This window comes from Mytilus galloprovincialis, chromosome 4 (genome assembly GCF_965363235.1).
Source record: "Mytilus galloprovincialis chromosome 4, xbMytGall1.hap1.1, whole genome shotgun sequence".
NCBI classification, from domain to species: domain Eukaryota; kingdom Metazoa; phylum Mollusca; class Bivalvia; order Mytilida; family Mytilidae; genus Mytilus; species Mytilus galloprovincialis.
The window spans coordinates 88,839,262-88,944,881 of NC_134841.1; the positions used below are offsets into that span (position 1 = coordinate 88,839,262).

At 31.2% G+C, this 105,620-nt stretch overlaps 3 protein-coding genes across 4 annotated transcripts; 2 read left to right on the top strand and 1 right to left on the bottom strand.

The window, feature by feature from the left end:
• Nucleotides 1–18,204: 18,204 nt before the first annotated feature.
• On the bottom strand, nt 18,205–49,727 carry LOC143073318 (uncharacterized). Its single transcript, XM_076248753.1, has 6 exons — nt 49,573–49,727; nt 43,364–43,406; nt 40,468–40,587; nt 37,725–37,922; nt 25,791–25,923; nt 18,205–23,422 (listed from the first exon to the last, which is right to left on the bottom strand). Exons 1-6 carry the CDS (start codon nt 49,644–49,646, stop codon nt 22,566–22,568), a joined length of 1,425 nt encoding a protein of 474 aa, XP_076104868.1. The 5' UTR covers nt 49,647–49,727; the 3' UTR covers nt 18,205–22,565.
• Nucleotides 49,728–49,749: 22 nt separating this feature from the next.
• LOC143073319 (F-box only protein 22-like) lies at nt 49,750–56,477 on the top strand. The gene is made up of 5 exons (XM_076248754.1): nt 49,750–49,921; nt 51,053–51,185; nt 52,615–52,813; nt 53,325–53,646; nt 54,895–56,477. Exons 1-5 carry the CDS (start codon nt 49,824–49,826, stop codon nt 55,307–55,309), a joined length of 1,167 nt encoding a protein of 388 aa, XP_076104869.1. The 5' UTR covers nt 49,750–49,823; the 3' UTR covers nt 55,310–56,477.
• A 4,003-nt stretch (nt 56,478–60,480) lies between these two features.
• Nucleotides 60,481–95,742, top strand: LOC143073320 (uncharacterized). 2 transcript variants are annotated; one of them, XM_076248755.1, is made up of 14 exons: nt 60,481–60,609; nt 64,041–64,192; nt 64,819–64,868; nt 66,396–66,495; nt 67,097–67,185; nt 67,705–67,819; nt 68,319–68,450; nt 73,771–73,992; nt 75,528–75,683; nt 76,291–76,379; nt 89,325–89,383; nt 90,819–90,910; nt 94,068–94,107; nt 94,670–95,742. In XM_076248755.1, the coding sequence occupies exons 2-14, from the start codon at nt 64,067–64,069 to the stop codon at nt 95,566–95,568; spliced, it is 2,169 nt and encodes a 722-aa protein (XP_076104870.1). In that variant the 5' UTR covers nt 60,481–60,609; nt 64,041–64,066; the 3' UTR covers nt 95,569–95,742. The 2 variants fall into 2 exon arrangements, with proteins under 2 accessions (XP_076104870.1, XP_076104871.1); XM_076248756.1 differs by having other exon boundaries at nt 60,488–60,609; nt 64,046–64,192.
• The last annotated feature ends 9,878 nt before the right edge of the window (nt 95,743–105,620 follow it).

The following is a 105,620-nucleotide window of genomic DNA, read 5'->3' on the forward strand; positions in this document are numbered from 1 at the left end:
GACAACATTAAAAATAAGAATATTACTTATATAAATGAGACAGCCGTAGATCATTCATTTTTTGAAAATTGTTTTAATTGTTTCATAAATAAAAGGAATATGCAGTTGTATAAATGGTTTTTTTGAGAAATCAAATTTATTAAAAAAATGTCATTATTTGATATTAGATATGGTTTTGACTAAAAAGTGAAAAAATATTTAAGTGATATATAGCATATTGACTACAACTTTGTCATACATTTCTAAAATTATTAAATTTCGTTGAATTTTAAGTCAAGAAGTATAAATGAATTATTATACACTTTATAAAAGAGGAACGAAAGATACCAGAGGGACACTCAGACTCATAAATCGAAAATAAACTGAAAACGCCTGGCTAAAAATGAAAGAAGACAAACAGACTAACAATAGAACACATGACAAAACATAGAAACCTAAAGAATAAATTTCGTGCGTTTGAGTCGATTTTTGAATTCACCTTCTTCAAGAACTCCTAAACCTGATCATTTGCTAGCCAGGGATGGAAACATAGTCGTAGTCAACTATGCCGGAGTTTCTTTAAAAATGTTATCAGTATATCAACGGGGAATTTTTCTCCAATTAAAAAAAAAAATTCTATCAGTACTGAAACACTGATTAATACTGAACTCATAATACTTCAAGGGACTAATAGACAACCAAATATTGTATCGACTAAGTGCTTATAAATGAAGCTATTTTGAATGACTTTAACAATTTGTGATACATTAATGAACAGCAAAACATTGAAGGTCCATTATTCATTAGCGATTACTCAGGAGAAAAAATTGCAAGTGGACATGGTTAACTCTTATATAAGAGAAACGGACATGGCATTGATACATACCATAGACAACGGAAAGACAAACAAGTTCACAAAGTCAAGGATTGTGTAAATAAAGGCAACAATAGTATACCGTTGTTCAAAAGTCATAAACCAATTGAGAGGAAACAAATCCGGGTCAAAAACTAAAACACAGGGAATCACATCAACTGTAAAGGAAAACAACGAAACAACAAAAACACTGAAGTGTAATAAAAGACAAACGACATTGCAACACGCACAGAAAGTCAAACGAACTATATGATAAACTGTGAATTCCTATCAAGTCAATGTACTGAAGTCATTGCCTGCTGTCTTTTGTTTAAAATAATCTTTTTTGTATAGTAATTTGTTATGTATGCAAATTTTAATTGGAATGAACTTATTTCTAATAAATTCGACATACATCTAATGACAATGAGAATAGCTACACATAAAAGTCAGTGCAATGTGTTGCAATCTTAATTCTGACTCATTGCACATTTCAGTTGAATAATTTCAAAAACAAATCGTGTAACCTTTCTCGGGAAAACTTTTTACAATAAAAGGACATTAGAAAAAAACAAATCACTTTTATTTAGATTTCATACGATAATGCTCAAATTGTTGCAAGTGCACACTTGTAAAGTGCAAGCCAATCTATAAATTGAAACAAACATAATAACTTATGAGATAATTCAAGTTTCGTATAACAGTAATCAAATTGTAAAAAGTAAAATCACAAAAAATACTGAACTTTGAGGAAAACAATTCGGAAAGTCCATAATCACATGGCAAAATCAAATAACAAAACACATCAAAAACGAATGGACAAGAATGTAAATGTAATTTAAACTATGTCTTTTGTAAATAAACTCATCAAAAATATAACTTGCTTGATTTCAACGTCGCATGACAACAAGAGGCTCTCAAGAGCCTGAATCGCTCACCTGGTAAACAATGCCTTATTGAACATATTGAACCATGCCAGGCAAACATGTACAGCTAACAATTCTTCAATATTACAAATATATACGACTTACTGTTTTTAAATAAAGAAAATGAGACCAAAACACAAACACTTAAAACTTAGCAATGGACTGTGAAAATGAGGTCAAGTTCAAATAAAACCTGCGTAACCGACATATAGATCATAAAATATTTTCATACACCAAATATAGTTGACCTAATGCATAAAGTATTAAAAAAATAGACCAAAACTAAAAAAGTTAACTTTGACCACTGAATTATGAAAATGAGGTCAAGGTTAGATGACACCTGTCAGCTAGACATGTACACCTTACAATCATTCTATACACCAATTTTAGTAGACCTATTGCATATAGTATAAGAAAAACAGACCAAAACACAAAAACTTACCTCTATGTTCTATTTAAAGTAAGGGCGGCCATGTTTTTTGACGGATCAAAAATCGAAGCACACACTTTGTGCAGGATAATCTAAGGAACTATCATGCTAAGTTTCATCCAAATCCATTCAGTAGTTTCAGAGGAGAAGATTTTTTAAAGTTAGCAAATATGATGAACAAATTGTGAAAAATTGTCATTAAAGGACATTTACCCCTTAAGGGGTCAATTGACAATTTTGGTCATATTAACCTATTTGTAGATCTTACTTTGCTGATCATTTTTGCTGTTTACAGTTTATCTTTATCTATAATGATATTCAAGATAATGACCAAAAACTGCAAAATTTCCTTAAATTTACCAATTAAGTGGCAGCAACCCAACAATGGTTTGTTTGATTCGTCTGAAAATTTCAGGGCTGATAGATCTTGACCTAATGAACATTTTTACCCCATGTCAGATTTGCTCTAAATGCTTCCGTTTTTGAGATATAAGCCAAAAACTGCATTTTACCCCTATGTTCTATTTTAAGTAACGGCGGCCATGTTTTTTGACGGATCAAAAATCGAAGCACACACTTTGTGCAGGATAATCTAAGGAACAATCATTTTAAGTTTCATTCAAATCCATTCAGTAGTTTCAGAGGAGAAGATGTTTGAAAAATTGTTAACGACGACAGACGACGACGACGACGGACGCCAAGTGATGAGAAAAGCTCACATGGCCTTTTAGGCCAGGTGAGCTAAAAAGTAAGAATCAAAAGAGGCAACAGAAATTTTTGATATTGTAGTCTGCTTCAGTATATTCATAAAATGAAAAACATACAAAAAGAGTGTCACTTTTCAGGAATTGCATAATTTAGAGGTTGAAGACAATTAAAATCCGAAATTTAAAGGCAATCTATTGATGTGGGTAGAACAATCATTTTGTGTTTCGAGTTATTAAACATCTTATTAACAAGTTAATTCAAGTGATTATCACACAAAAGCAGGTTGGAAACTTAACCTCAGATATCAACAACGAGAATTTAATCGGTAGAAACAACAAAACATTGAAACCTAAAAAGTTCAAAATACAACATTAAAACTTAGACAAGGAGCAACACTATCCATTTCAAACAAAGTTTGGGTGTAAAATTTTGAAGAATGATAAGCAGATCCAATTCAACATATGGCACCCGTCTTGTAACCAATGGTGAGTTCAAATTATGAATTTAGACTCACTCAATTTAATCATAATTTTAGAAAATAGGACGGGAGTTTGGATATGACAATTGGAGCATATAGGTGGTCATCTGTCTCACAGATACTCCATAAGTCTCATGATGCAATTCATTTAACATTCAAATGTGCGACTTCAACTTTACCACTTTAAACCCTTGTTTCAATGGCTTACTCGTTAACATCAACCTTATGTCAAGGCAATCTTAAAAGGTAACGCAAGCTCTAGCGATATTGTAATAACGGAGAGACATAAGCTCCACATGCATAATTCCTGGAAAATGGTTACATTGTTAAATATTGCATTACTTCTACATGCTTTATAAACCCTTTTGAATATTTATAACGTAGTCTCACCTTATCTTGTATATAATGTCATTCCAATGAATAAATTCAAACTCCGGCGACTCTTACATACCGTGAAAGTCCTCACAGTGATTGAATATTCAATGTTGTGTGTTTCCTATCTAAGATTTGTTTAAATAGAGGATGAATTAAAATGATAAAATACAAAATTAAAACGGGAATGATGTGAAAGAGACAACAACTCGACCTTACAGCAGAAAACAGTCCAAGGCCACCAATGTGCCTTATTGCAACCTGAGATTCGCTTAACCAGAGGCGGGCTTTAGCTTTCCCTTAAACAAAAGTATAAACTATACTTCAGCGAAATGGAAACCACACTAAATTCTGAAACAAACGCATGATAAAACATTTTAAAAGACATCACACCTGACCAACTAATGGTATATATCATTATTACGACTAACAAGGATATGTTTCATTTGTCGTAGTTACAATTTCGAACTTGATTTTGTTTTTATTTTCATGACTTATCGTTGCATAATTAAGTCATGGGCATCAAGTCGTGTGTTTCTTCAGTAGAGCTGGAAATGCTAGTCCTTTCCTGGTGACTGAATTCATTCTTAGTATTTAGTCCGGTTCCTATAGAATTATGTGATCAATTGTACTGAGTAGATTATAGTTCTTTCTTTTTTTTAAAGCCGGTGAATTTGTGTGTGCTTCACTTAGGAATGAAGCAGTTAACACTAGTAAAAAACAAATGTATGGAGAACAAAGTTGAAGCTAAATTAAGCCAGCAGTTAAACTAAATTGTGATGAGTAGGTTTATCCCTTTTTTATTAAGGAATTGTAATTGGACATTGATATGTTTTTTGTAATATCCAAAGAAGGGTGAGGGTCCATGTTTCATTTCTTTATAATCCGAATTCTTCTCCTGTTTTAGCAGAAGGCTACTAGATTCCTTTTGCATCTACGCCTTTACTAATCAATCATAACAAATGACTTCACAACGACATTAAAAATAATGCATGCATAATATTGCATGCTAGCTCTTTCAAGGTCTACAATGAAGTGTTTCTCCTGACCCGGAACAAAACTATATTACAGGACTGACCAATACTAAAACGTGTACATCAAACATCGATTCAACTCTACAATATATATGAAGCTTAACAGTTACATTGTTCATCCCTGATGTTTTATGATTCAGCATTCTTCAATACTCGGATAAAAATGTATTGGTTTTACGACAGTTCTTGAATCATGGTTTCAAAATTTTAAATATAAGAAAACAGTGACCTACCGGGATTGTAATGCCCTCCCTCAAGTGTTCATTCAAATTTAGATGGTCATACTACCTCAGAAATAGATAACCTGAGCTGTATTTGGCAAAACCTTTAGGAATTTTGGTTCTCAATTCTCTTCAACTTCGTACTTTATTTGACCTTTTTAACCTGTTTGGATTCGAGCGTCACTGACGAGTCTTTTGTAGAAGAAACGCACGTCTGACGTTAATACAAAATTTAATCCTGGTATCTATGATGAGTTTAATGTTTACGATAGTGGTCATCATTTCTCAATATATTTGGCTCATTATTGGTTTCTTAGAAAGGAAAACTTTGTATGTCTATGTCTACACTATGTTCTAACTTTGTATGTCTATGTCTACACTATGTTCTAACTTTGTATGTCTATGTCTACACTATGTTCTAACTTTGTATGTCTATGTCAACATTATGTTCTAACTTTGTATCTCTATGTCTACATTATGTTCTAACTTTGTATGTCTATGTCTATACTATGTTCTAACTTTGTATGTCTATGTCTACATTATGTTCTAACTTTGTATGTCTATGTCTACATTATGTTCTAACTTTGTATGTCTATGTCTACACTATGTTCTAACTTTGTATGTCTATGTCTACACTATGGTCTAACTTTGTATGTCTATGTCTACACTATGTTCTAACTTTGTATGTCTATGTCTACACTATTGTCGAACTTTGTATGTCTATGTCTACACTATGTTCTAACTGTGTATGTCTATGTCTACACTATGTTCTAACTTTGTATGTCTATGTCTACACTATGGTCTAACTGTGTATGTCTATGTCTACACTATGGTTTAACTTTGTATGTCTATGTCTATACTATGGTCTAACTTTGTATGTCTATGTCTACACTATGTTCTAACTTTGTATGTCTAGGTCTACATTATGTTCTAACTTTGTATGTCTATGTCTACACTATGTTCTAACTTTGTATGTCTATGTCTACATTATGTTCTAACTTTGTATCTCTATGTCTACATTATGTTCTAACTTTGTATGTCTATGTCTATACTATGTTCTAACTTTGTATGTCTATGTCTACATTATGTTCTAACTTTGTATGTCTATGTCTACATTATGTTCTAACTTTGTATGTCTATGTCTACACTATGTTCTAACTTTGTATGTCTATGTCTACACTATGGTCTAACTTTGTATGTCTATGTCTACACTATGTTCTAACTTTGTATGTCTATGTCTACACTATGGTCTAACTGTGTATGTCTATGTCTACACTATGGTTTAACTTTGTATGTCTATGTCTATACTATGGTCTAACTTTGTATGTCTATGTCTACACTATGTTCTAACTTTGTATGTCTAGGTCTACATTATGTTCTAACTTTGTATGTCTATGTCTACACTATGTTCTAACTTTGTATATCTATGTCTACATTATGTTCTAACTTTGTATGTCTATGTCTACACTATGTTCTAACTGTGTATGTCTATGTCTACACTATGTTCTGACTTTGTATGTCTATGTCTACACTATGTTCTAACTTTGTATGTCTATGTCTACACTATGGTCTAACTTTGTATGTCTATGTCTACACTATGTTCTAACTTTGAATGTCTATGTCTACACTATGTTCTAACTTTGTATGTCTATGTCTACACTATGGTCTAACTTTGTATGTCTATGTCTACACTATGTTCTAACTTTGTATGTCTATGTCTACACTATGTTCTAACTTTGTATGTCTATGTCTACACTATGTTCTAACTTTGTATGTCTATGTCTACACTATGTTCTAACTTTGTATGTCTATGTCTACACTATGTTCTAACTTTGTATGTCTATGACTACATTATGTTCTAACTGTGTATGTCTATGACTACATTATGGTCTAACTTTGTATGTAACACAAAAACTTACCTCTATGTTCTATTTAAAGTAAGGGCGGCCTTATTGCAACCTGAGATTCGCTTAACCAGAGGCGGGCTTTAGCTTTCCCTTAAACAAAAGTATAAACTATACTTCAGCGAAATGGAAACCACACTAAATTCTGAAACAAACGCATGATAAAACATTTTAAAAGACATCACACCTGACCAACTAATGGTATATATCATTATTACGACTAACAAGGATATGTTTCATTTGTCGTAGTTACAATTTCGAACTTGATTTTGTTTTTATTTTCATGACTTATCGTTGCATAATTAAGTCATGGGCATCAAGTCGTGTGTTTCTTCAGTAGAGCTGGAAATGCTAGTCCTTTCCTGGTGACTGAATTCATTCTTAGTATTTAGTCCGGTTCCTATAGAATTATGTGATCAATTGTACTGAGTAGATTATAGTTCTTTCTTTTTTTTAAAGCCGGTGAATTTGTGTGTGCTTCACTTAGGAATGAAGCAGTTAACACTAGTAAAAAACAAATGTATGGAGAACAAAGTTGAAGCTAAATTAAGCCAGCAGTTAAACTAAATTGTGATGAGTAGGTTTATCCCTTTTTTATTAAGGAATTGTAATTGGACATTGATATGTTTTTTGTAATATCCAAAGAAGGGTGAGGGTCCATGTTTCATTTCTTTATAATCCGAATTCTTCTCCTGTTTTAGCAGAAGGCTACTAGATTCCTTTTGCATCTACGCCTTTACTAATCAATCATAACAAATGACTTCACAACGACATTAAAAATAATGCATGCATAATATTGCATGCTAGCTCTTTCAAGGTCTACAATGAAGTGTTTCTCCTGACCCGGAACAAAACTATATTACAGGACTGACCAATACTAAAACGTGTACATCAAACATCGATTCAACTCTACAATATATATGAAGCTTAACAGTTACATTGTTCATCCCTGATGTTTTATGATTCAGCATTCTTCAATACTCGGATAAAAATGTATTGGTTTTACGACAGTTCTTGAATCATGGTTTCAAAATTTTAAATATAAGAAAACAGTGACCTACCGGGATTGTAATGCCCTCCCTCAAGTGTTCATTCAAATTTAGATGGTCATACTACCTCAGAAATAGATAACCTGAGCTGTATTTGGCAAAACCTTTAGGAATTTTGGTTCTCAATTCTCTTCAACTTCGTACTTTATTTGACCTTTTTAACCTGTTTGGATTCGAGCGTCACTGACGAGTCTTTTGTAGAAGAAACGCACGTCTGACGTTAATACAAAATTTAATCCTGGTATCTATGATGAGTTTAATGTTTACGATAGTGGTCATCATTTCTCAATATATTTGGCTCATTATTGGTTTCTTAGAAAGGAAAACTTTGTATGTCTATGTCTACACTATGTTCTAACTTTGTATGTCTATGTCTACACTATGTTCTAACTTTGTATGTCTATGTCTACACTATGTTCTAACTTTGTATGTCTATGTCAACATTATGTTCTAACTTTGTATCTCTATGTCTACATTATGTTCTAACTTTGTATGTCTATGTCTATACTATGTTCTAACTTTGTATGTCTATGTCTACATTATGTTCTAACTTTGTATGTCTATGTCTACATTATGTTCTAACTTTGTATGTCTATGTCTACACTATGTTCTAACTTTGTATGTCTATGTCTACACTATGGTCTAACTTTGTATGTCTATGTCTACACTATGTTCTAACTTTGTATGTCTATGTCTACACTATTGTCGAACTTTGTATGTCTATGTCTACACTATGTTCTAACTGTGTATGTCTATGTCTACACTATGTTCTAACTTTGTATGTCTATGTCTACACTATGGTCTAACTGTGTATGTCTATGTCTACACTATGGTTTAACTTTGTATGTCTATGTCTATACTATGGTCTAACTTTGTATGTCTATGTCTACACTATGTTCTAACTTTGTATGTCTAGGTCTACATTATGTTCTAACTTTGTATGTCTATGTCTACACTATGTTCTAACTTTGTATGTCTATGTCTACATTATGTTCTAACTTTGTATCTCTATGTCTACATTATGTTCTAACTTTGTATGTCTATGTCTATACTATGTTCTAACTTTGTATGTCTATGTCTACATTATGTTCTAACTTTGTATGTCTATGTCTACATTATGTTCTAACTTTGTATGTCTATGTCTACACTATGTTCTAACTTTGTATGTCTATGTCTACACTATGGTCTAACTTTGTATGTCTATGTCTACACTATGTTCTAACTTTGTATGTCTATGTCTACACTATGGTCTAACTGTGTATGTCTATGTCTACACTATGGTTTAACTTTGTATGTCTATGTCTATACTATGGTCTAACTTTGTATGTCTATGTCTACACTATGTTCTAACTTTGTATGTCTAGGTCTACATTATGTTCTAACTTTGTATGTCTATGTCTACACTATGTTCTAACTTTGTATATCTATGTCTACATTATGTTCTAACTTTGTATGTCTATGTCTACACTATGTTCTAACTGTGTATGTCTATGTCTACACTATGTTCTGACTTTGTATGTCTATGTCTACACTATGTTCTAACTTTGTATGTCTATGTCTACACTATGGTCTAACTTTGTATGTCTATGTCTACACTATGTTCTAACTTTGAATGTCTATGTCTACACTATGTTCTAACTTTGTATGTCTATGTCTACACTATGGTCTAACTTTGTATGTCTATGTCTACACTATGTTCTAACTTTGTATGTCTATGTCTACACTATGTTCTAACTTTGTATGTCTATGTCTACACTATGTTCTAACTTTGTATGTCTATGTCTACACTATGTTCTAACTTTGTATGTCTATGTCTACACTATGTTCTAACTTTGAATGTCTATGTCTACACTATGTTCTAACTTTGTATGTCTATGTCTACACTATGTTCTAACTTTGTATGTCTATGTCTACATTATGTTCTAACTTTGTATGTCTAGGTCTACACTATGTTCTAACTTTGTATGTCTAGGTCTACATTACGTTCTAACTTTGTATGTCTATGACTACATTATGTTCTAACTTTGTATGTCTATGTCTACATTATGTTCTAACTTTGTATGTCTATGTCTACACTATGTTCTAACTTTGTATGTCTATGACTACATTATGTTCTAACTTTGTATGTCTATGACTACATTATGTTCTAACTTTGTATGTCTATGACTACATTATTGTCGAACTTTGTATGTCTATGTCTACACTATGTTCTAACTTTGTATGTCTATGTCTACACTATGTTCTAACTTTGTATGTCTATGTCTACACTATGTTCGAACTTTGTATGTCTATGTCATGTTCTAACTTTGTATGTCTATGACTACACTATGGTCTAACTTTGTATGTCTATGTCTACACTATGTTCTAACTTTGTATGTCTATGTCTACACTATGTTCTAACTTTGTATGTCTATGTCTACACTATGGTCTAACTTTGTATGTCTATGTCTACACTATGTTCTAACTTTGTATGTCTATGACTTCACTATGTTCTAACTTTGTATGTCTATGTCTACACTATGTTCTAACTTTGTATGTCTATGTCTATACTATGTTCTAACTTTGTATGTCTATGTCTACATTATGTTCTAACTTTGTATGTCTATGTCTACATTATGTTCTAACTTTGTATGTCTATGTCTACACTATGTTCTAACTTTGTATGTCTATGTCTACACTATGGTCTAACTTTGTATGTCTATGTCTACACTATGTTCTAACTTTGTATGTCTATGTCTACACTATTGTCGAACTTTGTATGTCTATGTCTACACTATGTTCTAACTGTGTATGTCTATGTCTACACTATGTTCTAACTTTGTATGTCTATGTCTACACTATGGTCTAAATGTGTATGTCTATGTCTACACTATGGTCTAACTTTGTATGTCTATGTCTATACTATGGTCTAACTTTGTATGTCTATGTCTACACTATGTTCTAACTTTGTATGTCTAGGTCTACATTATGTTCTAACTTTGTATGTCTATGTCTACACTATGTTCTAACTTTGTATATCTATGTCTACATTATGTTCTAACTTTGTATGTCTATGTCTACACTATGTTCTAACTGTGTATGTCTATGTCTACACTATGTTCTGACTTTGTATGTCTATGTCTACACTATGTTCTAACTTTGTATGTCTATGTCTACACTATGGTCTAACTTTGTATGTCTATGTCTACACTATGGTCTAACTTTGAATGTCTATGTCTACACTATGGTCTAACTTTGTATGTCTATGTCTATACTATGGTCTAACTTTGTATGTCTATGTCTACACTATGTTCTAACTTTGTATGTCTAGGTCTACATTATGTTCTAACTTTGTATGTCTATGTCTACACTATGTTCTAACTTTGTATATCTATGTCTACATTATGTTCTAACTTTGTATGTCTATGTCTACACTATGTTCTAACTGTGTATGTCTATGTCTACACTATGTTCTGACTTTGTATGTCTATGTCTACACTATGTTCTAACTTTGTATGTCTATGTCTACACTATGGTCTAACGTTGTATGTCTATGTCTACACTATGTTCTAACTTTGAATGACTATGTCTACACTATGGTCTAACTTTGTATGTCTATGTCTACACTATGGTCTAACTTTGTATGTCTATGTCTACACTATGTTCTAACTTTGTATGTCTATGTCTACACTATGTTCTAACTTTGTATGTCTATGTCTACACTATGTTCTAACTTTGTATGTCTATGTATACACTATGTTCTAACTTTGAATGTCTATGTCTACACTATGTTCTAACTTTGTATGTCTATGTCTACACTATGTTCTAACTTTGTATGTCTATGTCTACATTATGTTCTAACTTTGTATGTCTATGTATACACTATGTTCTAACTTTGTATGTCTATGTCATGTTCTAACTTTGTATGTCTATGTCTACACTATGTTCTAACTTTGTATGTCTATGTCTACACTATGTTCTAACTTTGTATGTCTATGACTACATTATGTTCTAACTGTGTATGTCTATGACTACATTATGGTCTAACTTTGTATGTCTATGTCTACACTATGGTCTAACTTTGTATGTCTATGTCTACACTATGTTCTAACTTTGTATGTCTATGTCTACACTATGTTCTAACTTTGTATGTCTATGACTACACTATGTTCTAACTTTGTATGTCTATGTCTACACTATGTTCTAACTTTGTATGTCTATGACTACACTATGTTCTAACTTTGTATGTCTATGTCTACACTATGTTCTAACTTTGTATGTCTATGTCTACATTATGTTCTAACTTTGTATGTCTATGTCTACACTATGTTCTAACTTTGTATGTCTATGTCTACACTATGTTCTAACTTTGTATGTCTATGACTACACTATGTTCTAACTTTGTATGTCTATGTCTACACTATGTTCTAACTTTGTATGTCTATGACTACATTATGTTCTAACTTTGTATGTCTATGTCTACACTATGTTCTAACTTTGTATGTCTATGTCTACACTATGTTCTAACTTTGAATGTCTATGTCTACACTATGTTCTAACTTTGTATGTCTATGTCTACACTATGTTCTAACTTTGTATGTCTATGTCTACATTATGTTCTAACTTTGTATGTCTAGGTCTACACTATGTTCTAACTTTGTATGTCTAGGTCTACATTACGTTCTAACTTTGTATGTCTATGACTACATTATGTTCTAACTTTGTATGTCTATGTCTACACTATGTTCTAACTTTGTATGTCTATGACTACATTATGTTCTAACTTTGTATGTCTATGACTACATTATTGTCGAACTTTGTATGTCTATGTCTACACTATGTTCTAACTTTGTATGTCTATGTCTACACTATGTTCTAACTTTGTATGTCTATGTCTACACTATGTTCGAACTTTGTATGTCTATGTCATGTTCTAACTTTGTATGTCTATGACTACACTATGGTCTAACTTTGTATGTCTATGTCTACACTATGTTCTAACTTTGTATGTCTATGTCATGTTCTAACTTTGTATGTCTATGACTACACTATGGTCTAACTTTGTATGTCTATGTCTACACTATGTTCTAACTTTGTATGTCTATGTCTACACTATGTTCTAACTTTGTATGTCTATGTCTACACTATGGTCTAACTTTGTATGTCTATGTCTACACTATGTTCTAACTTTGTATGTCTATGACTTCACTATGTTCTAACTTTGTATGTCTATGTCTACACTATGTTCTAACTTTGTATGTCTATGTCTATACTATGTTCTAACTTTGTATGTCTATGTCTACATTATGTTCTAACTTTGTATGTCTATGTCTACATTATGTTCTAACTTTGTATGTCTATGTCTACACTATGTTCTAACTTTGTATGTCTATGTCTACACTATGTTCTAACTTTGTATGTCTATGTCTACACTATGTTCTAACTTTGTATGTCTATGTCTACACTATTGTCGAACTTTGTATGTCTATGTCTACACTATGTTCTAACTGTGTATGTCTATGTCTACACTATGTTCTAACTTTGTATGTCTATGTCTACACTATGGTCTAAATGTGTATGTCTATGTCTACACTATGGTCTAACTTTGTATGTCTATGTCTATACTATGGTCTAACTTTGTATGTCTATGTCTACACTATGTTCTAACTTTGTATGTCTAGGTCTACATTATGTTCTAACTTTGTATGTCTATGTCTACACTATGTTCTAACTTTGTATATCTATGTCTACATTATGTTCTAACTTTGTATGTCTATGTCTACACTATGTTCTAACTGTGTATGTCTATGTCTACACTATGTTCTGACTTTGTATGTCTATGTCTACACTATGTTCTAACTTTGTATGTCTATGTCTACACTATGGTCTAACTTTGTATGTCTATGTCTACACTATGGTCTAACTTTGAATGTCTATGTCTACACTATGGTCTAACTTTGTATGTCTATGTCTATACTATGGTCTAACTTTGTATGTCTATGTCTACACTATGTTCTAACTTTGTATGTCTAGGTCTACATTATGTTCTAACTTTGTATGTCTATGTCTACACTATGTTCTAACTTTGTATATCTATGTCTACATTATGTTCTAACTTTGTATGTCTATGTCTACACTATGTTCTAACTGTGTATGTCTATGTCTACACTATGTTCTGACTTTGTATGTCTATGTCTACACTGTTCTAACTTTGTATGTCTATGTCTACACTATGGTCTAACTTTGTATGTCTATGTCTACACTATGTTCTAACTTTGAATGACTATGTCTACACTATGTTCTAACTTTGTATGTCTATGTCTACACTATGGTCTAACTTTGTATGTCTATGTCTACACTATGTTCTAACTTTGTATGTCTATGTCTACACTATGTTCTAACTTTGTATGTCTATGTCTACACTATGTTCTAACTTTGTATGTCTATGTATACACTATGTTCTAACTTTGAATGTCTATGTCTACACTATGTTCTAACTTTGTATGTCTATGTCTACACTATGTTCTAACTTTGTATGTCTATGTCTACATTATGTTCTAACTTTGTATGTCTATGTATACACTATGTTCTAACTTTGTATGTCTATGTCATGTTCTAACTTTGTATGTCTATGTCTACACTATGTTCTAACTTTGTATGTCTATGTCTACACTATGTTCTAACTTTGTATGTCTATGACTACATTATGTTCTAACTGTGTATGTCTATGACTACATTATGGTCTAACTTTGTATGTCTATGTCTACACTATGGTCTAACTTTGTATGTCTATGTCTACACTATGTTCTAACTTTGTATGTCTATGTCTACACTATGTTCTAACTTTGTATGTCTATGACTACACTATGTTCTAACTTTGTATGTCTATGTCTACACTATGTTCTAACTTTGTATGTCTATGACTACATTATGTTCTAACTTTGTATGTCTATGTCTACACTATGTTCTAACTTTGTATGTCTATGTCTACATTATGTTCTAACTTTGTATGTCTATGTCTACACTATGTTCTAACTTTGTATGTCTATGACTACACTATGTTCTAACTTTGTATGTCTATGTCTACACTATGTTCTAACTTTGTATGTCTATGACTACATTATGTTCTAACTTTGTATGTCTATGTCTACACTATGTTCTAACTTTGTATGTCTATGTCTACATTATGTTCTAACTTTGTATGTCTATGACTACATTATGTTCTAACTTTGTATGTCTATGACTACATTATGTTCTAACTTTGTATGTCTATGACTACATTATGTTCTAACTTTGTATGTCTATGTCTACACTATGTTCTAACTTTGTATGTCTATGACTACATTATGTTCTAACTTTGTATGTCTATGTCTACACTATGTTCTAACTTTGTATGTCTATGACTACATTATGTTCTAACTTTGTATGTCTATGTCTACACTATGTTCTAACTTTGTATGTCTATGACTACATTATGTTCTAACTTTGTATGTCTATGTCTACACTATGTTCTAACTTTGTATGTCTATGTCTACACTATGTTCTAACTTTGTATGTCTATGTCTACACTATTGTCGAACTTTGTATGTCTATGTCTACACTATGTTCTAACTTTGTATGTCTATGTCTACACTATGTTCTAACTTTGTATGTCTATGACTACACTATGTTCTAACTTTGTATGTCTATGTCTACACTATGTTCTAACTTTGTATGTCTATGACTACATTATGTTCTAACTTTGTATGTCTATGTCTACACTATGTTCTAACTTTGTATGTCTATGTCTACATTATGTTCTAACTTTGTATGTCTATGACTACATTATGTTCTAACTTTGTATGTCTATGTCTACACTATTGTCGAACTTTGTATATCTATGTCTACACTATGGTCTAACTTTGTATGTCTATGTCTACATTACGTTCTAACTTTGTATGTCTATGTCTACACTATGTTCTAACTTTGTATGTCTATGACTACATTATGTTCTAACTTTGTATGTCTATGTCTACACTATGTTCTAACTGTGTATGTCTATGTCTACACTATGTTCTGACTTTGTATGTCTATGTCTACACTATGGTCTAACTTTGTATGTCTATGTCTACTATATGTTCTAACTTTGTATGTCTATGACTACATTATGTTCTAACTTTGTATGTCTATGTCTACACTATGTTCTAACTTTGTATGTCTATGTCTACACTATGTTCTAACTTTGTATGTCTATGTCTACACTATTGTCGAACTTTGTATGTCTATGTCTACACTATGTTCTAACTTTGTATGTCTATGTCTACACTATGTTCTAACTTTGTATGTCTATGACTACACTATGTTCTAACTTTGTATGTCTATGTCTACACTATGTTCTAACTTTGTATGTCTATGACTACATTATGTTCTAACTTTGTATGTCTATGTCTACACTATGTTCTAACTTTGTATGTCTATGTCTACATTATGTTCTTACTTTGTATGTCTATGACTACATTATGTTCTAACTTTGTATGTCTATGTCTACACTATGTTCTAACTTTGTATGTCTATGACTACACTATGTTCTAACTTTGTATGTCTATGTCTACACTATGGTCTGACTTTGTATGTCTATGTCTACACTATGGTCTAACTTTGTATGTCTATGTCTACACTATGTTCTAACTTTGTATGTCTATGACTACATTATGTTCTAACTTTGTATGTCTATGTCTACACTATGTTCTAACTTTGTATGTCTATGTCTACACTATGTTCTAACTTTGTATGTCTATGTCTACACTATTGTCGAACTTTGTATGTCTATGTCTACACTATGTTCTAACTTTGTATGTCTATGTCTACACTATGTTCTAACTTTGTATGTCTATGACTACACTATGTTCTAACTTTGTATGTCTACTTTGTATGTCTATGTCTACACTATTGTCGAACTTTGTATGTCTATGTCTACACTATGTTCTAACTTTGTATGTCTATGTCTACACTATGTTCTAACTTTGTATGTCTATGTCTACACTATGTTCTAACTTTGTATGTCTATGACTACACTATGTTCTAACTTTGTATGTCTATGTCTACACTATGTTCTAACTTTGTATGTCTATGACTACATTATGTTCTAACTTTGTATGTCTATGTCTACACTATGTTCTAACTTTGTATGTCTATGTCTACATTATGTTCTAACTTTGTATGTCTATGACTACATTATGTTCTAACTTTGTATGTCTATGTCTACACTATGTTCTAACTTTGTATGTCTATGACTACATTATGTTCTAACTTTGTATGTCTATGTCTACACTATGTTCTAACTTTGTATGTCTATGACTACATTATGTTCTAACTTTGTATGTCTATGACTACATTATGTTCTAACTTTGTATGTCTATGACTACATTATGTTCTAACTTTGTATGTCTATGTCTACACTATGTTCTAACTTTGTATGTCTATGTCTACATTATGTTCTAACTTTGTATGTCTATGACTACACTATGTTCTAACTTTGTATGTCTATGACTACATTATGTTCTAACTTTGTATGTCTATGTCTACACTATGTTCTAACTTTGTATGTCTATGTCTACATTATGTTCTAACTTTGTATGTCTATGACTACACCATGTTCTAACTTTGTATGTCTATGACTACATTATGTTCTAACGTTGTATGTCTATGTCTACACTATGTTCTAACTTTGTATGTCTATGTCTACACTATGTTCTAACTTTGTATGTCTATGTCTACACTATTGTCGAACTTTGTATGTCTATGTCTACACTATGTTCTAACTTTGTATGTCTATGTCTACACTATGTTCTAACTTTGTATGTCTATGACTACACTATGTTCTAACTTTGTATGTCTATGTCTACACTATGTTCTAACTTTGTATGTCTATGACTACATTATGTTCTAACTTTGTATGTCTATGTCTACACTATGTTCTAACTTTGTATGTCTATGTCTACATTATGTTCTAACTTTGTATGTCTATGACTACATTATGTTCTAACTTTGTATGTCTATGTCTACACTATGTTCTAACTTTGTATGTCTATGTCTACACTATGTTCTAACTTTGTATGTCTATGTCATGTTCTAACTTTGAATGTCTATGTCTACACTATGTTCTAACTTTGTATGTCTATGACTACATTATGTTCTAACTTTGTATGTCTATGTCTACACTATGTTCTAACTTCTGGTATTAGTGCAGAGTAATAGAACAAAATAGAATAGAGCAAATGACAAAACCGGCATAACAGGTTGATAACAAAATAATTTATTTGGAAAATCAACAAATGATATATAACAGTTGACCAACACTGCATATAATACTGTATTAAAGTTTTAATTGCAACAAGTGCTTCTTCCTTCTTTAATTCATGTTTTGTAAAAACTAGTATTTGACTCAGATTTAGTATAAACTAGTAATCAGCTCTGGTTTTGTATATTCTAAGACCATTGATCCAAAATTACTATGTAAGATGATTCTTACTTAAATATAATGAAATTTAACCAATATGTAACATAATAAAAAACTTTTAATTAAACTGGCACTCACGGGTAAAATAAAACAGAATGAATTGGTTAGATATATTACAAAAACATGCAACGAGTATCAAAATACTTATTAATTTTCTATGACCTGATGGCCCATTTTCTTTACATTTGTGGTTTAATGATTTTTTTTAAAGTTTTTAAAAGTAATTACATAGTCACCAAAGACATATATGTCTCTGGATTCATTCATCAAGCAAGAATTATACTTTATTCTTCCTAAATGGTACATGTAATTGTGTACCAACTGGTTGTTATTTACAGATATAGTAAGTATTTTACCCAATAGTCATACATTTCTTTTTAACAAAACAAATATCTTTAAAAGAAAAAATGTGAAAACAAATATTTTATTGTAATTAGCCATACAAAAAATAATTTCATTGAATATTTTAAAAATGTTTTTTTCTTGGTTTGGTCTTGAATGCTTTCCAGACTACAAATAAACAATAGCTATATATGTTTTCATCATCAATTAAAATAGTTATAGGATGGGGTACCGGTAATGCAGGACTGGCCAGTGACGATCATTATGGAATTATTCTAATTAGGCATAGGGTTCTTACCTTTTCTAATTCATATGGGCAATATGAATCATACATATCCATTTAAAAATGCAGATTGTGTAAGTCTTAATCAGTGTTACACAATTTTTGCTAAAACTAACAACCACTACTCAAATACCCTTTTAAAATTTCATCTTTAAATTTTGTATAGATGATGATGTATGGAAAGCCTGCTTATTATCATCATGATATTTTGTTCAGAATGCAAAGTTGTATTTAAAGCTTATCTTATTTTTTTCTTAAATGAATTCTAGTGAAATATATATATCATGTAGATGTTGTATGAAAAATCTGTGAAGGGAGATTACTCCATAATCTGCAATACGTTTGTTCAAGTTAATCTTCCCCATTTATAGACATTGTTTCTGAGGGTTTATTCCAGCATAACCTTTCAAAATGCAAATTAGTTAAGCAAACACAAAAAAATCTGTATAATGAATGGTAATGTATGATATGCTGTATTTTGTAAACTGATGTTTGTGAAAAAGAACAAACATACCACAGTGAAATCAAATAGCAGCGTTACTGGTAAATGTTGTAAATTAACAACTTGTGTAAGCATACAATGATTGTCACAAAAAATTTGTTTAATAACTAAATACGAATTATGTGAACATAAAATATTAAAGAATACAGTAAAATAAATTTGTTTGATATGCTTCTGATAATATTCAGATCACTTACGATAATAAGGAAATTGTATTTTGATATATTTAGAAATTGTTATACTTTAGTCAATATGGCTTCAATTGATTAAAAAGAAACTCAATTGTCAAACAAACTGTTTAAATCTCTGCCTTATTATATCATTAAAGTAAAAATAAAGTAGAATTGAATGAAATTGAGGTCAGATACAACCCTTAGTATTCCTATTCATATTATTCCAAGGTCTTTATAAGGTAGCACATGTTTGAACAGAATTGATTGCTAGACATCAATGATACTATATCTGTCCATTGACGAACACAGCTGCAGAGTTATATAAACAACTTAATTATATATTATATCTGGCAAAGAAATATAACAAATCAGCTTATATTTCAAATCATAGTTTTTTCAGATATAATTGGTGTACTAATAACACTGCAAAGCTATATAGATGAAGCAATCGAAAATCTAGAGTTCATAATTATTAGTACAAACATTCTAACTAGAAACGTAGGAAGAATTCTACATTTCAAATTATCATTAAGAACATTGATCTATAGTTAAAGGCTCTAATTCATCTGTACGTCAATACAACTATTTGGATAAAGTAAATATAATTTTTAATCCCATGTAAAAAAACAGAACTGTAGAACATAAATAACCAAAAAAAATGAGATAACCTAGAAATCGTCCCATTGCTGATAATATTTGTATTAATCCTCACACAGTCATCATATTTCTGTGGATCTGTGGATTCATCAATATTCTTTAGAGTCATTATTTCATGGTTTTCCTGGGTACAGGTGAACCAAAAATTTAAATATTTAAGAAATTACAAATTGCCTGAATAATCATAGACTTATGTTATTAACTTCGTACTTTATTTGGCCTTTTTAACATTTTTTTATTCCAGCGTCACTGATGAGTCTTTTGTAAACGAAAAACGCTTATCTGGCATAAATATAAAATTGCAATCCTGATATCCATGATGAGTTTAATTATGCATACTTTTGAAAAATCATGATTTCAAATATCCAGGAAAATGTAGTTTTCCTAAATTTCAATAAAAATTGGTACTCATGAGGATGAATGAATCCACAGGAAATGTTAAATGCAACACAAGAACACAAGTTTGTACTTGATTCTAAGTGTTAACTTAGTTTAATTATTTGTATTTTTTTGGGGGTTTCTGATTTTTTTTAGTCGGGCGGGCTAAAAAAAGAATTTTTTAGTTATCATTTTTTTAGGTAAACAAATAAACTGCTAATAAATAAGTAAAAGAGTATCAAATTATTTTTATTTCGGCAATTGAAAAATGTCTTTTATTTTTGTGGTAGATCACAATAGATTTTGAAACTTCACATTTTTTAAACTTCAAAATGTATTTTCTAGTGGAAAAGGACATGTAATCCTTTACAATTTTTCTTTTGAGACAATTATTTAAACAATGCATCTTTAAGTGAAAAAAGAGTGTCATTGTAGTGACTTTTTTTACATCTATTTATATGCTTTATTGGAACTTTGTGTCTCCTTCCATACTGACTGTTGTCATTGACAGACTCAAACATATAGGCTCTTCAAAATTAACATGTAGAAGTGTCTATTGAAGCAATAACCTGTTTCTTTTTTAGAAACTCATGAGCCTTAAAGCCTTGTTCAGGTAATTGATTTTTACTATGGTTCTGTATTTCTAAATGTAATTTATAAAAAAAAAGACAATTCTACAACTTCATTACATGATATATAGCAGGTTAAATTTATGTAAGCATCTGAGAGTTAAATATGACATTGAAAAGTTTCTGAGAAATTAATGATAAGATGAAGGAACTTTATTTTCAGCAATGATAGCATTTATTTATTGTAAGCATCTGAGAATGAACCTACTATTGTTAAATATGACATTGAAAATGTTCTGGGGAATTGATTATAAAATGAAGGAACTTTATTTTCAGCAATGATTACATTGAAGAATAGTTGTCAATTAATTTCAAGGCTATAACTGGAGACACATTAAGAGGGTTTAATTCCAAATAATTTGAATAAATCATAAATCTTCTTGTTAAATATAATTTGAAGAAAGTCTAAAATGACTTTTAAATTGATTTAAGACTTAAAACCAGAAAATAAGTGCTTTAAAAGCATAATGTTCATCAGAGAATTCCAATTACAGCTTCTTCTGTGACAATCAATTAATTTTGGAGATAAAATTAAAACATAAGCTTTAGAGTGAAGGCCTACAATTGTTTATTCCATTGAACGTTATGACTCATCATTTATAGGGAAACAAACAAAACTGAGAAATGTTTGCATGCATTATAAAATTATATGATTTAAGAAACAATCAATGAAAATGAAAAAATAATTTTCGCAACCTTAGGCAATGCTGCATTCAATGGTTTCAAAATTTATATTGTGAGTTTTTATTTGGTATAACCAGTCATGTTGTTATACTATAATAAAATTAAAGCTTCTAAATTTACAATTTACACCCAACATATTATTCCTGTCACTTTTGTAGACAAGTATAGAAAAACAGGAAATGATTTTTCTAGCTTGAACCTTGGTTTCTAAATTCTTTTTTTAACAATAAATGATAATTTACTAATGGCATGTTTTAATATTATATGAACATTGTGGTTTGGGACTTTGTGTATATGTTCATATAAAATAAATCAGCATGAATTCACAGTAACACAGCAACCAAAACATCACAAACAGAAGAACCCCAATTCTGAGATGATATGCTGTCACTTAGACAGAGGAACTGGCAACCATATTCCTAATGACTTGTTTTACAGCTACACTGTAGCAACCATGTAACAGATTGACATTGTAACAAACATGACTCAAAACATTAACAAAGTATCGATGTCATTTGTAGGTGTAGAACCCTGTGAAGATCCCTGAGTTAGGAAAAAGTGGTTTTTAGTTTTCATGTAACCCTTTTTGGACTTTTTTTCCTCATCCCCACCAAACGCTTCATAAGGAATAGGAGTTCTAATTGAAGAGTCATTTTCTCTTCTAAGTCGCTGTGTGAATGATGTCTTTTTCTTTATTTTCGATGATTTGACCACTGTGGGCATATCATAATCTATCGATAAACTGTCTTCTTCAGACTCATGTGTCTTACCACTACTTCTTGACGCTGCTCGTTTATGCTGAGTCTCTAATGGAGCACTTCTAATTTTATTTTGATCACGACTAGACAGAGGCGTGTCAGATGCCCATGAATCATCTGAGTCATCTAGGGGAGATAACTGCGGTTTCTTTTTATTTGACTTTACTTGGGATCTTCCTCCCTTTCCTGCTGATCCTATCCCAGAATCTCGACTAGCACCAGAAACTCCACGATTGTCATCTCCAGAAAATATATTATTTTCATCATCAGAAACATTGTCATTCCCTGGAAACATGCTTTCTGATAATTTTCTCATTGCACCTTTCTCTTGCTTGACATGTTCATTTTCAGAAAATTTGCTCTTACTTTTTGAAATCTGTTCAGTTGATATTCCGTTTAATTTTAACAATTCTTCTCTGTCTAATAATTGTGATTCTAGTTCCTGAATTTTATTCTGCTGATCTGAAATCTGATTTGATAATTCTAGCACAACTTTCATCTGGCTACTATTACCATGGATACTAGTACTAAGGTAGTCTGTCTCTATGAAAACTTGTCTTCTTCCCTCTTTGTTGTCAACTTTCTCTGTAAAAAAAAAACAGAGATAAAATAGAAGAAATTATATACCATATTTGATGACTTCAAACAAGTTATCTACCCTTATTTGGCAGTTACATTTTAAACCATTGATATTACCAGTATTCAAATGAAAATTAAAAAAACAAATCAATCTTGTTAGAAACCTATAGTCTGATATGTTTGATTATTATAATCATTATTTTTTTTAATATTGGTAGTAGTAATATCATTATTCTTTTTAATTCTTCATTCTTTTATTTTAAGATCAGGAAACAGATAATGGCATTGTAACTTTAATTTCTATGGCAATAAAGTTAAATGGTTGCTATCTCAACATAGATAATTTCATTTTTACCATCTTCTATAGAGTCCTTCTCCCAAAGCACAACATTTTTCTTTTATTTCCCAACCATTTCTATGAGAATAATTTAATTTTACATGATAAAAATTTCCCATTTCATATTCATTACCTCGATGTTAAATATAATCTATAATTAATTTTAAAAATCAGTAGTGAAAATTCTTGAAAAATGAACATTAAACTATAAAGCATCTTATAAATAACATAACCTAGCTATAGATAGAATTCATGTATATATGAAACAAATAAATTTCTTTCACTTATTCTTAGCTCATTTATCCTTTTCCTGACCTATTGATTACATATAGATTATTACATTGATACAAGTGGATTATCATATTTATCCAATCGAGATAGTTAAATTATCAATTTTAAAGTCCGAGCCTTGGCGAGGACTTTAAAATTTATACTTTAACTATCGAGATTGGATAAATCCAATAATCCACACGTTACTATGTAATAATCTGTTTCTCTAATGATTAAAAGATAAATTTCCTTCTTTTCCAAACAAAAATCCCCATCGAGTGCCTTCCACTTTCCTCGAAGTTGTCAATTTCATTAACACCTGATAGAACATTTTGATCATTTCAGGGAGCTGAGAAAGGTTATGACCCTTTGACTCAGCCAATCATCTTCTGAGATCACCGACAACCACACATTGATTAAACTTTTTTATACAATGGGTCCAGAAAGGGATATATTTCCATAGAATTAGAGAACCTTATTTAATCAACATGTGGTTCATTTGACCATAGCTGTTGAACTTGTTTTTTAGTCAAAAGTCAGTAATGATGTCAAATTGTCTAGCTTTCCTCTGAATTTCATATTGATGTGATGTCATTGTGAAAAAGGCAACCATATCTAATGACAAAGAATACTTCTTTTTGCAGATCATTGGAAAAGTATGATTCACTTTAACTGAATATTGTTTAAAAATCATTGGAGAAACAGCTTCTACCACCAAATCTTGAGTAATAAGATATTTCTCCACTCTCGACAGTCCAATATTAAATATTTGAAACCTCAGCAAGCCTTGCGCTTTAAATTAGAAACTTGACTATCTCAAGTGGAGAAATATTGTATCACACGCGATGCAGTGGTAGAATCTATTATAACACATTTTCATTGTATCACACGCGATGCAGTGGTAGAATCTATTATAACACATTTTCATTGTATCACACGCGATGCAGTGGTAGAATCTATTATAACACATTTTCATTGACATTTTTTCCATAGATAACTGCTGGCTCATTCTTTTGTTATTTTATGAAGATTTTATATCTAACAAATGGTGCATGAAAAGGTTCTCCAAAAAATCATATTCAACTAAACTGTGTTACAATCATGTTAGGCAGCAACCATTTGATTTTCTGGGAGGGGGCTATGGTTTTTTTTGGAAAAAAAAGTTTGTTTCCAGTTTTTGGAGAAAAAAATAATTTGTTTTGAATTCTGAAAAAAAAAAATTGTTTGTTACCCCCTCAGCTGCCACTATATGTAATGCTAAAATTGAAAGAAAAAAATTGTTTTCGACTTGTCGCGAAAAAAATAGATTGTTTTTCGCCGCAGGCGAAAAAAAAAGTTTGTACAGAAAAAAAAACCATAGCCCCCCCCCAGAAAATCAAATGGTTGCTGCCTTAGTTTACAACTATGATAGTTTCTAATGTCTCGAAATTTTAAACTACGTAAAAGTCATTCACTTTTATTCCGTGCGCAAGTTAATCACCAGGGTTTGTTTACACATCAATTACCTCTCCAAGAAATGATTTAATCCTATATAAATCAAGATATATTTTTCAAATTTGAATACTCCATTCCTTAAAATCTTTGTCATTGTATTTTATAATTTTAATTAAGGATTGAATCAAATTAAAATAAAATACAATTTACTGACATAAAAATTAGCCATTATATCTAAAAATAACCAGGGTGTAGCCTCTAATTAAAATACATTCCACCTGATTTCCTCCTTCATATATTAATTTACAATTGTAGTTAGAAATTTCCAATTACCATTTAAATTACGATTTTCCTCTGTTAGTCGATTTATTTCATCTCTTAATTCAAACAACTGTATAGATGTCTCCTGTCTGGCCTCGTTAACTTGGGATGTTAACACTTTTATTCTTTTCTTCAATCGCATTTTCTGTAATAAAAAAGGCAAAATTTATAAGCCTATATTTCAAATGCTCAGTAAGTATTTATATGCAATACAGTAAAAATGTTAAGAAATAAAAATCCAGAAAGAATATCCAATTAAAAAAGAAGATGTGGTATGATTGCCAATGAGACAACTTTCCACAAGAGACCAAAAAGCACAAAATTTAACAACTATAGGTCACCATATGGCCTTCAACAATGAGAAAAGCCCATACCGCATAGTCAGCTATAAAAGGCCCCAAAATGACAATGTAAAACAATTCAAACAAGACAAATAACGGCCTAATTTATGTACAGAAATTAAATGAAAAACAAATATGTAGCACATAAACAGAGGCCTAGGACAGCACTGAATTACAGGCTCCTGTCTTGGAATAGTAGTTTTAGTATTTAGTTTGATGGAAATACAAACAATTGTAGGAATACTCTTTTTCAATTTAATACAATGTATAGGAATGAATCAGATGGTCTCAAGACAAACTATTTATTTTATGACAATAGGAGTAAAATTACAATGTATCAAAATAGTTTGACTTGCAATTAAAGGAACACGTTAAAACCTGGCCTATTTTACGAAACTATAAAACAAAACCAGGAAATATAACACTGACATTTACTCCCATACTTTATTTTTTAAATGTGTTATTTTCTTGTTCAAAAGAAAATTTATTCCATTTTAATGTGCGTTAGCATTACACTTTATTGACAATGTGAAAGACAAAAGCAGCCATAAAAATTAAAGATATGCCTTCAAATTTTAACATTTGTAATAATGTACTTTTATCTCATTTCAAATCTCAACAAAGACTGCATAAAAGTCCATTACATATCTACAAGAATCATTGACACAATATATGGTACATTGCATGGAAATGAACCATGATCATGATTGACACCTTGAAAAGTGCAGTTTAAATCAATTCCCTTGCAACTTGCATGTACATAAGAGTTCTTCAAACATCTCTTAGATAATCAAAATAACACTTTTGTGCTTCTGAACTTAGAATTCCAGAGTGCCTTTCAGGATTGCCATTCATCAGGAACTCTCAAGATCTCTCAAACTTAATAATCATCTAAAAGCTAGACATGTATAAATATGTAAAAATATTATGTGCTAAACAAACAAAATTAAAGGAACTAAAAGAATATCCAAATTCACCAAACATTGCCTGGAGGTGTTTTAGTTAAATACCTGAAGTTTCTAACTGTAATATTACTTTGTTAGGAATTGAACTTACTTTAGCATTGTTTTGGTGATGCAACACCCTTCAGTACATTTTAGGTTGGAAATTTAAAAAAAACTATTATTGACACATTTTGTATTAGTTGCTGACTCAGCCTATATTAATGTGTGTATATGTAGCATTAAAAGGGGTGGGTGGAGTTTCACATTAAAAATAAGTTTCAAAATAAATTTTTGACGTATACATTGTACATTACGTAAACTTGCAAATCCTTTGGTCAGTAATTACTCAGAAAATAGTGAAATCTCCTTCAAAATCTGACCATTATAGTTTCATGAGAATTTGTCATTTAAAACTTGAGTAAATGTGAATAAAACTGCCTACTAACTATAAACATACTACAACCTCAATAAACAGGGATCATACAGTAACTTTCTAATTTGGACATAAAAGGTCCCTATTTCTAGCTTAAATATTATGAGCAATTGACAAAAATAACAATGACTAGATAGGAAATTTGTCGTTTAGTTGAAAATTTGTGTGTAATTAAACATCCTTTTCATGATGTCATGAAAAGCACAAATTTAAAATTTTAACAAAAATTCAATAAATTAACACCTAAGTTTCTATTGATTTTTGGGAAGTGAAACATAGACCCATGTGTTGACAATAAGGAAAAGTCCTTTCCTATTTTAACCTTTTTCAACATCTAACACAGAAAGCATGACAAAATATGAAGGAAAACACTATTACATAAATGCATAGGTAATTCGAATCTAGAACTTTAAAAAAAAAAACTGTTCTATTTCTCAAATCATTAAAATCTAGAGAAAAGACTACATCAATGGTAAAAAATTAAACAGATGATGAAATTCAATAAAATTACTAATAAAAAGGAATTACAGATGTGTTTTGAGAAAAGTATTAATGTTTTAACTGAATGTCAACATACATCCTTTATTGGCTTCTAAATGTCAAGGAAATTACCAGATTTATCTATTCACAATGTCAATAGTGTCAATCACGTCAATATTAGCATGTTATATATGCATTTAGTCTGTGAGGTATAGATCTAATGTTCAAGCTCTGACTTTGTTTAATTACACTTTAGAATGGACGTGAAATTTATAAGTAAACATTCTTGATTTATATATGTTTTCTCATTCAGTCTGTTTGGAATGTCTTATGTTTCAGCTTTGATTACATTTAATGACATTTAAGAGTGGGCATGAAATTTATAAGTAAACACATCCTGATTTATATAAGTTAAAATAAAGAATTGAAAGAAAATTCTTGCAAATTTTGTTTTAGAAGACTTGTATAGAACTTTGAAAGGAAAAAAAAGGAATAAAAGTAACCTGGACAGCAGAAGCAAACACAAATCACTCACAACCCACCAACAACCCTATTCCTCCAAAAATACAATGATGGACAACATTAAAGTCTTAGACTCCTAGGCAAGAACCATTTAAATCACTTTTTCCTTTTTCTCTCTTTCTTTCTTTTTTCCCTCTTTTTTTGGTGGGGAGGGGATTGATAGTTTCTCAAGAAATGTTTGATTTTAAATTTCTATGAAAAACAATTAACCGAGGGAAAAAGAAAAAAACTAGTAACAAAATAAAAACAGCATTGCTTTTAATGAAAGTAAATCTTGTTCCTGTATGTAATCAAATAAACAAGATAAAGCTGGAAAAAAATGAGAGACACAGGTTCACTAAAAAAATAATCTTTGAAAAGGCACTTATTTTCAATGCATTGGGTAACAATAAAATAGAAATCTCAGAAAAGCCATTTATCTTTATTCGGGTAACAACAAAACAGATGTAAAAATGAGAAAAACTAAATTATTGCATATCAAAGAATGATCATGATATCTGAATGCAAGCAAAATGTGTTTTTCCTTCTGATATAGAAAATCTGCTGTTCAATAAAGAAACAGGTATGTTAAAGGCCCTCCTCATCTCTTATTCATCATAAAACAAAAATATTAAGCAAATTAAAATGAGCCTGATACTGATGCCAAATAATGTTCTAATAAGGAAAAACACTTCCGGATCATTGACCGATGACAAATTATAATGTACTGATAAGGAAAAACACTTCCGGATCACTGACTGATGACGAATTAAAACACTTCCGGATCATTGACCGATGACGAATTATAATGTTCTAATAAGGAAAAACACTTCCGGATCATTGACTGATGACGAATTAAAACACTTCCGGATCATTGACCGATGACGAATTATAATGTTCTAATAAGGAAAAACACTTCCGGATCATTGACTGATGACGAATTAAAACACTTCCGGATCATTGACTGATGACGAATTATAATGTTCTAATAAGGAAAAACACTTCCGGATCATTGACTGATGATGAATTGAAACACTTCCAGATCATTGACCGATGACGAATTATAATGTTCTAATAAGGAAAAACACTTCCGGATCATTGACTGATGACGAATTAAAACACTTCCGAATCATTGACCGATGACGATTTATAATGTTCTAATAAGGAAAAACACTTCCGGATCATTGACCGATGAAGAATTATAATGTTCTAATAAGGAAAAACACTTCCGGATCATTGACCGATGACGAATTATAATGTTCTAATAAGGAAAAACACTTCTTGATCATTGACTGATGACGAATTAAAACACTTCCGGATCATTGACCGATGACGAATTATAATGTTCTAATAAGGAAAAACACTTCCGTATCATTGACCGATGAAGAATTATAATGTTCTAATAAGGAAAAACACTTCCGGATCATTGACTGATGAAGAATTATAATGTTCTAATAAGGAAAAACACTTCCGGATCATTGACTGATGACGAATTAGACAGCGTTTTTTTATAACATAGTAAAAATTTAATTCAATTTATCAAAAACTGACAAAAATGATGTAATGGATATTTCTTCCTTTTAAAATAATGAATATTTAACTGAATGGAGTTCCTTATTCTGTAACTAATGGAAATGTGTCAGATCTCTCATCAAAATCACAAAGTAAAAGATGAAACATCATTTAAATTTGATAGCCCATTACAAGTTTTGACAATCAGATATTAGAATCATCAACAAATCTCCATGCTATTAGCTAATTGTGATATCCTTTATAAATATAAGTTATATAGTTCACATCTAGTCTAATTTAACCATAGAATACTTCATCTTACAAAATAAGTTATATAGTTCACATCTAGTCTAATTTAACCATTGAATGCTTCATCTTACAATATAAGTTATATAGTTCACTTCTAGTCTAATTTAACCATTGAATGCTTCATCATACAAAATAAGTTATATAGGTCATATGTAGTCTAATTTAACCATAGAATGCTTCATCTTACAAAATAAGTTATATAGTTCACATCTAGTCTAATTTAACTATTGAATGCTTCATCTCACAAAATAAGTTATATAGTTCATATGAAGTCTATTTTAACAATAGAATACTTCATCTCACAAATAAGTTATATACTTCACATCTAGTCTAATTTAACCATTGAATGCTTCATCTTACAAAATAAGTTATATAGTTCATATGTAGTCTAATTTAACCACAGAATGCTTCATCTCACAAAATAAGTTTAATTGTTCATATGTAGTTTAATTTAACCATTGAATACTTCATCTCACAAAATAAGTTTAATTGTTCATATGTAGTTTAATTTAACCATTGAATACTTCATCTCACAAAATAAGTTTAATTGTTCATATGTAGTTTAATTTAACCATTGAATGCTTCATCTCACAAAATAAGTTATATAGTTCACATCTAGTCTAATTTAACCATTGAATGCTTCATCTCACAAAATAAGTTTAATTGGTCATATGTAGTTTAATTTAACCATTGAATGCTTCATCTTTCAAAATAAGTTATATAGTTCATATGTAGTCTAATTTAACAATAGAATACTTCATCATACAAAATAAGTTTAATTGGTCATATGTAGTTTAATTTAATCATTGAATGCTTCATCTCACAAAATAAGTTATATAGTTCACATCTAGTCTAATTTAACCATTGAATGCTTCATCTCACAAAATAAGTTTAATTGTTCATAAGTAGTTTAATTTAACCATTAAATGCTTCATCTCACAAAATAAGTTATATAGTTCACATCTAGTCTAATTTAACCATTGAATGCTTCATCTCACAAAATAAGTTTAATTGGTCATATGTAGTTTAATTTAACCATTGAATGCTTCATCTCACAAAATAAGTTTAATTGGTCATATGTAGTTTAATTTAACCATTGAATGCATCATCTCACAAAGCAAGTTATATAGTTCACATCTAGTCTTATTTAACCATTGAATGCTTCATCTTACAAAATAAGTTTAATTGTTCATATGTAGTTTAATTTAACCATTGAATGCTTCATCTCACAAAATAAGTTTAATTGGTCATATGTAGTTTAATTTAACCATTGAATTCTTCATCTCACAAAATAAGTTTAATTGGTCATATGTAGTTTAATTTAACCATTGAATGCTTCATCTCACAAAATAAATTTAATTGGTCATATGTAGTTTAATTTAACTATTGAATGCTTCATCTCACAAAATAAGTTATATAGTTCACATCTAGTCTAATTTAACCATTGAATGTTTCATCTTACAAAATAAGTTTAATTGTTCATATGTAGTTTAATTTAACCATGGAATACTGTAAACCAACCTATTGCAGCGAGCAATTAATATTTGTGACTTTCTTGAGTAGAAATTAAATAGCCGCAAAGTAAACAAGAAAGGGGTAAACTCGAAATAAAAGTATCAAAACATTGGGTTACAGTACACATCATTTCTAAAAATAATACTTGTAAATATCATTATTTCTGGTTATTGCTATGCTACACATTGAGGAGCTAGTGAGAAGAGTAAAGAGTGTATTTAAAACTACAAATAAATGTTTAAAAACCATTTGCATTTGTTCAGTTACTAAATAAAAAAATTAATGAGAACTTTTAAATCTATTTTGTATAAAAACTAAGGAAATAAACTCCATATTCATAATGAACCAATTTAAATTTGAGTTCAAACTAACATAAATAATGCTTTGTGTAACGAATCACATCAATCAGGCAATAAATCAAGTATGCAGGTTAATCTACATAAGTATCTTTATTCATCAAAACATATAAGTTTGGCTTCATATACTGTTAGTATCGTAACAATCGATTCTCTACAATAAAATACAAATACACATAAACATACATCCTAAGTAAAAATATAACTTAAAAAACTTAAAAGGCATAATAATAATCAAACAATATGATTCACTTTCTTTCACGCTTCATAAGTAACTTGTTAAATTAAAAAGTTAATTAGAATAAATATTAATTTATAAATACTTTTACAATTCTTAATATTTCTTCTTTAAATAAATATTGTTCTTAAAAATGTACATAAATTATCTCTTACCGATTATGATCTCTCTATAAAATAATGATGTGTCTTTGAATATCAAATAACTTGCAATGAATAAAAAACTAGACAACGTAACGTACGTCAAAAGCGAAACGTCATAAAACTTAAAAACAGAAAATATTATAATGTTCATGAACGCACCATTACATATGCGCAAATACCCAAAAATAGTATCTACAAGTATTATAAATAAAATAAATAAATGAAGTAATAATAAATGAAGTAACCCAACAATTTGGAATTACATTTCAAATCTAACAATTTGTGTTAAATCTGTTTAAGTTATATGTTCCCTTAAAAAATCGGGAAAAACGAAGCATGAGAAAAAATGTTTATGAAAATGTACTAGGAGTTATTACTCAGCCATTCTGGGAAATCATGTAGACACTACTAGTAGAAATGAAGAACCTGCGCATAAAGAGTACCGACACAAAACATAGAAAAGAAATAAGGGGAACAACCAAGCATACACAAGAAAACCAGGAAATAAAATGTCAAAACACCAAAAAAAACACATGAAATAAAAATGCAGAAAATTTTGCTTGAAAATAACCCTTTACCACCCTCTTAAGGTATAGAACCACTAATTCATGCCCGGTCGGAAAGAACATACAAGAAAGTAGTGCATATTTTAAACAAAATAATTCCTATGCATAGCTGCATCTTTGTCAATAGTGGGAATATTTTGGTAGTTTTTGTATCAAATGAAAGCTTGGGCACTTGGGATCACTGCAGAATCCTTGTTAAACGTTTTACCTGAATAATAAAGAAGTATATGAAATTTTAATAGGAGGGCACATTTGGCCTGTTGTTCAGATCAGAAGTTCCTGTTTTTGTACTATTAAACTTCGGGGAACCAGTACGCTCTAATATGCAATCAAAGGTATGCTGATTCTTTCAGCACAAGTCAGGATAAGGTACAGTTTTGACATGAAATAAGTGCCACTTTATTTGAACTTAAGACAAAGTAGCCATCAATGCTTGAAATTGCAGAATTTAACATAGAAAGCAATGGGGCTCTGAATTAGTGGTTTTATACCTTTAGTCTTATAAGATGTTGGCCATATTGACACATATTTAAATAAAATAAGAATATGTGAGCTGAAGACAAATGCCTCCCAATTCCCAATTCATTATTTAGTGAACCTAAAAAATGAAGATTAAAACCCAAATATGGCAATTTTTTTTTAAAACTTTACATCATAATGACCACATTGTTGACATTTATGTCATTTGGTCTCTGGTGGTTAGTTGTCTCTTCAGAAATCATATCCCATCTCATTACTTAATTTATATGTGTACAAAGTTTCAAACTTGTATAACCACAATCTCATTGTTTACTTCCTTACCCGTTATATCATTTATAAACTCAGCCTCAACCAATCTTAATGCATGTATTTAGGACAGAATAGAAGAAATTATGCTTAATAATAGCTGCAATCTAAAACAGACATCTAAATTCCGAGAAAAAAATAGATTTAAAAACAGAAAATAGATTTTTTACCAAGTCAGAAACTTTCAGCTCCCATTATTAAAATTGTGAAATGCAATAAAAGAACAAAATGTCCAACCATTATAGAACATTAAATTGGTTACTTAACATTTATAGGTTGTTTGAGTTTTTGTCAAACATGGTAGATAAGTATTCCATTGAGAATTCAAAAATGGAATTTCAGACACTTAATTTAGTATACAGGCTGTGAAATCAGGAGATTTCTAATGACTGTGTTACAGTAACATATATTTTTAAAATTGCATTAGATGTTAAAAAAAACTTCTTGCCAGAAAGTAATGTTATACTTCAATTGATACAAATTAAATATCATTAACAAAACTAAAATAAATGGAGAACATGTGCATTATAGGACACAGATGATGTCCTCCACCCCTTGAATATAACCATACAAAGGGACTCAAGAACAGTAAAAGTGACCCCACCCTTATTGAAACTGAAAAAAACAAATTTAATCTGTGTTTTGTGGTAGTAGCAATTGTGTATACGTTTCATTACATTTGATTTAGACAAAAGTAAAAGGATGGAAGCTAATTTTGAGACGTCACATATGTACAGATGGACAAGGGTATCACTTCCAACTGTGGTAGGCGCATAAAAAATACTTGTGTTTAAGTTACTGTTATTCCTGTTTTTATGCTTCAAAGTGCTCACCCTTAAGTTTTTCTAAACACTTTTGGTAATGGGTGGAGACAAAATAGTAGGTCACCCTATAGAAGCAAAGGAATTACATTTTAAGAGTAAAATTTAAAAAAAATTCTTCATAACTACCTTAACCGTAATTTCCTGCTGAAGAAAACCAAAGCACATATTTGTGTGCGCTTGTCTTCACAACATAGTTTACATTAATCTTTTTAAAGTGCAATTTATACTAACATTACATGCATGTTATTTCTGTAAAATTATTTATATGATATTGCAATCTTAAATAACATCACAAATATGTCCTAAATCAAATAACTATAGTTTTGACTTGAAATTTATTAATTTGTTAAATTTGAAGAAAAATAATTTAAGGTGGATCGGGACTATCCAACTGCACATAATTTCATGCATGAATTACAATGCACACGAAAAGTATTTGTCGTAAATTGATATTTATTTTTTTAATATTTTGATTGATTAGAAATGTTAAATCATTGTAGTTACGTCACTTAAAGAATATTTTCGTTATTATTTGTATCTGTTAAAGGCTCAAAATGACATTCAATTTTTAACCCATTTTCACCATTTTCCTGCAAAAATTTAGGTTTTAAGGCAAAATATTTTTTTCCTTATCGGTGACCTATGTTTTTTATTTGCTCATTCTTTGGACCAAGTGTCATAGAAGGTTTTTTTTATATTCCAATCAAAATATGTCAACACCTCTATTTTCTCTATCATTTCATTGAAAAATTGTCCCTTTTACATACCTGTTTAAAAGTAAAATTTTGAGCTTAAATGGTCAGTGACCTCCTATTTTTTTTCGACCAATATGATTCACTTTATGTAAAGAATAAAATAACAAAAAATACGGCACTTCTGAAAGAATAAAAAATATACCTTCATGTGCTATTTTTATAGTAAAATGAGGTCGAAATTTTGTATATTTGCTCACTTCGGATTTGTGGCCGTATTTTCCTTTTCGAAAGAAAGACATAACTTTTTTGTTTTAAAAGATAAACACAAATTGTTTTTAGTTAAATAATTTGTTATTTCTGTTTTATATAAGTATCCTAAAAATTTATACATTTTTTATTCAGAAAAAACTCATATTTATCAAATATTCATGAATGCAGAAAAAAAACATCATTTTTTGCTGTATATTTATCAAATTTTAAAAAATTGCACTCTTTATGTGTTCTTGCATAATCAAACCAAATGTCATTCTAAAAAAGAGGGGTCCATGAACTCGTTTTCAAGTTAGATAAGTTTGAATGATAACAAGAATGTGTCCATAGTACACGGATGCCCCACTCGCACTATCATTTTACATGTTCACTGGACCGTGAAATTGGGGTCAATACTTTAATTTGGCATTAAAATTAGAAAGATCATATCATAGTTAACATGTGTACTAAGTTTCAAGTTGATTGGACTTCAACTTCATCAAAAACTACCTTGACCAAAAACTTTAACCTGAGCTTCACACTATCTTCTTCTTTGTTCAGTGGACCATGAAATTGGGGACAATACTTTAATTTGACATTAAAATTAGAAAGATCATATCATAGGGAACATGTGTACTAAGTTTCAAATTGATTGGACTTCAATTTCATCAAAAACTACCTCGACCAAAAACTTTAACCTGAAGCGGGACGAACGAACGGACGAACGGACGAACGGAGGCACAGACCAGAAAACATAATGCCCCTCTACTATCGTAGGTGGGGCATAAAAATCAGTCCAAAACTGAATCTTTTCCCGATAAGTCATAGTTTGACGTCGCGAAAATAACAATTTACGTTAGCAACGTTATTACCTCCCCTGTAACTGTACCGTATGCCCTTAAGTATCAGCTATTTCACTAATCTAATTACCTAGTAATAAATTCTGTATGATAAAATTTAATATGTTTCTATCTGTTAATTCTGGGATCTAAGTCATTAATTAATTCAATAAATCATCCACATATTTTGATAACTTGACCATCATCTTTTTATTAAATATTCTCCAAGTGGATCTGCTCAAAACTATTTAGTGCTTGAAAGACAAGTTCTACTGTGGCCAATGATTTTAATGTTGGACATATTGCCAGGTAAGCATCTCAGGTTCCTGAGAGTCTCTAGTTTAAGCTTTAATTGCTCTTAAATAAATGTTATCTAGAAATTTACTTTTTCTAACCTAATTGTAGTAAAAGCAGCAAATGTTTCTAAGATATAAAATGCTTTAATTACAAAATAATGTAAGATTTAAACTGAAACTTGATTCATTGTGGCAGCATTCTTTAATGTTTTTGTCAGTTTGTTATGTAACATAGCAATTATTTGGATAATGGCACTTAGCATGCTTAGTGTAATTTTGTTTGATTAAAGCTTCAGATTAAAAAAAATCAGCCAAGACAAAACTAAGTCAATGATTACAGTAAAATTAGGTTACATACAAATGTGTGTTCAGTTTGATAGTAAAGCTTGAATGAGTCCGGTATTTTCCCTAGCTATTACAGTATCAAATCACATTAAGGGCCAAGGAAATTCAATTTTGTGGTTTTGCATATATTCCTGTAAAACATCAGTAATTAATTGGTTTGACAATTCTAAAAAATTGTGGTATTCCGGTATCAACAAAATCCATAAAAATTGGTATCCAACGTATAAATAATGAATCCACAGTAGTTAAGATCAACAATTAATAGAAAAATCATTTATTTACCATTGAAACACTTGTTCATTTTTTTAATATCCACATTAACTCTGTGAACACACAAACCAAAATGTGTGCTCAAATATTTTGAAAATATCTAACCTTTCCTTTGTTTATCTGATTGATGAGAGAAAATAAGATTGCAACAGGTATGGCAGACTAATTCTTGGTGTCTATTTCATATGGGGAACACACCTCATCTAGACCATGATTTATTAATTAGATCAAAACATATTTATCATACTACTGGAAAACTTTGGACAATCTCTTGCTAAAAAAGACTGAATCTATTGAATCTCACCTGCTTGTTAAAGTCCTTCTGTTGTTGTTCTTTTTCCTGGTTAATTTTGTCAATAATCTGATCCTTTGCCTTTAATGTATCCTCTACAATGTCATTATGTTCTGTTATTTCATTCTGTGATTGTATATTAACTATTTGTTCTTCTAACATCTGAATTCTATCTTGAAGGTCAAGGTTGTTGCTTTCACTTTCACCCACCTGAAATTTAATCATTCATTTTATTTTCTGTTTTAAAATATGCTGAAAAAACTGCAATTTAACCAACTTAATTGGGAATATTAAGCCTACCTATGTCCTGACATTATATTTTTGTGAAATCGTTTATGGTACCTATATACAATGTATAATTGCCTCCATCATTTACAGTGAAATATAATAATTTAATCTTCTTTCACTCACAGTAAATATAAAGGATATCTTACATAAGAAAATCTGTCATTTCTGTTGTAACAATATCATTAGGTAATGTAAAATCAGAAAATCTGTCATTTCTGTGGTAACAATGTCACTAGGCAATGTAAAATCAGAAAATCTGTCATTTCTGTTGTAACAATGTCACTAGGCAATGTAAAATTAGAAAATCTGTCATTTCTGTTGTAACAATATCATTAGGCAATGTAAAATTAGAAAATTTGCATGCATTTATTATTGTGAATGTTGAACAATGACTGAATGGACAGAAATTGTGAGATTTTTTATTGCCCTTCCAGGCAATGCTGTATACAAAAGAATGATGCCAAAATATAAAATGGATTTTTTCATGTTTGCAATACCTACCACAATAATCAATTGCAATTTTCCTAATAATTTAATCGATTCGCAAAAATTTCTATAGTTGTGTGTCATGTGGTTTTTTTTTAAACAGAGATAGCTTGCTGTTCAATCTGAGCTGAGGCTCTGTGTTGAAGACCGAACTTTGACCTAGTATAATGGTTCACTTTTAAAATTGTGACTTGGATGGACAGTTGTCTCATTGGCACTCATACAACATCTTCTAATATCTATCTATACCTTACTTTGAAGGAGAAAAAAACAAATCTGCTTGAGTCTATTTGTGTCAGAAAAGATGTTTTCACAAAGTGTCAAATGGTACAGATTTAACTAGAGGCTCTTAAGAGCCTGTGTTGCTCACCTTGGTCTATGTGCATATTAAACAAAGGACACAAAGGATAGATTCATGACAAAATTGTGTTTCCGTGATGGTGATGTGTTCATAGACCTTACTTTACTGAATATTCTTGCTACTTACAATTTTCTCTATCTATAATAAACTTGACCCTTTAGAGACGACATCAAAAGTTCAATGTAGGATAAAAAACTTAATTCACATAGTTTTTTCTCTGAAGTCGTCCCTTAGTTACAGAGGAAAATATTTTGTATGAATATTGTTAAAAATTGACTATAAAGGGTAATAACTCCTTAGGTCCATTTTGGTCATGTTGACTTATATGTAGATCTTACTTTGCTGAACATAATTGCTGTTTATAGTTTATCTCTATCTATAATAGTATTCAAGATAATAACCAAAACCCTGTGCAAGGCAAAAATACTTTAAAAATTACCAATTGGGGGCAGCAACCCAACACCCAGTTGTCCAATTCATCTGAAAATTTCACAGCAGATAGATATTGACTTGATTAACAATTTAACCCCGAACAGATTTGCTCTAAATGCTTTGGTTTCAGAGTTATAAGCTAAAATCTACATTTTACCCCTATTTTCTATTTTTAGCCATGGCGGCCATCTTGGATGGTTGGCTGAGTCACCGCACACATTTTTTAAACTAGATACTCTAATAAAGATTGTGGCTATGTCTGGTTAAATTTGGCCCAGTAATTTCAGGAGAAGATTTTTGTAAAAGATTACAAAAATTTACGAAAAATTAGTAAAAAATGACTATAAAGGGCAATTACTCGTTAAGTGGGTCAACTGACCATTTTGGTCATGTTTGACACATTTGTAGATCTTACTTTGCTGAATATTATTGCTGCTTACAGTTTATCTCTATCTATAATAATATTCAAGATAATAACCAAAAGCGGCAAAATTTCCTTTGAATAACCAATTCAGGGGCAGCAACCCAACAATGGGTTGCCCAATTCATCTGAAATTTTCAGGACAGATAGATCTTGACCTGATAAACAATTTTACCCTAACGTCAGATTTGCTCTAAATGCTTTGGTTTTTGAGTTATAAGCCAAAAACTGCATTTTACCCCTATGTTCTATTTTTAGCCATGGTGGCCATCTTGGTTCGTTGGCCGGGTCACCGGACACATTTTTTAAACAAGATACCCCATGGTGATTGTGGTTTGTTGGGTAAAATTTGGCCCTGTAGTTTCAGAGAAGAAGATTTTTGTAAAAGTTAATGACGACGACGAACGCCAAGTGATGAGAAAAGCTCACTTGGCCCTTTGGGCCAGGTGAGCTAATAAAATGGGTTTTACGTTAATTAGAGAATTGAGCTTTGACAACAGATCTTAGATATTGACTGTGTGTGTGTGTGTGTTAAGTAATTCACAACATTTGTTAGAATTAGGGAGATTTATTTAAGAGCTTCCGATACCTTGTATGGTCACTTGACTAGACTCAATTGAAGACCCCTTATTTTGTGTTCTTATTTAGTTTGATGCATACCTAACCTTTCCTTTTATTCATATGCTTGAAAAGTAAAATGTATACGACCTGCTCCTGGCCAGACAAATTAATGTCAATTGTTAAACCACTGTTATTCATTTAAATACCTGTTTCTTTAATTGACTTATTAAAGCGTCTCTTTCTGCAGGACTGGTAAAATTTGAAACTGGTGAAGTATTTTCTTTTTCTTCTTCATTTTCATCAGTACTCTGTACAGATTGTCTGACCTGTTTAATGAGGAAACATAAACTTTATGCATTATCTTAACAATTAACATGTATATATATATGAATTAGCTACATAAATTTCTAAGTTCACACAACCAGATACAAAATAACAGTGATAATAATTTGTCTTTCATTGAATAATAAAATATGTAGTATTCAATTTATTTTGTAAAATGTTTCAAATAGAATAAAACTTTTAGTTCTTTAATTGACAAATAATTCATGATCCTATTTAACTAAAAAAACCTGGTACTACCAGGTTTTTCTAGCAAGCTATGATTTTTAAGTATTTCTGCCAATTCTCTTATTCCATGTTGAGTTAATAAACTTCTCAATTGAGTTAAAACAGGCTTTTTATGGACAATCTCATCTCATCATAATTCACACCAACAATTCTTTCATGCAGTACATCATTCAAGGTAGAAAATTACAGCTTGACTTTTTTCTCCAAAATTTGTGTTCATCTTGTGGAAAAAATCTCAAAAGGCTAATTTGACAATTGATGATATATGTATATGTATATATAAACGTATGTGTCTATAAACACTTGAAACAGAGCTATTTTGTGTTGCAGTGTTTCTTTGTTTTGTATATTTTATGTTCAAATTTACACCAAATGTCTATCATAGACATGATTAAGAAAAATGAAGTGACATGTATATTATATATGTCGTGTACAAGTTGCGATTTTGTACAGGTTATAACATGTACAAAAGTACCTCATACATATAATAACATGTACAAAAGTACCTCATACATGTTATAACATGTACAAAATATTGCTTAAAAATGGTTTTAACTTGTACAAAATTTAAAATAAAGTAAAATATACATTTAAATTCACCAATGCATAAAGAACAACAATAAATAGGCCAGAACGTGTCTTTTTCTGTAGAGGACAATGATCACAAAGTTTCAGAAATATATGTTTCATGACTTATGTTGGCAAAATGTGTTTTCATGTAATTGTATGTTTTATGCAGTCCATCATGGCTTAAATAAGTGTGAAACTATTTACTAAAAGCTTGCATTCCTCAATGACAATTACATTAGATACTAGTAACTAAATTCTTCCAAAAAATTTAAGAACAATTCCTAATAATTTTGGGAAATACTCCTCCCTCTCGATTTTATAGCATGCAAAGACTAAAACAATGTCTTATATGCTTACTCTGTAAAAGTAAGAGAGAGCTGAAATAGTTTTCATTGGACCACGCTTCATTATCAATATCTTTGGATCTACTCTTCAACATTTTTGGCCTACAACATGACTTATGTAAATTTATAATTCAAACTATAAGATCATTGCATGAGGCGAATGTCATTTTGATGTTTTAAATATATATCCTCTACTTTGAAAGCATGTATTTGTGGCCTTTGGATGTTGTCTGCTCCATGGGCAGGTTGGTTTTTTTAGACACATACCCCATTTCAATTCCCAATTTTATTTGTAAACACATCTATCCTGGCTATCCTCTTATGTCTTTTAGTGTCAACTAGAATGAAAGTATTTTACTATTGCCTTCAAAGTGGACACTCACAATTATAATTCATCAAATAAAGATATGTCCATAGATAGTCATAAGAGGATCATAAGACATGTCCTAAGATATATCTTTGGACAGGTCTTAGGAATGCTTCGTAATACCAACCCCTGGACATTAACTGGGACAACATCCCTAATGCGCCTCGAAATGAGGAACTCAAAAGTCATGTGTAAAGAAAAAATCTCTGTGTAGTGATATTGGATATGTTTCTATTTTTTACAAATGACTGAACTTAACCATTTGTGGTGATTAGGAAAGTAGAGGAACATAGAATAAATGTGTAAAAACTATAATGGAGCTATTAAATGTGTTCAAAGTATTAAATTTTCAAAGAACTTATAGTGTTAAAAAGTGGATATTTTACCACAAGGAGCCGCATCACAAAAAATGTTCGGGGTATGCTAATTTACGGAAAAAGTAATCTCACTTTGTACCCCGAAAATTTAACCACATTTGTGAAAATGTCACAGCTTACTAACGAGCTATCCAAGTTTACGACATGGACTGAGCTACAGGAAAAAACGTTACCATTACCGCCTATGTAAAAACAATTAAAGATATTGACTCAACTGTAGCAAAAAGGGACAAACACACTAACATGAAGGAATAATAAAAAAGTTATGAAAATGTTATTGAGGTCAATATCATCTGTTGCGATAATAGAAAAATATCCTTATTTTTCTATTTTGTACAAGTTAAAACCATTTTTAAGCAATATTTTGTACAGGTTATAACATGTATGGGGTACTTTTGTACATGTTATAACTTGTATTTTTGCATTATACAAGTTATAACATGTACAATATTTTTGTACATGTTATAACCTGTACAAAATCGCAACTTGTACACGACATATATATATTGAGAGAAACCCCAAGTTAAGTATGATCAATACAAATAAAAATTCAAATACAAAATGAACAATCATTTATATGAATAGCAAACACCTTAGGTAAGATGACATGATGTTTCACTGCATCAACATGAAATGAAAAGGAAGATCCTGTCTTATATAGGAAAATAATGGAATATGTCAGGTAAAAGTAATAAATCATTCTCTTTGAACTAGACACATGTATATAATTGATTGATTGTTGGTTGCTTAACATCCAGTGGCAAATATTTCATGCATATTCAGGACGATGTATATAAGTATACAGTTTAAATAGACATTTAAAGAACACAATGTAGTACTTGTATATAGCACAGTTACACTAACAACAAAATACCTGTAAACTCTTTGAGTCATGTGATAGGGATCTGTTCAGCGGTCTGAAATGAAAGAAAAAATATTTCACTGGTTCATTTTTAAAAACATATGTAGCACTTTATTTGTAGCACTATCTCTGGAGAAAAAAATAGTTCATTAGTATCTTTGGAGCATTACTGAATACCGTTTTTTTGGGAGGCAATCTCAAATATCACTCTATATATCTGTGTATAGGACCTTATAACATAATTTTAATGCATGTAAGATGTAAAATTAAATAATTTGTTAACAAATATCTGTGCATTCAGATCGATGAGCGCATATATAGAATTTTAAAATAAACTATGAATGGTTTATCATATTTTTTATTGCACACAGCTAAAGCCAGGCATTTCTAAAAGTAGAGTACTGTCTTTAGGTGTGTATGTAGTACAACTTTTTTTTTACCTCGAAAATGTATTTGGTAGAGGGGGTCCCTATAAAGGAATATAATAGAAACTATATATATACATCATTATCATGATTATTGTATATGTTCAATACATAAATTAAACTTTAATTATCCAGGGCTCACACTACTTCAGAATTATAGGGAGAAGTGACTTCTCTTTTTGAAACTGATAGGGAGAAGTGGTGAGATTTGAAATGGAAGTGCTCATTAGTGCGGTGCACTACAATGTTTGGATTTTACTATAATACATGTTGTATAAAGGGTCATATGTAAATAATGTTCTTTTTATATTGTTCAATTCATATCTGAGTTTATACTGCACTCTTTCTATTTGAGCAGTCAAAATGCGTTGACTGTATATTTCTATGCCATATACAGTCACTGACCTGATATCACTTTTCCTCAAGAATATTTAAATAGAAATTGTCGAAATTATATTTAATTATTCATACGACCTCTTCAACCTGTTCTTGTTTCCAATGTAAACAACGATGCGTTTAACGACTCAAACTTGTTTCTTTTGCAATTTTTGGGAAAACATATTTCACTTATTAATATTTTTTTGTTTGCAACCTATATATCATTATGTTTTATGTTTATTGTTGATATTTTAGTCTGCAACGAATTCGTTCATCATTGATTGCGGTAATGATGTACATTTCATCGTGTTTTATATTTCTCTGTCTGTGTGATATGAGGCCTTTTTAAAGGGGGATTTTTCCCAATATTTAAATCAAATAAATAACATTCACACAGTAAACAACAATTGAAAATGTTTTTTTAGATTGCAGTATAAAGACAATAATAGTGCATTGACTTGACATATCAACGATATAAGGATTCGGCCCGAAACGGGGAAAATGCTCGGCACAGCCTCGCATTTTCCCGTTTCTAAGCCTCATCCTTATATCGTTGATATGTCAAGTCAATGCACTATTATTGTCTATATACAATTAAAGTAACATTTCAAATTAAAACTTGTTTAAGTTTTACTAAGGTTCTTGTGAGAAACAACATTTACCAACTAAATATCTAGCACTAAAAAAAAATTTTTTTTATTTTAGAAAAAGTTAAAAAGAAATTATAATAGATCAATAACAATTTAATTAAAAAATATCTTGTGTATGAAATTCAGTGTTTCTCATCAAAAGATATACAAAGTTAAGCTGGGCCATAATATACTGATATTAGTATAATAGTCTCAGAGTTAAGCAACTTTAATCAATATTTTGAAACAATCCATATACATATGTATATATAAATTATATGGAATTATATATGTCGTGTACATTTTATTATTTTGTACAGGTTATTACTTGTACAAACATTTTATACAAGTAATTACTTGTATGAAGCCATCATACAGGTTATTACTTGTACAAATATAATTGTACAGGTAATTACCTGTACAATTTTTGTGGAGAAAAAGATAATTACTTGTACAACTCACTATTTTTCAGTGATATTTGTTTCTTCTTATTTAAAACTCTTATCTTTGAGTTTGTTAGTCTGGATTTTTTTTCAATTGTTTATTAGTATTGATTTTGAAGTTTACTGACGAACGACCGACGCAAAGAAATAACATAAGCTGACATGACACCTTGAGCAAATTTAGCTAAACAGCTTGATGCCACTTACGGACTTCTGGGGAAAGTGACAACACCGTTCAAAAATAAATTGTAACCCTTCTACCATTTATTTTCAAATATAAATCATTACAAAAAGAAGCACAAATAAATTGTAACCCTTCTACCATTTATTTTCAAACATAAACCATTACAAAAAGTTGCATACATGATATCATATATTGGAAACAAAAGTCAAGCCTAGTAGATTAAATATCTTATTTGTTTGCACACGACAAGGAAGCATGACATCTGGAGTTACACAACAAGTTCAATCTTTTGTCTTTACATTTGCCTGTCTTACAGCCACCACGACAGCTGCAGGGAACATAGCCTTGGCCACAACTTAAAGAACGCAATTGTACATCTTTCCTGACGTTAACCTCAGCGTTTGCTCTTTCGACGGATCCCTGAATTTGAGGGTAACGTGCTCTACCATGCACCAATTTTAGCTCTGGCCAAAGAAGTTTAAGTTCTGTAACTACATAAGACGTACATTCACTTCAATTATCATTTTGCAGAATATGTGGAGCTCCCAAAGGTAAAAAAAAAACGTCAGTGAGTTTGTAAGCCACTCCAGCTGCTCTTTTGTGTCTTTTAATTGTGCAGTACACTATATTTGGTGATCCTGGTAGTGCATGATCCACTTTTTTTTTCAAAACACACTGTTCACACATCTGAATGAAAAGTCTGATAATTTCTCTGCTGATATTGGAATTTTTTTTTTAACTCCTTATATAGCCTCGCTCCATGCTCAACTCCAGAATGTGCAGGTCTAATCAAAGGGTAAAGTTTATCTACTGTACAATAATAAATTATTTCGTCTCCTTTGCGAATAACTTTTTCAAGTTACACTTAAAGCATCATACTGCCTTTAGAAATATCTTTGAATTCAGTCTTTTTGAAACTCAATTTTGCTTCTTTTACATAACTAAAAGTCTCTCTGTATCTTTCTCATGTAAAAATTGAATTATTAGAAGATTTATTATCATCACACAATTAAGTTATTTCATCATGAAATTTCTTTGCTATACTGTTTTCCAATTACACTTTAGTTTTGACTACTAAACTGAACAGTTTTTCTCATATATTTATTATATAAAATGTACTCACACATTGAAAGTTTGTACCTTTTTGCTAATTTATAAATTATTTGTTAATAGAGAAACGATTTGTTGTGAATTTCAATTAGACCAAGGTAAAATAACGATTTGTACAAGTTATCATCTTTTTCTCAGTAAAAATTGTACTAGTAATTACTTGTACAATTTTATTTGTACAAGTAATAACCTGTTTGATGGGTCCATACAAGTAATTACTTGTATAAAATGTTTGTACAGGTAATAACCTGTACAAAATAATAACATGTACACGACATATACACCAATCAATTACATGTAGATGTAACCAAAAGTGTGTTAATGTGAATATAATAGAACTATATACATGATAATAAGAGACAATATCTGAAAAAGTAGACAACTATATACATGATATATAAGAGACAATATCTGGCAATAAGAAAAAAAGAAAAAAAAAAATCTTTAGATCCTGTATTTTAATAACACAAATCGAAGAACACACATTGAGGATCTAGGAACTGTTGTCTGTAATTCAAACAATTGTTAAATGTGGTAACAATGGCAATTTTAAAAATGGTATAAAAAAAAATCCCGTTCTTTCCTGTTACCAAACTGAATCGATTTTAAAAAGTTTCTAATGGGAATAAGGAATAAGTTTAAGACACTAAAAGTCACACTATTTGTGGTTTACTAGTATATCCTGCAATAGTTTATCCAATGCCAATTATTGATTTTAGCATTTGCAATACAAAAGGGTTAGAAATATCCTAAAATATAGTCAGATATGGCAGTATCATGAAAGTATCTTGAGTAACAGGACAACGGTAACAGGACAGAGTTGGTAACAGAAAGGATTTTTTTCTCAAAAAAATGCTTTATTTTATAGTTTAAGAAAAATACATCATTTCAGATTGGTCACAATTGGAAGATAACAGCAAACAATGTCATTTATCCTTTGAAACTGTGTTTGCAAGATGAAAAATCTGCCTAGGTAATGAAAAATTCTAAAATAAATTCCTTTCTGTTACTATCTACTATACTTAAATTGCACAATGTTCTCTGCTGTTATCAAAAGCAAAATACGTATTTTTTCATTCAATATACTGTATATTATTTTGAAATTTATTTAATATGGTGATGATAACTTATATTAAATGAAATAGTTGGCATATAGTAGATTAACTTTTTGATTCATCAGTGAAATTGTCTTGAACATCCTTCCTGTTACTGATTATGGTTATGCTGTTACTTTCAATCAGGTAACATGACAGAACGTAACAGAAAGGAATTACGCAGTACTTTTTGTTCATTTACTCGAATTGTGTATAAGTTTACTTCCATCTACATGTCAATTTGATAAGATACTATAAAAACACATGTACTGGTATAGTGCTGACAATGAAATATTCTCAGAAGGTACACAAAAAGGCTGTAACAGGAGAGAACATCAAAATTATTTTTCTCCAAATTCTAATTTTTGAGGAGTTCAGATTTTTTAAACTGGTTGCTATTCACCTAAACATATGGAGTCATACATTCAGGAAATGATGCTCTTCACATTGCATTACAAGAAATAAATTTTTGGTCTTTCAAACATGTCCACAGGTTGAAAAAACCAAGCGGTAACAGGAGGGAAATTACCCCTGGGGACAACATTTAAAACACCCTTAAATTTGCAAAATTTTCTGACATGCTTTAGTTATAACAAAACCCGACCAGTAATCGAGAAGTTTTTTTATATAGTCTATCAGATTTGTGAAAATCAGAAGGCTGTTTACTTAATTTAGATATTCTTTAAATGATTTTAATTTTCAGAAAATAACAGGGGACAACATGATTTTTTGGGGGGTTGACCATTTAAATTATAATATTTTATTAGAAGAAATATTAAAAAGAATGTTTAATTGGTTGCAGTTGGTGCATTATATACTCTAGTTAATACTGCACAACTTAAAATTTTCCAAAAAGATGCCTGAATAAAAAAATAATTGCTGGTAAAGTGTGGGACATTGAAATTAGAACATGTTTTTTATTAAATAGCGTTATTTCTTCATTATCATGATTATTGTATATGTTCAATACATAAATTAAACTTTAATTATGATGAAATTTATCCTTTATATATAAAAACAATAAGTCTTATAATGATTGATTGTATGATTTATAAGACATTATACATCACAAACAAATTAGAGAAAAGTGTTAACTAGTTGTATGAAGGGAAACAACTCTAATTAATTTTTAATGATTAAATAAATCTATTTTCTAGGTCTACAGAGTACTTGTACTGGTTAAGTTTTTAATATTCTAAAGCTTAAAATGCATTTAAAATTTATCAATCTAGGTCCAGCCATGTTCTAATGTAAAGTAGTATCAAACTACAATTGTACTTTAATAAATGCCACTGTGGACCATTAAGTTAGACTTGCCTTAATTCAGCATAAATAACTCCATTTTAATAGTGGGGTTAGTTCTAGTTTGAGTCATATTGTTTGACACAGGGACAGAGAACACAATAAGTACTTGGACAGGCTATAAAGTGTGAAGCATTCGGATGTCTAAAATTAGTTGGTAAAAAATAGGTCGAATTGGTGGAATGTGGGGTCTGTTTGTATGGAACTATTTAGCTGTTGGGGAATTTTCTATTTTCCTGCTTGGAATCCTGATTCAAAAAGTTTGTGATTGACTGTTAACAAAACACCTTATCACTATTTGGAAGTCCGTGACTTTTGACAAAAGAATCTGTGCCATACAACAATCTCTTTTCCATTGTGGCGTCAGGTATTTTCAAATGACATAAAATTCACAGGAACCTTTATGTTCATCATTTCCAGTAATGACTGACAAATAGCGATAAGGTATATAAACAACCTCCTGTATATCCTCCTCTCATGGGTTTTCTGTGATAATGCATGACGTCACACTTACAACTGGAAATAGGAATTCATATGACATAGGAAAACATTTGATCTGACCATACATTTGTTAGACATTTGTACAGTACATATAAAATCAAAGATTTTTATTTAGTGTGAAAATTCGATCTATCAATTCCAGAATCTATATCTACCTGGCATCCTTTGAAGTTGTGTGGTCCACCTGAAATGAGTGTACTTGGCTGGATCGACTTGAAGCTGACCCCATTCTAAACTGTCGAAACTGCTACATGGACGCCGCCATTTGTAAACAACGTCTTGGTTACTTCGGCGTCTCGAAAGCGCTTCATTCCAAATCAGTAACTCTTTCTTCTGAAGGTTCAAAAGTTACTCAAAATGAAAACAAAGCTGAACGAACTAATTTAAACGTGTTTCTTTTTAAGATATGGAAGAGTGTCATGCCTCAGAAGTGCTACGTCTCCCAGTAATTCTTTATAAGATTTTAAGTTTTCTTCCTTGCAAAGCTTTAAACTCGTGTTCAAGGTAAATTAAATGCAATACACCAGTATATATTTTTTTATTTATAGTACAAGATAAGAATCATTTCACATTTGACATCTTACTGATGGTGGGTATTAGTTATCCGAAATATTTAACATTGTTCATGAGTATATTTGTTATAGTGATGTTGTACCCTTTTATTTATCTTGTTATATGTTTTTGTCTTAGACTCAGATCAACCTTCGATCTATTCTTACATAAGTCCAAAATTTATTATTATATTTATGACTTTTGATAGGCTAATATGAGGCAGGCATTACCTGTAAATGGAGACGAAGTCTGTGTGAATTATTTTTTTGTAACTTAAATATTTGTTTAAAAAAAAAGAAACGGAAATACCGTAACGTTTCCGATTTTGGTTCTGTTGTTAGGGATTTAGTTGTGACGTTATTTAAATTATGACGTCATATGCAATGTAAACAAAGAAACGCTATCATCAGGTAACGTTTTTTCATATCAAGGAATTATTAAAAATGAAATTGGTATTGCGCGTTCCTTCCTATTTTATACTAGACTGATAAATATATATTTTACTCAAAGTTTCATACAAACGAGACTGGAAAAAGGAAGTACATTGTACATTTCTGCGCAGGTTCAGGATTTCAAAACACGACAAAAAAAATTTGAACGATTTTGAGTTCATTAGTACAATGAAAAATTCGGGAAATTTTCCCATATTTTTTTTTTATTGAATTTTCTACTGTTATTGGGGACTCTGTCCCCATATTATAATTTTTTTCTTTGACGCCTTACTTCGACTGAAAGGCTATTATAATTTTTTTCTTTTTCAAAGAAAAAAATTATAATAGCCTTTCAAGACGTCATAATTATTTGGACTTTTCTTACATCTGTTCTTATAATCCATATCCAAGTCTGACATTACTTTCTCAAATCAGTATCTGATATTTTAGGATAGGAATGCCCTTTACCATCAGGTGTCAATCGATCATTTTCTGCAAACATTAGCGTAAAATTTGTTAAAATTCTACCATGATTTCCAAATTTGCAAACGAATTTAAAATAAGATGTTGTATGATTGCCAATGAAACTCACCACAAGAGACCAAATAACATTCAAGCTTACAGTAATATTTAAAAAAATTATTGATTTCAGAGTATGTAAAGTCTGGAGTGAGTATGCAGCAACTATAAAGAAAAAAAGAAAGAAAATAGAGTGGATGTCATTAGAATGTGATGAAGAAGAGGGTCTGAACAGTAAAGCAGAGAACTTGTCTGCCTTCATTGAGGTACAAAAAAATGTATTATTGTAAAAAGTGATAGATTTTATTAGAGGTTTTATGTTATGGCAGTGTTTATGTTTTTTTTTTTTTTGTCAAACAGCGAACATTGTATAGATTTATTTTATGCTTTCATTTATAGCAGATATTGTGTTAATTATTGATATCTAAGTGTATAATGACCTTATATAATGAGTAGTTGACCACTAGTTTTCTATGGAGTATGCAGCGGTTGGAAATATAAAATAACACTATGTTTTGTTTTAGTTGTTGTTCAAAACATTGATATTCACACTTGTCTGCTGAGCTAATTTTATATCAATTTTTCCAGTCAATCAGATATCACACAATTATTGCGAACCCTATCATAGTTTTCCACAGATTCACTTGCAAGTTACCTGTCGATTTAAACTTTTGTAAGTTCTATTGTCCCATCTAAGAAATACAATAGCTATTGTTCTCTGTTTAGTTTATGCAATGGGACCTTTAAATTTCTTGCAAGAGAAATCTATCACTCACTGATTAATTTACCTGAACAAAAAATTGAACTGTCAATGATGGAAATACATGTACAAATAACTAATTATAAAACTGCATGTGATGTTGTACTTATTCAATCAAAAACACATTTTCAATTTTTTTTTTTATATTAATACTGATTTAAAAATTAAAAGTTGATTTCTGATCAAATTTCAACATTTTACCTATTAAAATTTGCTCTTTTTTAGTCTGTTCACATATAATAACTTGAAATGATAATGTTTAGATAAAGGTCTTCATGAATGTATTCTTTATAACTGAACAAGCACAAAAAACATGCAAATTATTTGAAACATAAATGCATGCAGTAGTTAAAAAAAATCGAAATAAACTTTTTATAATTAAATCAGTGCTTATATTGAACGGATTGAAAATATATTATTGATATTGAATAAATACTGTATCACATGCAGTTTATGTGAGTTTATACATGTATTTCAATCAACAAAGAAGATATTTTTTTGGTCAGGCAAATTAATCAATGAGCGATAGATTTCTCCTAGAAGAAATTTAAATGTCCAAGTGAATAAACTACACAGAGAACAATAGCTATTGTATTGATTCAATGAGACAAGTAAACTTGCAAAAGTTTAAATACCTTGGTCAAGAGCAGACGACTCTGTGGTAAACTTTCATTTGGTTCGCAATAAAAGGATGCAGTTTAACTATATATATATCTATAGATAATATTTAAAAAATATATATATAATTGCAGTTTTTTGTTGGAACCTAAAACATTTTGAAAAAAAGACTTTAATACTTTGTAAATTCCCATTGCAATATGCTGTAATAGATCTAATGACTTGGAGAGGGTTCATTTTAAGTTTGTTAATGATTTTATTTAGATTGATAAATTTAACTTGGATTGATTGCATGTTTTGTGCATTTGTCATTTCAGCAACTATCTAGTGAACCAGATCATGTTTTAATGTTTTGTACATCCAGACTCTATGAAACTCCAGTCAGTTTACCATCATCTCATCCGACACGGTTTCCACGCAATGCAAAGTGTGAAGCTGTCGAAGTTACCTCCTTCGTTGAAAAACTTTTACCAAAAATATGCCCAATGTTTGCATTAGTTGCAGATGGGGTTGTAGGTTTGTATATATTTGAATTGTTAGGTGCTCTAATTTAAAACACAATAGTAAATGTTCAAATTATTAAACATTTAAGAATGTTAAATACTGAATTTTTAAATTTACTAAACACATTTAATTGGATCTTAAAGCAGATTTCTTCAGATTATTTGTAACGCATAAGTTTATGGAATATTATTGAAAGTTTTAACATAAACATGTAAACATAGAAAATATCAAATATGTATTGGATGAAATGAATTTGCAACTGTATAAAAAAAATATGAAGATAGAATAAACCTGACTGAAAATTCTTTTTTTCTTTTGTGTATTTTTAAGTTGAATGTTTTGCCAAGAGTGAAGTCACATCTGGAGATTAGAAAATTTTCAGCTGGAGGTTTGGCCTCATTATCATATCATTTTAAGTCGATGTTTTCAGTGTTCATTTTGATAATAAAACTACAAATAACATCCATTTTATAAAAATGTCCATATTGACATGTTTGAAATAAAGCTGTCTTTATTTTTGTAGTAACAGACCAAAAGACAAACAAGACATTTGAAATGGAAGACAGAGATGCTCTGACCCTTCTGTCAATACCAAAAATAGATGGTTTTGATATTTATACCTTTTATGTAGATATCTATACGTATGCCAACAGAATGGATGAAAGTGGCAGTGCAATATTCGAGGTTGACCAAGTCAGTACTGTGCCAGCTGACAAAGAGGTCAAGGCCATTCTTTTTTTCTGTGACGAGCCATTCTGTCCCCCTGAGATTGGCTATACCTTGTTACAGCACTATAAAAGTTGTGTGATTGCAGGAGGATATGTAGACAATTTCAATAGTAATAGGTAATTAATGATATCAGTTTTGATTAAAAGGATGATTTATGAATATATACAGGAAAAAGATGGGGGTCTTTAAAAAGATTTTGCATTCAATTTAGTCAAGAAACAAAAATATGATTGATGTTGATACAAACATTGGATTATCATTCCATGTAAAATCAGTGTCTGTAAAATTCAACATAAACATTTAAGAGTTCTTGTATATATTTGGGGTTCATGAATATTTTTTTTACAAAGGAGTAGGTCCGGTAAGGGCCGATATTGGCCTCAAATTTCAAGGTCATCTAACGAAAGATTTTGGACACTTTTTAAACACTTAAGTGTCTATTTTAATTGATTTAATTAATTTATATAAAAGATTTTAACTGATCTAGTCATTAAAAACGCTCCAATTCAAGCTTAAATATGAAAAATCTATCAAATATATGCAAAAAAACATTACTTTTTTCAGATGGTTTTTGTCAAAAATGAAAGTGGCTGCATCCTATTCATCCTCAACCTTTATATATGTTATGTATTTTCATCAAATACAACGTACATTTCAATATCATGAATGAATGAACACAAATGCGGCCACTTTCATTTAAGATGGAAACCGTCTAAAAATTTAACTAAAATGCTAAAATTGTAAAGATTTCAGTCATTTAGCATGACTTAATGATGCTAGTACCCGAGATATGTGCATTGTAGTGTCAAAAACAGCCCATATTTATGTTGCAGAAGCATTCTGCTTTAAAATAGACAGATAAAAGATTACATTTTCACAATTTTGTAAAACTGCTATATTTTGGGGTCAAAAAGGCGTCTTACTGAACCTACTCCTTTTTGCAATCATTGAAGCCATACAACTTGTTCTTGTAATTATGTTCTTACACTTAAGTGATGAAAATTCTTAGCACTGACACATATTAAAAATGTACTAGCTTTTTTATTACTGTTGTTCATCTCAATGGCACAATTAGGCCTGAAATACAGAGCTAGAGCTCAAACCTCATTGCAAGTTAAAGTACATTCCTTGCAAATTAGACATGATGTTAAAGTTATTGAAAATGAAAATGAATCAGGCAACAACACATCTTTCTATTCTGAATCTCACTAGTTCATTATCTAAGACAATAAAGTAAAATCAATTTGATTGCAGAGATAGATCTTAAAAATTGTAAAAAATGATTTACTAAAGAAACTTTAAAATCATAAATAAAAATAGGTACCGTATTTATTTCAATATTAATTTTGATCTTCTATTTTTAGGAATTCTGAAGCCTCATTAATGTGTATTGCTCTCTGTGGTCCAAGGGTGCATGCTGCTTCTGTTATAATACGGGAAGAAGTCAACACAGCTCAAGAAGTTGATAAAATCATCAAAAAACTCAAAGATTGTAACATTCCTGAAGAAAATAGTTTTGCTTTTATGTTTGCTTGTATTGGAAGAGGAAGGGGACATTTCAAAGGATCTGAAAATGTTGAGTCAAGTGTTTTTAGGAAATATTTCCCTAAAACACCTTTATTTGGATTTTTCGGAAATGGAGAAGTTGGATTTGAACATTTAAATAAATATGAAGAAAACATTAACACTGAAAAGGTATCATCAGAGATCCCTAATAAACCTCTTCCAAAACTATACCATGCATACACAACAATTATTTGCTTGGTGTCAATTAATTAAATTTAATTAAAACAAAAATCTTTTAAATATACCAGTACGGGATTGTACAGTACGGTATGCTTTTTATCCCTAGTGTATTACACCTCAGGTGATTAAGTAATGATCTCCATCTGTCTGAAAATAGTCAATACTCTCTGAGACCATTTGACATAAAGCATTCATACTTGATATCATTATTTGTCCTCATGACTATTAGGTTTCTGAGATTTTTGTATTTTTTTTCATTAAAAAAGGGTGATTTCTAGATTTAGGGCAATAACTCAAAAACACCTTTAACTAATTTGTTAGAAACATTTGCGAAATGTTAACATCTATTGACATGAGCTGCCTTACAATTTTATAATTTTTAGATTTTACGTTTCAGAGTAATGGGATTTTATTCACTAAAAAGGGGGATTATCCAGTTTTAGGACCCAAAAAAAATGATTTCAGCAGTTTTCATGAAACTTTAGTGAATTAATTATATCTATTGACGAAAGTTTCCTTAGGATTTTTATAAATTTCAGATTTTACGTTTTGGAGTTAAGTTATTTTTTTCATAAAAGGGGGGATTTTGGAGTTTTCAGACAATGCTTTGAGCAGTTATCATGAAATTTTTGTGACTGATTTTTGTCTCATTAAGATAACTTCCCTTTAGTTTATCAAGAATTTCTGATATAACATTTAGAAGTATTGAACTTTATTCTTGCAAAGGCAACAGGTGTATCATGCTCTCATGGTGCAGCTGTTTATTACAGAAATGGAACATTGACTTTTGTGTTTGAGTATTTTGCCAATAAATACCTTGTGCTACATGTACTCCTCTGAGACCATCTACAGAAAGCTCTTAAATGTTATAGGACTTTTGTTTATCATCATGTTGACCCTAATTATGTACCGCAATTTTGATTTGACCATTTTTACAGGAATTAGTGGACTTCAACCATTTATTTGAGTTATGTAACAGGCAAACTTTGTAAGCACAAACTCTTCCGAGACAGTTTTATAGGAGGCGCTCAATACTTGTTAGATATGATTTAATTTTTTTAGTATTGTTATGTTTGATGTGTCACCTTATAGGTGAAATTGCTGTTATTGATACAGCATGGGGGACTTATTTTTACGTGATATCAGTTTAGTGAAAACTGAATGTAAATAAAAAAATAACAATAAACTAAATTAATCAGGATATGTTCATTTCTTTTTTCTGTAGCCATTGATAATATTAAACCTGTTGCTTGTGGCTGAAGGTTTTTTGGATTTTACTTATAGTCTGTTCCCCGGCAAGAATACCACATTTATTATTTTGGTTTTGACAGCTAGATACTTAAAGAGGAAAATAACAAAAATATTGAACTCCAAGGAAAATTTAATCAGAAAGTCCCTCATCAAATGAAAAAAATCAAAAGCTCAACCACATCAAAGGAATGGAAAACAACTTATATTTCTGACTTGGTACAGGCCAGTAATATCAACAGTAAGAGGACACAATGAACGATTCCTCGTTCCTTATGCCAGGACTCAAGTATATCGTCACTCGTTTTTCCCAGATACCATCAGAATCTGGAATGGACTACCACAACACATAGTAAGCTGCACAACTCTTGAATCATTCAAAAGGGGTGTGCAAGTGGTCCAGCTTCGATAGATGTACAACCTTGTTTTTATCGTTATTTTAAAGAATCACTGTTTTCACTGTAGATAATCCGCACTTACCACACATTTGTTGTTCTCACATCGAACATGTACTTAAAACAGTACGATAATACTCCCCTGGGAGGCCTGTACTATAAAGGAAGAAGAAGAAGAAGAAGGCATTTCCTTATATGTTGAAAATAGTCGATTAAACTTGGTTTAAAAGCTAGCTTAACCTCTCACTTGTATGACATTTGCATAAAATTCCATTATATGGACAACAATGTGTGAGCAAAACAAACTGACATAATAGGGTAAAAATATCAAAAATAGGAGTACGTACAGCAGTCAACATTGAATTATAATCTTAATCACTATAAAAACAAGCAAAATGGTATTGTATTGAGGTTTTTGTCAATTTGTTTGTTTGTTAAAGTCAGGTTTCGAGTAAGTTTTAATGCAACTTTCTACATAACTGATGATGTTATGATACTCATGACATGTGAACTGATAGTCACTGGTTTTCATGAAGACTCATTGTAAAAATGTATTTTTTTTATTACTTAAGGTAGAATTTCACTTTCTATTATTTATCTGAATAGTCTTTTTTGGGGGCTGTAGCTTAATAATGCCACATCTCCATATTAAGACAGGTAACAACTTAAAAAATACAACAATAGTATACTGCTATTCAAAAGTCATAAATCAATTGAGAAAAAAACAAATCCAGGTTACTAACTAAAACCGAGGGAAACACATCAACTATAATAGAAAAACAAAGCAACAACAGGAACACTTAAGTGCAACAAAAACAAACCCCAACATACCGGTACATAGAAACGAAATTATTTGATATAGACAACTGCCATATTCCTGACATGATACAGGACATTTTAAGAAAAAATAATGGGTTGAACCTGGTTTGATTGCTAGCCAAACCTCTTTCTTACTGGTATATGGCAATGTTAAAAAATATTGCTCAAATGACAACACTACGTGACAGAAATACAGCCCAAACACCAGCAAGTATTTTTTCTAATTTTATGTAGACGAAACACCCCTCTGGCGTACTAAATTATAATCCTGGTACCTTTGATAATTATTGAGACTCTCCTTTTTTTAATAGATAAATGCTTTTGAATGGGGACATATGGTTGAAACTCCCTTTAAACCTGGGTTAGAATCAGCCATCTAAAAATAACTGGACCCCCCTCCTCCTTTTCGATTGTGATGCTTGTTGAATTGATATGTAGAGGTAGATGTATCAACTAATTATTCACTCATTGAAGATCCACAGACTTTTGTCAGAGGCAGATTTAGGGGGGCAGGGGGCCAAGCCCTCCCTTTTCTGGGAAAAAATTGGTTGCTTTTATAGGAAATCACTGAAGCATGACTGTAGTGTGCCCCCTATTAGGCAGTCAGTGGACCCCCACTTGTGTAAATTTCTGGATCTGCCACTGCTTGTGAATAAATATAATTTTTATGATTAGTTTGTTACATGTCTTAAATCCATATGTAGCCTAAATATATAAAAAAAATAATAATAATAGAATCTGAAGCTAGATGATGTATCAAAAAATTTTCCTTTATACATTATAAAGACAAAATGGTCAGCTGAAGCCAATATTTACTAGGATTTTTTTTCAACTGTCACCACGGGCAGAGATTCAAATTGATGCTGAAAAAAATCATCTATTGTCTTCTGTGGAGCTCTATTGATCTCTATTCTATAATTTAAGTAAAACATGCATATAAGGGATCTACCATTTGATTTTAGGGGGGGGGGGGGTAGTTCTTTTTTAGCTCACCTGGCCTAAAAGGCCATGTGAGCTTTTCTCATCACTTGGCGTCCGTCGTCGTCGATGTCGTCGTCGTCGTCGTCTGTCGTCGTTAACAATTTTTCAAACATCTTCTCCTCTGAAACTACTGAATGGATTTGAATGAAACTTAACATGATTGTTCCTTAGTATATCCTGCACAAAATGTGCGCTTTGATTTTTGATCCGTCAAAAAACATGGCCGCCGTTACTTAAAATAGAACATAGGGGTCAAATGCAGTTTTTGGCTTATATCTCAAAAACGAAAGCATTTAGAGCAAATCTGACATGGAGTAAAAATGTTCATTAGGTCAAGATCTATCAGCCCTGAAATTTTCAGATGAATCAAACAAACCATTGTTGGGTTGCTGCCACTTAATTGGTAATTTTAAGGAAATTTTGCAGTTTTTGGTCATTATCTTGAATATTATTATAGATAAAGATAAACTGTAAACAGCAAAAAAGATCAGCAAAGTAAGATCTACAAATAAGTTAATATGACCAAAATTGTCAATTGACCCCTTAAGGGGTTATTGTCCTTTAATGACAATTTTTCACAATTTGTTCATCATATTTGCTAACTTTAAAAAATCTTCTCCTCTGAAACTACTGAATGGATTTGGTTAAAACTTAGCATGGTTGTTCCTTAGATTATCCTGCACAAAGTGTGTGCTTTGATTTTTGATCCGTCAAAAAACATGGCCTCCGTTACTTAAAATAGAACATAGGGGTCAAATGCAGTTTTTGGCTTATATCTCAAAAACGAAAGCATTAAGAGCAAATCTGACATGGAGTAAAAATGTTCATTAGGTCAATATCTATCAGCCCTGAAATTTTCAGATGAATCAAACATCCAATTGTTGGGTTGCTGCCACTTAATTGGTAATTTTAAGGAAATTTTGCAGTTTTTGGTCATTATCTTGAATATTATTATAGATAAAGATAAACTGTAAACAGCAAATATGATCAGCAAAGTAAGATCTACAAATAAGTCAATTTGACCAAAATTGTCAATTGACCTCTTTAGGAGTTATTGCCCTTTAAAGACTTTTTTCACAATTTGTTCATCATGTTGACTTACTTTAAAAAATCTTCTCTTATGAAACTGCTGTATCAATTTCAGCCAAACTTAGGCTAAATGAGTTTCAGAGTTTCAGAGTATCTAGTATAAATTTTATATTTCATTTCCTTGTATGTCAAGAAACATAGCTCCTATGGCTAAAATAGAACATAGGAGAAAATGATTTTTTTTTGCTTTTGAAGAAAATAGGACGATTCAAAGAACATTTAAATAAATTGAAAAGCCAAAATAATCATTGATGAGAGATTAAACCAAAAAAATTCAGGTGAGCGATTCAGGCTCTTGAGAGCCTCTTGTTTAGTTGTCATCTCTGTTTTGCCATTTAATTTTTCACTCTACACTCTATTCTGTACGGTCTCTTTTTATATTTGTTTATAATGACACTTATATAAAATGACATCCTCCTTTTTTTTTTTTTTTTTTTTTTTTTTGCAATGCGTCTCATCCTGCCTTTCTTTACTCAAAACTCCTGTCCTGTCTATGTTTTCTTTCAAATTTCATTTATTTATCAATTTGGCTTCAAAATACCTATTCTAACAAAAATTCCAAATGAATATCCGCCTACTAAAAATCCAGTAAAATATATTCTAATATGAGAATATCGAACACACCCTGCGTACAAAAAAAAGACGGAACTGTCCCCTGCATTGTTCCGACATTTAGTGATCTCTCTTTGGAATGTTTACAAACAATATGGCGCGAATGAAAACAGCAACACAACTAAACATTTTGTAATTAGGATTCACATCATGACTAACATCACGATGGTAAAGCTATCTAGTCTATAGGTACGGAAAATTAAGGAATTGAACTCTGACTGAACTGACTTTATACAGTCAAAAGTGTTTTGAAAATTCTTCTTTGTAAAAAAAAACACATTTTAAAAACGTTATTTCTTAGTTATACGAATAAAACCCGAATAATTCAGTCGTTATACTCCACTTACTACATTAACGCCTGAATGCATAGACAATGAAAAATCTTCAATCAACCGTTCAGAATTAGCTCAGGATTTACCTATTTCGATAAAATTGAGCTAATTGCTGATTGGTCACCTCTTCTACGGGTCACCAATCAAAATCCAGGATTCGTGAAGCATTTTTATCGTGTTAGGACTTAAGGCCCTCGCAAGTAGGAAAGATCCATTACGGGGAGGGACTGAATTATTCGGGTAAATCCGAATAGTCCATTTGCCAATTACCGATTTGATTCTGTTATTACACACTCTTTAAACAAATTACTTCCCTTAGTCAATCATAGACTGGTTCCATACCGGACAAAATTGGCTTTTGCCAATGCAAAGTTTGATGAATGAAAGTGATGTATCGGCGGTTTAACTAATTTTTCATGAAAGATAATTTCTGATGTCAAAAGTATTCAGAATAACAAAAAAATAATGTAATTAAAAGATTTGAAAACCTTAAAGATTACTCACATTACGCACAGGTAAATTTGCTCGTTCTGCTAGCTCTCCATTAAAAATGAAAATTAATGTCCCTCATAAGGGAGACAACGGAAAGAGGGATCTCTAAGTACAGGGTCAATTACAGGAATTGGCAAATAGCCTGAATGAATTTCCGCTTTTAAATACAACTAAATTAAATTCCATGTTTTATTTACGTCTCACCGTATCCCTATCCCATCGAACTAGAGATAAAGGATACTACAAATACAGTTAAGTCAGCCTCATATTTTGACTTGCATCTAGAAATTGACAATGAGGGTCGGTGGAAAACAAAACTTTACGACAAAAGAGATGATTTTAGCTTTCCAAATGTGAACTTTCCATTTCTAAGTAGCAACATTCCAGCAGCACCTGCATACGTGGTATATATATATCTCAATTAATACGATATTCCCGTGCTTGCATTTCCTATCATGATTTTCTTGATAGAGGGTTGCTGCTCACAAGGAAGCTATTAAACCAAGAGTTCCAAATGGTGAAGTTGAAATCATCCCTCCGTAAATTTTACGGACGCCATCACGAGTTGGTTGACCGTTATGGAATAACCATTTCACAAATGATATCTGATATGTTCCTTATGTCATTACTACAATCCCCTTCCCTTTCATGAATGTGACCTACCGAATTAGACTATTTACCGGATTTGTTATCACATAAGCAACACGCAGTGCCACATGTGGAGCAGTACTGCTTACCCTTCTGGAGCACCTGAGATCACCCCTAGTTTTTGGTGGGGTTCGTGTTGTTTATTCTTTAGTTTTCTATGTTGTGTCATGTGTACTACTGTTTGTCTTTTTCATTTTTAGTCATGGCCGATTGGCGTTGTCAGTTTATTTTTGATTTCTGAGTTTGACTGTCCCTTTGGTATCTTTCGTCCCTCTTTTATGTATAAAATTACACAATACATTTATAAAAGCTACATTATGTTTACATAAGCCAATCTGAACAAATTTATGAGAGACGGTACAATTATATCGTCTCGTATTGTGTTTTCGACTGTCTTATGTTTTAGACCTAATTCTACTTTCACTTCCCATATGCTGCGCATGCCCGCATGACGTCATATTCGGCTATATTTAATAACAATAGCAAATGATACAACGTGTGGTGAAGATTTTCCAAATAAAGTTATAATAATTAAGTATTTATGATTTTTTAGTAGATATCACATTTTCGTACTCTTCCACTAATACTTCCAAAAGAAACGATCTAAAATAAACAAATTTTCTAAAAATATGGCAGAGGTCTTTTTGCATGAAAAGTTAACTTCAAGGTCATTATTAAGCCACATGACTCATATGGTTAGTTGTAATACTTACAGGTAATTTGCATACGGAAATATGCATGCTCCTTACAGCTTTTTACCGAAAAATAAAATATCAGTTAGTTTTTATTGACAGAAAAACAGCCTATCAGTGGAAATTACAGACAATTTTCGATCACCTCACGTCACAATGCATTAACTATAGTATTTAACAAAAACATGGATATATACAAGACCATACTTGTAGGCTTCCAATGTGCCTCATTTTGAAATGTGTACAACTTGTCCAAAAAAGATATCAAAGTAATATTTTATATCTTATAGTTGTATATGTTACCATTTAATTCATTAAGTTATAAGTTTGATCGCCTCTATCACTTTGATATAAACTTTGGTATCAAATTTATAACCAATTCCGGACTTGTACGACATGTCATTTCTGACTTTAGACCCGTTTCTTAGATAGTTCGAAAACACAAGACGCTTGTTTTTGTCCACAAAGGTGCCATCGATCCAATGAATTAAATAAATTAAAAAAATGAAGATCGAAATGTATTTTAGATACAATTATTTTATGCACAGGTATACTAGTGACTCTCAAAATATTAGGCATGTCTATGTTCAAACATATACAAGGGAAATTCGGAAAAATATGTTAGTAGGTCGAAAATACAATACTCGAGGATACCACATAAATGTATACATATTTAGAATCCTATTTCTCAGCAGATTTCAAATCTGTAACCAAACACTTAAAACAAAATTGTACAAGTATCCATGGAAACATTTGGTGTTTGTTTTTTCTAATTTTTTTTCTTCAAAAATGCTGTTGGACATCCCCATACAGGCTTAAATATCCATTTTATAAAATTTCAATGAATATCAGACATACATTGTTTCAACACTGAATGATAGACTCTCAATTTATTTATTTTTAAATATAGGGGTCTTTCTGCCCCTTTTCCACAAATTACGTACCTTTAAAAAGATCAAGGCAAATTTACATCATTGAAAAACAGTCAACAAATGCTGATATAGTTTTAGAGTCATTGGTAGACTGGATATGAATTAAGACCCGAAATTTACATTTCTACTGAGCAAACCAGGGTTCAATCTCTTCTCTGGAATCATACCTTTCAATTAAAACCACTCTCACAGCATCAAATTTTATTTTTCTTCATTTCAGGTACTTATTACTTGTCTTTCTCTTTTATTTAAAAAATTCACAGGGGCCAAAATGCGAAACTAACAATTCTGACTATGTATTGCTACCTTTAGAAAAATCTTCTCCGCTAAAACTGCTGGAACAAATTCAACCAAACATGGCCACAATGATCACTAGGATATTAAGTTTTTAAAATGTGTACTGTACGATGACCCCTGCCTGCCAACCCGAACCAACATGTCTTTTATACAGTCATGACTGTATATCTTCACATACATTAAATTATATATTATATTATTTGCAGTATTTATTTTCTTAAACATAGTATAGGAGCAAAAGTATTATTTGAAGATGGCTGGGAGAGGAAGATTGTCCATCTCAACAGCTCTAAGCAGAAATACAACATTAGATTCATCATTTGGAGGGAATTCAAGTACAACAAGTGCTACTGCTGCTCATTCAGAAAGACAGATAAAGGTAAAACATTAAACTGACACTAATTTGACACATGTATAGTGCGATCTCATATTTATTGTGACATTTATTTTGAAACCAGTTTGAATAATTTGCAAAGCAAAGACAGTAAAATTCAAGGTTAGATATGGGAAGAATAATTACAATGATTCATTAAATGATTATTTGGTGTTCTAATTGATTCTATTCGACCTAATACCATTTTCTAAGAACTGTATGTTTTAAAAGATATTAAAATTTGTATTTATGTTGCATATCATTCTATGCATCAGTACACCTTATTAAGGTGTATATATTAATATCCTTATTTTGATTGGTCAATAGCTAGTGTCTATTTCTTGCACATGTAGTTTTCAACTAATCAAAACCCTGGAATCATGTCTTAGCTGTAATTATGATAAATGTACATGTATTAATACTTTAAGTATGTAGTAAATATGAATACAAGGAGATGATGTCAGGTTTACTTCTATGAGACATCATCTCAATACAACACAAAAAAAACTCACAGAAAGACATCTAGAGGTAAATACAGTTTAACTTTTCAACAAAAGTTTAAGATAAAAAGTACCAACTGAAGTTTATAATGGATTTGAAATACATATTTATACAGTATGTTTGTTTTGTAGAAGTTGAAAGAAGAAAATGCAAAACTGAGGAATGAAATCAAAGAAGTTAGGTAAATATAGTAGTGATTAATATGAGGCAGGCATTACCTGTAAATGGGGACGAAGTCTGTATGAATTATTCTTTTTGTAACTTAAACGTTTTTTCATATCAAGGAACTATTAAAAATGAAATTGGTATTGTGTTCCTTCCTATTTTATACTAGACTGATAAATATATATTTTTCTCAAAGTTTCATACAAACGAGACCAGAAAAGAAGTACATTGTAGATTTCTGCACAGATGCGGGAATTCAAAACATGACATCAAAAAAATTGAACGTTTTTGAGTTCATTAGTACAATGAAAATTTCTGGAAAATTTTCCCGATTTTTTTTTTTAATTATTTTTTTTTATTGATTTTTCTACTGTTATTGGGGACTTCGTCCCTATATGAATAAAATTGCTCTCATTGTCTGTCTCACTCTGTATACAATACATGTCATTTTGATTTAGTTTATTCTTTTACATTTGTGGCACTCATTCTTTCTCTGATTAATAACAACATGACATAAAAATTACAGAGTGATTAAAGAAACATAAAATAATAGTTCATATGCACAGTGGTCAAGGGGAGATAATTTTGCTATCTATTAAGAGTACTTAACTCATTTTCTGATTTTCTAAATTGCAGGCCTTTATCAAGGTATGCACATAAAATAGATAAAAAAAAAATGCTATCTTCATTACTCATGATCCATGTAAAAAGATCATTTCTATTTAAATTAACTAAACTGGCAATCTCTAGTTGAGTGTAGCGTATCATAACATCGGATTTTAAAATGAGATTGCTAAACTGGGGTATTGTTTGATATAATCAGTCATATTTCTTCTGAGGTTATTGTAAAGAGGGCATTCCAGAAGAAAGTGCGTTTCATTTTCAATAGAATTTGAATTACAATATAAACATGATAAACATATACTCTCATGTCGAGGAAATATTTCATATTTACCACATACTTTAGTGAATCGTTCATGTCTGCCAGTTTCTATTCTTTAACAGTGATTGCTGAGTCTGTATTTTGCTTAGGTAATGAAACCCAAAAGACAAAAAAGTTAAAGGTTCCTTTTTTTTCAACATATAGGCCATTGAAAAATTGGCAAGAAACAATTCTCTTTTGATTGTTCATACATTATACATTAGCACCTCTTTTAATTTCTTTCATAAACAATGAAAAAATATATAACAAGGATTTTATAAGATTTTAAAATATGGATGATTAAGGTATATATGATAAAATTATGAAAATAAAACTAGGGTTACCAGGATAAATATTTAATGGCACTTGTTAACGGGTAGAACCAGAGGATTCCGAAAAAACTTTGAGGAGCATATAGCCTCAACCCTCTTGATGGTCTCATAAAAGCATGCTTGCCTCAAGTGCAAGATGTCATGGGTTTAATCTCTGGCCATGATAACCCAAAGACTTCAAAAATTGTTCGTTGGTGCTTCTCCACTAAGCACATAGCAATAATACAGTCTTAAGTCTTGATACCATGACTTAATTTATAAACTTAATACATGTTTTTTTAACTTGAAGGAGCTTATACAACCAATTAGTACAAGAAAATTCCCATGAGAAGTTTGATGAAAGAAGAATTATGTTAATTAAATCACAGGTCATTCAGCTGGAGCGACAGGTTTGTGTCAATAGGAGATCAAGAATTTGTCAAAATATAATCTGTATTTAAGTATTTACATTTCATTCTTGTACAGTTTGCTTAGGTTTATTGCTGTTCCTAATCTTGAAAGTCACCACAACATCTTCCATGATAAGTCAGACACACATTCTGAAGAACAATCTAAGTATCTTTTAGAGATGCATACAATACCTATTGTTTATTTCAATCAATTGATTTAATAATTTTAAACACTTGGACCAAATTATGTTACATGAATGGCATAGTAATATTTGATTACCAAATAAAAAAATTGCTACTTCAGTTTTCTTACAAATATTGTTCTTGATATCCCATTTATAAGCAATACAAATTTAAAAAAAGAGCAAGCTTAACTTACGTTTAACATTTCACAAATACATGTAAACATTGAGGTTAAGTTTTGCATATCTTAATTACTTAAGTCACATATAGAGAATATATGAAAAAAGTGTTTTTATTCTCTCATATTTCTATGATTTCAAAAAAAAAAATACATATTCTAAAGATTGCTGCAAAGATATCATAAGGATATGTGTTATATAGTAAATGAAATTCATCCTTTGCTTCATTTCTGTACAAGGTTCTAATGATGTCAGAGGCTATCAGTTCAAGATCAGAAACATTAGCAGAAGTGGAAAATTCATTAACTTGGATGACAGATCAGTGGAGGTAGGGTTAGAGGTCAAGATCATTATTACAGAAATTTCATTGAAAAAAAGAATATTTGAATGAAAAAAAGTACATACAATGAAAAAAAAAAACAATTTGAATATTAGAGAACAGCACAATGTCTTCATTTCCTGTGGTTCTATTGTCTATGTATTGTTTGTACATGATTTTGAAACAATTCAAAACTTTAGCATTACCACTGTAGTTCTTTTGGTCTATCAGAGCAAAAGTTTTTGATAATCATCAGAAGCCCTGTAATATGTTTCTGAAGCCAACATATGTACTATTGTTACATGTATGAGACATTATTGATACCTAATGAAATCAAACCTATTCTTAATAACAACACATTGTTTGTCTGTGTCCACACATATTTAGGTGGTTCATGTTGCATAGTAGCATATTGGAAAGGTACTAAAAGAATTTCAACTAATACTGAACCGATTTCTGTATTATCAGAATGAATTACAAAATAAAACCTTTTAACTTTGTTGATATGTTAAGTCATTCTAATTGTAGGCAATATATTTCCCTTGAGTCTAGAAGTCCAGAGGTACCTGTTAAAAGATCAGATTTAACATTGATGGTTGAAACTGCTGAATCAGCAAGAATAAAATTGTACAAGCAGATAGAGGTGAATATGTTGAAACAGTGAGCAGCTTTTTTGTGTAAAGGGGAAAGGGTTGAATTTCATGATACTGTGAATTAAATGTTTTTTGGTCACCAATTTTCATGGATTGCAGAAATGTTGTATATATTTGGTTTTGCTAAAGTCTACATTGAAGCAAATGGAAAATGTGTTTGTTAAACAGTAAAAACTTGTTAACCTTTACCCACAACATCAACAAAAATTGGTTTTCCAGGAATTATATTGAATCAGCAGTATTTTTAGAAGTTTAATCAAGGGATATACATCTGTCATACCTGATGATGTATCAAGAAAAGAATAGAAAAGTTTAAACAATTCAGTATTTGAAGAAGATATACAAGCCAAATGTACAAGATACAAAAGTACATCCTAGTATTTGTAGTGATTATCAGTCCCATATTCATATTTATAAAGTATTATGTATCTGAAAAGGACATATTTCCACTGTATTTAAAAAGTATATAGTTATACAATTCTTTTTCAGAATACAACAGTAAGGAATCTGACAAGACCTCTGATGTTTGTTAATGAATTTGTACGACCTGGAAGTGAAGAGGAGATAACTCTTCTGGATATTGCTTCAGGTCATCTGGAACATCTTAATCTAAAACATGTGGTGGGTAAAATAAAAAATCTGTATGCTAATAGAAATCTTTCAGGCATGACTAATTTGAATAACAAATAATTAATTCAAAATATAATAGATTACTGAAAAATACAATTTATTTAGATTTAAGAAAAATTGAGAATTTGTTTTCAAGTTCTAATTTTATATATTATTTATACTTACCAGTCAAGGAATATACATAAGGATTATCTCCCTTACAACGTTCTCATAACTCGCAACACCTGGATGATTTCAAACATCTATCTAACATTGATCATCCGGGTGAAGGCCTCCTCAGTTTATCGGCGGGAACAAAATATTCCCTATACCGAAAATTATTTTTAACTGGGGAGATGGTGGGAGCCTTGACTGGTAAGTAAAAATAATTCATAAAATTAGAACTTGAAAACAAATTCTCAATTTTATATCATATATATTTTTACTTACCAGTCAAGGAATATACATAAGGATTACTACTGATTTCAAAGCAGTCTGAACCTTAGGAGGAGTGTTATAAATAAATTATCTCACCTGAAGAGACTTTCTACAACACATCTAATAACAAAAAAACTTCTCTGTGATTCTTTGTCATTTCAACTTCATCATAAGTTCAAATGCAGTTCATAGTTAAAAACATATAAAATACTTCCACCATTTAAAATGCTTCCACCAATAACATTTTAATGAATAACAAAAAACATGCTGTCCAACTCGCCGAAAATATCAACTTAGTTTATTTTCTGTAACACATTTACATCTAATTCACGCAAATAAAATCTACTAAAGGTAGATTCCGAACTCCAATCTGCAGATTCTAAGATCGAATTGATAGATGCTCTTTTAAAGAATGCCCAAGTCGGACCAATAGCTCTTGTAGAATGTGCATGTATTTTCCCTTTCCCTGAAGATTCAGAGTCAGAATAAGCCTGTTTAATAATTTGAACAATCCAATGTGAAATTGTCTGAGAGGTAACTGGTTTGTGAGGTTCACATAAAGCTAAAAATAATTTCCCTCTTTGGTCCTGCTGTAATTTTTTTCGCAACGGTTTTGTTTTATCTAAATATTGTAACAAACTTTTCCGTGGATCTAAAGAGGTATTCTCAGTGTATGTAGGTACGAAAATTTTTGCTCCAAAATGTTTCTCCCTATCCTGTTTGGCTAGGCCATGTCTGTTGTAAACCGTTCGTTGATAGAAGCCATGCAGTCAGCTTGAAAACTTGTGGATTGGGATGATAAATCCGAGTTTTCGGTTGACATAACAATTCTGGAATTACTGGTATCCTGATGGGAACTGCTATCAATAATTGAAGCAGCTCTGGGTACCAATGTCTCCGTGGCCATTGGGGAGCTATCAACAAAATCTGACACTGGTACTGCCTCATATATTGCAAGACTTTTGGGATCAGACAGATTGGGGGATAAGCATAGGCATACATTCTCTCCCATGAAATTGTCAAAGCATCCAGAGCTAAAGCTTTCTGATGTGGGATCCATGAACAAAAAATTTCTGTCTGACGATTGTCTATTGAGGCAAATAAATCTATGAGAGGAGTCCCCCAAATTTGAAATAGATTTTGAACCACAAGTTTGTTCAGAGACCATTTCGTATGTTGAATTTTGGTTCGACTGAGTTGGTCTGCTAAAATGTTCAATTTTCCCGTTATATGAGCAGCCTTCAATCGAATATTGTTTTGAATTGCTAGATTCCATAAATCCCATGTTTGGTAGCAAAGAGTGGGCGATTTCGTCCCCCCTTGTTTGTTTATATATTGGACCACTGTGGTATTGTCCGATCTTATCAGAACATATTGACCTTTCAACTGATTTAGGAAGTGTTTCAGCGTTAAAAACACTGCTTCCAATTCTAGGGAATTTATATGTTTCTTGCTCTGCATTTCTGACCATTCCCCTTGAAAAATTTGATTGTTCATAAAACCCCCATACCCGGTTTTGGAAGCATCTGTCGTTATGGTGACAGAAGTCTGAGCCAGTTGAAAATATTGGCCTCTCAGCGTGTTTGCTGAATTTTTCCACCAACTGAGATGTGATTTCAGATGTGGTGTAACTGGGATCTTTATGGACAGATCCTGACAACTTGGTCTCCAAAATGAGAGGAGATGTAGTTGAATAGGTCTCATGAACAAGCGTGCATTCGCAATTAACTCTATGCAAGATGCCATTATGCCTAGTAATTGTAGGAAGTGAAATGCTGACACTGCATTCCCTGATGAAAGAATTAATATTGCCATATTCAGTTTGTCTATTCTTTCCTGAGTTGGGCAAACAAGTCCCTTGTCCAAATGAAACTGCCCCCCTAGGTATATCAAGTTTTGAGTTGGTACTAGACTTGATTTTTCTCTGTTGATAAGAAAACCTAGTGACATTAGGAGATCGAGACATTTCTTCCGATCTTGATATAATTGATCCTTGTTTTGATTGACTATTAACCAGTCGTCTAGATAGACTGCTAGTCTCACATTTTGAGTTCTCAGAAAAGCCGCTACTACCGAAACCATTTTTGTAAAGACTCTCGGAGCAGAAGTTGGTCCGAAACAAAGAACTTTCCACTGATAACAATGGTTCTGAACAGAAAATCTGAGAAATTTGCGATGTTTCTGAAATATTGGGATGTGTAAATAAGCATCGCTTAGATCTAGAGAAATGGCCCAATCTCCTATTTTTACTAAATTTAATACTTTTGTGAGAGTGTCCATTTTGAAATGTATTTTCTTGAGATACCTGTTGAGGGGTCTGAGATTTATTACTGGTCTCATTGTCCCATTCTTTTTGGGGACTAGAAAAAATGTACTGTAGAAACCTGTTGCTGCATCTTGCTGGTGAACAGGTTCTATAGCGTCTTTTTCTATAAGAGTATTTATTTCTTGGATTAAAATATCCGAGTCTTTTAAAGACACAGAGGTTTTCCGTATGCCTGTCCAAAATGGCATTTCTAGAAACTCTAGTTTGTAACCCTCTGTTATTACTGACAAGACCCATTGATTGTCTGTTATTTTTTCCCAATTGTCCCGAAAAAATCTTAGACGACCCCCAACTGGTATCTCGGCCTGATTCTGATAACTTATTACCTTCAACTCTGAGTCAGCTACTGTTTTTCTTTGGGATCCGAAAAGAATGCCACCTGCTTTCTTTTCTTTATCCTTTTTCCCAAAGTCATCAGCTTTATTGTCTTTCTGGAACTTCCTGGGAACAGATCTCACAGAAGATTTGTTATAATTAAAACCTGAGCGTTTATCAGCTGAATTAGCATTGTTATAATTAACATGAGTAGAACTATTATTAGAACTATATCTAGGAGCTTTATTTTGCCAATCTTGACGCACCTGAGTTGATTCAAACTTTCTCTTATTATTGTTTTTATACTCTGGTAAGAGATCGTCTAGTTGCTCACGTTGTTCTTTACGTTTCTCAAGTTTGTCTTCCAAACCTTTACCAAATACACCCTCATTCGAAAGAGGTAAATACAACACTTTAGCCTGTATATCTTTCAAGTTATTTAAACCAGACTCAGTAGCTGCAGCTTTCCTGCGTATCATATGGTTAAACGCCCCTGTGCGTCCTACCTGATCAAGAGACTTTGTCGAAATTGCAAACAAGTCCTTCACCATTTGACAAGTTTCATCACTTACATTTTCATTCTCAACTCTCTCTAATAAGGTTCCTAATGTTTGTTGCATATACAACACTGATATAATACCCATACGTGAAGCCACCTGCCCTTGATAGGCTAGATTTTCTATCTGTTTTAAAGGTTGAGTAACCAATTGCTTGTGTTTGTCCCATGACTTAACACTATTTGTACCATGAACAGTTCTTATCATTGGTTCTAATAAATCATCCAAACTGGGTACTTGCAAAAAGCTTTTAGATTTATCATTAACCGGAAAACAACTACAGTATTCATCTTTAAAAGCAGTAAGTTTCTCTGGATTTTTAGTTCTCCAGGAACGTTCCAGAATTCTAACCTGCGCTTCATCAATGATCAAGCCACCTGAATTATCAGAAGATTCTGAAGGAATATCTTCCTTGAAAAGCTTAGACATTAAATTTAAATTATCTGACTGCTTGTCTACAGTTTTATTGTTATTATTATCAATGTTACTTGTTTGTCTCTGATTTGACTGACTTTCAACATTGTTATTAATTATAGTAGGTTGAGTTTGTAGATATTGGCTAAATCTTTCAACATTTCTAGATTTATTGCCAGCCTGAGAATAAACACTAACAGGACTACCAAGGCCACGAGAATATTCATCCTCTGATGAACATAGACCAAGTAAATCAGCCTTTTCACGACTGTCTATATGAAGAGAAATTTCTGACCTATTGTCAAAATCAATATTTCTAATAATTCTAGGACTTCCCAAGTCCTCATCAAGATTTGCATTCAAAGAAATTACCGGTCTACGCTCCCCTGTACTTGGGACGTTATCCGAACTTTGTTCTCTCTGCGTGGCTAAACCACCAGATTGAGAAATCTCTGCAACAGTCGAACTACCTGTAGTAGCACATGACTTGTTCAAAACTGCAAATAACATATCTATTTTCTTATCAAACCTGTCCTCCATACTGGTTAACTTATTCTCAAGTTCAGCCGTCTTTGACACACGTTTCTTTTTCTTTGAAGAAGAGTCTTTTGTTGTCCTCGCCATTTTTTTCACGAGAAAATCACCCGTTGGCGTTTCACCTGCACTATCTGAATCTAAATTTTCAGCATTTGCGTCAGCAAGTGAATGTCTATACTCTTCAGCCATCGTCCAATATGAACGGACGATAATAAAATAATATCAAACGTACATAAATAAAAAATTTCAACGACGAGACTATAGTAGAAAGTCTCAAAGTGAGAACGTCTTATTTTGTTGCCGCCGAAAGATAAACTGAGGAGGCCTTCACCCGGATGATCAATGTTAGATAGATGTTTGAAATCATCCAGGTGTTGCGAGTTATGAGAACGTTTTAAGGGAGATAATCCTTATGTATATTCCTTGACTGGTAAGTAAAAATATATATGATATAAAATAGATAACAAGTTAGTTTAAAAAAATACTATAACGGTCATGTTAATGAATTTTAGGTAAACCTGATAATTTATTGAGTTAAACAGTGCATCTCATGAAACTATTCATTTATGATTACAAAAGATCTATCTTAGTTTCATTTAAGATTTTATAAAAACAACATCGCTATTTTTTTTTATTTTTTTTGAAACTGTGCTCACCACTCTTATATGAAAAAAAAATTAGTATAGAAATTCACATAGAGCATAACATTGTTTGGTTTAAATCTGTTTTCATGTATTTTTTACAGGCAAAGCTTGAGACCAAATTGGCAAGTCTATACAAAGAACTAATTGGTTTCCACAGCTTGATAGAGGAGGCTGAAAAACCATCACTTCATCCTGTTTCAGAACATACAAACAAAGCAATGCATGATCGTATGATTACCAGACTTCTGAAATCTTGTGCTATGATAAAAGATTGCTGTGGTGATTTAGTACAACTTTCGTTGCTATACCCTAGTGCTCCTTGGGTAAGCCTTGCCTTTTATTTAAAAAAAAATGTATGAATTATCAGGTCGGACTGAATTTTACTGATTGTTTTTTCATTATCATTGAGAAATTAATAATAAAGAAACAGTTGATAAATCTTAATGATTATTAATCAAGTATTGTTGCTCTCCTATTACTTCAAATGAGATCAATCTATGAAATTACAATTTTTCATTCTATTTAAAACATAAATAATCAATTAAGTCACACTCTACAGATGAGAATTAGACAAAAATGTATCATCCCCTCACATTTAATTTCCAATCAACAAATTACAAACTCAGCTTAAACTAAACCTGGATGTTTTATGTCAGTAGAGGGAGGGATTATGCTTAATAACCTGATATATAGTAGATTGATTGATGGAGAGGAATCCACTTTAATTGTTGTTGTTTTATTATTGTGCATTACTGTTTTTAACCGGATTTTTGTGACAAAAATGTCGGTTATTGATTTGGGGATGTACGGCGGGCGGGCGGGCGGGCGGCAATCAAATGTTGTCCGTGCATTAACTCATGAACCGTTCAACCAAAGCTTTTAAAATTTTAATATTTTATTACTGAGAACCATACGAAGGTCAAGTTCAATAATGGCGATTTTGACTTTTACCGTTCAGGAGTTATGGTTCTTGAAAGGCGGCAATCAAATGTTGTCCGTGCATTAACTCATGAACCGTTCAACCAAAGCTTTTAAGATTTTAATATGTTATTACTGACAACTATATGAAGGTCAAGTTCAATAATGGCGATTTTGACTTTTACTGTTCAGTAGTTATGGTTCTTGAAAGATTGAAAAATGGAGTTTCCAGTCGTGTCCGTGCATTTATGCATGAACTGTTCTACCAAAGCTTCCGAAATTTTAATATGCTGTTACTGATGACAAAATAGAGGTCAAGTTCAATAATGACAATTTTGACTTTTACCGTTCAGGAGTTGTGGTTCTTGAAAGATTGAAAAATGGAGTTTCCAGTCGTGTCCGTGCATTTATGCATGAACTGTTCTACCAAAGCTTCCGAAATTTTAATATGCTGTTACTGATGACAAAATGGAGGTCTAGTTCAATAATGACAATTTTGACTTTTACCGTTCAGGAGTTATGGTTCTTGAAAGATTGAAAAATGGTGTTTCCCGTCGTGTCCGTGCATTTTCTAATGAACCATTCAACCAAAGCTTTTGAAATTTTAATATGTTGTTACTGTTGACAAAATAGAGGTCAAGTTCCATAATGACGATTTTGACTTTTACTGTTCAGGAGTTATGGTTCTTCAAAGATCGTAAAATGGCGTTTCCATTCACGTTGTTGCATTTACTCATGAACCATTTATTCTAAGCTTTTCAAATATTATTATTTCAAAATGTTGATACTGATGACAAAATGGAGGTCAAATTTGATATTGATGATTTTCACTTTCACCATTCATCAGTAATGGTTCTTGTGATATTGCCAGGACACAAATAAATGTAAATAAATCCGGTTTGCTGTCTTTGTGACAGCCTCTTGTTGATTTATTTTTTAGCCACCATTGAAAAGGTCAGCCATAAAAGATTTGACATGTGACCAGGTTATGAAAAGTCTCCCAGTATTACCCAAGACAAAAGTAAAGGAGGTACAATCTGTAATAGACGCAATGTTGAAAGCCGTTAATTACAAAAACAGCATGACGAATTATGAGGTAATTCAATGGATAGGATAGTCGTCACTTTCACTAGGTTACACTATTTGAAATGATAGTGAGAAGAGTTTTTCAACTGGACAACATATTTTTTTATTGAACTATTTAGAAAAAAAGAAAATAAAAGAAAATTTAGATATTTTGATTTTCGTAATTGTTGGATACTTCTATATTAGAAAATGGGATAGATATTTTAACAAATTCACTGTTTTATTGTAATTAGGATTTTTACAAATGAATTCATGTCAAACACATTAATATTTTATTTTATGGGAAGGGGAGATAATTTAATATTAATTTCTCAAAATCTACATATATATTTGTATAGTTTATATCATAGAGTGATTTAGAAAATTAGTTTACTTTCCCAATAAAGAAAAAAAAATTATGAGATGAAATGGATCTAGTTCATTTGAATACAAAATTTCATTTTAAAGAAATTATAATAGATACTTTATAAATATAAAAAAAAATCAAGGATTTCTTTTCTGGAAAAAGAATTTTAGTAAGGATCTATTATAAATATTTCCTTGGTTATGAATTTTCATATGATATTTTTACAACATATATATCTCTCATATATATCTTTGACTTTGTCATATTTCAGATAAAATCACTAAAAGAAGATTTAAAGTTTCACAAGTCAGTATATGATTTACAGTTGGAGTATATCCAGTCATTATTTGATGCTGTTAAGTTAGTATGATATAGAAGCATGGTGAATAACACAAAGATATAAGGTCGTTTATAAGCTTGAATCTTTATTTGATGCTGTTAAGTTAGTATGATATAGAAACATGGTGAATAACACAGAGATATAAGGTCGTTTATAAGCTTGAATCTTTATTTAATGCTGTTAGGTTAGTATGATATAGAAGCATGGTGAATAACACAGAGATATAAGGTCGTTTATAAGCTTGAATCTTTATTTGATGCTGTTAGGTTAGTATGATATAGAAGCATGGTGAATAACACAGAGATATAAGGTCGTTTATAAGCTTGAATCTTTATTTGATGCTGTTAGGTTAGTATGATATAGAAGCATGGTGAATAACACAGAGATAAACGGTCGTTTATAAGCTTGAATCTTTATTTGATGCTGTTAGGTTAGTATGATATAGAAGCATGGTGAATAACACACAGATATAAGGTCGTTTATAAGCTTGAATCTTTATTTGATGCTGTTAAGTTAGTATGATATAGAAACATGGTGAATAACATAAAGATATAAGGTCGTTTATAAGCTTGAATCTTTATTTAATGCTGTAAGTTAGTATGATATAGAAACATGGTGAATAACACACAGATATAAGGTTGTTTATAAGCTTGAATCTTTATTTGATGCTGTTAGGTTAGTATGATATAGAAGCATGGTGAATAACACAGAGATATAAGGTCGTTTATAAGCTTGAATCTTTATTTGATGCTGTTAAGTTAGTATGATATAGAAGCATGGTGAATAACACACAGATATAAGGTCGTTTATAAGCTTGAATCTTTATTTGATGCTGTTAAGTTAGTATGATATAGAAACATGGTGAATAACATAAAGATATAAGGTCGTTTATAAGCTTGAATCTTTATTTAATGCTGTAAGTTAGTATGATATAGAAACATGGTGAATAACACACAGATATAAGGTTGTTTATAAGCTTGAATCTTTATTTGATGCTGTTAGGTTAGTATGATATAGAAGCATGGTGAATAACACAGAGATATAAGGTCTGTTAGGTTAGTATGATATAGAAGCATGGTGAATAAAACAAAGATATAAGGTTGTTTATAAGCTTGAATCTTTATTTAATGCTGTTAGGTTAGTATGATATAGAAACATGGTGAATAACACAGAGATATAAGGTCGTTTATAAGCTTGAATCTTTATTTGATGCTGTTAGGTTAGTATGATATAGAAACATGGTGAATAACACAGAGATATAAGGTCGTTTATAAGCTTGAATCTTTATTTGATGCTGTTAAGTTAGTATGATATAGAAGCATGGTGAATAACACAGAGATATAAGGTCGTTTATAAGCTTGAATCTTTATTTGATGCTGTTAGGTTAGTATGATATAGAAGCATGGTGAATAACACAAAGATATAAGGTCGTTTATAAGCTTGAATCTTTATTTGATGCTGTTAGGTTAGTATGATATAGAAGCATGGTGAATAACATAAAGATATAAGGTCGTTTATAAGCTTGAATCTTTATTTGATGCTGTTAGGTTAGTATGATATAGAAACATGGTGAATAACACAAAGATATAAGGTCGTTTATAAGCTTGAATCTTTATTTGATGCTGTTAGGTTAGTATGATATAGAAGCATGGTGAATAACACAGAGATATAAGGTCGTTTATAAGCTTGAATCTTTATTTGATGCTGTTAGGTTAGTATGATATAGAAGCATGGTGAATAACATAAAGATATAAGGTCGTTTATAAGCTTGAATCTTTATTTGATGCTGTTAGGTTAGTATGATATAGAAACATGGTGAATAACACAAAGATATAAGGTCGTTTATAAGCTTGAATCTTTATTTGATGCTGTTAGGTTAGTATGATATAGAAGCATGGTGAATAACACAGAGATATAAGGTTGTTTATAAGCTTGAATCTTTATTTGATGCTGTTAGGTTAGTATGATATAGAAGCATGGTGAATAACACAGAGATATAAGGTTGTTTATAAGCTTGAATCTTTATTTGATGCTGTTAGGTTAGTATGATATAGAAGCATGGTGAATAACACAGAGATATAAGGTTGTTTATAAGCTTGAATCTTTATTTGATGCTGTTAGGTTAGTATGATATAGAAACATGGTGAATAACACAAAGATATAAGGTTGTTTATAAGCTTGAATCTTTATTTGATGCTGTTAGGTTAGTATGATATAGAAACATGGTGAATAACACACAGATATAAGGTCGTTTATAAGCTTGAATCTTTATTTGATGCTGTTAGGTTAGTATGATATAGAAGCATGGTGAATAACACAGAGATATAAGGTTGTTTATAAGCTTGAATCTTTATTTGATGCTGTTAGGTTAGTATGATATAGAAGCATGGTGAATAACATAAAGATATAAGGTTGTTTATAAGCTTGAATCTTTATTTGATGCTGTTAGGTTAGTATGATATAGAAGCATGGTGAATAACACAGAGATATAAGGTTGTTTATAAGCTTGAATCTTTATTTGATGCTGTTAGGTTAGTATGATATAGAAACATGGTGAATAACACAAAGATATAAGGTTGTTTATAAGCTTGAATCTTTATTTGATGCTGTTAGGTTAGTATGATATAGAAACATGGTGAATAACACACAGATATAAGGTCGTTTATAAGCTTGAATCTTTATTTGATGCTGTTAGGTTAGTATGATATAGAAGCATGGTGAATAACACAGAGATATAAGGTCGTTTATAAGCTTGAATCTTTATTTGATGCTGTTAGGTTAGTATGATATAGAAACATGGTGAATAACACAAAGATATAAGGTTGTTTATAAGCTTGAATCTTTATTTGATGCTGTTAGGTTAGTATGATATAGAAGCATGGTGAATAACATAAAGATATAAGGTCGTTTATAAGCTTGAATCTTTATTTGATGCTGTTAGGTTAGTATGATATAGAAGCATGGTGAATAACATAAAGATATAAGGTCGTTTATAAGCTTGAATCTTTATTTGATGCTGTTAGGTTAGTATGATATAGAAACATGGTGAATAACACAGAGATATAAGGTCGTTTATAAGCTTGAATCTTTATTTAATGCTGTTAGGTTAGTATGATATAGAAGCATGGTGAATAACACACAGATATAAGGTTGTTTATAAGCTTGAATCTTTATTTGATGCTGTTAGGTTAGTATGATATAGAAGCATGGTGAATAACACAAAGATATAAGGTTGTTTATAAGCTTGAATCTTTATTTAATGCTGTTAGGTTAGTATGATATAGAAGCATGGTGAATAACACACAGATATAAGGTCGTTTATAAGCTTGAATCTTTATTTGATGCTGTTAGGTTAGTATGATATAGAAGCATGGTGAATAACACAAAGATATAAGGTTGTTTATAAGCTTGAATCTTTATTTGATGCTGTTAGGTTAGTATGATATAGAAGCATGGTGAATAACACAGAGATATAAGGTCGTTTATAAGCTTGAATCTTTATTTAATGCTGTAAGTTAGTATGATATAGAAGCATGGTGAATAACACAGAGATATAAGGTTGTTTATAAGCTTGAATCTTTATTTGATGCTGTTAAGTTAGTATGATATAGAAACATGGTGAATAACACAGAGATATAAGGTCGTTTATAAGCTTGAATCTTTATTTGATGCTGTTAAGTTAGTATGATATAGAAGCATGGTGAATAACACAGAGATATAAGGTCGTTTATAAGCTTGAATCTTTATTTGATGCTGTTAAGTTAGTATGATATAGAAGCATGGTGAATAACACAAAGATATAAGGTCGTTTATAAGCTTGAATCTTTATTTAATGCTGTAAGTTAGTATGATATAGAAGCATGGTGAATAACGCACAGATATAAGGTTGTTTATAAGCTTGAATCTTTATTTGATGCTGTTAGGTTAGTATGATATAGAAGCATGGTGAATAACACAAAGATATAAGGTCGTTTATAAGCTTGAATCTTTATTTGATGCTGTTAGGTTAGTATGATATAGAAGCATGGTGAATAACACAGAGATATAAGGTTGTTTATAAGCTTGAATCTTTATTTGATGCTGTTAGGTTAGTATGATATAGAAACATGGTGAATAACACAAAGATATAAGGTTGTTTATAAGCTTGAATCTTTATTTGATGCTGTTAGGTTAGTATGATATAGAAACATGGTGAATAACACACAGATATAAGGTCGTTTATAAGCTTGAATCTTTATTTGATGCTGTTAGGTTAGTATGATATAGAAGCATGGTGAATAACACAGAGATATAAGGTTGTTTATAAGCTTGAATCTTTATTTGATGCTGTTAGGTTAGTATGATATAGAAGCATGGTGAATAACATAAAGATATAAGGTTGTTTATAAGCTTGAATCTTTATTTGATGCTGTTAGGTTAGTATGATATAGAAGCATGGTGAATAACACAGAGATATAAGGTTGTTTATAAGCTTGAATCTTTATTTGATGCTGTTAGGTTAGTATGATATAGAAACATGGTGAATAACACAAAGATATAAGGTTGTTTATAAGCTTGAATCTTTATTTGATGCTGTTAGGTTAGTATGATATAGAAACATGGTGAATAACACACAGATATAAGGTCGTTTATAAGCTTGAATCTTTATTTGATGCTGTTAGGTTAGTATGATATAGAAGCATGGTGAATAACACAGAGATATAAGGTCGTTTATAAGCTTGAATCTTTATTTGATGCTGTTAGGTTAGTATGATATAGAAACATGGTGAATAACACAAAGATATAAGGTTGTTTATAAGCTTGAATCTTTATTTGATGCTGTTAGGTTAGTATGATATAGAAGCATGGTGAATAACATAAAGATATAAGGTCGTTTATAAGCTTGAATCTTTATTTGATGCTGTTAGGTTAGTATGATATAGAAGCATGGTGAATAACATAAAGATATAAGGTCGTTTATAAGCTTGAATCTTTATTTGATGCTGTTAGGTTAGTATGATATAGAAACATGGTGAATAACACAGAGATATAAGGTCGTTTATAAGCTTGAATCTTTATTTAATGCTGTTAGGTTAGTATGATATAGAAGCATGGTGAATAACACACAGATATAAGGTTGTTTATAAGCTTGAATCTTTATTTGATGCTGTTAGGTTAGTATGATATAGAAGCATGGTGAATAACACAAAGATATAAGGTTGTTTATAAGCTTGAATCTTTATTTAATGCTGTTAGGTTAGTATGATATAGAAGCATGGTGAATAACACACAGATATAAGGTCGTTTATAAGCTTGAATCTTTATTTGATGCTGTTAGGTTAGTATGATATAGAAGCATGGTGAATAACACAAAGATATAAGGTTGTTTATAAGCTTGAATCTTTATTTGATGCTGTTAGGTTAGTATGATATAGAAGCATGGTGAATAACACAGAGATATAAGGTCGTTTATAAGCTTGAATCTTTATTTAATGCTGTAAGTTAGTATGATATAGAAGCATGGTGAATAACACAGAGATATAAGGTTGTTTATAAGCTTGAATCTTTATTTGATGCTGTTAAGTTAGTATGATATAGAAACATGGTGAATAACACAGAGATATAAGGTCGTTTATAAGCTTGAATCTTTATTTGATGCTGTTAAGTTAGTATGATATAGAAGCATGGTGAATAACACAGAGATATAAGGTCGTTTATAAGCTTGAATCTTTATTTGATGCTGTTAAGTTAGTATGATATAGAAGCATGGTGAATAACACAAAGATATAAGGTCGTTTATAAGCTTGAATCTTTATTTAATGCTGTAAGTTAGTATGATATAGAAGCATGGTGAATAACGCACAGATATAAGGTTGTTTATAAGCTTGAATCTTTATTTGATGCTGTTAGGTTAGTATGATATAGAAGCATGGTGAATAACACAAAGATATAAGGTCGTTTATAAGCTTGAATCTTTATTTGATGCTGTTAGGTTAGTATGATATAGAAGCATGGTGAATAACACAGAGATATAAGGTCGTTTATAAGCTTGAATCTTTATTTGATGCTGTTAGGTTAGTATGATATAGAAGCATGGTGAATAACACAGAGATATAAGGTCGTTTATAAGCTTGAATCTTTATTTGATGCTGTTAGGTTAGTATGATATAGAAGCATGGTGAATAACACAAAGATATAAGGTCGTTTATAAGCTTGAATCTTTATTTGATGCTGTTAGGTTAGTATGATATAGAAGCATGGTGAATAACACAGAGATATAAGGTCGTTTATAAGCTTGAATCTTTATTTGATGCTGTTAGGTTAGTATGATATAGAAGCATGGTGAATAACACAAAGATATAAGGTCGTTTATAAGCTTGAATCTGTATTTGATGCTGTTAGGTTAGTATGATATAGAAGCATGGTGAATAACAGAGAAATATAAGGTCGTTTATAAGCTTGAATCTTTATTTGATGCTGTTAGGTTAGTATGATATAGAAACATGGTGAATAACACACAGATATAAGGTCGTTTATAAGCTTGAATCTTTATTTGATGCTGTTAGGTTAGTATGATATAGAAGCATGGTGAATAACACACAGATATGAGGTCGTTTATAAGCTTGAATCTTTATTTGATGCTGTTAAGTTAGTATGATATAGAAACATGGTGAATAACACACAGATATAAGGTCGTTTATAAGCTTGAATCTTTATTTGATGCTGTTAGGTTAGTATGATATAGAAGCATGGTGAATAACACAGAAATATAAGGTTGTTTATAAGCTTGAATCTTTATTTGATGCTGTTAGGTTAGTATGATATAGAAGCATGGTGAATAACACACAGATATGAGGTCGTTTATAAGCTTGAATCTTTATTTGATGCTGTTAAGTTAGTATGATATAGAAACATGGTGAATAACACACAGATATAAGGTCGTTTATAAGCTTGAATCTTTATTTGATGCTGTTAGGTTAGTATGATATAGAAGCATGGTGAATAACACAGAGATAAACGGTCGTTTATAAGCTTGAATCTTTATTTGATGCTGTTAGGTTAGTATGATATAGAAGCATGGTGAATAACACACAGATATAAGGTCGTTTATAAGCTTGAATCTTTATTTGATGCTGTTAAGTTAGTATGATATAGAAACATGGTGAATAACATAAAGATATAAGGTTGTTTATAAGCTTGAATCTTTATTTGATGCTGTTAGGTTAGTATGATATAGAAACATGGTGAATAACACAGAGATATAAGGTCGTTTATAAGCTTGAATCTTTATTTGATGCTGTTAGGTTAGTATGATATAGAAACATGGTGAATAACACAGAGATATAAGGTCGTTTATAAGCTTGAATCTTTATTTGATGCTGTTAGGTTAGTATGATATAGAAGCATGGTGAATAACACAAAGATATAAGGTCGTTTATAAGCTTGAATCTTTATTTGATGCTGTTAGGTTAGTATGATATAGAAGCATGGTGAATAACAGAGAGATATAAGGTCGTTTATAAGCTTGAATCTTTATTTGATGCTGTTAGGTTAGTATGATATAGAAGCATGGTGAATAACATAAAGATATAAGGTTGTTTATAAGCTTGAATCTTTATTTGATGCTGTTAGGTTAGTATGATATAGAAGCATGGTGAATAACACAGAGATATAAGGTCGTTTATAAGCTTGAATCTTTATTTGATGCTGTTAGGTTAGTATGATATAGAAGCATGGTGAATAACACAAAGATATAAGGTTGTTTATAAGCTTGAATCTTTATTTGATGCTGTTAGGTTAGTATGATATAGAAGCATGGTGAATAACATAAAGATATAAGGTCGTTTATAAGCTTGAATCTTTATTTGATGCTGTTAGGTTAGTATGATATAGAAGCATGGTGAATAACACAGAGATATAAGGTCGTTTATAAGCTTGAATCTTTATTTGATGCTGTTAGGTTAGTATGATATAGAAGCATGGTGAATAACACAAAGATATAAGGTTGTTTATAAGCTTGAATCTTTATTTGATGCTGTTAGGTTAGTATGATATAGAAGCATGGTGAATAACACAGAGATATAAGGTTGTTTATAAGCTTGAATCTTTATTTGATGCTGTTAGGTTAGTATGATATAGAAACATGGTGAATAACACAAAGATATAAGGTCGTTTATAAGCTTGAATCTTTATTTGATGCTGTTAGGTTAGTATGATATAGAAACATGGTGAATAACACAGAGATATAAGGTCGTTTATAAGCTTGAATCTTTATTTGATGCTGTTAGGTTAGTATGATATAGAAGCATGGTGAATAACATAAAGATATAAGGTTGTTTATAAGCTTGAATCTTTATTTGATGCTGTTAGGTTAGTATGATATAGAAGCATGGTGAATAACACAGAAATATAAGGTCGTTTATAAGCTTGAATCTTTATTTGATGCTGTTAGGTTAGTATGATATAGAAGCATGGTGAATAACACAAAGATATAAGGTCGTTTATAAGCTTGAATCTTTATTTGATGCTGTTAGGTTAGTATGATATAGAAGCATGGTGAATAACACAGAAATATAAGGTCGTTTATAAGCTTGAATCTTTATTTGATGCTGTTAGGTTAGTATGATATAGAAGCATGGTGAATAACACAAAGATATAAGGTCGTTTATAAGCTTGAATCTTTATTTGATGCTGTTAGGTTAGTATGATATAGAAGCATGGTGAATAACACAGAGATATAAGGTTGTTTATAAGCTTGAATCTTTATTTGATGCTGTTAGGTTAGTATGATATAGAAACATGGTGAATAACACAAAGATATAAGGTCGTTTATAAGCTTGAATCTTTATTTGATGCTGTTAAGTTAGTATGATATAGAAGCATGGTGAATAACACAAAGATATAAGGTCGTTTATAAGCTTGAATCTTTATTTAATGCTGTAAGTTAGTATGATATAGAAGCATGGTGAATAACACAAAGATATAAGGTCGTTTATAAGCTTGAATCTTTATTTGATGCTGTTAAGTTAGTATGATATAGAAGCATGGTGAATAAAACAAAGATATAAGGTTGTTTATAAGCTTGAATCTTTATTTGATGCTGTTAAGTTAGTATGATATAGAAGCATGGTGAATAACACAAAGATATAAGGTCGTTTATAAGCTTGAATCTTTATTTGATGCTGTTAGGTTAGTATGATATAGAAACATGGTGAATAACACAGAGATATAAGGTTGTTTATAAGCTTGAATCTTTATTTGATGCTGTTAGGTTAGTATGATATAGAAGCATGGTGAATAACACAGAAATATAAGGTCGTTTATAAGCTTGAATCTTTATTTGATGCTGTTAGGTTAGTATGATATAGAAGCATGGTGAATAACACAGAGATATAAGGTTGTTTATAAGCTTGAATCTTTATTTGATGCTGTTAGGTTAGTATGATATAGAAGCATGGTGAATAACACAGAGATATAAGGTTGTTTATAAGCTTGAATCTTTATTTGATGCTGTCAAGTTAGTATGATATAGAAGCATGGTGAATAAAACAAAGATATAAGGTTGTTTATAAGCTTGAATCTTTATTTGATGCTGTTAAGTTAGTATGATATAGAAGCATGGTGAATAAAACAAAGATATAAGGTTGTTTATAAGCTTGAATCTTTATTTGATGCTGTTAGGTTAGTATGATATAGAAGCATGGTGAATAACACAGAGATATAAGGTCGTTTATAAGCTTGAATCTTTATTTGATGCTGTTAGGTTAGTATGATATAGAAGCATGGTGAATAAAACAAAGATATAAGGTCGTTTATAAGCTTGAATCTTTATTTGATGCTGTTAAGTTAGTATGATATAGAAGCATGGTGAATAACACAGAGATAAACGGTCGTTTATAAGCTTGAATCTTTATTTGATGCTGTTAAGTTAGTATGATATAGAAGCATGGTGAATAAAACAAAGATATAAGGTTGTTTATAAGCTTGAATCTTTATTTGATGCTGTTAAGTTAGTATGATATAGAAGCATGGTGAATAAAACAAAGATATAAGGTCTGTTAGGTTAGTATGATATAGAAGCATGGTGAATAAAACAAAGATATAAGGTTGTTTATAAGCTTGAATCTTTATTTGATGCTGTTAAGTTAGTATGATATAGAAGCATGGTGAATAAAACAAAGATATAAGGTCGTTTATAAGCTTGAATCTTTATTTGATGCTGTTAAGTTAGTATGATATAGAAGCATGGTGAATAACACAGAGATATAAGGTCGTTTATAAGCTTGAATCTTTATTTGATGCTGTTAGGTTAGTATGATATAGAAGCATGGTGAATAAAACAAAGATATAAGGTCGTTTATAAGCTTGAATCTTTATTTGATGCTGTTAAGTTAGTATGATATAGAAGCATGGTGAATAAAACAAAGATATAAGGTCTGTTAGGTTAGTATGATATAGAAGCATGGTGAATAAAACAAAGATATAAGGTTGTTTATAAGCTTGAATCTTTATTTGATGCTGTTAAGTTAGTATGATATAGAAGCATGGTGAATAAAACAAAGATATAAGGTCTGTTAGGTTAGTATGATATAGAAGCATGGTGAATAAAACAAAGATATAAGGTTGTTTATAAGCTTGAATCTTTATTTGATGCTGTTAGGTTAGTATGATATAGAAGCATGGTGAATAAAACAAAGATATAAGGTTGTTTATAAGCTTGAATCTTTATTTGATGCTGTTAAGTTAGTATGATATAGAAGCATGGTGAATAAAACAAAGATATAAGGTTGTTTATAAGCTTGAATCTTTATTTGATGCTGTTAGGTTAGTATGATATAGAAGCATGGTGAATAAAACAAAGATATAAGGTTGTTTATAAGCTTAAAATTGAGAAAGGAAATGGTGAATATGTCAAAGCGACAACCACCCGACCATAGAGCAAACAACAGCCGAAGGCAACCAATGGGTCTTCAATGTAGCGAGAATTCCCGCACCCGTAGGTGTCCTTCAGCTGGCCCCTAAAATATGCATAATAGTACAGTGATAATGGACGTCATACTAAACTCCGAATTATACACAAGAAACTAAAATTTAAAATCATACAAGACTAACAAAGGCCAGAGGCTCCTGACTTGGGACAGGCGCAAAATTGCGGCGGGGTTAAACATGTTTATGAGATCTCAACCCTCCCCCTATACCTCTAGCCAATGTAGAAAAGTAAAACAATAACAATACGCACATTAAAATTCAGTTCAAGAGAAGTCCGAGTCTGATGTCAAAAGATGTAACAAAAGAAAATAAATAAAATGACAATAATACATAAATAACAACAGACTACTAGCAGTTAACTGACATGCCAGCTCCAGACCTCAATTAAACTGATTGAAAGATTATGTCTTCATCATATGAATATCAGGTACAATCCCTCCCGTTAGGGGTTTAGTATCATACTATCATAAAATATATGAGAAGAACATAACCCGTGTCATGCCAACAACTGTTTTTTTAGAAATAAATGTGTTTAGTTCCGATGCAAAGACCCTATCAGTGAATCAATGTTAAAGCCAAAATATGCAATCTTTAATGACCTGACAACAGTATCGTAACTATATCCCCTTTTAATAAGTCTATTTAAAGGTTTTGTTAGTTTCTGAGGAGAATACTGACATTTTTGTGCTTTATAAAGAATATTTCCATAAAATTTTGGATGTGAAATACCTGAACGTATAAGATGTCTGCATGTTGAGTTATATTTACGAATTATTTCCTTATACCGGTGATAAAATTTAGTAAATGTTTTGACCAGTTTGTGATATCGAAAACCCTGGTGTAATAATTTTTCAGTAATACATAAATTTCTCTCGCTAAAATCTAATACATTGTTACATACACGAGCGAATCGTACAAGTTGAGATATATAAACACCATAAGATGGTGACAAGGGAACGTCACCATCTAAAAATGGATAATTAACAATAGGAAATGAAAAATCATCTCTTTAGAAGCATGGTGAATAAAACAAAGATATAAGGTTGTTTATAAGCTTGAATCTTTATTTGATGCTGTTAAGTTAGTATGATATAGAAGCATGGTGAATAAAACAAAGATATAAGGTCGTTTATAAGCTTGAATCTTTATTTGATGCTGTTAAGTTAGTATGATATAGAAGCATGGTGAATAAAACAAAGATATAAGGTTGTTTATAAGCTTGAATCTTTATTTGATGCTGTTAGGTTAGTATGATATAGAAGCATGGTGAATAAAACAAAGATATAAGGTTGTTTATAAGCTTGAATCTTTATTTGATGCTGTTAAGTTAGTATGATATAGAAGCATGGTGAATAACACAGAGATATAAGGTCGTTTATAAGCTTGAATCTTTATTTGATGCTGTTAAGTTAGTATGATATAGAAGCATGGTGAATAACACAAAGATATAAGGTCGTTTATAAGCTTGAATCTTTATTTGATGCTGTTAGGTTAGTATGATATAGAAGCATGGTGAATAACAGAAAGATATAAGGTCGTTTATAAGCTTGAATCATTATTTGATGCTGTTAGGTTAGTATGTACACACATTATTGTAAAGAACATTGAAATATAAGGTCTTTAATTAGATCAAAAATGGAACCTGATGGAATTTCTGAAAAAAAAGATGTCTATGGTTTCTAAAACATAAATTTCAGGCCTATGTGTGATATGATATCGTTATGCTATGTTTTCAAACTGTATTTGACCAAACACTCAGAATTTGAAGATGTTTGGGACTTGGTCATCAAATAGAAACATTGAAGATTTTTGGTGTACCATAATAATACAGTTACTTAACAACACAAAGAACATTCAATCTTCAACAATAAACAGACATCTGAGCAAGTGTCTTAATATTCTAACCAATTTATATTTAATTCGATACACAAAATAATCTGTTGAAAATCATGAGTATAATTTTAACTTTAAAATGTCACTGTTGAAATATTTTGTAGAGGTGGTTATCAGAAGTTTGAAGAATCCACCAAAGATGTGATAATAACACCACTTAAAGGTATTAATTATCATACAATAATCTTTTATTGTTCAATTATCTTAAGGTGGTACCTAACACTACAGGGAGATAACTCTGTAAAATCAGCTAAACGTTTTGATTACGTTGTGTTGTTATGGGAATATTAAGCTTCTCAATAATCAAAATAAGTGGTTGTCAAACTGCTATATAACCAGTGTAAATTTTCTGATAAAACGGTTGGTACAAATTTTTTGAAATTTTTATATTTTTGTCAAAGGGTCAAAGTAAATACTTTGTCAAAATTTTAAGAATATTAAACGAGCCAAATTAATTTGAGTTCAAGTGTTGGGTACCACCTTAAGTTATTGTATACTTTAAAAGGTGTACTGATAAATGATAAACAGTCAAACCTGCATTTACGCTTTCCTCATTTTAGCAGACAGCTGCTTCAAGTTATCACTTTCAGTCCCTCCCAAATGCAATCTCTTAGCCGTATTTGGCACAACTTTTGGGAATTTTGGGTCCTCAATGCTCTTCAACTTTGTATTTGTTTGGCTTTTTAACTATTTTGATCTGAGCGTCACTGATGAGTCTTATATAGACGAAACGCGCGTCTGGCGTATAAAATTATAATCCTGGTACTTTTGATAACTATCTACATAATTTAACTCAAATCAGCTGTCACCTGTCAGCGATCACCTATTCCTTGTATGAAATCTGCATTTCAACTGTTAACAACAGTCCTTTAAATGTTTTTGACTACCAGAATATTCATGACAAAAAGTATGTATTGAGTATTGAAGTCCAAATTAAAGGAAAACCTGTTTGAAACCAAGATTCCGCAATATGATGTGAATTCCTTGTCTTCCACTTCCCTCCATTTCCATTGAAAACCCAAACACATTTACAGCACTGGAATCTGCTATTTTTAATTTCATTGAACTTAGAACCATAACTCTCCAGCTGAAAAAGATAAAACTATTTGCCCTGATCCTGACCATTTTCGATCACAGAATCATTTTTTTTGGGGTAACCTAACTTTAAAGGTAACCTCTCTTGAACCGTCCCTTTTGATACTTCCCAAGAGTGACTACCTTATACAGGTTTGACTGACTGTATTTACTATATTTCGTTATAGCTGTCAAAACCTGAAGTAAGCTTAAAATAATCAAAACCGTATCCATCATCACTTTTTTTCAATAAAAAAAACCAAACTATTAGATCACATTCAAACTGTTTCATTCTGTGCATGGTGATTTAAAAAAAAACAAAGATGTACAATGTGGTAAAGTTGAATTGTATCATTAAAAAGAAGAGATATTTTTGTATTAAAAACCTACATGCACCATTAAGCAGAGATAATATAAAAATTGACTGCATTGAATAACCTCATTTCAAACTTGTGGGGAAAAGTAATAATCAGGTTTCATTTGATTCTCAATAATGATCTTAATAATATTGTTTGTTTCTCCAGATGTTTTAAAAACTTATGATGATTTAAAAGATACAGCATCAGAAAAGGCTTTGAAAGAATTTTTATCCTGCTTCAAACAAAACTCAGAAAAGGTATTATAATATTGCTTCATTATCATTGCTTTGCCTGTGTATAGATGTTAGAAAATTTGCTTTACTGTTAGTATTATTTGAGAATGAACTTTTTTACTTGTTTTGTTAAACAGACTGCACCATTCGACAGTTTACATCTTTATTTTTGTGACCACAAATGTTTTTACAGATTTACCGTCCAGAATTTTTAGTCTACAGACCACCTAAGGAAGGTTATTCGAGAAATATTTACCATAAAATTGACAATGAAAATGGGGAATATGTTAAAAGAGAAAACAACCTGATTAAAGAGCAAATAACACCAATGGGTGTTCAAGGCAGTGAGAAAATCCTGCACCTGGAGGTGGTCCTCAGCTGGCCCTTAAATATAAATGTTTACTAGTTCAGTGAAAATGGACGTCATACTTAACTCCAAAACATATAATTGAACTAAAATTAAAAAACATCAAGACTAACAAAAGCCAGAGGCTCTTGACTTGGGACATGTGAAAAAATGTGGTGGGGTTAAATATGTTTTGTCAGATTTCAACCCTCCCCTATACCTCTAGCCAATTTAGAATAAAGAAACACACAGCATAACGCACAGTGAAACTCAATTGTAAAGAAGTCTGAGTCCTACATCAGAATAGGTAACAAAAGAAACTAAGGCCACACCAATTAAATTTCTTGTTCTACAGATTTTTTAACTCCAAAAATTGGGGCGAGCTTGCAATTTGAAAATTTTAATAAAAAAATATTTAATTTGCAAATTTTTTAGGCAAAGCTTGAAAAGTAAAGCGAGTGATTACATTGTGTAAACATAAAATAGTAGGTTTTGACAATATTAAAACTTGATTTATCACTTGTACTTTGACATTTCTTTAATTTATAAAGTATTTTTTCCCTGTTCACCATGAAATAATTGAACAATAAAATCTGGTCTATGTATGTGTGACTAATAATGAGACAATTCTCCATGCTAGTCATAATCAGGTTGGGAACAACCCCTTAATGTTATAAATATCCCTTTAATGAGGGGTCAATATATTAAAGTTATAATATATATAGTAAAATACACTTTTTAATACAAAAGGGCTCATATTTTCCCAAAGAACTATATATCTATCTGGTATTAAATGGTCAAAACATGTCCAAGAATTTTGTAATATTCCTGGACTTTAACCATGTTAACACATTTACTTTATTAACAGTTTAATATTATTCAAAATAAGTGGACCCCTCTTTTAGAAAAATTGTTTAAAATATGATGTATTTCCCCTCTTTTTGAGTAAAAAATTCTAAGTTTTCATAGGTTTTGTATAGAAGCACGTACTATACAAATCCTTGGTATTTCTATTTTCCTTTCTACATCAGTAAAATGACCCATTGTCTGAGGGAGAGTTGTTCCCAACCTGATAATAACAAACACAGGTCAAGGTACGGCCTTTTACACAGGGATTTCATCAAGACTAAACAGCATGCTATAAGGGACCCAAAAATTATTAGTGTACACAATTCAAACTGGAAAATCAACGATCTAATATATATATCCTAACGGGAAAATACCAATGAACCACATCAACAAACGATAACTGCTGAACGACAGGCCCCTGAATCAATCGGGACAGGTGCATAAACATGCAGTGGCTATGGATAGTTTTGTTACACCAGCATACAATATAATTGCAGTTGAAGGCAAATCCTTCAGAAGTTCTTTGTACTTTATTCTAACAACGAACATTTTTTGATAGGGAATATAAGTAAGGAGGAAAGAAACCAATGTTTTGTTCTGTACAGGTATTTCCGCTGTTGTATATTTATATCGGAGCACTCCCACTTGGGATTAATGCTGAAACAAATATTGTCACAGATATTTACACAGTGTGGTGGTGTGCTTATAGGTTTAAAATCGTTATATACAGGTTAGATTGATTTTAAAAACAAATGTTAATATCTTTTCATAATATTTACAAAAAAAACATTACGGGAAATGGACATGATTACATTTCCGGATACAGGAAGCTGGAAAATAAAAAAAAATACAAAATTTTGTTTTGAAAAAAATAGGTGCGGACGGGTCCGTCGAACAAGGAATTAAATTGGTGTGGCCTAAACAAAATGACAATAATACATAAATTAACAAAGGAATACTAGCAGCTACTGACATGCCAGCTCCAGAACTCAATTAAACTGATAAAAAAGATTATTTCTTCATCATATGAAGAATATGCATAATCCCTCCCATTAGGGGTTTAGTATCATACATGCAGATATTGTTACAGATGTTTTAACATACTGATATCTCATAAAGTATTCATTTTCATTTGTGGATTTTACTGCATTCAACCAAATCATTCGACTTTGTGTGTTAGTTATATTTGATATTTTAAATTATGTATTATGTGAATGATACTAATTTTAATAGATGTCCGAAGAAAAGTCACATATCTAGGGTTAAATATTTGTTAAATAAAGTCGAATTAAATCCTTTTTTTTTTTGTTTTAAATAAGCACATGAGAGGAAACAGCAAATACAGTATGTAAATGTATTTCGTTTATGTAAAAAATATTTAGCAATTTAATAGAATAAAAAAAAGCGTAATATCTATAAGCAAACAAAAAAAAAACAGACCTAGAATAATATAACTTGCATTGATTTAATGGACTGCAGTTTAATCTGATGTCTGTACATTTCAAAACCAATCTGGATTAATTATTAATAATTTAATTTTGGATGTAACGCGTCTTCTGATTGGCTGACGTAGTTTTTTTTTATCATATTATAGACACAATTTATCACGTTTTTCATGATTTACGTCGGTTTAAAATGGAATTTAGAATTAAATTATAAGAAATAACTGTAATATTTTGTCAGTCTATTCGAAATAACATAAAAAATGTGGTGCACACTGTTTAATAACCTGCTACGCCCGTAATTCAGTGTGCACCACATTTTTTTATGTTATTCCTTAAATAAAAAAAAAATTATCAATGGATAAATTGTCAGTAATCATGTCACAATTATTGACTGAAAAGCATCAAGTTTGATTTCTTTTACTTTTTATTATCTTTCTGAATGTTTGATTTTGGCGTTTTTTTAGTTATTTAGTCTTAAATGTTACTATAGCTTTTTTATGTTGTGGTCACATGCATGAACAAATATGTTTTGTATTTATAGCTGGAGAATGCTGTTGAACAATTATCTGAAAGTGATGATGGTATGTTTGTTAGCATATAACCCCCAAAAAATGACTGCTTTTAGAGCTTAGATATCACATATTTTTGTTCTGAATGTTCAAATATCACATTTATTATAACAAAAGTCAGCATATTACAAATTAAAATTTAATTTTCTAGAAGAAGAAAAAAAATGAAATTTCAATTGTTTACTCAAAAGTCTGCCATCCTAGACAGACAATCTAAAGTATTTACTGTGACTACACTATAAGTTTTGCTCTCTACCAATGACAGTTTATATCATCTGCGTAGCCTAGTCATCACACATTCATTGTCTTGTGAGGTGTTTCCTGGATTGGTTCTTCATAACTCTAATTGTAGTTGCACATCACCCTCTAAAGTTTGCACTGGATTTATAGCTATAGCAAGTGACATAAGTTCCCCATTGATTGATTGATTGATTTTTTGTTGCTTTCTTAATGTCCAATGGCAAAAGTTTCATGCATATTCAGGACAAAGACTTAAATCTTAACTTTTTTGTTCTATCAATTTACAGGGTGATATATTATATTGTTGATGAATATATCTGTTATATATTTCCAGGGTCTGAAGCCCTGACACAGTTTGGTGAGGATTTCTTTTATAGTTTAGACAAATTGGTCTCTAAATGTCAGAGAAATCGAGATAAAAATGTAAAACAAAGGACTGATCTCAAGGAAGAACAGGAACAACTTGAACAAGAGTTACGGAACTTGCTAGATGAACAAGAACTCAAATATAGAGAACATTTTGTAGAAACTGAAAGAACAGATATAAATGATACGAATAAGAGAACTAATAAAATATCTCCACAGAGAAATAATTATTTAAATGAACAAAATGTGAGTAAAACAAAGAGTAAACATTCACCAGTAGCAAAAAGAGAAACTAGCAAAGAAAATGACCATGTAGAGTTTCCTTCTGTGGAAAAAGAGAAATCTGAATATATTGACAAAGACACTTCTGAACAAGATGATGAAAATGATTTGAAAAACAGGAATAAATGGAATGTTGACACTAGCTGCCCTCCTACTTTTGATAACATGGAATTTATTTATACAAATCAAACTAAAATGGATAACCAAACAGGAAGTGACAGTGAAACTGAGGCTGAAACAGCCAATTTACATGAAATGCCAAAGGAAAGTGAAACTCCCACTTTTGAAAGCCAGAAATCATTGGATGTTTTACCACCTGTTGGTCTGTCAAAACAACCAAAAAAGACAAAAACAAAAAAGAATTATGTTCCAAATTTAGTAGTGCCAAATAGAACATTAGAATTAAGGCGGTCAGGTAGTTTATCAAAAATAAACAATACATCTGAACAGTATTTAAAATCAGAACCACAAGAGACAAATGAACACTGCGAGTCTGATGGGAGTGTGGGTAAAATAAAGTTAGTGAGATCTAGGTCAAGTAGTAAAGACAGGATGAATATACCTCAGAAGAAACCATTTAGATGATCTCAGTTATATTGTTTGGATCAAAATCTGTGATATTATATTGTTGCATGTATGTCAAAAAGTACTTCTATTTTGTCACATATTTCATTGTTTTAAATATAATAAACCTTTGTTTGACATACTTTTTTATATAAGGATTGAAAGAAGTTTCTAATATACAACAAGGAACTACAATGATATTTTTTTTAAAGGAATCTAGCGTTATTCTATAATTTCTTCTGATTGAAAAAAGGTAAAGTTATCCCAAGTGAGAAGCCTGTAATTCCGTTGTGGTCGTTTGCTACTGTATATCATATTTGTTGTTTGTTGGGTTATTATTTTATGGCCCTTAAATTTCTAGTTTAAATTGTTTCACATTTTTCTTTTTGTGGCCTTTTATAGTTTACTTACATCATTTGGTATCTGATTGATAGTTGTTTAATTTGCAACTATGCTACATCTTCTTACGTTTTTGGGGAAAGACGGCTTCAAGCCGTCATTCCCCTATGGGGTTGACCAGAGTGACATTCCCTCACATCATTCATTTTGTTTTTATAGTGTGGAAAACCCCCCAACAAATCTTACTTAGATTGAAGAGAAGGAGACCCAGAAATGAATGGCTTTTGAAGAAAATAGGACGATCCAAAAAACATTTAAATAAATTGAAAAGCCAAAATAATCATTGATGAGAGATTTAACCAAAAGAATTAAGGTGAGCGATTCAGGCTCTTGAGAGCCTCTTGTTTTCTGGTCCCCAGTGTGTCGGATTAGACAAGTTACACTGCTTATCTAAATTCTATTTTCGAAAGGTACAGATATTATTTTGATGTTTGAAATTATCCATTTGGTGCAGAAATCATTACAGATAGAGAAAAGATGTAAAGCACAGACATCCTTAAAAATTTCAATTAACTTCTTATATAAAGAATCTTGCTCATTAGCGATACATTTTAGAAAGTTTTTGTGATGTTTTTGGCAGAAACAAAGATAGACTAAATGCACTAATAATTATCAAAAATGTTCAGCAAATAAAGATAAATGAATTAGTTACATTATTGAATCCACAACTGACTACTGGGAAGTGTTAATGCCCCTGAATCCCCCTTTTTAATGCCCCATTTATGGGCATTATATTTTCTGGTCTATGCGTCAGTTGGTTCGTTCGTCCCTTCGTCCAGCTTCAGGTTTAAGTTTTTGGCTTAAGTTTTTGGTCGAGGTAGGTTTTGATGAAGTTGAAGTCCAATCAATTTGAAACTTATACATGTATACACATATACATGTTCCGTATGATATGATCTTCCTAATTTTAATGCCAAATTAGAGTTTTTACCCCATTTTCACGGTCCACTGAACATAGAAAATGATAATGCGGATGGGGCGTCCATGTACTTGGGACACATTCTTGTTTTCAGCTATTGTATAACTGTAATAGATGGAGAGAAATGGTAAAAAAGCAATAAACAAGATTTTCATATTCATAATGGAAAAAAAACTTTAAAAAGCAAAAATTATCTACAATAAATTCAAAATGGTAAAATTGTCACACTAGTTTTCACACTAGGTATAGGATTTATTCAATCTAATTAAAAACCGATCTCTCATCACTCCTGTTTCTGATATGTCGCGTGGGAGATCTAACGAAACCCGCTTTGAGGTCACATGTGAGTGAACTAAAAGTTATGAATTTATAAAGATATGCAAATGAGTTGACGACCTATTAATAAGCCAATCAAAAAAGTTTATGAATTATTTTGACTGACGATTTCGTCGTAAATAAAATGAGTTACATCCCTTTGCCTTACGTTAAACTTCCAAGATCGTGGAAGACTCAATTTCATTGGTCGAAAAAGACACACCTACGAGGTCACTCACATGTGACCTCAAAGCGGGTTTCGTTAGATCTCCCACGCGACATATCAGAAACAGGAGCGATGAGAGATCGGTTTTTAATTAGATTGGGATTTATTGTTGTTAAAAAAAATCATCTCAAAAACTTTCATAGATGCAAGGTATTAACCGTTCACAGTAAAAATAATCATCATTACAAGACCTGCAAATATGACCATAACAACATCTACAAATAAGCAAACATAACTAATTGGAAAAAAATCTTCTCAAAGTAGCATGTTTTAACAAGGTTTTTGGCTCATGGGAGCCATTGGTTTTAAAATTATCACAATGCTATGTATATTCCCCCTTCAAAGTTTTTTTAATTTGAAAAGTTATTACTTTAAATTTTGGGACTTCACTGTAATCTATATATTCATTGCTTAAGTTTTTTTGCATCTATGTTCTTAATTAACAGCATCCTGATTAAAGTTGATGGAATAATGGCATAAAGTTTTTAATTGCAGCTGACAGGTACCAAAATGAAACATTGTTAGCTGTTGGGTCAATCTTTAAAGATTCCATGATATGAAAAGCCGCTGCTTCCTTTTCAGCCAAAATGGAAAAACAGCTTGCCATCAAGTTGTGAAATAAAACATGATAATATTCCTCTATTTGCAATTGGAGAACAGTCATGGTTGATATTACTTTTCTGCAACTACTTTGGTCTCTTTGTTTATAGCAACACATGAATTTTAGGAACAGTGCATACAGCGTGGGGTGTATGCGTAGTCCAAGCGTTTGTTCTATGGGTAAAGATGTAAAAATGCCATTCGATACGATTTCAAATTGTAAAGGAAGTGGTAGCATCTCTATTTCAGCAGCCATGAAGATGACATCGAAACACATCTCTCCACAAACTATTGACGGTGCATTAAGCAGACTCATTTCAAACTCCGACTTGTTCCTAGAATAAAATATTGTGAAATCTTCAAAACCAGAGATGTCTTTCTCTATATCTACCATTAAACGATCTAAAACTTCTTGGTCATCTGTTTTTATAATTTGATTGATTAAAATTTTCATAATTTCGTACAAGTAATCAACGTATCTGCATCTATGCTTGACCTGTGCACCTCTATTCAAAACTCGATCGCAAATTTCGACTGCATGATCTAGTTCACCCTCAGCATAGTAAAATGTTGCTGTTTTCAATGGAAAGCCACTACAATCAACTTCTTCTGTCTGTTCGAGTAATTCTTTTGCCATTTGTAAATAGCCAGGGCATGCTCTACTTCCTCTCAGATACACACTATAAGACAACATCCCCATACAGTGCTTTAGAAGTCTTTTGAACAACCATAAGTTTCCTGGAAATTTCTCAGCGTATTTGAGGAGCAAGGTAAATCTATTTAGATTTTCTTTTGGTCTATAAGGAACATAATTTTGCCATAAGCTATTGTTGTTTCCGATAAAGAATAGTCGTTCTAAGATTCCTAAACGGGCTTCTAGCCAACCGAGAGCTATTGATTGACATTTTGCCATCTGCAGCACGGACCGGTCTTCTGAACTTCGTGTGAACATTTTTTGGAATGACAGCAGCACAACGACTTCAGTTATATCATTTATAAAGATGTCTAAATCTTTAATCAAAGAAGTTGCAGCTTCGCTGGTGAATTTCGAGTTAAGCATGTTCCTATTTTCTATAAAGTAGTTAGGTAAATGCCTATTTGTTATACATTTTCGTAGCATTTTCAGACAGAAAACCGTAAATGGAAAGAAATTTGTGTCCTTGAATTCGTCTTCATACTTTTCTGAACACCAATACACAATAGTTTTCATGATGTAGGATGACAGCACCGTGTCTTTATCTTTTGTTTTAATATAGTCTTTCAGAATGATTTTCAGCAGAGCATAGGTTGCTATCTGAACTTCAGAAAATTCTTCAACAAGAATCTGCTCAGCGTGATTAAAAGACAGTCTCCATTGAATTTCTCGATCATGACTATCAAAGTGACCAGCAGGTGCCAAATAACACGGAGAGCTGCATATTTTTTCTATTGTGCGTCTATTCGGCCAACCTGATGGCCGAACACGCAAGATCCAACAGTTAGCTTCCTCTGGCCAACCTCTATACAGTATAGCATCCACGTTATCCATCTCGAATTCAATGTACTTTTCTATTTGTTTATCTTTTCTACCAACCATTTGCCTTATATGCTGTAACGACTGTCCTGTTTCGGAACCCTTTGAAGTAGAAGCAGGACCGTGGGGACTACGCAATGAAGTTTTAAATGAGCGTTTGAGTGGATACTTATCTTCTTGTATTAAACCTGACCTATTTGCAAAGTCATAAATGGTCTTTTCTAATCTACCTAAATAATTTTGCAAATAATAATGTCCATCTTTATTTATGAAAACCTCAGGGTCGACATAAGTTTGCACAACTTTTAATTTATAATATCCGGGAAACTCTCGATCTGCTTCTGCTTGGACTCTTATCTGAAACTTCATGATATCATCCTCCGAAAAATCAGTCTTTATATCTTCACGGGTGTATAACACATCGACTGACTCATCGTCAGAAAGTAGCTGCACGCGCTTCAGAACTAACATAGAGTCAAAATCACTTGGTTCACCACTAAAGTAGGGGCCACCCGTCATTCCGTCGGCAGCACTACCTGTATGTACTGTTTCAAGAATGTCTTCGTCATATATTTGGAATAAGTTATCTGTAAAACAAAGATAATTCCATTTCAAACGTCGAACGTTGACCTCAGTCTTTGAAAATCCAATTGCTCGCATAGTTTCCATCATGAAAGTATTTTTCTCTTCTTCGTTCATTGTTAAATGCTGAAATATATAAGTATAAGAAAGTTTATTGTACTGCTCTATAAATCAGAAATGATTTCAATACTGATTAAGACATTAAAATCCGCGTTATAAATTCAACAAGCATTTAAATTTATACAATACTTTGTTTGTTTTTGGTTATTTGATCTTTCAAGTCTATCCATTTTGGAAAGTGAAGTCCCCCTTTCGTTTAGTATCGAATTTTATAGAATTAAATATGAGAAAAGTTATACTTAGTCTAGATTTGAATCATAATTAGGCAATAATAATACTGTTAAATATGTTAAATATGTTATCTTCTCTCCCTGCTGAAAGAAGGTGCATTGGAATTGATTTCGTCTGTCCTGACTCCATCATAACTGTCCCTTGATACCACGGTGTTTTAAGCAAGTTAAAGTCGAATTGTAATGTTGTTGGTTTTGTTTTGTATGAAGTCTTTAATATGCCTGGATTTCAGTAGTGGATGTCTCGCATGCAACAAAAGTCATGGTTCAGAGAATGCTTGAAAAAAATATTACTTTTTCATGTGAATTTTTCTCTTATTACTTGTGATAGGATAACTATATCTGGTATATGGGTTCCTTGCAATCTCGATATGTATGTCATATGTCATACAGGGTTGACATGACTTCAACCTCATTTCATGGATCAATGATTCAAGGTTTAATAACATAAACGTTACCAAATTTTCTGCACCACATGTGCATTTCGACAATCAATTTAGTTACGCTATGAGTTTGTTTCTAAGATACTTTAAGCAGTAGGTCGACTATATATGGTGTGTGGAGTGATTGTTACGGGTAAATGGCCGTCTGGCAGGTTATATCTGATCTTGACTCATTTTTATGATTTATTGATCAATTTCAAGTTTTTGTGTTTTGGTCAGTTTTTTATTGACCATAATCAATAGGTCAACTATATTTCGTGTATTGAATAATTGTGAGGTGTGCGTTTTTGTCCGAAAGGAATTGATCTGATCTTGATGTCATTGTTATAGATCATTAAAAATGATAAGCTTATGGGATACTTGTAGTACAACCTTTATCTTTAATATTTTCTGCATGACATCAACGATCAGTAAGGCAGGCTAGAAATCTTAGCATGTTCACTCTTGTCTTCTTTGTATATCTTCAATTACTTTTTAATGGAATCTATTTACACTTTTATTTTTCCAAAATAATATAAGTGTTTTCTTTGATAAGGCGAGTCAATATCGAGAATTTCATATTCAAATATGTACAAATGCGTTGAAAATTTTAATTATATTATTTTTTAGTTCCAACTTAAGTTTATATAACGTCTTGGGTTAAACAAATTTGAAATCAATGAAATTGCAGATTTAACAACCCTGTTGGTTAATATCAGACCAAATGGGCAATTTTTTTAGCTTAGCTTGTTGCTATTTATTTTCCATGCATGATTTATGTTGTTTGTTTCATTTGCTCACAAGTACACGTGGTAGCATACATTTATTATAAAGCATTCTATTTCCAAGAAAATGAAAAGGGAAAAAAGTTGATGATACTAGCGCCTTTTAAAAATCCCGCAGCGATGTTTTAATCATTTTCCACAAAATGAATTTGGCACCTGACTTTTATTCTCCTTTTTCAGCCGGTTCAGATTTTCTTAACCATGTGTATATGTTTTGGTAATGAATATTATTGCATGGAATAAGACAAAAGTGTTATCCTATGTATGGGCTTGGGCATTGTTCAAATGCATCGAACATTCACGCGTTCATTTCTTACAGGTCGGTTGAAGTCTTAGTGTAGAGTTTAATATTTTATTCAGCAATCACCTCAAAAGCCTCTTGTGGACATATGTTTACATGCTGTGTTCACCAAGATGGGACAATAGATAAACGATGTTCATCTATATAAAAATACTTTTTTGTTGCACAAAATAAGTGTGCAGTCACATGGGCTGCCATCTATACCAACAATCAATGTTTCATAAAAGAACATTATAAATAATATTTAAAACTGGTTCAAGAACAATAGATGTAAAAGAAACACTTTCAATTACTTTTGTACTTGACTTGGTGTTACAAACATAAATCAACGGATTACGCAACAGACATTGTTGAATGCATCATATCACATACTGGTTGGATAGGTAGCTCTCTGTGAAAATATCCCTTCATTTTTATTGTGCTCTATGGAGTTATCACAGTCTTGTGGCAGCTTCTGCACTGAAGTTATTATGTTGTTGCAACGACTAACTTCCCTTTCTCTGATAATCATATATAGAAGGGACTACCAGGTACCACGGTGTATGAAAACGAGCATTCTGTAAAAACATTGATTAACATTTGTATTTGGGGCTTTTTTCCATTTGTACAGACCAAAGTTTAGTTTCAAGTACAGGTACTAAATAATGATCTTTGTTGGTAGAAACTACAGAGAAAGTCCATTTGTCAACTGGGAACAACATCAACTTATAAAAGTTGATTCTATATATCACAAACAAGGTAAGTGTATACCATCGATACATTTAATTTTAACTGTATGTTTTGTTTTGTTTGTTGTAGTCATTGCATGCAATTGTCTCATATCTATTCCATGAAGTAAACATGCTTTGTTTTGACCATTCATCTGACAATTTTGGATCATTTCTGACTACAGTTTATCTTCTTAGGAATAAAGATAAGAAGTTGGCAATATCCTTTAACTCTTCTTTCCGCTATATAAATGACGTTCTTTCACTAAATAATTCAAAATTTGGTGACTATGTTGAACGCACCTATCCCATCGAATTAGAGATAAAGGATACAACAGATACAGTTAACTCGGCCTCATATCTTGACTCACATCTTGAAATTGACAATGCGGGTCGGTTGAAAACAAAACTTTACGACAAAGAGATGATTTCAGCTTACCAATTGTGAACTTTCCATTTCTAAGTAGCAACATTCCTGCAGCACCTGCATACGAAGTGTATATCTCCTAATTGATACAATATTCCCGTGCTTGCATTTCCTATCATGTTTTTCTTGATAGGTGGTTGCTGCTCACAAGAAAGCTATTAAACCAAGAGTTCCAAATGGTGAAGTTGAAATCATCCCTTCGTAAATTTTACGGACGTCATCAGGAGTTGGTTGACCGTTATGGAACAACCGTTTCACAAATGATATCGGATATGTTCCTTACGTCGTAACTACAATCCCCTTCCCTTTCAAGAATGTTACCTACCGATTAAGACTATTTACCGGATTTGTTATATCATAAGCAACACGACGGGTGCCACATGTGGAGCAGGATCTGCTTACCCTTCCGGAGCACCTAAGGTCACCCCTTGTTTTTAATGGGGTTCGTGTTGCTTATTCTTTAGTTTTCTATGTTGTGTCATGTGTTCTTTTGTTCTTTTGTTTGTCTTCTTTCAGTTTTAGTCAGGCGTTGTCAGTTTATTTTCGATTTATGAGTTTGACTGTCCCTCTGGTACCTTTCGTCTCTCTTTTATCGCAATTTGTTCTATTTATTCACATCTCAACCAGCTATAACTAATATTATGAGGAGCATGATGTTAAGTAACAATGTAAATAGGTATTCTTCATTCTTAGCGCGTTCGTCCTTTTGTAGTTTACCAATAACGTCTTTGAATACAACTCAAATCTGCTTCATTTTCTCATCTGATATGGATGAAGTTTCGAATATGGTAAAACGTCATGGTTTTCTTCAGTTGTCGTTGATATGATTCCATCTCGAATTGTCTGATTCTCAGTTTATCAAAGAAGTTGCATGTGGCATACGAAAATATTACAGGTATGTGTATGCCATCTATTAAAACCAATGTTAAGTCTAGGATTTGATATTTTACTAGTCAATCAATCAAATCACATTGATTAAAAAGCTGTTTTCAGGCTGAGCCAAGATATTACATTAATATACACTGTCCTTATCTATAACATAAGACTCAATTCACGCAGTTATCATTGTGTCATGAAAGGGCTACCATATATTACTGAAAACTTGACTGGTTCAATGAATAATTTATAATCTATAAAACCGGGTTTAATTTACCATTTTCTACAGAAGAAATGCCTATGCCAAGTTATGAATATGACAGCCGTTTTCAATTCGTTTAATTGTTTGAGCTTTTTATTTTGCTATTTGATACGGAACTTACCGTTTTGATTTTTTTTTCAAATCGTTATTTTTGTTATTTTACGTTTTATAACCTAACTTTATTTTTTTACCGAAATATATGATACGTTTGTCTACCATACATATTTCCCACATCTAGCCCAATTGCAAGCATGGAGTGGTCCAATGAAAAACTAAGTGTGGCAATAAGACTCCCTTAACATTTAGAAAAAGTCTCATATACAAGATAAGATTACAAAATCAACTTTTCGTAATTGAGAGGACACATTTCAATCCCACAAACTATTTTTATTTTTACATAAAATATATTAACTACTTACACCAGTACACATGCTCTTGACTAATTATTTTAATTTTGACGTTACTGCATGACTATTATGTATGTAAAGTATACTTTTTAAAATAGACAAAATATAAAGATCAGTTCTTCATCAAAGGTGGAAATATCTTGTGGATTTGTTTATTTATAAATTTAAAACTTCAAATCAATATAGAATTCAAGTAAATCAATCACATTGGCTTACAACGTCTCTACATGTTTTGTCGGTCATATTTTGATTTCTCGAAGACAAGAAGGGTTAAATACGTACCGTTCTCAACTTCTGTTCTTATATCATTATCTTTTGTGTGTCTTCTTCTACAGTATAATAAGGTATATAAGTTGTTACATCTGATTAATTTCTGATATTGATTTTCGCAATTGGTGATCCACAACGTTCGACAGTATTGTTCGCATTGAGATTATAAAATATGTAAACTGGAATTTCCACAATTTACATACTTCCTCTTCCTGTTATCTGTTTTAAACTTAAACGAATACTCAACTGATAGTTGATAAGTCTATTGATATGCACTTGACGTGTTTGTTCTTTTTACATGGTTGAACCAGTGAAGTCTTAGGCTGATGTGAGTGTGAAAGTAATCAAAACAAAGTTAGTGAGATCTAGGTCAAGTAATAAAGAACGGATTAGTATGCCTCCGAATTAAATATTTAGGTTATTATTATTACAAAACTGTGATATTGTTTTTTTTTAAATTGATATGTTAATAAACTGTTTCTGTTGTTTTCATTGACAACAAGTTACATAGCCCCTTTTCATCATAAACAACCTTGATGAAACTATGTCTCCACTTCAGCGAAGGAGATATATTCTTTCGGCATTAGTTCTTCTTATACAATCTATATATATAGAGAGAGAGCCCAGGTGGTCGTGTGGTCTAGCGGGACAACTGAGCAGGCGATTTGGTGTCACGATATCACAGTAGCATGGGTTCGAATCCCGGCGAGGG

Bases quoted from the DNA above. Each gene is read 5' to 3' on its own strand.
- LOC143073318 (XM_076248753.1), bottom strand. From the start codon at position 49,646: ATGGGGTCAGCTTCAAGTCGATCCAGCCAAGTACACTCATTTCAGGTG. The intron at 43,407-49,572 runs GTAGATATAGAT...CTTTCATTTCAG, and splicing joins ACAACTTCAAAGGATGCCAG to ACCGCTGAACAGATCCCTAT. The intron at 23,423-25,790 runs GTAATTGGAAAT...TTTTTTTTACAG, and splicing joins GGAAAATCGTAATTTAAATG to AGAAAGTTGACAACAAAGAG.
- LOC143073320 (XM_076248755.1), top strand. From the start codon at position 64,067: ATGGCTGGGAGAGGAAGATTGTCCATCTCAACAGCTCTAAGCAGAAAT. The intron at 64,193-64,818 runs GTAAAACATTAA...TTTGTTTTGTAG, and splicing joins ATTCAGAAAGACAGATAAAG to AAGTTGAAAGAAGAAAATGC. The intron at 89,384-90,818 runs GTATTAATTATC...TTGTTTCTCCAG, and splicing joins GATAATAACACCACTTAAAG to ATGTTTTAAAAACTTATGAT.
- LOC143073319 (XM_076248754.1), top strand. From the start codon at position 49,824: ATGGAAGAGTGTCATGCCTCAGAAGTGCTACGTCTCCCAGTAATTCTT. The intron at 49,922-51,052 runs GTAAATTAAATG...TATTGATTTCAG, and splicing joins GCTTTAAACTCGTGTTCAAG to AGTATGTAAAGTCTGGAGTG. The intron at 51,186-52,614 runs GTACAAAAAAAT...TTGTCATTTCAG, and splicing joins ACTTGTCTGCCTTCATTGAG to CAACTATCTAGTGAACCAGA.